The sequence below is a fragment of the Paramormyrops kingsleyae genome, chromosome 8 (assembly GCF_048594095.1).
Source record: "Paramormyrops kingsleyae isolate MSU_618 chromosome 8, PKINGS_0.4, whole genome shotgun sequence".
In the NCBI taxonomy this organism is placed as follows: Eukaryota; Metazoa; Chordata; class Actinopteri; order Osteoglossiformes; family Mormyridae; genus Paramormyrops; species Paramormyrops kingsleyae.
The window spans coordinates 9,713,501-9,856,153 of record NC_132804.1 but is presented as its reverse complement, the minus strand read 5'-3'; the positions used below and the strand labels follow the sequence as shown (position 1 = coordinate 9,856,153).

The 142,653-nt window shown below is 46.6% G+C and overlaps 4 protein-coding genes across 9 annotated transcripts; all 4 read left to right on the top strand.

Moving 5' to 3' along the window:
* Positions 1 to 9,391: 9,391 nt before the first annotated feature.
* LOC111832873 (protein-S-isoprenylcysteine O-methyltransferase-like) lies at positions 9,392 to 13,859 on the top strand. Of its 2 annotated transcripts, XR_011992558.1 has the most exons (6): positions 9,392 to 9,664; positions 10,356 to 10,444; positions 10,528 to 10,697; positions 11,255 to 11,472; positions 12,215 to 12,669; positions 12,820 to 13,859. XR_011992558.1 is itself a non-coding variant. In XM_023790606.2 (5 exons), exons 1-5 carry the CDS (start codon positions 9,473 to 9,475, stop codon positions 12,395 to 12,397), a joined length of 852 nt encoding a protein of 283 aa, XP_023646374.2. In that variant the 5' UTR covers positions 9,392 to 9,472; the 3' UTR covers positions 12,398 to 13,858. The 2 variants fall into 2 exon arrangements, 1 of the variants encoding a protein (XP_023646374.2); XM_023790606.2 differs by having other exon boundaries at positions 12,215 to 13,858.
* Positions 13,860 to 24,740: 10,881 nt separating this feature from the next.
* On the top strand, positions 24,741 to 34,606 carry rpl22 (ribosomal protein L22). The gene is made up of 4 exons (XM_023790609.1): positions 24,741 to 24,826; positions 25,583 to 25,687; positions 25,941 to 26,065; positions 34,210 to 34,606. Exons 1-4 carry the CDS (start codon positions 24,815 to 24,817, stop codon positions 34,352 to 34,354), a joined length of 387 nt encoding a protein of 128 aa, XP_023646377.1. The 5' UTR covers positions 24,741 to 24,814; the 3' UTR covers positions 34,355 to 34,606.
* A 687-nt stretch (positions 34,607 to 35,293) lies between these two features.
* chd5 (chromodomain helicase DNA binding protein 5) lies at positions 35,294 to 65,340 on the top strand. 2 transcript variants are annotated; one of them, XM_023790605.2, is made up of 40 exons: positions 35,294 to 36,351; positions 41,430 to 41,581; positions 44,238 to 44,429; positions 44,508 to 44,626; positions 44,897 to 45,138; positions 45,308 to 45,420; positions 45,641 to 45,764; positions 46,542 to 46,708; positions 47,429 to 47,647; positions 48,229 to 48,435; positions 48,834 to 49,045; positions 49,248 to 49,379; positions 49,463 to 49,568; positions 49,657 to 49,848; positions 49,951 to 50,151; positions 50,386 to 50,523; positions 51,082 to 51,203; positions 51,314 to 51,487; positions 51,833 to 51,974; positions 52,769 to 52,900; positions 53,368 to 53,485; positions 53,859 to 53,983; positions 54,522 to 54,759; positions 54,937 to 55,109; positions 55,618 to 55,792; positions 57,064 to 57,129; positions 57,773 to 57,861; positions 58,274 to 58,407; positions 58,741 to 58,885; positions 59,062 to 59,221; positions 59,314 to 59,399; positions 60,624 to 60,861; positions 61,631 to 61,720; positions 61,931 to 62,083; positions 62,613 to 62,721; positions 63,090 to 63,222; positions 63,424 to 63,619; positions 63,710 to 63,873; positions 64,209 to 64,335; positions 64,715 to 65,340. In XM_023790605.2, exons 1-40 carry the CDS (start codon positions 36,285 to 36,287, stop codon positions 64,837 to 64,839), a joined length of 5,997 nt encoding a protein of 1,998 aa, XP_023646373.2. In that variant the 5' UTR covers positions 35,294 to 36,284; the 3' UTR covers positions 64,840 to 65,340. The 2 variants fall into 2 exon arrangements, with proteins under 2 accessions (XP_023646373.2, XP_023646372.2); XM_023790604.2 differs by having other exon boundaries at positions 57,043 to 57,129.
* Positions 65,341 to 69,513: 4,173 nt separating this feature from the next.
* arhgef10la (Rho guanine nucleotide exchange factor (GEF) 10-like a) lies at positions 69,514 to 138,727 on the top strand. 4 transcript variants are annotated; one of them, XM_072715136.1, is made up of 28 exons: positions 69,514 to 69,792; positions 75,462 to 75,791; positions 76,642 to 76,669; positions 79,184 to 79,284; positions 87,382 to 87,471; positions 87,595 to 87,728; positions 89,333 to 89,428; positions 89,896 to 90,004; positions 91,360 to 91,466; positions 91,639 to 91,716; positions 92,922 to 93,101; positions 94,600 to 94,716; positions 94,813 to 94,905; positions 96,689 to 96,859; positions 98,305 to 98,450; positions 99,212 to 99,369; positions 101,400 to 101,515; positions 104,307 to 104,434; positions 107,112 to 107,212; positions 112,518 to 112,639; positions 119,819 to 119,905; positions 124,803 to 125,032; positions 125,750 to 125,907; positions 128,812 to 128,954; positions 130,384 to 130,413; positions 132,713 to 132,884; positions 136,407 to 136,529; positions 136,757 to 138,727. In XM_072715136.1, the coding sequence occupies exons 2-28, from the start codon at positions 75,467 to 75,469 to the stop codon at positions 137,230 to 137,232; spliced, it is 3,819 nt and encodes a 1,272-aa protein (XP_072571237.1). In that variant the 5' UTR covers positions 69,514 to 69,792; positions 75,462 to 75,466; the 3' UTR covers positions 137,233 to 138,727. The 4 variants fall into 4 exon arrangements, with proteins under 4 accessions (XP_072571237.1, XP_072571238.1, XP_072571239.1 ...); XM_072715137.1 differs by lacking the exon at positions 130,384 to 130,413 and having other exon boundaries at positions 69,515 to 69,792; XM_072715138.1 differs by lacking the exons at positions 69,514 to 69,792; positions 75,462 to 75,791; positions 76,642 to 76,669 and adding an exon at positions 76,715 to 77,924.
* Positions 138,728 to 142,653: the final 3,926 nt, after the last annotated feature.

Below are 142,653 nucleotides of genomic sequence, written 5' to 3'. Positions count from 1 at the left end.
TAATGCTGCACTGTGGTTCATGATGCAGGCCTGCCATGCCCAAGGAGCGTGAGAATGTGGAGTTAATGCTGCACTGTGGTTCATGATGCAGGCCTGCCATGCCCAAGGAGCGTGAGAATGTGGAGTTAATGCTGCACTGTGGTTCATGACAGCTTATGGTGGGCAGTAAGCCTGTGCTAACATGTTGTTAAAACAGGGCTGATAAGAGCTTAGCTTCTGTTTTTTGTAAACATTCACCTTCAGTGCTGTTAGAATTATATTTTCATGTGTGATGTATGTGTGAATCTCTCTGTAGTTTAAATATTGGATGAAAGATTTGAGTTTGAGTTGAATGTCATTTCACCTTTCTGGAAAGCTATAACACTAACTGGTCATTACTTTAAGAACCCAGAATTTCAATTGCCAGATTTTACTACTACTTTTTCTAAAGTTGTCATACTGAAACAGCAGCTGCACTTATGAGCAACTTTGGGTATGCTGATATATTTCATTAGTAAGTTTGCAGGACCACCAGCCATAAGACGAAGTAGGAACAGGTCAAATGATTCTGTAAGAAGTACAGTAATGGGTCACAAGTAGCGTACAGTCTTTATACCATGCACCCTTTGTTAGCGCTAATACAGTATTAAATCATAAGCAGTTTAAGGTCTCGGTGCCTTATGTGCACCTTAACACTCAAGGCACAGAGCTTAACACTTATGTGTGACACAGCGCCCCCTAACTGTGCTCAGAAAACTGCACCTTTGCTGTGCTTTTTCTGTCACTCACCGCTGTCGGCCTGCTACATACTGTCACGCCCTCTAAGGAACTTTTGCAGTTAGTACTCAGAGCCACATGACTTTCTATAAAATTTCTAAAGTTAAATGCCACCCCTACCCTGCCATGGCCTTCAAGAAATGTCTACTTGGTGATGCTGTTCATCATTATTAAGAGTTGTAATTTTACGGATTCATATTGGTAGCAATTCGTATGCTAAAATTCGGAGCGCTGTCACGCCCGGCACATGGTCGGCCATTTCGGCTCTGGTGTCCCAGCATGTGATGTCTGTCCAAAGGAAGCCTGTGCAGTGCTCTGTCGGCACTTCAAACGCGGAGCTGTGTGTTCGCCCATCTGCTGGCCCGGCCTGTGCCGGCACTGTCTGCGCAGAGAATCGCCACGTTCCCCGTTTAGTCACCGATGAGAGATTTGTCTGTTACGACAGAAGCGGGTCGTTCCCGTCGCTCTGCCTCTCACGCCTCCTCTTTTGTTATATTAATTAAGTAATCAGCAGAGGAAGGCAGGGTGTGACACTGGGGGGTGGGGGTGGGGGTGGGGGGGGACTCCTGTAGCGCACAAACAAACAACTTCTGCTTTACATTTAGACAACACCCCCCCCCCCCCTTCCCCAAGTTAGCTTTCAAGTTGCTTTAGCGATATTACAGGTCTCCATAGAAACCATGTTTCATCTGCAGGGAAAGGCAATTCTTGTCTACTTTAATTCTTATAAGGATGAAAAAGAAAAGTGTGTTGCTAATTGAATTCATATCAAGTCATCCCGTTCCTGATGAGAAATAATACCTTGCCTGGCAAGATATGAGTAAAATTGATATGAGTAAATATAGATCAGGTGGCGTCAATTGAGGTTTTAAATTTTTTTTCTGAAACGTTTGTTCATAATTATGTATAGTTAGTATCGATGCTTCAGGAGATTATGTTTTAGGAGATCATTGACAAACTAGCGTCTGGTCCCTGAAATGGCCTTAGGGTTTGGCTCCGTGTCCTTGCACATACACAGCTGAGTCTGCAGGAAGGTAGCACTTGCTTTTCCTGCTTTCAGGTGTTACTTTATTTCCCATTACACGTTTTTAAAAAAAAGGAACCAGCTTTAACAGACTATGTGAAGACATGCTTAAATAAGACGGCCTAAAACACCGCAGTGAAGAAACTCTTAATTGTATAAAAGGCCTTCAGATATTTTTCTTCTCCATGCTGTAACTCTCTCTAGAAAATGAACCCTTTCTTTTAATCCAGCTTAACAGTAATTGTGTTGATTGTTTCCAAAACACGCCGGCCAAGTTTGACGGTTTCTGCTGTAAGCAGAAAGGTTTGGGGAAAAAAAAACTCCATTGTCATAATATGTGTGTTAAATGGCTGTAGAGAGTAATGACTCTGTCAGGAGAAGCCTAGACTGGGTAGAGGGAGTGATGGAGCAAAAATCCATTGTGGCATGATGTGGAATTGAAATGTGTAAGTTATTAAAAAAAAAGGAGGATTCATGTACTGAACAGTTCAGGTTTCAGGCGTCGCTGGAAGGTTGTTCAGTCAAAACAATGAGGCTGGTGAATTAATCAAAAGTTCGTTATTGACGGGCAAGTCAGACACTCAACTTCTGAGTATGTTTGGTAATTTTTGTGCTATATAACGATAATACGGTATACTGCGATATTTTGATGGTCCCAGAAGAGCTGTGAAGCAGCAATACTAACTACTGCACCGCCCCTACTATGTGTGTGTGTGGTTAATAAATGTATGTCACTGCAAGGAATGTTGTACCGACCAGTTAATGTACTGGATTAAACGCAGTGATATAAAGGAGAATATTCTTCACTGTATTGGTATTAGCCAAAACTGTGGCTGGCTGTCTATGAATAAAATCTGTATGAAGCTAATAATTAATATTCTTACCATAAGAGTAACAGGTAACGTAAACTATGATGATCGATAAATGAGAGAACACGATAAAGCTGAGATGGGATTCGCATGTAGTACGTATAACCATTAAATCACGGATCCGTCACTAACGAAAACGAGGAAAAGTGAAACGACATCACTATGTTAATTTACAATGAGCTTACTCTCAGTTGCATGCACACTACTGAGTCACAACATGTAAATATTTAAACATGCATTTAAACACATGTATGTTGTTCATTTCTGCCAGTCTTTTATCTCTTCCACACACTCTCTCCCAAAACAATTAATGACATTGATATTAAAATGGAGATTACTACCACAGATGTGTGTCCTGCGTAATCAATACCTGGGCTGCCAACTCTCACGCATCTGGTGTGACTCTTTCAGACTCCCACGCTCACACGTGAAATCTTATGGTGAATCTGTGTTATTCATTATAAACCTAAAATTAGCGACGCCAAAAGCATTGGGGCAGTTTGCAAACCCTGAAGATTATTTACAAGGTAATAAAACTCTTGCGTACATGTAAATGAGTGTGCAGACTTGTCTCAAGCTGAAAAACTTAACTCCAGTCAGCTGACCAAAGTTGACAACCTGGTAATTACAATATATGGGGGGGATTTCATCAGGGGGTGGGGGGGGGGGGGGGTCTGAGGTGAGAAACCCACACATGAAGGAGGTTGAAGGTCCCGGGCCCAGGTGATAACGAGCAGGTTCTGGAGGCTGGCATCCGTCCCAGACCCCTGTAGTCGGAGGATAAGGAGGGGGTATCACTGTTAAGAAAGGCTGGGGGGGGGGGGGTATTCTTCACAACCGCATGACAGTGAACAAAAGGACGACAGCAGAATAAGCTCACAGTTCCAGGAGATTCGTCCAACAAGATGAGAGTTTTGGCCACGCCCCTGAGGCGGAAGGAGTGGCGTCGTCTGGGAAACAAAGTGGAATTGCTACGAGGGCTTTAAGACAACCTTAAATGTCATACATAAGCTGTTTCTCAAATGATGCTGCAGACCCAAGATTTGCCCCATGTAAATACATAATAAAGAGTGTGACACCGCGGTAAATAATGAGTTCAATGATATAAAAACATACGGTATAATACAGCGACAAAAATAGCTTCACGTCTGGTTGTTTTCTCATCTAACCCTATGAGCTCCCCATGGTGCCCGGGCCTCTTTGACTTGTCCAAGAGGGGTCGAGGATCCACTAGTCATTTCAGCAGAGTGAGCTGCACAGACTGTGAGCTCTGCAGGTGGTGATGCGTGCTCCTGCTTTTAACAAGGGTAGCTGACCTGCTAATGATTCATCCTACAGAGTCCTTAACAAGCATGTGCCCCCAGGGCTAGAGGGGGGAGGGGGGAGATCCTGTGAAACTGGCAGTTGATTCATTGACTGATCTATCGCCGTGCACCTTGTGGTTCCTTATGTCAAGGACACCATTGCTGTCTTCATCATAGACTTATTAAGCTTCCACACCGAGCGGTTGGTTCCAGGTTTTATGTGAGTGTGTAGAGGGGGGTCTCTTTTTATGTTTAATCCTCTGTAACTCTCAGCAGAGTAGCATGAAAATCTCTGATCTTGATTCAGGACTGACATACAGGACATCTGTGTTTGATTCCTCTTCATAGCTTATGATCTGGTATTTAGTATATTCTTGACTATCTACAGTCTGTAGTATCCAAAAGTGCCTGACTCTATCTTATAGGGCAAATGATGTTTCATCTTTAATTGTGCCTTATGGGCATGTGCCCCCCCCCCCCATATTCTCAGAAATCTTTGCCAGCATGGCTGAAAAGTGCTCCTGTAATGATTACATATCACGCTGTGGGCACAGCTCACACAGATTTAGAAGACCAGCAAGTGACCTGCAGGCACATGATCAATCCCTAGGGGGCGCTTCGGCGAAGGTCAGACAAGACACCTTGTCCCACTTTTATTCCATTCGCTCCCCCATGAAACCGGGAAAGCAATTAAGTTACTCTACTACAGAACTCCCAGGACCAATTTGGATGAGGGGGAACTGTGGTCCTAGAGAACTCAGCCATTACGTAGAGGCACAGGAAGGAAATTTTACAAGGAACAGGTCTAATCTTTTATCTAAAGTGAACATTAAGGGTGTTAAAAAGATGTTGTATTTTTTTTAAAATAAGAAACGATGTAGCTGTCTTGAATCTATACTGTGATGTCTGTGATTCCAGCTCAGCTCTGGTTAATGTTCAAATATGCGTTAGTTTGAGAAGCAGGACTGTAATGCGCGGGATAGGAAATGTTTGTCTAGCAAAGATGCCCCCTGCTGGTTCAGCCTGGAATAACATAAGAATTTAACCTTGGAGAGAAAAATTCCACAATTTGAGCTAGTCTTAAATGCAGAGTACAGGGCTGGCCCTATAGGGTCCATTTGAATAGGGGATGCAAAAAAGCGAGTGTGAAAAAATTTGAAGAAATACCTCTGGTTGCATTCTGCGATATTATGGTTGTTCACACTAGTTATAATATATTTCACTACTTTTCTTGTGAAACAGATACCAGCTAGTTAGTTAGGAGCCAGATATCCAGTGATACTGAAATATTTGTTTCTGTTGCTTTGTGGGATGGTGGGACGGTGGGGGGGGGGTTAGGTTTAGGGTTGTAGGGGCACTCAGCCGAATCTTTCCTGGGACACCAGAACACCTTGAGTAGCAGAACGTTCTTAGTCTTGCACTGTCAGGTACACAACGGCACAGTCAAGCAGGGGAAGGGCTGCATGTAGGTTACCTTAAGCTGATTGGATGTGTGATGTGACATTGTTCATTGTCTTGAGATGAATTTGTTCTTAGGTCTCAAACCCCTAATGAAGCTGTAGAACATGAATCTGTTACATATGGGTAATGAATTATGTCATCTCTAATGAAGGGTGTAGATTTGGGGATGGTAGGTAAGGTCTACCAATATTATGGGAGTAGCGTGTGTGTTTACGGGGTGGGGGGTTTGGGGATGATTTGGTCTCTCAGTGTTGTAACCAAACCTATGCCCTTGTCTCTGATATGCCAAATGCAACAGCTCATCTTGTGCCCATGTCAAAAGTGAGCTTCTAAGGTGAAAAATCACCAGTCGGAAGCAGGCAGCTTAGATATCAAACATTCATCGACCTTTAATTAAACCAGAAAGGTCTTCGAATGGAAATATTCACCTGTGAGACACAGCAGAATGACAGCGGCTAAAGATCCGTCACAATTCAATCAGATCAACAGAACAGAACCGGCTGGTTTGTATGCAGGGTAGTGCTGTTGGGTTAGGAGATCGACTCCTATCCCCGCTCCATGTGCGTGTCCATGTGGTGCAGATAGACTAACGGGTGTCTGAATTGCCCATGCCATGTGATCATGTGTATGAGGACCACCTGCCCGGCATCACCCTCCCCCCCCAGCCTTGTGCCCTATGCTGCTTGGGAAATCCTCCAGCCTTCCGCGACCCTGCACTGCTTTAGAATATAGATAGATATCTTTGTCTTTCCTCAAAACCTATATGTGACTTTCCGCGGGTGCCACTCAGAGACTGAGATTCCACCGGGCACCTAGCCTGGGTGCTGCGCGGCTCAGCGCGATAGGCCTCTGATCAGAAGGTCACTGATAGTTCAGGAGGAATCCTGGGAAAAGCAGACCGATGCCGTCATTGAGCCCCTGAGCAAGGTCTTTAAGCCCCAGACCCTGAGGCGCGGCATGTGGGCTGACCCTGCGCTGTGACTCCCAGGTTTGTGCTGACCCTGCGCTGTGACTCCCAGGTTTGTGCTGACCCTGCGCTGTGACTCCCAGGTTTGTGCTGACCCTGCGCTGTGACTCCCAGGTTTGTGCTGACCCTGCGCTGTGACTCCCAGGTTTGTGCTGACCCTGCGCTGTGACTCCCAGGTTTGTGCTCGCCTGTATGTGCATGTATGTCTCAAAATGGCGGTGAGATAAGTGAAAACAAGCATTCCAATGTACCTGCACACAATTGCAAATGGATAGGAATTTCCTTTCAATAAGGTCACATGATCGGCGCATGAGGAACATGTGCCAATGCTGGGAAAAGTCCTCTGAATGTCAGATGAATCTCTTCGAATGTGTCTACAGCATCATCTCATTCTTAGACTGTCAGGAACTGGGAGGCAAGTCTCCGGCGGCTAACGATGGGCGGACTCTGATGGCCCATAATTAAAACGCCCACAGCAGAACGTTTAAAAGAGACTTGCCCCAGGGCTAAAGTCTTAATCATCCCTCCCAATCCCCATGAAAAAATAAAGAAAGGAGGGAATGAGCTGCAGTGCTGGGAATGACGGCTTTCATCTCACTGCCAGCGGGGGGTGGGGGGTGAGGTAGGGATCTGTGAGTAAATGGGGAGTACTAAATCAAGCCTGCTTGGTGTTTCTCTGGATTGTGTGCTCGCCTTTGGGATTCGGGCGACGTGCAGACAGCCCCCCCCCGGGGACCTGGAGCTGTAAGATTCATCGGCAGCCCGGGCCGCCACGTTACCGCCCCCCCCACCGTAATTCTTAGCAAAGTGGCGGCTGCGTGACCTTAAGAAGCGGCAGAGGTGATTCTAAAAACTACCCAGGGTTGAGGGGAGTTATAGCCCTTAGGAATGTGGTGATGCTGTAAGATAAATTGTGTTAAAAGGGATTTAAAATCACCAACAAGATGGAACTGGGACACTTAATCGATTACAGCTGTTTAAGATTTGACCTCTAAATTTTCTTGTAAGGTTTCTTAACAACTGCATAATGGTGCATCTCCCCACCCATTCACAGTAAGTGAAAAATGTGGTGTCATGGGAAGGCAGGTGGGAGGGGGGTGCAATTAGGATTCTTTGAAGGCAAGATGTTGTTTGACACATAAGGTGCACACTGAGGCATTAATGTTAAAGAGGTGTCTCTCTCCAGAATGCGACAAGGAATCACCTAGTCACTTTCAGATGGCCTTAATGGTCCTATTGACCTTAGCACTGATATTTTCAACAGGGCTCGATTACCGGAAATACCAGACAAGTTATAAAAATCAAAGTTTTTTTTTTTCTTTTTTATGAATCTCTGCACAACCTCCCACTCTGTCATCTCCCAAGACCACGTGCTAATATACAGAGGTGGACAGTACAAATCCAGACCGAGGTTTCATTTCAACCAACCAGTAGAATACCCTGTGACTGTGACCTTTACGCTCAACTAAGGTTTGGATTTGTACATTCTGGACCTGAACTTTCCACCTCTGCTAATATAAATCTTCAAGTAAGAAACAAATCATCAGCCTTAAGCAATATTAAGTTGTACGGGAAATAACTGATCAGGAGTGACCAAGGACAGATTGACTACAGGTTGTTGCACAATAATCCCCATTTAGTGGCAACCTGTAGCTATACTCTCTCTGTATTCTGTATAAATCCGTGTCATGTACGGCCATAGTACCGTAGGGCCTCTATTTAGTGTTTTATTCTGACGCTGCTCCTGTGTGACTCTTAATATGCGGCGCTGTGTATTTCGGTGCGTATTTATGGTCTTGACAAACCAGTCACCGTATGTTTCCGCGTGTTTCGTTGCCCTTTGGGTCCGAACAGAGGCGATTATCTCAGCTGTTAATGTGCATTTGGAAAGTGTGTGTGGGAGTTAAAGTCCTAAGTGTTAATTTAGCACGTCCGTCAATGGATTTTAATTACTCTGGTTCCGTTGACCTTTTTGCATGGATCACAGGAATTTAGACGCTGATGTTTCCATCTGGAGAATCTGGTATATTCTAAATAATGATTTGGGAAAGAACTCTTTCCCTTGTTGACATTATATATAAAACCTGTCTTTTTCGATGCTACTCATCTAATACACAGTTACTGAATGCCTTTTGGGTTTTTTATGATGAAGGGATTTTTATGTACACACAATAGGAGAAATACTCCCCCCGGAAAAGGAAAAAATGGGAGCTTCCATCTGTCATGGGAGTCGGGGGATACAGGGGGGCTGTAATTAAAAAGGCAAACAACAAGAATTATGAGAAGAATGCGCAGCACGGTGTCTGTTTGCCTCACCCCCCCTGCTCTGTGTGTATGTGGGACTTGCATATTCTACCCGTGTTGCCCCAATTTCCTCCTACAGCGAAACTACTTGCTGTCTGTATTGCCCAAAGACAAAATGTGGAAGTGCCCTGTGATAGACTGGCATCCTGTCCCATCCATGTTTTTAATCCGGAAAAATAGCAGAACCTTGAATGGTTCTATAATTATCAAATAATGAAAATGACGGATTTCTTTTTTATACACAGGGTTGCCAGCTGTCACGCATCTGGCGTGACACTCACACTTTCAGACCCTCACGCTCAAGCAAGAAATCTTACAGCAAATATATATTATTCTATTATAAACCTAAAATTAGCCACATCAAAAGCGTTGGGGCAGTTTGCAAATCATACAGACTATTTATAAGGTAATAAAACTCTTACATACATGTAAATAAGTGTGCAGACTTGTCTCGAACTGAAAATCTCACTCCAGCCAGCTGACCAAAGTTGGCAACCCCAGCTGTATACAGCTAAATGATCACGCAAAAGTATCTTTACAGTACGCTAAAATAAGCGGAACACTTCAGGAAAATGACACGTTAAGACTTTACTACTACATTTTAACATTTCTGCTGCCAGAGGATTGCCAAAATTAAAATAATAATTGCCTTTGTGTTGCGAGAACCGACCACTAGAGGGCATCCGACCACCGCCACTGGCAATTACCTGCTTTGCAGCGTCGCTGCCCGGTTGGAAAAGCTCGCGATGCTTCCCCCCCTGCAAATGCACCCTTTACCGCTTTCAACATGGCAGGAGGCGAACTCGTGTTGGAAGGCAGAGTGAGCCTGACCGGCTTTGTGCTGGGACTGGCCGTTGTATTCATTCCGGTGCTGACCTCGGTGGATGTAACCGGAACTGCGGGAAAGGGGATCCTTGCCATTTACTTGGGAGTGGTAAATGCGACCCTGCTGATTTTGTACAATGGGCATATTCATAAGGTAAGCACGCAGTGATGCTCTGTGCCCGTACCCCATGTGGTATCATATTACCTGTTATATTTCCCTCATCATTCTTTAAAAATAAATACTTGTCCTGCACTTTTTAAGCGATCATACTTAGTTAACAGCTTGTCCCATACGGATCTGCATCCTTAAACTGCAAAGACTAGTTGCAGTTACATTAATCAAGTATGCCTGATAAAGATTTCTCCGGTTTCTTAAGCCGGTTAAATTTTGCATCATCCTGGATTTGGATGTGTTATGCTGTAATATGACCACGTACTGTAGCTTTGGTTTGCTTCTCAATCTGCCGTATCTACTCGGACTTTTTTTACTGCAAGAGCAATATGGTGCAGATTGCATGTTGACCCAAATTATCCCAGTTAGAAGAGACTGTGCACCTCTAATAGTCTCGGGTCTACACGAACACCTTATTAACCACCTGGATCTCCATCTTAACCGCTTTTCAGTTTCACTCCTTTCTTAATTAATTTAGCAGCAAGTGTAGTACGTGTAATACCGATTTAATTGCTTAAGTGGAATGCAGTTGCTATTTTATTACACCTTATTGTAGAAAAGCAAAAAAAAAACAATGTTTTCTTTTGAGTCGTAATGTTGCAGAAATAAACCAGGTACTCAGGCTGTACAGATATTTCAGTAATCCTACGCTATCATATTCCCGCCCCCAAAGGTGGCCATGCGTGCAGCTCTCCTTGGTTTCACATTCGGATGTGGCTTGCTGATAAGCTTTGGTCAGACAACATGGACACACTTTGGCTGGTAAAAAAAACATTAAACTATTTCCATGTGATGTGAAGGGATGCTGTGATTGGCTGAGTGGGCTGTGTCTGCACCTTCCGCAGGTATATGTGTGCCTTGTCCTTCTTTCACTACTCGGAGTACCTGATGACGGCCGTCATGAACCCTCACAGCCTGACACTGGACTCCTTCCTGCTGAACCACAGTGTGGAATACACAGTAGCAGCAGTCTGCTCCTGGCTGGAGTTTATACTGGAGAAATTCCTGATCCCAGGTCAGCTTATTCTGACAGACACACAAGTTTACATGTCTACTCTGGCTTATCCTACACTGTGAGAAAAAAAGAGTACCAATTTGTACCTTTGCTTGTCACTGGGTCTGTACCCTCAAGGGTCTGATAATTGTACCCTTAGCTGCAGGTAATTGTACCTTTAAAGGTACAGAAATGGACTCTGAGGAACATTTCTGTACCATTGATGGTACATTAATGCTGTTTGTGCCTTGGGGATGTTCCTCAGAGTCCATTTCTGCCCCTTTAATTAGACTAAAAGGTACATTTACCTGCAACTAAGGGGTACGATTAGCAGACCCTATAGGGTACAGCCCCAGTGACAAGCAAAGGTACAAATTGGTACTCTTTTTTTCTGACAGTTTATAATGCATTTGTAACAGGTGTGTGTGTGTTTACGTTTTACAGGAGAAGATAGTATGTCTAGTCGTCTAGTATGAGGTTGACTGTAGTATTGAGTTTCTACCCGTTTCTGTGTGATTCCATACTATGGTATAGTTTCTATGTGGTGGTCTCTATGTCTCCCCCTTAATCCCACTCAGACCTGAAGCAGTGGAGATGGCTGAGTCTACTTGGTCTTCTCATGGTCCTCTCTGGGGAGGGTCTGCGTAAGTCGGCCATGATGACAGCTGGATCCAACTTTAACCACATCGTCCAGAATGAAAAGGCCCAGAGCCATGTGCTGGTGACTGCCGGCATCTACTCCTGCTGTCGCCACCCCTCCTACGTGGGTTGGTTCTACTGGAGCATCGGCACACAGGTGGGAATCACGTGCATCTTGTAGCGACGAGCACAGCCGGCGCATTTGGTTGTGTGTACCCTTCATGCGCGTATTGTGCTGTGATGAAACTCGTGGCAGTAAGACGATGGCTGTGTCCAAATTCAGGGGCTGCATGACTCAAAGGCTCCTTTCAAAGACTGCAAGCGTCATAGCGACCTGACAAGGCTGTTCCATTTCGAAGGCTCCTTCAAATGCGGTCTAAGAGTGCGTCCTTTTTCCGAGGCGTGAAAGATCCACTGGTTGGATCCTCCGCAGCCTCAATATAATATAGCAGACGGTATAGTGATAAAAATGTGCTAATGGCTTCTTTAAGCTATTAGTGACAGTTTGGTTAGTTCACATCAGTAAGGTGTGCAGGACACCAGACTCTTTTACGGAAATGCTTAATTGCTTATCAAAATGATTCTATTTGAATGGCTTTCTGAAAAGACCATTTTCTGGGATTCAAAGGTAGATAAATCTGGTCCAGAAAGAAAAAATCCAGACCGAGATTTTGTTTCAACCAATCAGTTCAGTACTCTGTGACTGTGACTCTGTATGCTCAACTGGTTGGTTAAAACAAAATCTTGTTTTGGAGTTTTACTTTCTGGACCTGAACTATCTATTTCTGCTGGTATTTCAGCTGTTGTCTCCTAGGTAATGGATTCATGTTCTTAAGGACTTTGGTGTTCGCTGCCCCACTGGCCTGGTTAACACCCTCCGTGGGCTTTGTGTGCTGTAGGTGATGCTCTGCAACCCCCTGTGCCTGCTGGGATACACCTTAGCCAGCTGGCGCTTCTTCCGGGAGCGTGTTGAGGAGGAAGAGCTGTCCCTCATCCTCTTCTTCGGTGAGGAATACCTGGACTACAAGCGCAAGGTTCCCACTGGCTTGCCCTTCATCCCAGGAATCCAGATAGAATCTTAGACTCTGTGGAGACTAGGGTTGCAAAGGGCAGGTAAATTTCCAGAACCTTTCCAGAAACTTTCCATTTCATGGGAAGTTAAGCCTGCTGGGATACACCTTAGCCAGCTGGCGCTTCTTCCGGGAGCGTGTTGAGGAGGAAGAGCTGTCCCTCATCCTCTTCTTCGGTGAGGAATACCTGGACTACAAGCGCAAGGTTCCCACTGGCTTGCCCTTCATCCCAGGAATCCAGATAGAATCTTAGACTCTGTGGAGACTAGGGTTGCAAAGGGCAGGTAAATTTCCAGAACCTTTCCAGAAACTTTCCATTTCATGGGAAGTTAAGCTAAGGAATTTTGGAAATATTCCAAATTGGAAACTTTCCATGGCAATTACCGGGAATATATGGGAATTAATGGAAAATTTTCCGACTTTTGTAACCCTAGAGGAGACCCATCAAAGCTTGTGATAAGCGATGACTCTGGTGGTCCTGTGAATACAGTTCACCACTTAGTGGCTGGAGGAACAAGTGATTGGAGTATGTGGGTAACGCTAATGGTCAAATGCCACAGGGGTTTCTCTGTGTGCTGAAGAGACCATGGCGTCCTGCGTGGAAGCTCTGATGCCGCCACACCACACAAAGCAGCCATTTCTTTCCTGCTTGGCGCTTTCCACGTCCTTCACACCAGACCTTCCGTGTGCGGAGAGATAGCAGCTACTTCTTTGTTATGCACAGACCTGGGGACTTTCATTAAATATTGTCTTTGCGACACAAAATGTTGTGCACTTGTTTGTTTTTTTCTTTGCTAGTGCCCTAATTTGGAATAAGGGTGACCCCAGTCAGTGCACATTTTTCTGGAAAACCAGCACAGGAAAAAAATTGGTATGAAATCTGGCAGGGGGGCAAAAAAAGGAGGGTATTGGCTTTTCCGTCTTCTCCTTGTGCTTAATTTCACAGCTCGTCCATGTCAGTCATGATGCCTTCGACCGTTATTAGTATTTACTCAGCAGTTCCTGCCCTGCCTTTGATTATACCATTTCTTTATAACCGAGCTGAATTTCTGTATTTCAGTTACTCTGTGGGGTGGATGCAAAATAGACTACAATCTTTTTATTGCTCAAATGCTGTTCAAAATTGAATTGTACCTATATAAAGCTCCTACTTTGTGCCCCCAAAAGCATAAAAATACATGAGTTCTAATACCTACAAACCTACAGTTTTTTTTGCATATACATATAAGGTATTTCAACAGAAGTGTCTCAAAGTTTTGTGTATGAAAGTACTACTGTAAGAGTAACCTGGCTTAATGTCCTGGTGGGACTGATTGAGTGAGTACTGTGGCTGTTTCACTTGGTTTGAATTTCCTTATTAAGCACTTACTGTATTACTTTACCTAATGTGCTGTTTAGGCTGATGATGTTGGCAGTCTAACTGTGAACCTGTAGTGTGCTTGATTGCTAATGTGGAGAAGGGCTGCGAGGTTCTGGAAAAAAAAATCACAATTCACAAGAGTTTCTGTAATGATTTTTTTCTTAAATTAAAATATTTATTACACTAAAAACTGCAAAAGGAAACACAACAAAACATGACTGTGCCAAACATATGACTGATCCAGGACCGGCATATCAACTTCCAGCAACACAAAGGAAATGTTCAATTGGCCATCCAGTTAGGGTAACCAAAACAGCCATGCAAAGTTCCAGTACCAAAAGTGCAAGTGGGATACTTTTTTGGTACTGTTGGGTAGGATGTGAAACGCTTTCTTTGTCGATCAGGTATGCAAATAGCCTGCCTCTGAAATGCAATACAACTGATGTCTTGAAAACATTTGTGAACTCAGAAAACAACAATAAATGACATAAAATAATAATAATGTATACATGGACAAAGGAAGTGACCCAAGCTTTAACTGCGATCTGGTCTGAAGAAGCAGAGATCAGGATACAATAAAAAGAAATCAAGTATTTTGTATAATATACTAGGACATCATGGTATTGGAAAATTTCTAAGTATTGCAATGTGATTTTGTTGTAATAAATATTGGGGTATTTACACAACAAAAAACCCATCTTGGGGGGATTTAATTAAATAGCAAGGATGAAAATCATTATGATTGTCTCGGAGAACGCATGCATCGCTCATGCAAAGGCAGCAGAGCTAAACTTTAAACTGATTTTTAAACATATACTAGAAAGTCTTGAAAAAGTAATAACTAAAATTGCTAAACTTGATCATTTTTTCCCCTATGACAGAGGAAAGATATTTTAGCGAAACGTAAACTCCCTGCACTATAATATCCGTACCGAAATAAGGTAAGAAAAACTCTAACCTTAATCTAGCTGCCTGGTGAAGTAACAATTGCACATACACAACATGCGATGTTGGTATTAATATCACACATTGTCCAGGCCTATAATATACTACAGCCTTCTTTCAAATTCAGTACAAAATACCCTGGCTTGCACTGTGATGTCATTCAGTGCTGGTACCGGTTTTTATGGCAGTGGAAAATCAACACCTTGAAGTTCCAAAAGTAAGGTACTTGGTGTGATGGAAAAGTACCCTTTAAAGAGAATACAGAATTATGGGATGCTTGAGACTCTGGGGAAAAGTAGGAGCACTTGTTTTGATCCAGCTGATGTAATACAATGCAGAAGAACCGATGTAATTTAGAAATGAGATCGCATTTTTTTTTTTATGATTAATTGTGCAGCCCTAATGTGGAGATAATAAGCATCTCCTCCCATAGGAAGACTCCCAGGGTTCATGTGGATCCACACTTTCCTTGTGACCTCTGGTACATATGAGCATTACTGCTAAAGTGCTTTAAAAGCACATTTAGGAGAAACTGTGCAAATCGCTTTCAAAAACTTTTTGATTGACCAACATATTGTCCTCCAGCAATGAACACACTTTTCACCCACGTATCTTTCCCAAACTGCTGCTTCCCATTTTTCCATGCTAATTTCAAACTGTAAATATGTACAGTATTATACCTGGAAATGTTTGATTTTCTACTATATTGAATTTGTTTTTATTTGAGATGATAAGGCTGAGATATGAAAAAATAATAATAAAATGACTTCAATTACTTTAATGTGGAAATGGTGTTTTGAATAATTCAGGTCCATAGTGTTTGCCCAGAAATTCTATTATTCCAGTGAATAAACTCTGAGTGATGTGTCGCATAGGTGGATATGATTATATACATTAATAGTAGGTGGTTGCCTGCATTATTTGGGAAGCTATAATGTTTATTTATGCCTCACAGAAAAGTTATTGTGGTCAACTTAATCTCATTTTAATGCACATGGTTAGCTAGCAGTGAATATAGACATTATAGCCGTTTTTTCCATGTTGACAAATTATATTTGCCAGCATTTAGCATTTATACTCGTTTGTGGGGAGGGGGGCTGACTAAACTCTCAGGCATCAGTGATGAGCTGCTGGTCCCTGTCGGGCCCCCTCAGCCACGTCCTCTTTGACCCCCACCTAGACCAAGTTATTCTGGGAGCGAGCAGCTATCACCAGGCATAACCTCAGGTGAAATGGCCATCCGACCCTAATAAATATCATTAATGAATCAGCCACCCAATACTCTGTTGGTTCTCTCCGGGCCAGTGCCAGTGGTAACAATGGAGCTGGATTCGGTCAATGGCGCATTAGCGCCTATCAAATATCGATACAATTAACCTTATCTATCCTTTACTGATCCCGGCTGGAATTGACAATATATACTAACGTAATGTTCTGACATCCCATTGCTTGTTGGTTTCTATTTGGTATGATGTTGCAATGTCTTTGGTGTGTATGCTGTGTGACACCAAATCCGTATTCGCTACCTCCAGGGATACGTAAGACACCGCTGCTTATAGTTGCTCCGTTTTAATTATATATTGTAAAACATGTCATTTCTTTTTCTAAAACTGTGAAGTGAAATATGAATCTGTCTGTCAAGCTTTTCAGACTTACGGAGAGCTGCCCCCTTTTGCAGGAATAAAAAAAAAAAACTGTGATATAAACAGGTTTAATATATATAGGGCTGTTCGGCGCAATCTTTTCTCTCCTGTTCGCCATGCAAACTGAAACACCGACAAAGGAAAATGTCGGAAAAATCCCAGGAATGGGGTAAAATGCTGCTGCAAAAAAAACGCTCAGACCTGCATGTTTTTATAAACCGCGCATGTTTGCAGGTGAAGCCAAATGAGGCGGCACGTTCAAAATATTTACAAGAGGCAGGGATGACATTGTGGAGTAGGCAAACACCCGAGAAATGAAATTTTATGAAAATTGCTGATATACGGGAGGCCAGAGAGATAACGGCATCCCCTCTTGGGAACGAGTTTGCATAAATGCCGCCAGGTCTAAGGCATGATCAAGTAAGTAATGCGAATTGCGTGGATGTATTTGTATATGAAAAGAATTAAGTTCCCTGGGGTCTTGCTGAGTCTGCAAGGTGCATTAGTTCACGCCTAGCTTGGACAACTCTCGTCACTTCACTTAAAAAGGGCACTTCTGCATTCGAGCAAGCTCAGCAAAAAGCAGTAGCGATCATTCATGGTTTGACAAGATCGTTATAACTAATTGGTGGTGTGCTAAATTTGTTTGGTTCCCAGGGAGAAAATTAGATAAACTCAAATGACCGTTAATGTTACACCTAATTCAAGAGCATAAGGTCAGAGAAAAGTAGGTGATACCATAGCTGAGAACATATTTATTTACCAGAGGTGGGGACTCCAGTCCCTGACTCACCACTCAACTTGGACTCATCACAAATTTGATGACTTGCGATTCGACTGAGGAAAAGACTTGGACCCGACTTAGACCCTATGATTCAAGGAGGCTTGAGGTTATAGTCACCCCTCAGGATACCATAATGTTAATTTTATCATTTCAGTGTATATTAATTCTTTGCTGTCTTCATTTTTCATTGGCTGAATGCAAGGTCTCCTGAGATAGTTTGTTGGCAAGATGCATCATTCCCTGCATATACACTGGCATAAAAACTGTTTCAGGACAACCGTGAGTGGGCACTTTCTTTTCAATTTATCTGCCTATAAAGAACACATCCTATAACATACTGTGGAGGGTTTTTGTTGCAGCAAGTTTTAACCACTAAAGATTAAAATCTGACATAGGTAGGAAGTCAAGTTACATGACTGACAACTCGAGTCAAATTTGATGACGTGACTTGACAGCAAAAAATATGGACTTAGACTCGACTTGGACTTGAGGGTAAATGACCTGAGACTTGACTTGGACTGCAATGTTATGACTCAGACTCGCCAAGGAATGTTGTTTTCATCCCTGTTATTTACAGATGACCTTATTTAATTTCTAATACATCTTAGGTTCATTCGTGTTTCTTCAGAGGTCCAGGGAGACACTTTGCGCTACAAGCTCTGAAGCGATTACCGTTTTCACCAGGAAGAGAAGCGATTCCCAGAAACTTCTTTCGCGTGCCTTGATTTGCATATCCATTTGGGTCAAAATCCAGCAGTCGTGGGTGCCATGGGTTTGTTCCTGTTGGGCCCCTGTTCCAAAGCCCATGTGGATGTCAAAGTAGGCATCGTGTGTGTCCTTCAGGTGGGTATAGAAACCTGCTGTTTCCACTTCACAAAATGCACGTAGAGCCCGTATAGGGTACATTGGGGCACAAGGGTTATCCCTCAAGTTCAACATTACAACCAAATTCAGCCTAAACTGGACCCACAGTACCCTATGGGCATGTTATGGGCAGTGAGGGGGCTTCCCTTAGGTCCATAGGTCTGGATAAACCCATGTCATAAAAAATATATTACAATGCTGTCAAGAATGCGGAGACAAAAACACTGTAAAACTATGTAAGACTGTACTATAACACAAGAGGAGTAACCGCAGCCTGCTTCGGTAATAAACGGAGAGGTTGGAAAAGTTGTAGAGTAGGACACAAAACAGCTGCATAAGCAGAGTGGCTCTGAAATTCTCTGAGGCACCAGAGCCTGTCCCGGGAGCAAAGGGTGCGAGGAAGGTAAGGGATGCCAGGGCATCGCGGGGCACACACACACACACACACACACACACGCACACAGGCACTGTGACGCAATTCAGAGATGCCGGTTCACGTAAACAGCATGTTTATTAGCGTGAAGTTAAAGGCTATATATATTTGTCATAGGGGAGAGAAAATATATATTTATATATATTTCAGTTAAAGGCTTGTCAGCAAACTGTGCAGTATAGGGAAAATATAACATTTATACTTCACAGTTTGCTGACAAATCATTAATTCTCTGCCAGCTGAGAAATGTGGGCAAATTTCATTTACCCAACAAAGCCCTTGTGATGAGAGTTTTAACGGCAGTAAATGACATTAATACCCCTCCATCTTCATTTAGGGAAAACGTGCTAGGAAAAGCAGCATTTTCTAAGTGTAAATATATGAAAATTTGTACGCAGTATATCGATAGTGACGTCCATGTAGCAATCGGATAAGAAGAGCACAGCAGTGCCATGAAGACCCAGGAACTGAATGGATGTGCAGTATGAAATGTGATCCCTTTAAAAACAGGGAAGAACATCACTTACTGTTAGTCAGGCTCAAGAGAAGACAAACCTGGCACTTTATTATTAACATTTATTACTATGTTTATTAACATGCCAGCATGCGAACACTTGACTGATGGCAGTTAAATTATTATTATTATTCCCCATCACCCAGCCTCTCCGTGGTCATGCATGGTCATACATGGTCATACTTGGTCATACATGGACAATTTCGGTGTCAAAAGGTAAGTATATAATATACAGAAATAATTTATGGGAGAAAAATGCTTGGTATGAAAAATTTTGAAATAAAACAGAATGCTAAATTTTCCTGTTCCGTAGTTATGTTTGGGCAATCCAGTTTTAAATAGAAGTTGTAAATTTTAAGTTATTTTTGGCCATCAATAGTTAGTGTAGCATTTAGTGTCAGAAGCTGCTTAGGTATATATTTCAGGTAAGTCCGGTGATTTTACCATAGAGATTTCATTATCCGAATTGGTGACTCTAAAAACTATAGAAGCATAATTCTAAGACTATGGAAATCTTGACTTACTGATTCCATGTATCTGGAAAACATGATGAACTTTTTTGGGGAAAAATATGTGTTTTGCTCTTTCTAAAATTAAAAATTCACTTTGAGTGTTTTATTTGTGATTGTAATATATGATCATAATATATGAGCTATTAATATTTATCAACATGAGCATATAAAAATATATAATTGTATTTCCAGGACAAGGAACATGCATGGTTGTGGGACTAGTCTGCCATTGACTCTGCAGACACAGTCTTGTTAAGATGATAACTGAATGATAACTGTATTTCACAAATCATTTTAAAATTCGCATTGTGTGGGTGACGACCTGGAGTTTAAATTTTGAGACAGATCGCCCTAAACTAGATGCAGCACCACATACTGATAGCAAAACAAGATTTTGACACTTGATTTTATTAGAGCAATAACTCAAAAAGTATTTGAAGGATCTTTTTCCAACTTTGCTGACAATGTATGGGGGCTGAACTGGAACTGATCAAATTTTGAGACTTAAACATGCTGCTTAGTGGCAGCAAAGGGAAGGGTGACTGCAGATGCCATTTGAATGTAATAAGTCAAAAAGTATTTGATGGATATTATTACTACTTCCCAAAAACATTGTATGGATGAAGATCTACACCTGATTTTATTTTGAGACAAGTTGCCCTTTTTCAAATTTTGGAGACACATTTATGATGTGGAAGGTCTGGAAGTGATCAAATTTTGAGACAAATCTCACTGAGATTTAAGCAGTGCTGCACAGTAATCTCAAAGAGAAGGACAGCCTCAGACACTTGAACTTGTTACTGTGATGACTCGAAAAGTATTTGACAGATGTTTTTCTTGTATTGCATGAATAAAGAATAAATATATCAGAGCTTGTGTGGTCACGCTACAGATCAGTCCACTTTTGCTGCCGTGAGAAACAAAGTACTGGCAGGTGGCTGTTAAAATGAGTGTAAAAGAAGTTTTCAAAAGATTCTGATAATACTGCCCCAGAAGCACAGCTATTTTCATTGTAACGAAATGGGACAATCCAGACCCTGCCAAAATAAGACTGTCCTACCAAAATGAGCAAAGTGTGAGAAAGGAAGTTGTCTGATGCAACCATTAGACTCACTATAACACTGACACAGTGCTGGAGAACTCCTTGGCTGATATGGAAAACAATGTGAAGAAGTAATTTCTTTGGAACTATGCCAATTTGGGGTTTTTAGACTCAGAATCTTTATAACATATAAGAGAGGCGTACACACAAGTATGTGATAAACATAGTGGTTTGTCTCAGATCAGCCCCTGCCCTGTACCGCCATTCATTTCCCTGTTTGGCCAGCAGGTGTCGCTGGCCATCCCATTCTGTGTTCCCTTAGTGATTTCCTCAGGTTTAGCACCCTTCACAGGTCCTAGTATGTCCCCCTACTCCCTAGGCTGGCCCGTGGTTAGACGGTCTAAGTAGATGGCTCTGACCCAATCAACTGCTCTGCTGTGGGTTTGGATGTTGGCTGGAGACCATGTTGGATATTTTGTGTTCTTCTCCCCTGGTTTTTGTCGTGCAGGTCTTGTTACTCATGTGATGTTATATTTGTTTGGGTCCCTGTTTTGTATCTTTAGTTGTCCCTGATTGTATGTTTCTAGTTTTGAAGTAAAGTCTGTATCCATGTTTCTGGTGTCCCCTAGTGATTGAGCTATTAGTATTTGTCACTTACTCTGACCTGTTTCCAGTATGTAATTAGTAACGCCCCACATCTGTCCCTCATCATGACCTTGTCATCTGTCTTTAAATTCCTGTCCCTTGCTCTTTTCCGCAACTGGTCATTGTGTTTGACTCCTGCGTCTTTTCCGTATGTGTCACTGGCTAATAGTTTTGTTGTATTGTTGTAGATGTTTGTCTGTGTTCCCTTTACTTTTCTTACACGTAGTTTTGCCTTTTGGTTATTTTACCTCCCTGCCCTGTTTTCATCTTTCATGATGCCCTTTCTTTCTGTTTTCCCCTGCTTTCAGTTCCCAGTAAAACCCCTTGTCACCCATCCTCACTGTGGATCAGCCTTTCTCTGCCATAACATGTTTGTGCAAATTTAAATGGTCCAGCTTTAACAGTTGACACTTTTACAATTCAGACAACACACATCTCTACATATAACACATACAATACCCTCTGCCTGCTTAAAGACAGCGGAGCGTGGACAGGTCTATGCGGAGGACACCGCTCAGAGACGTCCTGCTTCTGAAACAGTGCTGCAATTGCATATCACAATCAGCCTGCTACTCTGCTAAAAACGAAACTGGCAGGACCGAAACCAGTTTGAATGGCATTACCAGAAACAGATGAGAAACAGTGCATAATGTAATTGTCAGAAATATTTAAAACCTTATAAAACAAAGGGGAATATGAAGGGGAACTTTGCAACAACTCTCATACAGACAGAACACTCCAGTTTTATCAGAAAGCTTTTTTGCTCATTGGTTAGTTTCAATATCAACTATGACTGGATATGTTCAATAGCAATTCTATGATAATTGCAAATGGACCTCAGTTTAGACTGTGCTACTGTATTGTACATTATTTAATGAAATAACAACATGAACAAATTTCGGCAATTATTTTTCTGTATTTTGTCAAAAAAATCATGCCAATAAAAGTGTGCAATTTTATAATACAGTATCATAATAGATATGATCATGACATATAAAAAGAGAAAATAATGTTGCTACAAAGTTATTGCTTTGTTTCACTTCAGGGTGGTGGAAAGCCTCAGGGGATATAGCGCTCGCCCCCCCCCCCCCCCCCTTCTTTAATGGTGAAGGATTCTATACCCTCCCTAGCTCTGTGTAGGTTGCGTTTTCACTCCATATTAATATAGGTCTGTACACTTTACTTATTGTGTATCTCTGTGTACGTTGTGATGGACCACATGCAAATGCTATTATAACGTGCAAATAGTGCAAATGTTACATTGTCGTTAGATCACCAGCAGGGGTTACTGTTTAGGATTCTGATAGCACTGGAGGTGAAGCTGTTCTTGGAGTGTTTTGTGGGGAGTGATCTGAGTCGTCTCCCTGCGGGAAGCAGCTGAAGCAGGCCTGCACCGATGTAAGGGCTCCCCCCCATGACCCTTTGGCCAGGTTTAGTGGTGCGTTGAATGCTAAGGTGTTCGGTTCTGCACACGATATCTATCACTAACTACCATCAGATGAACACTAATGTCTCATTTTATATTTTTATCTTGTATATTTCTATTTTATTTGCTATAGTTTTACACTTACGCTTTATTTTTCTGCTTGCTTTTCACTTATTTATTGTAATTCTATATGTAATGTACAATAACAAGGATTCAATTCACTTAAATGTGCTGTCCCTGTCTTTATAATCCTAAAGGATCAACCATATCCAGCAAGGGAGGTCATCTGAAGCAATGCTGCACTGGGCCAGCTTCCGATCCGCAGAACAGGTCCGCTTCTACAGTGTCCGTTCCCGTCCTGCTGGTAATCTGCCCTGGTCAGCAGGGCGCAGGATGTGATGGCAGCACAACACAAGATCTGTCAGGACGTGGGAGAAAATTGAACGTGCGTGAATCTCTAACGTCCCGCATTGAGATCCAGCTCTATTACAGCTTGAATGCTGTTCAGCAGATTCTACCTTTCCATGCATTTCATTTTTATTCCCATCTCCTGCTCCATCCTCACTTGTCATCACCTACTCCATCTCTGTTCATGGACTCTCCCGTGTGCCCATCTCCTTGTCTGTCCTCATCCCTTTCTCCGTCTCTGCATATGGCCCTGCTCCAATTTCACCTGGAATTCCAGCCATGGTTCATCCCACCCCTATGTAACTGGTTCCAGTTCAACCTACAGCCCCCTCGTCTCAGTTGGATATGGGTCCAACATCCCTGTTCATGTGCAGTGTTGTTTCCAAAAAAATGCATAATTACCTGCCGTACTCTTACTACCTGTCCAACTGCCATGTCAGGTCTCTTGACAAAAGATACTGGCTGTATTACTATTGTAAAAAAATTAAATATCAGTACTTGAGTGCAGCTCACAGCTATAACAACCAGCAATGGAAGAAAAGCTCTCTGTCCGCAGGGTGATGATGAGGGTACCCCCACTACCAAGACGTGCAAACCCTCCAAAGATGAGATCTTCTTTCCAGAAAATACCATGGATCATCCCTGGGGTCCTGGAGCTGGCTGTCAAGATGTGAACAGTGACAGTTAGGCTTTTCTTTTCATTTTCTATTGTAGTTCTATTAAATATTATTCAACATTAGATTCTCGTGTGTTTCTGTATTTCAAAACAAACCATTGTATATTTCAAAACAAAAAGGATGTCAAATGAATAAAATACTAACTAATTAAACTCTTAAAATAAATGTAGCGCATTGCAATGGAGACCTCCCAGGCTTCTTCAGATCTCAAGTGCAATGCACAAAAAAAATCACTTTTACACAAAGGCACTTAATGAAAAGCTGTGACCACAGCGGTGGCGACATTTTTTGTAAGAAGCCCTAATTGCATTGTCAATGCACATCTTAAATTGACTTTTTTTGTTATACATACTTCCTTCTTGCACTATTGTTTTATTTGCACTATATCTTCACTGCTGCTGCTGTTGTTGTGGAACTTCACTCACAAGTGTTTCACTGACCTGCACTTACAAAATGTCAAGTGATTTGGTGTGGTGACGTTACATCTGTGATCATGCTTGCTATGGAAAGGATTCAGTTATCAAAAGCCTAAATGCACAGACTGCTCAACTTTTGTTGCAGGTTGCAAACCTGATATTATTTTATTAACAAAAGGCTTTATTATATGTGTTAATACAAAGCACAAAACCTTTTTTTTAATCTTCAGAGGCCCTTCCCCTGTCTATGGTTAAATAAATTGTAAATATCTGAACAAGAATAACGAGCTGTACCCTTAGACATCATCGGGTGGCTGTACTATCGCTACTCCTTTGGGGACAGCCATCGAGTTGGCAACTTTGGTCAGCTGGTTGGTGTGATATTTTCAATTCGAGAAATGTCTGCACACACATTTATGTATCTATGAGTTGTATTACCTTGTAAATAGTCTGCAGGGTTTGCAAACTACCCTAATGGTTTTGATGTAGCCAATTTTAGATTTATGATAATAATATAGATTAGCCGGAAGTATATTTTCAGCACGGCGCTTAATAATGGGAAAAATAATCATGATATTGACACAGCCAATATTACAGTAACAACGCATTAGAATTAATATAACAACACCGCCACTCAGTCAAACCATGTTAATCAAATCCAAGTTGAGCGATTGCATCGATGACCTCGGCACTCGATTCGGTAAGGCATCGCTAACGCGCATGCTCCGTAGTATCCCTCTCTCTTCTGTCTCTGTTCATCATGGCTCCGGTGGTGAGTTGAATAGTCTTTCTGAAAACGTTGTATTTTGTTATTTTCCCGTGGATACGGGCTCCAGAAGATACTGGAACCGCTTAGCATACCGTAGATCATGGGTTCGGATTTAGTTCCATGTTTGGATCGTGAGTCGCGTGTATTTAGACGCGTTTCTGTCCTATCGAGGCCTGCTTTTCATAAACCACATGGTCAGAATAGGTCGTGTACATGTATTTGCTACTCCGTGAATTTAGTTTTCGTTTGCCTCATAAATGTTTAACTAAACTCGAAAGTGTTTGAACGGCTGACTTGTCTGGGATTGGGCGCTTTGGGGCAAGTCAGGTTTCACACCGGTAGGGTTCAACCAGCTGGTTATGCGTTGTAATGCCTAATGACGAAGCACTGGTTATGTCCCGATTTTTGACATTCCTTATGTACAGTAGAGCATTTCTTACTGCTGTTTTTAAGTGGAGATGGAGAGACATGTTGAGTAACAAACGAATTAGCCTTCAGTGGCCGCGCTATTAAGTACATCTGTGATAATAGTTTTGTATTGTGATGTGGATTTTGTATTTTCTACAAATTGCCATTGTGGTGGTTTATGTGTGCTGTATAAGGTAGGAATTTGCTTTCAGTCCCCATGTGTGGGTTTTCTTCTGAAGCATTCCGATGAGTAAGTTGGATCTGTTGTATGTGTCTTGTGGTCAGATGCAACCTCAAGTAAGCTCCATCACGGCAACATGTCTGATTCGCTTCCTTTTCTTATCTCTTTAGAAAAAACAGAGTGCCAAGGGTGGCAAGAAGAAGAAACAGGTCCTTAAGTTCACCTTAGACTGCACACATCCAGTGGAGGATGGGATTATGGACGCTGCTAACTTTGTACGTATGAAGTCCGTTTGACTGCCTGTGGCTGCTGGTTGATTGTCTATATGAATGTAGAGAATACGTTTGGATGGACGGGTATAACATCCAGTTCCATATGCAGATGTTCTGTCGTGTTCTTTTTTTTTTAAATTATTAGAACACTTGCAGTGTGTAGATGTCACAAGAGTGTCGGATGGCACATTTTGATGGTTTGTGTTAGAGCTGTGAGTGACTTCCAGGTGGCTGTCCCCTAATCATCTCGCTGTAGGAGCAGTTCCTACAGGAGCGCATCAAGGTGAACGGGAAGGCAGGGAACCTCGGCGGGGGCGTGGTGACCATTGAGAGGAGCAAGAGCAAGATCTGCGTGACCTCTGAGGTGCCATTCTCAAAAAGGTAAGGCTGTTTTTGATTGCTGCTGGAGTTTTTGATCACACCACTGCAGGACACCCAGCAATCCCTTATAAACCCCTTAGATTTGGTTCTGTGTTTGGATCTTGAGTCGTGTATTTATGTGTGTTTCTGGCATGGTGAGTCCTGCACTCCACAAACAACATGGTCAGAGAAAGTGCTGTGCAAGTGATTGATGTCATTTCCTGGTGGACTGTATGTCAGTCCCTTTAATCCTAATGCAGTGTTTCCCAATCCGGTCCTCGGGGACCCACAGACGGTCCGTTTTTTTGCTCCCTCCCAGCTCCCTGCTAGTCAGTCCACATTTTTGCTGCTACCTGGAGCTGGGAGGGTGCAAAAACGTGAACTGACTTCAGGTTCCTGAGGACCGGATTGGGAAACACTGTTCCTGATGCATAACAGATCCGAATGAGGTTACGTCACCTACATGGTTCCTTTTATGAAGCCCCCCCCCCCAACAAACTAAATTAAACATAAATAATAGATTTTTAAAAAGCAGCAATTAAAATTTGCCGCCAACATTATTTAGCAATATGCTGGACAGAAGATGGGGCATGTCACATCAGGGTCCAATAAAAAGAGCAAAATCCTTAGTTGTGTGGGAGCATTTCATATTAAAAGTGAATTAAAATGCAGTTGTCTGTTCATACTGCGAAGCAGAACATAAATATCACAACAGCATGACTGCGATGCGACCTGCTACACCCTAAGTCGACATCCAGGCTTGACGGATTCACCCAATAATGTGAAATTAGCCGTAGATAAGCTATGCACCCTTTAGCCTGCTGGAGTAACCTAGCCTGCCTTTGTCATCCCTTTGACTTAAATTAGCTTAATTTACTTTTTACGGTTCCTCTATCGTAAGATAATCACCGCTAAAATGGTGAGGCCCTTTGCTTCGCCGCATCATCTTACATGGGGCTGAATGATTTATCGAGTATTGAAAGGTTCTATTTTCTGGGGTACAAGCAGCGTTAGCTGCAGATCCTTATTTTTTTCCCTTCTTGGTTCTGTTTTTATTGGCTTATTTTACCTGGGCCAATCGAATATTGTAACAGTGCAAATGTGTACTTATTTTATGTGTAGTTTCACCTTTATATGCTAATTATGTACTTAATTTGCAGTATAAAGAAAAACAATTTTGGAGGGGGGCATCTCAGTTTTAAATCACTCTGACTCATAACAGAGTGAAGATGATTAATATTCCAATATCGTTCAGTTCTGTAGTGATAGCCTTCACCCTCACACCTTCTTGAGTGAAGTTCGTTTGGCTCTGCAGTCGTCTTCCCTTCACTCTCCACTTCGCTACCGTAAATGCGCTGAACAAGCAGTGCAAAACGTCCTCACTGCTCCGAACTCAGCTCATTATAATATGTAAATCAGAGAAAATGTGATCATTTTTACAAAGACCTGCGAAGGAGTGGTGATGATTTACTACAAAAAATATATGAAAGAATTAGGAATTCCAATAAATGTTGAATCGTACGTCTCCAGTACTGAAGAAGACTCCGGAAAGCATACCATTTGACCGCAGATGTTATCTCGTCGTAGAGAATGACTCAGAGGAAGATGTAACTGATGCAGTAAAGACATCACAGAAGCGCTTGATGGACCGCCTCATTCACATTTAGCTACAGAAATATCTAAATGAAAAATAATAAACCTTAAATAATTTATCTTCATGAAAGTATTATCGTAATATTTTTAGACATGAAAATGTGAATGCGTCTGTCGTTCTGAGAAGAGTCACGTTGTCAAAGAGTCACGTGTGGCAACCGTGAGTTACAGGTTACCAACCCCTGGTCTAAATAAACCATGTGTTTGAGTGTACGTCCTGCGATGGTTACTGCCTCGTGCTCATTGCTTCAGAATATGTTATATTTAGTCTGTGTGTGTTTATGGTCCAGGTATACATTACATTGTCCCCACTATGTGATAAAAACCTGTTATTTCATCTGTCATCAGTTCAATCTGTGACTGCAATCAAAAAGCTAAAAATGCCAAAAGTTTTGTATTTTGTTTGGTTATTTATGTTTACGGTTAGGGCTGAGTAGGGGTTAAGGTCGTCATTGTTTGGGTTAAGGTTTTGCCCATAGTAATGAATGGAGAGTCCCCACAAAGACACGTGTACAGGTCTGTGGGTATATTACATTACGGGTGTCACGGTACACAAAATGTATGATTTGCTGCGAACCCCTGTTTTGAGTTGGCAATTTGGTGCAATTTCGGTAAAGCAGGAAAAACAACTTGTTTTGAAATTATTAAAACTGCAAGCACAATTAGGAACCTTTGTAAACCAAAGGTAATGTCTGTCTCTGTCCGAATAACACAATACATGTTTATTTGCACATTACAAATGTAAATTTAAAAACATCATAACAATCCCGATGAATTGAATCCTGTGCTTCGAAGTAGGATCGCCTTTATCGATAAACCGTGATTATTTTATTTTAGCCCGGGCTGAATTTCCCGCCGATTGCCCCTTAATTGCCACCCGGAGACTGACTTGCAGAGGCTGTTGCTGCTTTGCTATTGTTTTATCAGCTACTCTCTCTAGACCGTTGTAGTCGATCTGTAGATTACTCGATTAATATCATTGAAACTGGCAGCCTGAGTTAATATTGCGGAGTGCGTTTCATTTTCAGGTCGTGTTTGTGAATGGACTTTTAGGTGGTCCTTGATTTTCATCTGATTTTGTTGTAGTGGCAATTAATATTTGGCAAATTGTATTTTATGCCCTAATTCTTCTGCCTTGTGCAAGTTTTCTGTTTAAAATGTGTTTATTTTGGTATTTGTGTGTGTAATTTAGAATTTTTATATGGTTTGGTCCAGAGATAATTAACTCAACTCCTGTCCACTGATGATAGCCTTTCCAGATGAAAATTTGCATTTGGTTTCTTGGTAATAGATTTATTTTTATACAGTATAACTAAAAAAATGCATTTTCGACAATGCATGTTTTTAAAGAGGAGGACCTTGTGCAGCTGTGCCATCAAGTTTAGAGACTAACATGTATGAATTTCAGAGATGAAGTGTCAGGCACAGATTCACCTAGAAATATAAAATGAATCCACGTGGAAATGCTGCAACCAGTATCGATACACCTTTGTTTCAGACTCAAACCGGGGTCTTGTTTTTTGACTGATAGCAATCCTTGTTTGCCAGTCTGCAGCTGCAATGCTCTGAAATGTTGCCCTTTCGTTATTACTTTCCCTCTAACGTTGATGTCGACCGCTGCCTGGAAATGAAAACACCCTAAAAACATCATAATGGAACGGTTTGCGGTTAAAGGTTCATTTCTGGGTAGCAAAGCTCTGTGCTTTTCATGTTACACTTGGTCCCTTCCAGGCTTCCTTTTTGAGGGGGTTCCTATGTCATTTATGTTGTTGTTACAATTTGTAGTAGTTAATTGAGCTGGAGTGTAAGTAAATTTGTTGCAGCCTCAGCCATTATAGTAAAGTGTGTTACCATGGCAATCGTGTGTTACGGTGTTGCTTGGACCTTACTGCAGGTGGATGCATCTATTCTTCCTCGTTTTTTTCCCCCCCATCACCACTTGTGAACTATTTTGATGGTGCGAGCAGAAACAGGCCGTGTGAAAATGGGTCTTTTTGGGCCGATCTACCAGCCCCACTGCATGTCCATGGTGGTGTGGACGCGATCAGAGACACTCAATGCTATCGGCGGTTGCCCAGGGCGACGGCTTTTGCCGGCTGATTTCACTTGCTCGTAGCCGGTTCGGTTCGGTGCCGGATAACTCGTGCCCCGCGGTGCCAGCATAGAACCCCTACACGACTGAAGGGGCACCGACTTCACATGGCAGTTTCAATTTGTCGGGGATGTTGAGTCCCGGTACTATAGTGCCGATTTGGGACAAAGAACGGCTAAGCGATATGGGGGGGGTGGGGGGGGAGACCCTATTCGGCTAGCATGCTGTGACCAATAAAAAGCATTATAATAAAGTAGACTAGCAAACTATTTTTTGCTTTTTTTGCAATTAATCGCATGCAGTCGCATTGTAATACATTCAAAAACACCTTAAAGTCTGTAGATTGAGTATAGAAATTAAGTTCTAATAAAAATCTTTGCTCATACTGGGGATAGAACTCGTTCTTTCACCTTTTTGGTTAAAATGAGTAGTTACTCAGAGAGTTTGGGTTTTATATTGTCTTAAGTCAGTTGATAATTTGCTGGTTAAGGATCTGAATATCACTCTTTTACGGATTTAATAAAAATCTCTTTTTGCATTGTTTTGTAATTTCCCAGTTTGATATCGCAATGCTTTGCCACATCTAAAAAAAGCTACAAACCCACGTTTTTTTCCATCCTCTGTTCCTTTCGGAGCTGCAGGCCGTTAATATGGTAAATAATTAACCGTAGTGTTTCTGGGTGCTGTAATTGAGGTTTTGTTAATTAGCGTGACTAATAGAATCAGGTGTGCGGGTGGCGGCGGGGCTGAACTGCGCGCTGGCTGGTGTTTGGGGGCGGCTGCTCTGTCGTCCCCCAGGTATCGCCGCTGGGCCACAGCAGCCAGGCCTGTCTGTCAGCTGCAGAGCGAGGTGCTGCTGCCTAACCACCTCTGGGTCCTGCTAAAACGAAGAAAACGCATCAGCCTCCTGTGACCCTGAGCGACGTTTTGCTCTTTGGACATTCCGCATAACCTGAAGGTTATGTGTTCCAGTCCTTGTAAGCGGTTCCTGCTGGTATTTCCCGTGTGATTGGAATTTGCGTCTGTAAAATATCTTGTTTTAAGGGGGAGGAACTTTAAAGACGGCTGATAGTGGACATTGGCGGTAGTGCGGATGCACATGGGTGAGGCGTGTTGAATTACCTGGCGAAAGAGGTAATAATGGCCAACTTGTGCAAAATGTGTCAAAAGCTCTGTGCATTTGCACAGACCCAATGCTTCATGCTAATTTTTGGTACCGTCGTGCTTACATCCACCTGTCTTCCTATTGGCTGTGAGGCTTTCTGCTTGGGTGCCAATGCAGCAAATCAGAAACAAGCAGCTCTGTGTCCACTAAACTGCCTTTCCCTTGGGCTGTAGGTCACTAAAACTCCACTGTCAGTCTCAAACTGTATTTACTCGGGAAGCAGCAGATGGGGAAAGGCAGAAATATCCTTTAATGCGAGTTGCAGTCACCTGTGATACGCTGTCAGATTAATACCGTTCATTTAGCAATGTGCCTCGCTGTGTAAATTTCACCTGATGGGATTTTATGCTTATCTGGATCTGGGTGTAGCAGCACGCGTACAAAGTGAGCTGTACTCATTTGGCTGTCGTGTTTAAAGGTAGCTTAAGTTGGGCTAAGCTGTGGGGGGCATTATAATGCAGGATTTATGATCCATCATGTCAAATGTAAAGTCTTTGGTTTTTTTGGTTGGGGGGGTAACAGTGCATAAAAATGCACTTATGTCACCTTCAGGGGGTGTCCTCTGTGACCCGTGGTGTGAGAAAAGTGTTTTGATTTTGCTGCCTGTTTTTCAGCAGGCTAACAAGACTAACCGAGCGTAGCTGTGCTTTCAGGCATGGCGTTCTTAAGTCCATGTCAGGTTTTTTTTTGGGGGGGGGGGGGGGGGGGCTGGTTGGTGGATTCTGTGGCTTTGGGAATTCTTGTCCATCCCCATTTGTGATATCTTTCTGCGCTTTTTTTGTTCTTTACCTGGTAAACTTTTCCACTGACGTGATGTCTGTTCCCGACCTGAAGACGTTGGTTTTGTCCGACGAAGAGGCCCATTCGCTGTCACCTTTATAGAGCTGCTGCCTTTAGTAAGGAGTGTGGAAGGATAACAGAGCTCTGATTGGTTGATAAAGGTGTCAGTTATTACTGTTCGTGTGTGTGCTGACTGTGAAGGCACGTCTGGAAAATGTCTCTCTTCTTCTTGATCTCTCAGCTACCCTGATTGACAACTTCAAGAGCTGCTCTAGCAGACTCAAAAGATAGGACTGGTCTTTTAGCCCCCAATATCATTGCTTATTCTGAATGTGGTATAAATCTGTATTTGCTAATGTTTCATAAAGAAAATCTTGTTGCTGTAATATTTATTGGATCTAGTGCATATACTTATCTATTTCTCAACATTGTGCAGCTTCTGTGGAGGTTCCAGGTCTGTGTCTGAGCTCTCTGTGTTAGTTCTGTGATGCAGTGTCTGGTTCCAGGTCTGTGTCTGAGCTCTCTGTGTTAGTTCTGTGATGCAGTGTCTGCTTCCAGGTCTGTGTCTGAGCTCTCTGTGTTAGTTCTGTGATGCAGTGTCTGCTTCCAGGTCTGTGTCTGAGCTCTCTGTGTTAGTTCTGTGATGCAGTGTCTGGTTCCAGGTCTGTGTTTGAGCTCTCTGTGTTAGTTCTGTGATGCAGTGTCTGGTTCCAGGTCTGTGTCTGAGCTCTCTGTGTTAGTTCTGTGATGCAGTGTCTGGTTCCAGGTCTGTGCCTGAGCTCTCTGTGTTAGTTATGTGATGCAGTGTCTGGTTCCAGGTCTGTGTCTGAGCTCTCTGTGCTAGTTCTGTGATGCAGTGTCTGGTTCCAGGTCTGTGTCTGAGCTCTCTGTGCTAGTTCTGTGATGCAGTGTCTGGTTCCAGGTCTGTGTCTGAGCTCTCTGTGTTAGTTCTGTGATGCAGTGTCTGGTTCCAGGTCTGTGCCTGAGCTCTCTGTGTTAGTTATGTGATGCAGTGTCTGGTTCCAGGTCTGTGTCTGAGCTCTCTGTGCTAGTTCTGTGATGCAGTGTCTGGTTCCAGGTCTGTGTCTGAGCTCTCTGTGCTAGTTCTGTGATGCAGTGTCTGGTTCCAGGTCTGAGTCTGAGTTCTCTGTGTTAGTTCTGTCATGCAGTGTCTTTGGAGTCCATTTGGTTCCCTGAGCGAACTGGTAGGTTATGAGGCACCACCTGACAGAAACTCTGAGACCTTGTGTTTATGTAACGGGTGGGATTAGCTCTTTCTTTGTGGGGGTGTTAAACGAATGTGTTCTTAAGACGGCTGGAGCGCAGAACATCTGGGATCCCCGTTTTCTCCAACCCGATTATCTGCAGACGTCTAGCTGCATAGCCCTGTGGATGTAGCTTTGGTGTAAATGACCATCTTTGCCGTGGTGCTAGCCTGAAGCGGGTTGTGTGGGTGTGGCCGACTGCATACCCCCTCCGCACCACTGTGCCTGGCAGCAGCAGGATGGGCACCCCTGCCCTAAAGAGATCACCGTAAAGGTTCAGGCAGACATTACACTGTTGGAATTGGGGTTCACTACACAAACAAACATTTTACAGATCTCAGTCGTGCCTCTCGCAAAACCACAAAGTTTCTCAGAACAGAATGAAATAATGTAACAGTCCTTCAGATTTGAATCATAGATCACAATGCGTTCAACCACATTATAAAAATGAGAAACTCCCATTTGCAGTCCAGCAAAATGATACAAGCTCACCGTGCCTTTGTCAGCAATATCTTGCGGGTTGAGGGGCATTCTTTCCCTGGCAGGGTATTGGAGTGCCCCAGTCACAGTGGGCATGCAGCCACCCCAAATGACACTGGTGTCGCCGAGCAAAAACTGACAGAGCGCCCAGCAATCTTCCTCACTTCCAAACCTGGTCCTATACACTTCAGGGAATCAGATGTATTATGCCTGTCAGATTTTCCCTGTGCTAGTTGACTGGAACTCATAACTTCAAACATGTGGAATTTAATCTCGCCATCATCTGACATTGTTTCACACGCACCAAAACCTGTAACCCACTCGCCTTTGCTTGTGAGAGGTTTACTTACACAAAAATGTTCTAAGGGCAGAAGGAAAAAAATTATTGGTTCAGCGAGATGCCCAATCAGATTGTAGAGGAGGCGGGACCAAGACACCTGATTGGTTGGTCCATTGGTCATGTAAGTTAAACTCCCATGAGCCCTGCTTTCACTTTCCTAAGCCGGTGATTGTTCAGCATCTTGGTTGACATCTAAATGTCTGAATCTATGACTATCAGTCACATTTATGTTGTTCATGGTGTCACTGCAGCAGATATCCAGATCTGTGCTCCCTTGCTTTAAGACCTGACTAGTGCGATGTTGGGTTTACAGAAAGTGAGAAGGGGGCTTTAATTTCTCTGGTGACTTTGGGCCTGGGCTGGTGTCAAGAAAGTGTTTTTATTTTTCAGGTACCTGAAGTACCTGACAAAGAAATATCTGAAGAAGAACAACCTAAGAGACTGGCTCCGCGTGGTGGCTAACACCAAGGAGAGCTATGAGCTGCGCTACTTCCAAATCAACCAGGATGAAGAGGAGGAGGAAGATGAGGACTGAACCTTGTGCATTTTCCTGATTTTGTATATTGAATAAAAAAAAAAACTATACCATCATCCTTGTTTTTGTTTTGAGACTTCCGAGTGAAATTAATGTAACAGTTCGGATCTGTCTGTCTGTGTCTTCAGCTTCATTTAGACAGCACTGTGGACTGGTTGTTAACTGGACAGCAGATCCCAGCAAACTTAGTGCAGCACCCTGGCCTTCTGATTTGGTTACCTCGTGTATTAAAGTACCCCTCTTGATGACAAACCAACTAGTCTGGATCATTATTGTATCTTACTGGGATAAAACTTGTGTCAGGGAAACGATACGCTTAGTCTCTAACCATTGATTAAGTCTACATGTAAATTAGAACCCTAATGAGAAATTATTCTATTTCATTAGTGCTGAATTTGCAGGTGTTTTCTGTGTATACACGTTTTATTTGTAGACCAATGTTAAGCCATCATCAAAAATATTTTGGTAATCATCCAGAAATATTCTCAGTCATTGTGGTTTGCCTGTCACTTTTATTAGATTTAAAATCTTTCACGTGAAATATCAGTGCCGCTTCCTCTTCGTGTGGCAAAGGCTCCAGGGATGTTAAAACACGGAGAACTGAATGGGCCGGAATGACTGACGTCGCAGGGGGGCGGGGCGTGGGGGGGCGCAGCCGTGCAGCCTCCCCGCGCGCTGCGAACTTGCTCGTGTGATGCCGGATCCACCGGTGCGTCCTTGTGCGAGAGCACAACAAAAACACCGTCCGATGGCGGTCCCCTCCTATTACTAATCTTCATCTCTTGCAGCATCTGTAACCTTGACAACCGCAAAATCCACCCTGGGCGCTCAGTCCGTATTGTGCATAGCGACCATCCTAGAGGATGGACCGGCTGGTTTTGTAGCGTCTTGGTTTTATTTATTTGACACCCCACCCCACACACACACGGAGTACGCAGTTTTTACATACACGATGGAGGGATGTTGTTCAGCGCACAAACGGTTAAATATTCCCCCAACGCCGATACTTCTGCGTTTGCTGAAGATGCCGCGTCCGCATCACACCTGTATCTTTAAAACTCTTGTCTTTCCCCCCGATCGCGGTCGCAAAGATGCCGTGACAAAGCCCCTTACTGGAATTATTTATAAAGAGTCTCTTTTTGTTCCTGTGACCAGATCTACGTTTCAAGAAGTGCGTTTTTTCCCCCACAGCGTTTAGCACGTCTTTCGGCCGTTTCGGGTCACTCTCCAGGTATCTCACTAACCAGGCTGCCTTGTTGGCCACTGAGCCCTTAGGTGGAGCAGCCAGCACGCACTTCTAATGCTCTCGATCCGCCACATGCAGAGGAGACACGGGCTTTCTCCTGCAAGGACTGGCAGTGGCACAAAAGAGATCTGCCGTCCGTATTTATTCGCCGGGGTAAATGCAGAGCAATCAGGATTTTGTGAAGTTCTGCGCCGTATCCTGGCGTAACCTCGTATTGTGCGGACTTTGAAGGCGAAACGGGGGAGAGGGGAAGCCAGAAATAGCCGCTCCTGTCACGGACACTTGCAGCACAGCGCACGACTAGTAAAACTGGTAACCAGGAGGGCATGACTAACTAGTTGTGTTGGGAGGGGAGAAATTATGGGATGTATCGCCATGGCAACAGACCAGACGTCACAATCTGGGCATGTGTGTTCCATTTTTGTCTCTTTTTTATTTTCAGACTGGAGGATTTGGACAGAGAAGAGGGAGAGGGGAAAGAGAATTTTTTTGCTCCTTAAAAAAAGAGGGCAGCCATCTTTCTTGAAAAAAATAAATAAATAAAATAAAAAGGGTCTCAGTCAGTGCTGAACGGATTTCGTTTCGTGTAGACGTTTCCAAAGTGCGTTGGGGTTAAGTTTTGCGGTGCACTTTGCACTATAGCTGGAGTGTGATTTTTTTGTGAAGGTGCCGTATGCGGTAAAGATGCCGGGGTCGCTAAGTAATGAAGACGAGGGTCAGGACGACATGGATTTCGAAGACGAAATGCCAGGTGAGAGCGTAAAAGTGGATGGGATTTCTGTAGTTCGGATGTGCACCGTACCGCCAAGTACGCTTCGCCGAATGCGGGGGGAAAAGGGCTTGCCCTGCGATATTGTAGACTTAAGGGAGGGGGGGGGTGATAATGACAGCACGCCTGGGGGCTCAGCCTAATTTACTTGCACGCGTGACCTGTAATATTCTGTCCTCGGTCTCTGTAGCGCAAACGCCTTTTAGCGGTTAGTGGCAAAAAGCCTGGGTATTAAAAAGGTAGCGGCGGTCTGTGCCATGCAGCTGTGAGGTGGCGCTACATGAATATCATTTTCCTCTTTTTTTTTTCTTTGAAGTTGAGTGGAATGAGACGTACTCTTTGCATAGAGCAATTTATTTATTTGCGTTAAATTTTTATCTTACGTTTTATTTACGGAGACCGTTGTCTGTATACAGATATATGCATCTGAGTAGGTGCACCATTTTGTTGCATGTCTGATTTGGTTACCTAATTATTCTGCTTCTCGCCATGTGAGTGAAATATATACATTTAGCTACTTCACTGAGAAAACATACGAGGTAAATATATGAATGGGTGCTGCTTGTTATTTCTCTTCGTTGATCCACTATGAGGTTTATTTTTGTTTGCTGTTATCAGTAATAATAATTGTATTTTTTTTTTAAATTACACTATAGTTGGGCCTGTGAAATTTAGGACGTCACTGCGCATTCTCCAGTATTTACATTTACAATAACGTTTAGGTCACACTTCTGTGTAATGAAGCATGATAATGTAATTTATGGGTGGGGGCAAATAAACATTACCAACCGGAAAATGTTTTTGTTTTAAGTTGTTTAACCCCGTCTTGGTCGGGACTATATTTTAGGTATAATATTCTGTCCCGGTTCATCGTTTTATTCATGTTATATTATTAAATGTACTGTTATTTGGGACTCCAGGTGTTCAGTGTTGATCGCATGGGGTAAAGACCGCAGCCACGTGTGACCCAGGAAAACATTCAGCCAATAAACAGGCGTCATCCCCAGCTGTCCAGAAAAGGGAGGGACGCTGCCTTTAGCACCCCCAAGCCGAAAAGAGGCCAAAGACAACTAATTATTATTATTACTACTACTACTGCTACTAATAATAATTATAATAATCGCCATCACAATCAAGAGATGGAGGTGTTGGTGGGCGGGGCTATCAGTGGACCATTACCCGTTACATGGTCAAGGGATAACAAAAAAAGGGGGATGAAGGGGGATTCCTTGAGGGAGTCTCCCTTACTGTCTTTTCTTTGTTGTGAACGTCCATCCTGAAAAATAACCCTTAGTGCTAAACCGAAGACTGAGAAATGGCAACGCTAGCAGGTTCTGCGACGGGGCTTGCGGCGGCTTTCTGAGAATAAAGGTTTTGAAAGGCTGACAGGAGACCCACGCCTTGGGCTCTTACTGTATGAGACACCCCCCGACACCCCCCCCCCCCACCCGGCCGTCAGCGCTGCGTCGTGTTCAGCTTTTATTTACGCTGCTGGTTAATCACCACCTGGAGGGACACGGACCGGGGCACGCTGCCAGAGGCTACGGGGCCGGGCTCATCAATCTCCCAGCCAGTGGTCTTTGGGGCCCCTGTGGATTCACTGGTTGTGTCATAGCTGGGGCGCCGTGATGAAGTGTCTCGCAATACGGCCTCCCCTTCCATACCGCGGTGTCACTTTCGTCAATAAAATCAATGCATTCATAGTTCCCCCACCCCGCTCCACCCTTCAGCCGGTTCTTGGCCGTGACTAAATTAATACTAGATTAAATACAAGGGCAAGCTGGAAACGGCATTGATTTCTCCCCGCCCCATTTGCATTCTGTTATTGCAGGTGGAAAATAGAGTATAGTGTATAAACTAAGTAATACAGAGCCGGGGCACTGGACGTGACATACAGGCGTAATTTATGGGACAGTTATTACCAGGAATAAGCCTCTCGCATATTACTACCTGCAGTGCATTTTCGCACGAAGCCCTACCTAGGCTTCCCGTGGCTTTTTTTGTTTGCCCATATTGGAAAAGACAACAGCACTCTTTTCAAGGTTATTTAGACGCTTTTCCTTTCCTCCCGGGTTCCTGCTGTCTGCCCCGTTTCACCAGTCCCTCGGATTCTCCCTTTCTTCCCTCTTTCCTCCGTAGGAGTTGGCGGAACAGTCCGGCAGTCCGGGTGTATTTGTCAAGTAGCTGTGGCTTAGATTTTAACCCCAACATACACAAATTCAATTCATACCTCGTCTGTAGTTCAATTAAAACGTACAGCACAATTATGTGCGCCGACGGAATTGTTTTGATTGAAATTTTTTGGGGGGAAATTAAAATGCACAATGGAATTGGAGAAGTATAAGGTCAGGGACTGTGAGATCAAGGTATATATGAATTCTGCTTGGAAATTGCGTCTGCTGTTTCCGAAAGCTCAGACGATGTCTATGGAGGAACAGCTCGGTAGCAGAAAATAAGGAAAGGGGAGGCAGGCTTATTCAGAGACGCCTTGGCGCCCACAGCATTTTTACTTGTGATGAAATAAAACGAAGCTGCAGTGTCGTTAAATTCAGATCTCTTGAGCTGAAACAAAATGAATTTGTTTGTCCTGAGGTGGTTTGGAGGCCTTCCATGAAGGAGATGTGTGAGAGTAAGTCAGCGTTGCTGGGAGGGTAATTTAAGGAGTGCCGGGCTCGAGGGCCTGGCACCGTGTCGTGCCAGGGGCTTATTAGAATTAAGTTACCTCCTCTCCAGCTCGCGCTCCTTCTGCCCTTCCGCCGCTGCTGTTACTTATCCTTGACTCTGCCCCTGATGTTCAGCTTCTGCCTTAACGTTGGTCCTGTTCCTTAGCTAAAACTTGCTCAACCTCCAGTCACTCTGTTTACTTTTCTCTTCCTGTTTTGGTGCTGATCTGTCCAGACGCCACTCGATTCAGCCTCGGCTTACTCAAAACTCCACGTTTGGTTTCTGGCTCTTTCCCCGCTTCATCCCCAAGCTGCGCAAAGCGCCGATCCTGATCCCACATCGCCCCCGATTCTGTTCCTGCCATCCCTTTCTTCACTTTGGTCATTCTCCTGCTCCTTCTCCTTCTAAATGTTGTGCTTCTGCTCCTCTCTGTGTTCAGGTTCCTGCTCTCTCTCGTTTCGCGGACTCTTCTTGTTTAGGCTACCCTTTTCCTAAGGACGGCTACAAAAGCATCATGGCCCCCTCCATTTTGAGTTTTATTTTTACGTAGCTAATAGGCAAAAGCTTTTTCATCTGCCGTGGAGCACTGGATCTTGTCCCTCTGATTATAGCGCGTTACTCTTTCAGTTGGCATCGTGGGGCGAAATGCGACACCGCATTTCTCATTTGTTCTTGCATGTATTCATGCACTTGCAGGCGTTTGCGTCTCTCTGTGATGAAGGTGGTATTCTGCCCAGCTGGCTAGCTTAAGTAGCCCCAGCACCATTAACCTGACAGTTCCATTTGGAATATGTCAGACGGCTAATGTGTTTTCCCATAAACAGCGGGTTTCCTAGAAGGGCCGTGCCACAAAGCTTCTACATAATGCAGAGCGCTGATCTTAAGGCTTTTCCAGGAAGGTCAGCACTACACTACCATCTTTGATTGCCCAGCCAGGACGATGGGTGGTTCATGGGGGTGAGTTTGCTGGGCAATGTCCACTCTGTAGGGGCCTCGGGATGTATCTTCTTGCAATCGTCCAACGAGCCACGGCAGGAAGAGATACGTTCTTCTTCTGCTGTGTCCTTGTTAACCTCGCCGGCGTGTGGATATGTGGTGGGCTTCCGCGCCCGTGGCAGTAGAGACAGCCGGCAGGCTGCAGATAAGCCTGCTCGCGTCCCAGCCACGATCACTTCAGGTGAGGGGGGTTCCCCGGCTCAGATAACCTTCTAAGGATTACAAAGTTAAAGCTTTATCCATGGGAATTCGCAAGGAGGTGTCGTGCTCGCAGATCGAGAGCTGCGGTTTAGCGCTGCTGAGTGGATAAGAACTCCCATGGTAAAACGCGGCACAGAATATTTACGAGAGGTGAATTGAACACGGCTTTTGGTCAGCAAAGGTCGCGGTTTCGTGCATCTCAAAGGGCACCGGCTTCTGCCGAACGCTTGGCCGCGGGGAGTCTGGCGGCCGACGTGATTTCCATGCGTGGCAGAAATTACCCCCAGTGGAGCCTCTGCAGACACTCTAGCCTAAATCCTGACGTTGATGCGTGGTGAGAGGGAAACCCTTCCATCGGAGGACCCAAAAGTGTGGTGCAGCACGCATCTCCGCAGATGCGGTTTGGGTCCTGCGTAGCCCCCAGCCACGCTAGGGCCCCTTAGCCACTGTGGAGCAGCAGACCCCACCCACCCACTCCCAAGCCCCAGGCATAGCTAAAGACAGGTTAAATGGGGTCTTAATGTCGCCCATCTCCAGGGGAAGACGACAGGCTGCTGGGCTGCTTGTTAGCGGATTCAGCTGAGTGGTCCTGTCATGTCCCCGGTCTCGGCTGCCTGGCATGCCGTTAGCACAGGGCTTCTCCTCCACCGTCTGGAGTTGCCCCCACTCCATGTGTCCCTCCCTGACCTACTTCGGCTGTGGGGGAGTTTGAGGCCTGGAGGGAGCCTGCCCCGCCACGAGCACCGCGTCCGACACGCTAATCAGACCCGGACTGGAAATAGGCCGCTGCTCCACACGGCGACAGCCAGTGCTTCTGAAATGATTCAATTTCAATTCCTCTGCATATTTATATATTTATTTTGGAAAAATTTTTTGCAGCTGGTTTCGTCATTTCCAGAAATGATCCGGGGCTGCTTCACCAACTGAAATGAAAAAGGCATTTTCAAAGCACGTGATGTCGGACCTTATCTGGTCTGCCTGACGTAGCTAATGCTAAAGGGGAACTTGGCAAACAGGCACCTTGCATGTGGATACCGCAAAGAAATGCTTTAGCAATCGCTAATGAGTTACAGCCCTGCTGAAAATTGCTGGTGTGGGTCTCCTGTTTGCTTGGCTGAGCCCCTACCAGCCTGGCATTTTTGCCGTCCGGAGTGGACGGGCGGCCAGTGCACTGACATGTCGCGTTGGTCCGCAACCAGACGAGGACGAGGAGGCTGAGGTGATGCCGGTTCCCTTGGCGACCCTGGACCGGCTGTTTTCCGAAGATGGTCCGCTTACTGAGTCTAAGAAGAAGAAAAAGCACAAGGTAAAGGAGAGCATGACAGCCAAGGTGAAGAAGAGGATGAAGGAGGTAAGGCTCTTTTCAGAATTTTTAATGTGAAGCCGCTTCCGGTTTTCCCCTTACATTTATGTGTGCAGCCTGATGTTTTATGGAGCCATTCTAATTTAAGTGCCCAGCTGGACCTCCCTGAAGCTTGAACTGGGATACTAAACTTTGTTTCTTCTATAGCTATCTGGCTTGTTCCTTGTGGCCTTTAGGTTTCTGTTGTCGGTTGATTTCCAGGCAGCCATAAAATATGCTGTGCAATGATGTCATGTAGTAAAGGATGATGGGAAATCACATGGGAGATGCATACTACTGTTGCATCATTTCAGAGCTAATTTTAGACCTGAAAAATGAAAACGTTTAGTGGGTAAATATTTTGTCCTAACCTGCAAAACGATCTAGGTGACTATAAGCGAGAGATATGATATGGAGTTGAATATTTATTTAATAAACTGAAAACAGGAAGGCAGGACTAGTTCCTCTCGGTATTGAACTGGTGACAGACAGACCCCAGCAGTCCACAGTGCTAACTGAGACAATACCTGCCACATAAGCACACTGAAATGGACGCTGCAGACAAAGGGCCATTCAGTAGACCTTGGAGGAAGAAGAGCAGGAGGAAGGTGGACCCTGAAAAGCAGGAGAGGGCAGCATGGGCAGGAAAAGCGGTTCTGAGTGCAGACCAGTAGGGGGCGGTGTCCGGACGATTCATTCAGAAGAGATGCCTTTGTAAGCAAACCTGACGTGACAGGATGCAGAACAGGAAGCAGTGAGGCTGTTCCCCCCCCCTGCCCCCCCCACCCCAAGCAATGCTATGCCAATGACAAGCTTCACGCATTGGGCACACATACATCTTACTGCAGTTTTGGCTGGGGCGGGGATAGTGGGTGCTTAGGAAGGTGCCTATTAAATTATCTACTGCTGAAATACTGTTTGCAGATTGTGTGTGTGACAGTGTACAAAGAAGAAAAACGAGCTTCGCTGGAAGAATGTTTCAGCTAACTGATTGGTTGCAAGGTTAATTTTTGTTTTTTCATCACATTCAAATTTTTAATTATATGGGTAAGAGGGAGACTCACCTTCTATACCACTTATAACGCGACTGTAAGCCTCCTGCTGCAGGCTGATCCGCAGGCCAGCCCTGTGGTAAATATCTTGTCCCTAGTGCCTCTATCTCCCAGCTTCCCGTGACCCCAGTGATGGAGCCCTTTAGTGAGGTGATGAAGGAGGAATCCCCACAGTACGGCGACGTCCCACCCCCAGCTGTGTTCCCGGCACGCTGAGTTTATCAGCTTTAATGTGTGGGAACCCCTTTCCTGTCCCTGGGTGGCACTCGACATAGTACCCCCCCCCCCCCCCCCCCCACTCTACAGGCAAGCCGTGCAAAACAGAGAAGCCATCCGTCTCCTTGACGGCACGGTTACGTGTTTATGGGTGCAGAGGCCTGGGGAGGTTCCTCGCACGAGAGCGACCTGGGCCTCTGTGGCTAAGTTGGTGCGTGGCTGAGGACATACAGGTCGTGATGAGGAGAGCAGGCTGGAGCGTCTACGTAACAGAGCACGCAGGATGCGCCGAGAGCTGCTCCTTCGGATGCCGGCTTTCTATGTGATCTTAGGGACCCTACAGCTTCTGCCGAATCGGGCCGACTTGAATCTCCGTGCGCTGGGTCAGATTGCGAAACACTGTTTGTGGATGGGTGCTGTGAATCTCTGCTTTTCCTCCAGCGCCCCCCACCACAGCATCCACCCTGTAATCATTCAGAACCCCTCCATCTTCCCTGGAGATTGTAAATGAGATTTGTCTAGACGGACTTGTTATGCAAAGGACTCTGATTGGATGGGGGGGGGGGCGCTCTCCCATTAGCTGCTGTGGGGGGGGGGGGGGGAGTCCAGACGCTGCGCAGTGGGGTAACCATGGCAACCGGCGCTCGGCGGTATTCTGCGGCATGGCAAGCCTCCCCCCACCTGAATCTAGGGAGGTGGCAGGATAGTGCCTGCACATGTCATGTTTCGGAGCCCATCGAGTACCTGCGTGTTTGGGGTGTGGGCAAGAGAATGGGGAGGGCAGGTGGCCCTATTACAGTGCTACGGTATCCGAGACTAAATCTTTTATTAGCCAAGCTGCCTCGCGATCCCATTGGCCAAGACTTTTATTCGCTGAGCTGTCTTGCGTTCTGATTGGCTGGGTGCCTGGGTGATTGATGTGTGCTCTGGCAGTTCTGCAGCTGCTGCGCTCTGAGCTGGATTGCGATGTGTAAACATTCGGATGTGACCAAACTCCTCCTCCACCTTCTGCTCTTCCTCCTGTCCTCTCAGACCTTCAATCCACTCAAAAAAAAAAAACAAATTACAAAATAATTCTTTCATTTTATATTGGGTTGCTGGAGGAAGCCAGTTATTAGGTTATACGAATTTGCTTTTTCCCTGAAATTGTTTTTTCTTATCACCAGCAACAGGGAGTGTTATTGCACATTATTGCTGAGAGATAATCTGATTCAAAATGACAACAGGAAGTACTTAGCTTTCAGTATCGTGTTTGTGTGCGTAACATAGTCTGGCATAGTTTCACCGCATTATTATACGAGACGGAGAGCTGCTTACACTTAAGGGGTCAGCTTTCCGTGGGTGTGAGTGTCCGGTCGACCGCTGGTGGCTGTTGAAGCGTCCACTTGCGGCGACAGGGCGGTGCCAGCGACCCGGAGGACGCCTCGGAGCGGGAGGACGAGCTGGGGGAGCAGTCCGAGAGCGAGAACAGCAGCTATGCCCCCGTCAAGAAGAAAAAGAAAAAACCGAAGGAGAAGAAAGAGAAGAGAGTCAAACGGAGGAAGAAAGATGAAGAGGAGGACGAGGATGAAGACGATGGCGGGATGAAGGTAAGCTCATGCTTGGCAGGGCGTCTCTCCTGTTTTGGTTTGATGGACTTCTTGCAAAATACTCCTCCCTCCGCTTAGGAACCGAAGTCCTCCTGTCAGCTGATGCAAGAATGGGGTCTTGAGAATGTTGAATACACCTTCTCCGAAGAAGACTACCGGACCCTCACCAACTACAAGGCCTTCAGTCAGTTTCTCAGGTAGGCCCTTGCGCTTCCTCCTGTCAGGCCAGCTCTCTGCCTTTTTCTGCACATCCCCTTTGTGTGATGTCATGCATCAGCATGTGGCTTAGCTGCGATCAGCATATGTATGAGGCACCATTTAGCTGTTTAGCAGAGGTTCTTCAGAGTCTAACCATGTGAAAAGTAATCGTGTAATAGCCTGATCAGTGTGAAGAAGGCGAACCTCAGTTTTGGTGTATTCTCTTTTTGCCCCCCCCCCCCCACCACCCACCCTTGTTTTTGGATCAGGCCCCTTATTGCCAAAAAGAACCCCAAAATCCCCATGTCCAAGATGATGACAGTGCTCGGCGCCAAGTGGCGGGAGTTCAGTGCCAACAACCCCTTCAAGGGCACCTCCGCTACTGCCGTGGCTGCAGCCGTGGCCGCTGCCGTGGAAACGGTCACCGTAGCAGCCCCCATCTCTATCGGCAGCACTCAGCAGTCTTCTCAGGGAGGGGTCGTCCGAAAAGCCAAAACCAAAGAAGGAAAGGGTGAGCACCCCCCAGGACGTAAAGAACCTTCGGTCCTCTGATCGATACTGAATGAATAGATTGTCAGAAATCGATGACCTTAAAATGTACAGGTACCGGCATAAAAAGAAACGTGAATCCATCAATTTTATTATTATTTATTAGTCAGAGGTATACCTTGTTCTCCCAGGTCCCGGGGTGAGGCGGAAGTGTAAGAGCTCCAAGGAAAACAAGAAGAAAGGCAAGGGCAAAAAGACGAAACCGAAACACGGGCAGAGCGGGAAGAGGAAAAAGGCATCGTCGGTGAGTGCCCACCTTCCGCTGCTTTCCACCTGTCCGCCAACGAATGCGCTCAACAGCTGCCTGAACAGTTGTTTCCACTGTCCCGCCACGGGGTGACTTTCATGGGTCTATGGGTCTCCCCATGAATCGTGGGCCTGTGCCCTTTTATGGACTTCCTACAGCATGAAGCCCAAGCACGCCGATTTGGTTTCTTGATAAGAGTCACTTTTCCTGTCCCCAGAGTGAAGAGGACTTCTTCGAGGAGTCTGACTTTGATGATGTCAGCATCCACAGTGTCTCTGTACTCTCGGACACGTCTGTGGCACCCAAGAAGAAGGCCCGGAGGGGGCGCAAGAAGAGGAAGAGTAGGTTTGGCGTGTTTGTAGAACCTGGTTAGGAAAGGTGTGGAGGCCTGAGAACTCGAGGCCTCCTTCCTAACACAGAACCCAAGGTCTCAGTGTAACTTAACTGATAAACCAGGCCTGTCCACATGAGGCAGAACTTCTGTAAATCAAGTAATGTCTAGCAATGACTTCTTTTCAGACAACTACAGCTTATGTTGGAATCTGGTTGGACCTCCATCACTTGACAGTTCCACAGTGGTGGATCAGTCCTAAATTGTGGCATTCAAGAAACATAGCAAGGACTATATTTCTACCAATTTCCTACTTTGGGTTAATAACAATATTTTATATCCATGTTTGGAGCAGCTCAGATGCTTCAAAAGATCTTTGACTTGTTTGATAATTAGCTGATGCCCCACCTTCAATTGTTCGTATTACGCCATCCATTCATCCATCCGTCCATCCATCCATCCATTTATCTTTCAACTGAGCTTTGAGGGCTTGGTACAGAAGGCGGAGTTACATTTTTTTGTTTTATACTTTACCCAGAAGAACACCTTCCACACATGTTGCATGTGCTTTTCCTTCTTGTTTGATTTAGTTGTCTGATGTTTGTATCTATATTTTCTTGGTCTTTTATGTCTCACAATAATTCAGTCTGCTGGTTATTTGAATTAAGTAATTGAAGCACCTTGGTTAAGGATTCCTCTCCAAGGATCTTGTTACTAAACGTTGAATATGAGCTTTAATAAGTAAATCTATAACCTTAATGGCTGCCCTCACCGGCACCCCCTACAGGAGAGGACGGGGATGGCTATGAGACAGACCACCAGGACTACTGCGAGGTGTGCCAGCAGGGCGGCGAGATCATCCTGTGTGACACCTGTCCGCGGGCCTACCACCTGGTGTGCCTCGACCCCGAGCTGGAAAAGGCCCCGGAGGGCAAGTGGAGCTGCCCCCACTGTGTGAGACAGCCTTACCTCTGCTTAGCTGCGCTAACCTGTGTTTAGCTGTGTCACACTTCACCTGTGCTGACACGGAACCTTTCCTGCGTGTTCTTTTCCTGCGCATAATTGCTATTAATTGTAAAAACATTTAAGGTTACCTGGTCTTTGTTATATCTTACCTAGTGATCACCAGTTGCTGGCTTTGTGTTGCTGAAAAATAGTTGGAGACCCCTATTCTGACATCAAATACACCTGTATTAGGATTGTTACAGATAGTACATTAGGTGTTAACTTTTATTTGCCTATAATAACCTATACAGCCTCGCATCGACTTGCGTTCGCATTTAAGACCAAGACCATCAGACGCAAGTCAGTTTGGGCATACCGTGATGTTTTAGCTATCCATCACTTATGCATTAATGTATGCTTACTGTATTACAAATTAGATATGTACAGTGGGTCATTATATGACTGGTAGTGCTGCCCATTCTCCTGGTCCTGTCACGCTGAGCCATACACCCGCTAATGTCCTACTGCATCCGCTGTCAGGCGTCTCTCGATCGGTGTATATTATTTACTACAGACCTTGGATGTAAATGCGATTGTGCGTGACTCGTACAGGCGTAACTTGTCGTAAGCCTGTACCACTAGGTAGTCCTTATATTTATCATGTCAACAGCTCTGCTTAAGAAGGGCGTGTATGTGATTTCATGTGTGTGTCCGTATGTGTGCACACAGGAAAAGGAGGGCATCCAATGGGAAGCCAAAGATGATGATGAGGAAGAGGAGGATGCTGCTGGTGAGGAAGAGGATGACCACATGGAGTTCTGCCGGGTGTGCAAAGACGGTGGTGAGCTGCTTTGCTGTGACACCTGCCCATCCTCCTACCACATCCACTGCCTCAACCCCCCCCTGCCCGAGATACCCAATGGGGAGTGGCTCTGTCCACGCTGCATGGTGAGTGACACCAGCTGAGCCAATCAGCTTCTGGATTTCTTCTGCACCGTTGGTTCTCCTTTTCTGACAATTTAAGTATGGAGATAATGGCGTACTGGTTTGGAAGTAAAATTATAATTGGTAAATGCAGTGACAGCCATATGAACTCTGAAGGATCCATACAAAGAACTGTATCCTTTTTATCTCTGTTGCAATCATAACGGTGTGTGTGTGTGTCTGTATGTGTGTGTTTTATTACATTATGATTTGATTTAACTTTCCCACTGGTTTTGTCTGTTGTGTTTTCTGCTTTGGTCCTCACGGTGAAGGGCAGTTCAAAGTCTAAACTTATTTTAAGTAGTTTTTCTTTCATAGAGCCAAAACTTGGTGGTGTTGTGTAGCTTGAATGGCATCGGTCCTTTTGATAACTTTTGGTGGGTGAAGACCAGGTTGTTGTTGTTCTCAGGGATATCTACATAATTCCCCAGTTTTGTTGTGACAGTGGCTGAAATGAAAATGTGAATGAGAGTTGATGAGGTCGAGGCTCTGGAAACCACAGTGAAAATCCTCTGTGTCATGTGCTCTCGTCATCCTATCACCAGTGCCCTCCCCTGAAAGGAAAGGTACAACGGATTCTTCACTGGATGTGGGGGGACCCCCCCTTGCCTCCCGAAGCCCCGCCCAGTGCTGAAGGGGACACAGGCATGCCGCTGTGCAAACCCCCCCTGAAGGGCCACCCCGAGAGGTTGTTGTTTGTGAAGTGGGCTGGTCTCTCCTACTGGCACTGTTCCTGGGTCAGCGAGCTGCAGGTAAGGGGAACAACTGAGGCTGGACGAGATCTCCCACTGACAGCAGCCATATGTACCTGACTTATATCATCACTGACTATCGGAGCCTAATGACCAGCAAATCGTACTGATGGGCAACCAAGACTAATAACGTGACTATTATCTTATGCTAATTTCTAACAGGCAGCTCTTACTTAATGGCAAGAAGAAATTCTTCCAGTGCTGTACATCACTTGTGTTTGAGGCCCTCTAAGCATGATTCGGTTTTCCTAAAAATGTGGAATAATATTTCTATAGGTTTGACCGAGAAGGTTTGTAAAATTTCTATGCTGGATTATCTAGCTATGAGTAGCTTCTTGGGCAAATGATCCACAGTACTCACTGGAACCTTCCCCTCTCTCTCTCTCTCTCTTTCACAGTTGGAGCTGTACCACACAGTCATGTACCGCAACTACCAACGAAAGAATGACATGGAGGACCCTCCACCCTACGACTATGGCTCCGGCGATGAGGAGCTGAACAGCGAGAAGCGCAAGAGCAAAGACCCGCAGTACGCCGTCATGGAGGAGCGCTTCTACCGTTATGGTATCAAGCCTGAGTGGATGATTATCCACAGGATCGCCAACCACAGGTGCTTTCTGCTCACCAGTGGCAGTGCGTGTTAGTGCACCACTGGCCCGGTTCTTGGCCTTGTTGCTAAAGTAGTCAGCAGTGTCCAATTCACTTTGGCCATTAATTTTATTCAAGGTGTGTTCCAGTCTCCTGAGAATTTTATAAATATGCAAAACCCAAAAGCCAGATAACTACCATGACTTGTCTTTCTTCTTTGTTAGCTTTGATAAGGAGGGGGACGTGCATTACCTGATCAAGTGGCGGGACCTTCCCTACGACCAGTGTACCTGGGAGGTGGATGACTTTGACGTCCCTGAGTACGATCGATTCAAGCAGTCCTACTGGGACCACAGGTAAGCCCGCCATGGCTGATTGGCGCGCCAACTGAAATGCCGAGCTGAGATACCAGCCGGGTGATTGCTGTCCTTCATTCCAGGGAGCAGATTCTTGGGGAAGACATCCGCCCCATGGTGGTGAGGAAGGGGAAACGGGCCAAGGAGGAGGGGAAACGGGAACGCCCCCCTGAAACTCCATTGGTGGATGTACGTAGGAAGTGGGTGTGGTGAAGGTGGGAGTCACTGTAGTCATACCGCAGATTGAAAGGTTCTTTATATTGCCCTTGTGCCCCAGCCGACCATCAAATTCGACCAGCAGCCCTTTTACATCAATGCCACAGGGGGCACCCTACACCCCTACCAACTGGAGGGCCTCAACTGGCTGCGATTCTCCTGGGCACAGGGTACCGACACCATCCTGGCTGACGAGATGGGATTGGGCAAGACTGTCCAGACCATAGTTTTTCTCTACTCCCTCTACAAGGAAGTGAGTTCCCTGGCGGTCAATTTTTTTATGGCGCAACTTTGAGTTAAGCAGATTAGAATTTACCGATCTTCTATCATAAATGGTGACGTTCTCCCTCCACAGGGACACTCCAAGGGGCCATTCCTGGTGAGTGCCCCCCTCTCTACAATTATCAACTGGGAGCGTGAGTTTGAGCTGTGGGCGCCGGACTTCTACGTTGTGACCTACACTGGCGACAAGGAAAGCCGGTCCGTCATTCGAGAGAACGAGTTTACCTTCGAGGACAGCAACGTGAAGTCAAATCGCAAGGTTTTTCGCATGAAGGTAGGCCACACCTCCTGCCCATAGCTCCCACCACATTTTCTTATTCTTGGTGACTGGTAAGAAGTCTTCAAGAGAAGTCAACTGTCAGCCCTGAAAGCAGCCCGTCAATGGATTGCAAGTTTTGCACGTGTCAGCAAAGTGCTACAGCTGGTATTGTGTCTGCTACCTGAGAGATAATGCGGTATGATTTAAAGGCTTGATTTCTGGTCTTGACATGCCCGGCCCCAACCACAGAAGGACACGCCAATCAAATTCCATGTGCTGCTAACATCCTACGAGCTCATCACTATCGATCAAGCCGTCCTAGGGTCCATCAGCTGGGCCTGCCTGGTGGTGGACGAGGCTCACAGGCTGAAGAACAACCAGTCAAAGGTAGACCAGCCTCACCTGTCAGACCACGGATAGCTTGGGAAGCTTCCAGGCTGTGTGAAATGGCTAATCTGTCGCAATTCAGGCAAGCAAGATGCTTATAGTGTCTGTGATTGTCTTTGAGCCAGCTAATCGGGTAAACGAATTACATCTGTGTTGGCATTCATGCTGTATTATAGGTTTACCTCCAGGGTTGGTTTTTTACAGCCGTGAAGATGGGTGCTTTGAGAGTTGAATGCAATCATTACAAATGCTCAGCCCAAAAGTAACGTAGTCCAGAATGCAAAAATTCCCAAACACCCATTCTTAAGCTGTGCCATTGACATGATTAGATGCAAATTGTATGCTGCTTACATGCAAATTAGGGTTCAGGAGAGGCAATCAACCCTTGTTGTCATAGCGACTATTTTAAGGCATATTTATTTTTTAACTCTGACATCAGCGCAGAAGTTCGTACAATAGATGGAATTCGGTAGTATCTTTAGGATGTGCGTGTCAAGTACGAAATATTGATGGGCTACGTATGTGATGAGTCTGTTTACTTTGTGGGTTTGTGTGAAGTTTTTCAGAATCCTCAATGGCTACAAGATCTACTACAAGCTGCTCCTCACGGGGACCCCTCTGCAGAACAACCTTGAGGAGCTCTTTCATCTGCTCAACTTCCTCACACCCGAGCGCTTCAAGTACGTACCGGTCCCAGTTTAACCGTTTAATCTCGACCTGGATCTATTCACCCGCTTGCCGGCCTTTGTAGGAAAGCAGCTTCATCTTAGAGTCTGTTCTCCATTTGCAGCAACCTGGAAGGCTTCCTGGAGGAGTTTGCCGACATCTCCAAGGAGGACCAGATCAAGAAGCTGCACGACCTCCTGGGGCCGCATATGCTGCGCAGGCTGAAGGCCGATGTCTTCAAGAACATGCCGGCCAAGACAGAGCTGATTGTGCGAGTGGAGCTCAGTCCCATGCAGAAGTCAGCCATGACTCTCTTTCTCGCTTTCCATGTCTGTCCCCTGCAGTTCAGTCCCCCACCCCCCCACCCCCACTCCCTTTCCCATCCATCCAACCCTAAGGTGTCAGATTTGGCCCAAATGCAGCTCGATTTGATTTGAGTTACCTATTAAAATTATAAACCTTTTCCTTTACATGTTTGTTTTCTTGATATTCCTTAATGGAATATTCTGTTACATTTGGCTCTTATCTCACTCCACGTTCAGCCTGTTCATTTCCTGCAGTTTTGTCCATTTGGCTCTAACATTTTGCTTAGTTAAGTTCCTCCCACCCGCTGACTGGCCTTTCTGCCCTTCCCGCCATGCAGGAAGTATTACAAGTTCATCCTGACGCGGAATTTTGAAGCGCTGAACTCCAAGGGTGGAGGGAACCAGGTGTCGCTGCTCAACATCATGATGGACCTGAAGAAATGCTGCAACCACCCCTACCTGTTCCCAGTGGCCGCTGTGGTAGGGGCACATCGTGGACCAGTACAACCAAGACACCATGCCAGAATCGGACTGTTTGAGTCACCAAACATATGATTTGCACAAAAAAAAAATTGTAATGGTGAAAAGGAAAGCAATTTTATGGCATAATTTTAAACACAGTAATAATGTCAATGGCTTCCATTAATCAGTTGTAACAATCACTATGAAAATAAAGCATAGAATGGCTTTTGGAAACGGCAAATAATGCTTGATAATGATCAAATGAAGAGAAGATTTGATTGGCAGGAACGCTGTGTTTACAGTTACCAAATCTCAAAGCTACTTTCTGCCCAAATGAACTCACCCTGTAATTTTCTAATTACAGTCTGTCCCCAGCTGTGTTGGCAGTGGTGCCGTTTTTAATTGTGTCAGCCATTCAATCAATAGCTCAATCATGGCTCATTAAATGAAAGCGAACCAGTGTACACAGGTACCCCGAGTGCTGCAGTCAAGGACCCCTGCTCTAAGCTCTCTTATTATGCAAATTGTCCTTCCTTCATATGCAGACGCCCGTATTAATCAATATAAGTTTGTCATGTTAGAAGTTTGTATCTGCTCGTGGGTATTTGTGAATCAATCCTGTCAGCGTGAAGCCATTGCTATTCTTTATGGGATGATATTCAAACACGGAACTGATCCCTAATTGGTCTGATTGAAAGCTTTTGATTTGCATGTGTGTAGTGAAGGGTTTATGCTGAAAGCCACACCAGTGGTGGTGGTGGTGTGTGTGTGTGTGTGGGCACGACGCCACACTTATCTGTGTTTGGATGCAGGAAGCCCCCGTTCTGCCCAATGGCTCCTACGATGGGAACCTGCTGGTGAAGTCCTCAGGGAAGCTGACTCTGCTGCAGAAGATGCTGAAGAAACTCAAAGATGAAGGACACAGGGTTCTCATCTTCTCCCAGGTCAGCCTACCTGCCTCTGTGTTCTGTTCCCGTCTCCTGCTATCATAAGTTTTAAATTCATAAAAATATCTCTGTAGTTAGGATTTAGGTGCTGTATTTAAGCAGAATTTCTTGTAGAATAGTACACAGAATTTCCTGAAATTGGGTGTTTTCCCATTAAATTGAATTGGGGGTTTTCATTGCGGCCCAGGTTTATTGTTGGGAGGCAAGTTAGTAAGACTGGTCTTGCCAGGACCGCAAGTACGGTCTTTGTGTTCTTGGTGTTGAGAAACACCCGCTCTCTGAGCTCTATCGGTCTTTGTGTTCTTGGCGTTGAGAAACACCTGCTCTCTGAGCTCGACCGGTCTTTGTGTTCTTGGCGTTGAGAAACACCCGCTCTCTGAGCTCGACCAGTCTTTGTGTTCTTGGCGTTGAGAAACACCCGCTCTCTGAGTTCTACACTGGCTGCTCCTCCATTTCCCTCTCAGATGACCAAGATGCTGGACTTGCTGGAGGACTTCCTGGAATATGAGGGCTACAAATATGAGCGAATAGATGGGGGCATCACAGGGGGCCTGCGGCAGGAGGCCATCGACCGCTTCAATGGTACGGTGTTGTGGGGGTGGATCTTTAAAAGAAAATAGGTTCTTCCTTTAATCTTGTTTTGACAAAGTTGACCTATAGTTTTTGGCAAGAGCTGCACAGGTTAAAACATAGAAGTACACCAAGTAGAGGAGCACTAGGAACTGATAGAAAGCTGTTTCCCATTTTTATCCCCCCCATAAACTCCTCTAAAAGAGTCAGTCTGTGTACGCAAATGATCATTCACAAATACTGAACTAAAACTAATGGATTTTCTTGACATTCAGAATGCTGTTAGCATTTCCGTTCAGGCTAACTTTTCCTCATGCTTGTTAGATGGCTGTAGTCCCCCTTTACCTCACTGGAGGGCGATGCGCCCATATTCCTTTCTCCGCAGCTCCTGGAGCTCAGCAGTTTTGTTTCCTGCTGTCGACCCGAGCCGGCGGACTGGGAATCAACCTGGCCTCTGCCGACACGGTCGTCATCTACGACTCGGACTGGAACCCGCACAACGACATCCAGGTGAGTCCCGTGTGCTGCGATGATGGTGCTCAGAGATATTCCCGTCTTTTTTTTATGTACCTATGGATCATGAAGTCATACATTATTATTAGTAGTATTTCTATTACTCAGTTTTGCGATGTGGCGTCTCACTCCAGCTTCACATCTCCAGGGTGGAGGTTCAAATCCTGACCCTGTCCTGTGTCTGTGGAATTTGCATTTTCTCCTCATTTTCCCAAGGGTTGCTCCTGCTCCTGGTTTTTCATTTTCCTTCTGCAGTCCAAAAGCCTCTGGTTGGCTGAACTGGCACCTATAAAGTGCCTATGGTGTGAGATTGTGTGTACATCCTGCCGTGCACTGGTGTGTATCCAGCCTTGAGTTCATTGCTTCCTGGAATGGGCTCCAAGCTCCACAAACCTGTACTGGATATGTTTTTATGGATGATAGACTAATGATGAGAGCATATTGAGAATATCTGCAAAGGTCCTCATGGATGCTGGAGATCTTTTGCCTCCCTGACGGAATCCTTACCCACTGTGCCGCCCCCTCCCCTTGTCAGGCTTTCAGCCGAGCTCACCGGATTGGCCAGAACAGGAAGGTGATGATCTACCGGTTTGTAACACGGGCCTCAGTAGAGGAGCGCATCACGCAGGTGGCCAAGCGCAAGATGATGCTGACCCACCTGGTGGTGCGGCCCGGCCTGGGCTCCAAGACGGGCTCCATGTCTAAGCAGGAGCTGGACGACATCCTGAAGTTCGGCACTGAAGAGCTCTTCAAGGACGACGTGGAGGCTATTGGTACATGATGATCTAATCTTCATCCCGCGTAACATCCCACTGATTCTAACTGGTATTTCCCCTGAGGCTACACTGCATCCTTATTCTGTGATCACATGACCCTCATTTGTCCATGTCAATTCCTGGGGACGGGGTCCCCTGACCCGATGATGTCTCTGGACCCTTTCCTGCTTGCAGGGGACAGTAAGGATGGAGAAGAAGGCAGCGTGATTCACTACGATGACAATGCGATTTCCAAGCTGTTGGACCGCAGCCAGGACGCCACCGAAGACACGGAAATCCAGAACATGAATGAGTACCTGAGCTCCTTCAAGGTGGCCCAGTACGTGGTGCGGGAGGAGGATGGAGAGGTGATGAGCTTTGATATTTAGCGTCTACAGTAAATCCACAAAGCTCTAATTTTCTGCACCTTTTGCTAGAAAAAACATAGAGATGTCATATAGAGCAAAGCCACAAATTTATGCCTGCTTTAGGAAAACAGTTAGTTAACATCAGTGTTTATTACGTTCGGTAACCTTTTACTTGAGGGGCCACAAATAATGTAGCAGTACACTCTTAGTTAATGTATTGATTAACCATGAACTAAGTGTTAGCTACATACTGATCCCATGTTAGTTCATCATAAATCAGTCATAACAGTTCATGTATTTCATGCAGTTACTATATTTGTTCATGATTTGTACCTGCATAGTAACTGAGTTGCTAAGTTACTTGTGCCTCTAGGAAAGTGTTATTCCATGTTCTTTACTACCAAACCCTACGTGGAGGTTACTTACAAATGGCCCATAGACTCATTTTTGGTGCGATCTAACCCCTCACCATGCAGTGCTCATGTGCGTTTGCATCTGCTGCCCCCAGGAGGAGGTGCAGCGGGAGATCATCAAGCAGGAGGAAAACGTCGACCCTGACTACTGGGAGAAGCTACTGAGGCACCATTACGAGCAGCAGCAGGAGGACCTGGCGCGCAACCTGGGCAAAGGCAAGCGGGTTCGAAAGCAGGTCAACTACAACGACACCTCACAGGAAGACCAAGGTGAGAAGCTGTCAGTTATCATACTGTGCTAATGATAATCTGTGGTATGACCATAGTGTTCTGCTTTCAGAACCTTAATCCAACCTCAGTACAACCATAGAGTGTTCATTTGCCATTATATTATATGCAGTACAACTGTAGAATTCTAATGATCAGAATCTTCTTCTACACTAGTGGCCAAAACTGTCAAAACACCTAGCATTTTTGGCATTACGCTTTAAAAATTACTACATGAATACTGGCGGTAATGTTTATAAACAATCAAAGAATGTTACAAATATCATACACTGGACGATTAAATAAGTAACTGGAGTAACTTGAATACAGCTCTGCAAAATAAAAATTAGAAGTGTTACTTCAGTTTTGGCCACTTGTGTGTATGCAGTAATACCTAACAGACGGCATGGTTTCAGTGATGGTTGCAATAAGGAGAAAGCAATCAACGAGGCCAGACTCAAGGTAGTGGTCACCAGTTTAACTTAACAGTCATAGTGAATCATCAGTGGTCACCAGTGTAACTTAACGGTCATAGTGAATCATCAGTGGTCACCAGTGTAACTTAACGGTCATAGTGAATCGCCAGTGAACAGCAGTGTAGCTTAACAGTCATAGTGAATCACCAGTGTAACTTAACGGTCATAGTGAATCGCCAGTGGTCACCAGTGTAGCTTAACGGTCATAGAGAATCGCCAGTGGTCACCAGTGTAACTTAACGGTCATAGAAAATCACCAGTGGTCACCAGTGTAACTTAACGGTCATAGTGAATCGCCAGTGGTCACCAGTGTAACTTAACGGTCATAGTGATTCGCCAGTGGTCACCAGTGTAACTTAACGGTCATAGATAATCGCCAGTGGTCACCAGTGTAACTTAACGGTCATAGAGAATCGCCAGTGGTCACCAGTATAACTTAACGGTCATAGAGAATCGCCAGTGGTCACCAGTGTAACTTAACGGTCATAGTGAATCGCCAGTGGTCACCAGTGTAACTTAATGGTCATAGTGAATCGCCAGTGGTCACCAGTGTAACTTAACGGTCATAGAGAATCGCCAGTGGTCACCAGTGTAACTTAACGGCCATAGTGAATCGCCAGTGGTCACCAGTGTAACTTAACGGTCATAGTGAATCGCCAGTGGTCATCAGTGTCCCCAGATGATCACCCTGGTTACCGCGAAGAAGCAGTTCTGTCTGGTGTGTTTATTTCTCTCTGTGGTCAATGTGCTGTTGTTTCTCACTGACCCGTGGCTCAGAATGGCAGGATGATCTTTCAGACAACCAGTCTGAATACTCGGTGGGGTCCGAGGACGAGGATGAGGATTTCGAGGAGCGCCCAGAAGGTATGAAGATGATGCTTTCGACACATTTTGCATGCTTTGGATTAGTCAGGTTCTGTCTGCTTTCGAAAACATTGAGAATTGTGATGGAGTATTGACTAGCTTAAGCACTTGTACCACAAAGAGACATTTCTACCATTAAAATCGAATTAAGGGAGAAAGTAAACATAGCTGACAAAATGTCACCTTTGGTGTTCTTCTACAAATGCAAAATGCTTCTGGAAATAAGTCAATATATACACCAAAGTGGAAACAAGAAACAATCAAAACTCATAAGCTCTTATGTCACAGATGCTTAGTAACCCTGTCATTTATATAACTTATTGTCATTTCGACCGAAAGATTATCTTCTGAATGTAACCCCGGGCCTTCTTCAATCAACCAGCTGTTTCCTTGACAACCAATGAACCAATGAAATACAGAGGAACTTGGACAGAGCCCTCCCCCAAGATTTTAAGGATCGAAATTATTTAAGACGCCATTCACAATTTGCTGCTCTTTGAGCTGTTTCTTGTACTTTCTTTGTCTTCTTCTTTAGGCAGGCTTTATAACGTCCTTCAGGATCTATCTTTTGTAAATTGCCTGGATTTGCTCTATAAATCAAACCCCGCTCATTGGTGCTGTTAAACCAATCATTGTTCCCCAGGGGGGCGGCGTCAGTCTCGCAGACAGCTGAAGAGCGACCGTGACAAACCTTTGCCACCCCTGCTGGCTCGAGTTGGAGGCAACATTGAGGTGGGTGCGTGGGTGGGGCAAAAAGAAATCACATGACCTCAGGTGATGCTGCCGAAGGCGCACCCTAAAGCCCTGCCCTGTTTGTTTATGTTCCGCACGTCGCATTTCTCTGATGGAGGACGCCCTGTTTGAAATGCTAAATTGCTAGTGATGATTCTGCATAATGAAACCCCTTAAGTAGCTCTGTGCAATCATAGCAACTGTCCGTGTCCAACTGAGTAGGAGAATAAATCTGAGATACCGTCACTAAATCCTGTTTGGACTTGTGCTTAATTATTAGCTCATTGTAACACAATGGGAAGTAACATATGGAAAATTCTGGCATATTCCCTTATTTGCTCATTCATTTCAGGTGATTACAAAAGCCTGCATGTTAGCAGTAAGTAACATGTGATTCCCCCCCCCCCCCCAGGTGCTGGGCTTCAATGCCCGACAGAGAAAGGCCTTCCTGAATGCCATTATGCGCTGGGGCATGCCCCCCCAGGACGCCTTCAACTCCCATTGGCTGGTCCGGGACCTGAGGGGCAAAAGCGAGAAGGAGTTCCGGTACCCCCACGACGCCCCCAGGGGGGCCCCTCCTTTTATTTACTGTCACACAGCTGCTGTGTCAAGGAACATTTCACGCTAATCTGACTCCTGTCTATACTGTCACCCTGAGTATAGAAACCATGAATGAAAATAATCACCTTTTTTTTCTTTTTTTTTTTTTCTCACCAGGACACATATTTCGGTTTTTATTTACACCAGATGTATAAAGAGAGTAAAATTTATCCTTGTGCGTTGTTGATTATTTTACTAGGGCGTCCCTGTTTAGGTTTTTGTGGGAGGGAAACGGCTCCCCCTGCTGGCGTCAGTTAGCAGCATTTTCTGGTTTCCCAGGGCCTACGTGTCCCTATTCATGAGGCACCTGTGTGAGCCCGGAGCCGACGGGGCGGAGACCTTCGCCGACGGCGTCCCGCGGGAGGGTCTGTCCCGACAGCACGTCCTCACCAGGATCGGGGTCATGTCGCTGGTCCGGAAGAAGGTCACGCACTATTCAACCCCTCCCTCCCCCACTTAAATGGATAATGGAGTCTCTTCGTATCTCTCCATTTCTTATTGCTTGCTGTTATTATACTGTGCTGGAAATTAAATATCACGTGAAGCATAATTTTCTTATTACTGTCAGAATATTGAGAAGCTTCGATTGCGTGCCCACAGGTGCAGGAATTCGAGCACGTCAACGGCAAATACAGCACGCCGGACCTGATCCCCGAGGGGGTGGAGCTGAAGAAGCTGACGGAGAGCCTGTCCTCAGACCCCAACACGCCCGTCCCGGCCAGTCCGGCGGCCACACAGCCCGGCACCCCCGTGCCCCCAGGTGAGGTGGGCGCGCCTGACCTGTACCGCCAGGCAGGTCCTGATTCAGGTTGCCGGTTCTGTGCTGTTCACCGTTTGCCTACTGCCATCCAGAGAAGGCGGAGTCTCTCTCTGGACCCTCTGAAGAGAAGGAAATGGTGGAGCAGGATGGCAAGAAGGCGCCTGAGTCTGAAAACAAGGTAAGGACTTTGTCATACCCAGATCTGTGTTTAGTATCTTCCAGTTTAATTATCAAATTAAGGGCTGCCCCCCCCCCCCCCCCCCCGTACCCGCAAGTATTATGTACCGGTCCCGGATAGCCAGGATGATGGCAAACCACCTGCAAACTCCATATAAGAACATAAGAACATAAGACATTTACAAACGAGAGGAGGCCATTCGGCCCATCAAGCTCGTTTGGGGAGATCTTAACTAATAGCTCAGAGTTGTTAAAATCTTATCTAGCTCTGATTTAAAGGAACCCATGGTTTTAGCTTCCACTACAATAGCAGGAAGACTATTCCATACTCTGACTACACGCTGTGTAAAGAAGTGCTTCCTCAAATTTGTTTTAAAATGTTCTCCCGCTAATTTCCACTTATGGCCACGAGTTCTAGTATTTAGACTAATATTGAAATAGTCATTTGGCTGAACAGCATCCAGACCCGTTAGAATCTTATAGACCTGAATCATATCCCCCCTTAGTCTCCTTTATATAATGTGATTTCCATGTACATGTATAAAGTGAAGTTTAATTGAAAGATTGCGCACAGTCAGACATTACCAACATTAAATGCAGTAATAATAAAGTACATTGTGCATTATTACACAGCACGGTACTCTCTCGAATGAAGGAGATTCTAACGTTTTAGCCTAATTCTCAAGACTCAATATGTCAATGAAAAAATATGTATCAAGGGATGACGGAGCAATGGAATTATACCCCTCACAGGAGGAAGGAACACTGAAATGCCATAGCCTGCTCCTATACGTTTTACAATGAAAAATATGTAATGAGAAAAATGTATTTGTTTAAAAATATCTTAGCCTGTTGTGCTTACTCACCGGCTTACAAACTGTACTCGATTGGCGTCTGAAACTTATGAATTGTTTCCGGAATTTTTTTTACTTTTTTCACAGATATGGTAATCCCACTGTATAGGTGTTGTAATGTGGAACAAACTGACTTAATGAACTTGTGATGTTTGAATTAATAATTACTATTTCCAGAAGTTGTGATATTCCGCCTCCATTAAACTTATTTCAGTCCTTTCTCCTTCCTTTTTGTCTCCATTTAGTTCTCCTTTTACTTCTTCTTTTTCCTTCTTGGTTGCTTATTCAGTCTCTTTTTATCCATCCATCTGCATCGATCTCTTTCTCATTCTCTTCCTCCTTTATGACCTCATGGCATTTGTTTTCCATAGACTCTCCCCAGTTTGGAGTCGTCCCCCAGGCCTGACAAGCCCACTGACAGTGAGGAGCCCAGAGTCAAGGCGTCTGAGGAGAGACAGCCTGAGGAGAACTCAAAAGCAGACTCACCCCCGAAGCCTGAGTCTTCTACGAATCAGAGCCAGCCTTCCTCCAGTCACATGGAGACCTCCTCCAATCAGGCACAGTCAGCCTCGAAGCAGACAGAGTCGCCCTCCAATCAAAGCAAAACAGGCATGCAGAGGCAAACGAAAGGGTGGCCAATTTGGGTTTGGTCACATGATTAAATGATCTTGCATGCATAGCACTTCAGAACCAAGGTGACAATAAGTCTAGCTATTATGGAGTTGGATCTGAGACAAAAAAATTGCAGATTTAAGTCCCAAGACGAGTCTAATGTTACACACTTGTGCCCTGTATTACAGTAAAAAATGTAACACGTGTCCTGCTACGTAGTTAATGCTTTTGTCCAAAGCGATGTATAAGTGAGGAGAGGTGGAAATCTCAGGTCCAGAAAATACAGATCCAGATTTTATTTTAAACCAATCAATTGAGTACTCTGTAAATGTGACCCTTTATACTCAACTAGTAGGTTGAAACAAAATCTTGGTCTGGATTTGTACTTTCTGAAGCTAAACTTTCCATCTCAGCAAGCGAGAAAAGTTTGGGTTAGAGAGGGCAGGGTGAGCTAGTATCCCGGGAGCAGTTGGGGTTAAGCACCTTGCTCAAGGACCCAACAGTGATCGGATTACTCTACTGGCTATGGGATTTGAACCCACAACCTTCCTGACACATACTTCTAATGAGCTATATTTATTCTGATATAAAAATCTAATTTAAATTGAGACCAAAGCTGTTGCTTTCAATTCTCTCAGCATGAACAAATGATGCTTTTTCTGTTTTCCATCCTCCTGAATGTGCACCATTACTGCAGAGCTGGATAGGCACGATTCCCCTTTTTTGGTGAGGGCCTTACAGTCCATGCTTGTGCTGTCCTCACCAGGGGAGCCATCCCGAGAGGCAGAGAGGCCATCGGAGAAGGGAGACAGCGAGTCGCCCGCTGTGCGGTCCGAGGAGAAGGAATGCAAACCAGGTCAGGAGCCTGCGCTTATGCTTTTGCCAAATCACTGACCCCTATAGGACATTGGTGTGAACTACATCGTATAAATTTTTTTAGTTAAATGAATGAATAATAATACATGGGTCTCTGAGTCCCTGTGACTAGAAGTGATTTTTTGATGATAGATATATGAATTGATTTCTTACTGGATCTGCTCATTGTGAGCCTGTGGTTCCCCTTTAGCACCCAGGGCAGAAGCAAAGACTGAGGATGCAGCCGAGGGCCAAGTAAACGGGGAGAAGGAGATCCGTGATGAGATGGACGACGGCAGGAGGGAAGACAGGGGCTGCTACAAGAACAAGTTCATGTTCAACATCGCAGATGGGGGCTTCACAGGTCAGGGACGGGGGGGGGGGGCATGCGTGCAAAATGTTCCTCTGAGGTGACTGATTCATTCCGGCCCAATCTTCCGGGATTATCAGGAGATACACATAATTCCACATAATTCCTCCAACGTACCTAAGATATATTTTCCTATTCCTAGGAATTCCTCCTCTTATCCTCTAACCTGGTGTTGTCTCACTTTCTATGCATAACGTTACTGGTTCCCAATGGTTTTAAACTAATTTCTTTCCTCTCTAATATTTTTTTTTTAAATGTTTCTGATAAAGCTACAAAATGAAAAGCTTGTCATTAAATATTTAAGAATAACCTTCATTTGTCCCCTATTCCTCAATAATGGTTTGTCTAGTTAGGTACATGCGGGTGTGGCCTTTGTGTGTGGGGGTGTGGCCTTTGTGTATGGGGGTGTGGCCTTTGTGTATGGGGGTGTGGCCTTTGTGTATGTGGGTGTGGCCTTCCTGCTTAACATGTGATTCGCTGCCATCGCGTGTGTGTCTTTTGAACTCGCTGATTTTTTTTCCAGAGCTTCACACATTGTGGCAGAATGAGGAGCGTGCTGCCATGACCTCGGGCAAGATGTACGATATCTGGCACCGCCGGCACGACTACTGGCTGCTGGCTGGCATTGTCACGTATCCTTCCTGTGCTGCGGCTGGCCAGGGCGGGACATGTCGGGCTGCCGCCCACTTCACCTGTCCAGACCTTAGGTTTCTTAGGTTTCTAGTCAGCTTGGCTGATGAAATGAAGATACAGGCTGAAGGAGGGGCAACAGTCCGGGGGGTGGGGGGCGTGAATGTATTATCAGCTGAAGAGAATTTTCCCTCTGTAACTAAATCAAACTCATCCACTGGTATCTAAACCACTACAATAAAAGTCTTCTGTTTTCAACTCAGTGGACCTTCCGTGATTCAGATGATGGTGTGGCAGGCGAAGGGAGATGCGTGCAGCACGCGCCGTGACGGTACCCCATCTGCTTGTCCTTGACCAAGGCCACCCTCAGACACGGCTATGCCCGCTGGCAGGACATCCAGAATGACCCTCGCTACGCCATCCTCAACGAGCCCTTCAAGACCGAGATGCACAAGGGCAACTACCTGGAAATGAAGAACAAGTTCCTGGCACGTCGGTTCAAGGTGGGTGGGTCCTACATATAAAATATCTATTTTATAGATTTACATTCTTGGGGGGGGGGTGGGGGTGATTAATAGGCCACAAGATTCCTTCTGCTGCACCTTCGAGAGGTTCTTCTAAATAGCTACGGTAAAAATTTCCAGTTGGGTAAATGTATGAATTTTGTTATAAGTGATTAAATGTGTGACGCCGCCCACCGGCAGCTTCTGGAGCAGGCGCTGGTGATCGAGGAGCAGCTGCGGCGGGCGGCCTACCTGAACATGACGCAGGACCCCGTGCACCCCGCCATGGCGCTGAACACGCGCTTCGCCGAGGTCGAGTGCCTGGCCGAGTCGCACCAGCACCTGAGCAAGGAGTCGCTGGCGGGAAACAAGCCGGCCAACGCCGTGCTGCACAAAGGTGGGGGCGAGTCCCGCGTCTTTGTCTGCTGGCTGCCTGCGGTGCCCGGGCTGCTAACGCTGCCCCATTTCCACTCTGCTGCCATTGCAGTGCTGAACCAGCTGGAGGAGCTGTTGAGCGACATGAAGGCGGATGTGACGCGGCTGCCCTCCATGCTGTCGCGCATCCCGCCCGTCTCCGCACGCCTGCAGATGTCGGAGAGGAGCATCCTCAGCCGCCTCACCAGCCGCGGCAATGAGCCGCCGCCCCAGCAGGTCCGGCCACTCACAGTGCCCCCTACTTGCGCGGAGGAGTTACGGCTGGGAACGACTGTTCAGACGAGTGTCATTTTTCTTAATGGGTTTATTATGTCTTTGCATATTAACCTGTGGCAATAGCTAATTTAAACTACTCCTCTTGGGGTCTGAATCCCCAGCTTTCCGCAGCTGCAGTTAGGTCACCTGACTTGCGATGCTGATGCTAATTAAAGGTAGACAATGACCTTCTGCGGGACTGAAGGGACTAACCCCTGGTCTAAGGACAGAGGTGCTCTAAGGTACTTCAGGAGTCTGTGCAGGTGTGACATCTCACAGCTGTCTCCTGTCCCCAGCCTTTTCCCCAGGGCTCCTTCAGCTGTGCGCAGATGTACAGCACTGGCTTTGCCAGTGGTCTCCGTGGCCCAGGAGGGGGCGCTATGGTCAACTACAGCCAAATGCCCCTAGGACCCTATGTCAGCGGTAAGAGTCGTTGGTGGTGATTTGCTGTGTTTATTTTATAACTGGTTGAGGTCCAGCAGTATTTGCAGTTGTTCACCAGGTGTCAGCTTCTTGGAGAAACCTTCATACTGCTTACATATTAGTTACATTCTAAAATGTGCTCACCAAATCACTACGGTGTAATGAGTGACTGGCCTTTGTCCCCAAGCAGTTTGTTTTGCCCCCCCTCCTCCCCTATGGAGCTGACCCAGAAATACAGTTTGCATCTCCACTGATGATATTCAAGGGCATTGGTGATGAAGTTCCTGAAGAACATGCAAAAGATCAGACAAACACCTTCTGTGGGCCTATAGTATGTTTAGTGTCCGGCCCCTCATTCTATTTTTTTTCTCCTGCCCAGTGTCGACCAACGGCCCCCCTCCTCCCAGCCAGCTAGACAAGAAGCCAGGCGACAGCCTGCGGGACGTGGTGACCCCTGACCTGAAGATGGGGAAGGCCAGTGATGTCATCTGCATTGAGGACTGACCCAGCTGCTCAGGGGCCGAACGACACCAACCAGCACCGGCCTCTTTGGGGTCCTCCTCAGCGTCACTCTGCCATGGCACATGCTTCTTCTTCTGCTCCTTGACTTTATTTTCCCGATTCTGTTTTTGGGAGGCGGGGTCTGGTGGGAGGCGGGACTTGGAGGGAGGCGGGGCCTGGAGGGAGGCGGGGCCTGGAGGGAGGCGGGGCCTGGACAGAAGAGCATCTTCCCCGAGGAAGCAGCTTATGTGTTTGTGTTTTATTTTTCTCTTCTTCGCTTCAAGATGCTAAGAAGGGATGACAGGAAGCCAATGGACTCAATGCCTCGTCGTAGCAGTGCTCCATCTTCAGAGGAACCTTTCATTTTGCTGCCACCTGACCCGAAACTCTTGACAACCAGACAGATCTCCGCACCTTCACTGGAACTTGCCCCCTTGTAGGCCCCTCATCAGTCTCATGAGAACACTCTGTGTGACCCTGCGCCCCCACCCCCCCACCCCACCCCCCTCCCCCCACCCCACCCCCCTCCCCCCACCCCACCCCCCTCCTCATGTGCATAGATCCTCCATAGGTTTCGGGGTGACTGCAGCTGCAAAGGGGCTGTGCAAAGCACTCCCCTCCCTCACCCCGTCATTAATTAGTACGTTTGGCATTTTAATTACATTGTGGCAGGAAGGTGTAAAACTGAAAGGGAGACGAGAGTAATCTGTATATATATTTTGAGTGCATGATGTTACCGTCGGCCTGCCGTGCGCAGCAGACGCAGAGAGGTAAACGAGGCTTCATTACACTGGGTTCGGAATTGACGGATATTCTGCGATGTTCTGGAACGTGCAGCGTTTGTTAGTAGGATATGTGGTCGGGTTTGTGGTACAGACTTTTCTTTTTTTTTTTTCTTGTGCTTGAATGTCTGAAACTGTTCCCAAAACTTCCCCCCTGACTCTAATCTTGGGGGGGGGGGGGCGACCAGCCAATGCACTATGGAGGGTTAGGGTTGTTTGTGTTATACACTGTGCTATCTTTCCGGGCCCCTACCCACCTTTATCTGAGCGACAGTATCATAGTGAAAGACCCATCAGATTATCTCTGGGATCAAAGTTTTCATGTTAGTCCTTAATTAACAGCTTTCCCAGAGTCAATTTTTTTGACAAAGTGTTCAGTACCACTAAACAGGAATCAGCTTGTCATCTGTTTTAATCCTCTGTGTGGTTCTCTTTGCTAGCCTGTGTGTGTAGCTGCTGAATCTCTCTGTTAAACCTGTGTATTGTCTCCGTTTCCCCTGATTTTAAATCTGTGTATGATCCGTTAAGCCTGTCATTGTTACCCGTCTGTATGTTTTCTGTTAAACCTGTGTGTATATTCTTTTTGTTTAAACGTTTGTTAAACTCATTTGTCTGTTTTTTCTCTGTTATAACCAGTGTGATTGTTCTCTGTTAAGCCCTTGTGTTTGATCTGTCTTCATCCCCTCTTTTTTGTCAGCCCCGTGTGTTCTATTTATTGTTGGATGTATGAGAATTTAATTGGATTTTTCCTTTTGTCCCCAAATATTTAAACCTTGAACTGAAGTATTCATCAAGCTGAAGCAACACGTGTGAAATAACAGGCTCAGTATCACTTACGCTTTCTGTCTGGATAGGTGATCCAGAATGAAGCTGTTTTTTAAATTATTGTCTGCAATGGAACTTGATCATACTCTCATTTTACGACTGTGTATTTAATATCATGTTGCAAGCTTCGAATGCGATTCCCTAACTACTCTTTTTTTTCGAAGAGGTTTTGAAGGCATTATTATTATTATTATTATTATTATTATTATTATTATTATTGGTCCAAGCGGTCTTAGGTGCTGGATCCCTGTTGTTTTTATTATCGTTGTTATTTGTGGTTATAAGAACATTTTCAGATAATGAATGAAAGTGGTGTTAATACTGTCTTTTGGTATCTGTGTCTGCCGTTTCTGTTTCCACGGGACATCCCGGTAAGGGATTATTCCCACGGGGGCTGCTGTGAATTAATCGTGGGTGGGTGGGTCGCTTGGTTAAGACGGAGTTCCCGAAAGGTAGCGCCGTCTCTTGGGGCGCCAAGCCGCCCAGTGCTCATTTTAATTAATTTTATTTTTAATGTCGTCTCTCTTCTTGTTGAGTAAGAGGTCGCTGCGTCGGGACGGCTCGCATTTCACGGTTACAGAGACCGAGGCGAAGCAAAGCAGCTTCTTTAAAAATGGGTTTAGCTCATTTAATTTTTCCCCTCTTTTTCTCTCTCTTCGTGCCAGAGAGATGGATCTACATGAATACGGTGAAAGAATCAAATGCAATCAAACTGAAGTCAACCAAGAATGTATTGAATATATGAGAAAAAAAGGCTTCAGTATAATTACTATAAATAAAATATAAATACAAGTATATATACAGTATACATGTTAATAAGGAAGGCTTCAAAAGCTACCGCGCTGGTTAACTTTGTAGAAATGTATGCGAAGCATGTGAAATGTTTTGTACGAAGGGGGAAATCTTTGTTGGGGGTGGCGGTAGGGGGGGGGGTGTTATATAAAAGGACAGAAGCCGTTTTGATGATCAGACAGTATTATGGTGCAGAGGGAGGTATCTGAAAGAAAGCAACGAGGGGTAACTTTGTATTCAGTGTATTTGTTTAATGTGTTTTAATAAATCCTCTCAGTAAGAAACGGAAGTTCTGTGTTTGTGAGGGGAAAAAAACTGGCAACGATGCTCATCATTGTATATTCAAAATGCCTCTGGAAAAATTGTGGTTATTGTATGTTAAAGTTTTATGACTAATAGGCCTACTACTGTTGTGTTTGGGGTGTGCCTTTAACTGTTAAAAATTGTGGGAAATTCCCCCCACTAAAGCTTCCTGTGACCGTGCGGCACATTTGGAAAATGATGATCAAGCGTGACTGGTTTTCATCCCCATTTTGGCCGTTTTTACGTGTTTCATGATTCAATCTTTAAAAAAGAACGATTCGCTTTATATACACTTTAAAACTGCTATCTGTTAAAAAATTAGTCTCGCATTTAGTTTCGAATATGCGTCCTTTTGCAAAATGTTGACGTTCACCGAAGAAAATGAGGCACATTTCCACCGACATCAAAACTAATCAGCAATCGATCTAACAGGGACTAATGTGCACTGGCTGGACCATTTCCGCTAGGGGGCGCTTCAGGCGTACAATTGGCGCGGTGGAATTGACGCAATCGTCAGTCATGCATTGGCGCTGTCAGCCACTATTGTGAATGAATAAAATCGGTAGTTAGTAGTACAACTTGCAATAAAAAACATAACCTGAGCACAAAGTCTACAATTGCTATGTAGAATAAATGGAATATGACTGGTAACACATATATAAACTTGATAGTGTTGGAGTCTGAGCTCCGCCGAGTCCGTTGATGAGAAGAGATTCACTGCACAGTTGAGGAGTAGTTGCAAGTCACCAGTTTATTCTCTGACAGACTGCAATCCGGGAGCAACCATCTGACATACATTCAGCATGTACAGGAAGCAGCTCATCAATCCATAAATATCGGGGCTGTCCCTTTATAGGCCTTCTGGGGTGTCGCCCCCCTTCTCGGTAATTTTCGCTTCGCGTGACAACACATCTTGACATTCGCTCTAGTTAGCCAGTGAGTACATGTTCCTAATTGATCAGTAAGTACGTGTTTCCTTCTTTTGTTAAGCATAAGCAAAAATAAGTATCTATATGGTGGGTTCCTGTTTTCCTCGTGTCTCGTGCCAGGTCGTCCTGACCTGCTGGCGTACCGTCAGTTCCCAAATCTGATGTCTACATTATGTTAGACATATTATTAGAATTAGTAAGTAAATTATGATATAATTAACCCCTCAATAGGTAATACATAACTTTTTTTGCCTAATTCTCGCATTAAAAACATGCAAAATAAAACACGCATTAACTTGCAGACCGAGGTATTGCAGCAGCGGTAATAAAAGATAACGCTTGCTTTAAGAAGAAAGAATACTCTTTCTTTACACCCTTACACACCCTAATGCACGCATCAAACAACCCCAAACCAGTTAACAGCCCCTAAGCACAGTGAAGTCTGACTCCGGATAGTAAGGCACAAAGGTTATACAATGGTCCAGGATCGGACAGGATTCACGCAGGACACTGGCAAAGGCACAAAAGAGAGTCGGGTACACACCATGTACCAGCAATGACACAAACGGGCTATTTATAATTTCCCAGCATGCTCCAGTGCCACAAACACATATTCAGCAAGTAACACAAACGTTAAGACGCTACTTTTTAATGTACCTTAAAAACTGTGTGAATTATCACCTAAACTAAATATAATATTTTAAAATCCCCGTTGTTCAGCTGTGAGAATTTCTTAGTGAAGTTGGGATTCAATGTATAATATATATTTTTAATGTAAAGAGTTTATTTAAAAAGTCAAGGGGGATATTAAAGACTAGTTTTTAAAAATATAGTTATTATAGCTCTTTAATGCCTATGGACAGATCCCAGATTTCTCATTGTCGGTCAGCTGCAACCAAACTCTCACCATTCCACTCTGCTCCCATTCCCACCCTCTCTGTTTGCATTTGCCCCCCCGATTCATTCCACTGCTGTAATGGGCGGGGACGCCGGGACAGAGTGACGCTATTGGCTGGAGAGTCAGATTGTGGGGGGTGTTACAGCAGGGTGAAGGAGAGAAAGCGAGCAGTTTGAGGCAGAGCGAGTTTCTTTTTCTGTGGGGAGCGGCAGACGCCTGTGAGCCGATCCGGGAAGTTTTCTCGTGGGGGAGTGAATGGGGGAGAACCTGCTGCTGTCTCCGGTGTCCCGCGTGGGAGGGGTCTAGGGTCACGGGAGGGAGGTCTACTTCCTGGAGTCCCTCTGTTTCACATGCAGGAGGTGCACAGAGAGTGGGGGCTTCTGGGAATAAAGTCGGAGGGGGGCAAAACGACTCAAAGAACCAGGAGGTAAGTGCTATTTATTCAAAGCCATTTTTCATTCTGTCTGCCTCTCCATTGGAATCCCACCCTAAACAGGGCTGGCTTCTTTTTGGCTAGAGTCAAAAGGGCATGGGGGGTTGATGAGGGAGGAGGTCACCCTGTGCTGTTCTCTGTGTGCCACCGGGACCCCACTTTTGATTTTGGCATGTGACTCCTCTGGTCAGGCTGTTCAGACTCTGATCCTTGAATACATTTCTCTCCCTGTAATTTCATCTCGTGTGGGACAGCTGTACCTGAATGGCAGCCTGCCGCCTCACCAAAGCTCTTAAAGCGTGAGCGGGGGACACTGAGGTGGCCTGCATGGAGATGTCCTGCTTGGGCTGGGTCTGGTGGCCGGCGCTCCTCTCCCTCACTCGTAGCGGTAAACGTGACGGAGGATACGCTTCTCCTGAGGGGATAGGAAGTTGATGCAGCTCCAGGTGGTGAAACGTGGATCGCACCCCCAGTTCTTGTTCACACTGCTGTCTGTCTAGGGAAACACTTCTGGAGACTGGGGACATGCGAGAGGCAGGATAACAAAGTGCCAATGCTGGATTTCAGTGTAGAGGCTTGGAGAGTCGGTTTTCACATTTGATCAGTTTCCCGGTCCTCGGTAAAGTTTTGCTTTCTTCTGATGGGGTGACTGGAATTCCTATTTTAAAGCTGCTCCAGCCCCCCTCCCCCTTGTTCTGGAACGCTTGCCTACTGCCACTGGCAAGTGAAAACCGGAACCCAGACATCACAAACATTCAGCCATTCATCTCCACCTTAATCTCCGTAATAGATGTGCCACTTGACACCTGAGTGAATGGAATGGTGCTTGGCATTTGGCATTGTGCGGTACAGGGTTACAGTGAGCCTGGGGCCTATCCTACGACCAACAGGGCACCCTGAACAGGATGCTGATCCATTACAGGGCACATACGGTCACACCCATAATCACACAATACGGGCAACTTAATCACATCTCCTACTTTTATGGAGTAGCAATAACCAGACGTATCAGCACTCCTGGCTCTGCGTGCAGACAGGAGTAGAGATACGCTGAGTTCTCATTGCAGTTTTCTTCACATAAAGTCACTCTTAGCTGGTGGTGCAGCGCTCTAATGCGCTTAGTGAGGCTAGCAGCCACCTCGGTACCGCGGCAGGACGAGACGAACTTAGAGAGACGCGGGTAAATCGGGCCTCACCTACACGCGCACTCACTTCGTAGTGAAAGTGAGTCTGTCTCCACGGCAACGGTCAATACTTCCGTGTGCTTCGAATTTTTTGGGGAAGGCAGAGGAAGGCTCTCCCTAGGGGCAATGCGACTCCGTGCGAATAAACACATAACAGGATGTGAGCTGTTTACCAGCACGTTCCAGAATGAGATCGAAATAGGGAAACGCCTGCCGTACAGAGGTCATTGATATGCAAAGGGGGGTGACCCATAATGAACAAAAATTGAAAGGAATTTATATTTATTACAAGCATACTGTTGGTTTGTATCGGTGGGGGGCGGAGGCTGTGTGTACGATCCCTGAGGGACGGCCGGCTGACAGGACTGGTACTGGTAGGCCTGCCTGCAGACGCTCGGCCCATATTTGCCTGTAGCTGGTGTCAAAAACCATCCCCTAGAGAAGCCAGACAATCCTACGGCTGTTGTCAAACCCCCACCCCCCCCCACCCCGAGCCTGTCCTTTTCTGAGCCTCTGGACTTAAAAGGGGCACGGAGGCTTTTAGAGTACAGTAATCCCCTTTCTCTTCTCTGGGCAAGACCCACCATGACATTTGCAATCCTGCTTTTGAAGGGGGGAATCCTTGACAAGTAATTCAATTGCCATCGCACCCCCCTCCAAATCTGCTAAAGCCGTGCAGACGGATCCGGCCCCGTGCCGGGGGGAGCGGCGGCGAGGTCTGGCTGGTTCACGGGAAAGGCATCCTGGTGGCAGTCCCTGTTCCTGGACAGATGGGGTGGGGGGAGGGGGGAGGGAGGAGCATGAGGGTAAGTAAGTTGCCGTAACTGCAGCACATACATATAACAGTTCAGTGTAAACCCTCATACTGCTGAAGATCTCCATTTAGGTACAATGCAGCGACTCAAATCTCTGAAGACTCAGTATTGAGAAGGTCTAACTGAGTCAGACTTCTTCTGACGGTTAGATCCCTGGGCTTGTGAATGAAAGGAAACTGGTTTGAATCCTGTGCTTGGCTGAATTGCCATTGGGCCCTTGAGCAAGGTCCTTAACTTCCACGAAAATGGATTAATGGTTGACCCTCTCCTCAGATTCAAAGTTCTGCTCTTACCTGTCTTTGTGTCTCAACAGAGAGCATGATAGGATATATGAAGCATTCTAGGATACCTGCAGTCAGACTTCTGCAAGTTTTCATTTGTTCTATTTGTAGACTCAGCAGAAATACAAGCCTACATTAATATTGGACACTGTACTAATAATAGTGTTTTTTACAGAACATGTGGATTCATGTCCTGGAAGTGAATATGAATATGTCACCAGCCCCCTCCCCCCCCTCCCAGACTAGACTGACCCCGAGAGCTCTGTCCACCGCCTTTTCTTCTCCATCTCTCATGTTTATTTTTTTATTCCTCATTGAGGGGGGGGGGGTACATTTTCTGGCTGATATATACTTCGAGTCCCTGCAGGCTGTTAGCATCAGCATGGAAACTTTATGGATAATCTTTGAACTTGCTTCCTAAAAGTCTGAGTGTCTCCTGATTTTCATTCGAAACATTTCCATTAGCGGGATCTGGCCGTTCTGAACTTTGAAACATGGTGTTTCCTGGGTGGAGGAGATTCTTAAAAAATTAAGAGACCACAGCACAATTTTTTGTTTCAGTCATTTCTCAATTTATGGGTGAGCATCTGTGAATAATATATTTTATTTTTTGCAAACTGCAGCCTGGTTCTTCCCTGTTTGTCATTAATGAAGGGCTTCTTCCCTGCTTTGTGGCACTTCAGTCCTGCTTCTAGGACCTGATATGAACTGTCCTAGCAGTGCACTTCACACCTGCACTTAATGTTTCCCATTCCTTTTGAAGGTCACTTGATGTCATCCTACGATTCATGAGAAACTGTCAGATAAGTTGACAGTCATCTCTGGCATTAAAATGTCACTTCCACCCTCTACCTGGCTGGTTTCTGGTCGTTCCCAGTGTCTCCTGTTTCACCTTGTTCTTATGTACGTCTTAGAAATTTTGAGCCTGGAAGCATCGCAGTGTAGCCTTCTGCTAGCAGAACCAGGATTAAACCAGAATTTAACAATGCCGATTTCTTAAAAATATGGAGTGATCTCCTAATTTTTTTTCCAGTGCTGTAGTTGTTCTGAAAAATAAATGTCAAATAAAAAAAACTGCTGACTTAACTATTTTTAATCTTGACAAGAACTTTTTGTAACTGCAAGGGTTAACTGCATTTGCAGTGCCATGACAAAGTATTTTTCATAAAACACTTTCTGATCTCCAGACAAATTTTGGATACAAAGGACAACCCGAGTGAACAAAGCAAAATTTTTAAATGAAGGGAAAAAAATTGCCAACGTCCATATCACCCATGTGACAAAGTAATTGCCCTCAATCATTCAATCAACCACTGAACAGATTGTAAATGACAATGTGTTAAATTAAAGGAGACAAACCCAAGTTTGATTGCTGCCAGCCCTGTTGAATCAACCCATCACTTAAACAGAACAATTTCAGCACATGCCTCGGACAAAAGAAATTTCTGAAGTCTTAACGAATAAGAAAAAATAGAGGAAATTCGGAGCCAAACAAAAACTTTGTCACAGCACTGTGTGTAACAGCTCTGGACAGCAAGCCAACATTCTTTAAGAAATAAAACAACTTAACTACTTTGGGTGTAATATGTTTATAAGCAGCAGTTATTTTTCGTGTGAATCAGAGGGTTTTATTGAATAAACCATTTCCCAATGCTGAAAGCTAATCCTGTCCCAAGATGGCTTTGGCTTAAATGGTTGGGTTTAAATATTTCCCCTAAACAGCAGCAATTTCAGTGACTGTTTGCCAGTGCTCAGACTTTCCATGGATCTCTGAAATTGTCTAGTGTGACTACAGTTTTTGGTACGGCATGTGTGGTGGCCCCAGGCTGTGAGGACAGTCTGTGGATAAGTTCATCCGCGCCTTATTCAGTGGACAAAATAGCCTCATTGTCTAACGGTGTCATAGTTCAATAGAGTCCTTCACAGCTGTGTGTTTTTCTGACATCGACCAATGACCTTACTGCTCTTGGCTTCATGAGCCACACTGTTTTAACAGACCTTAGAAATGGACTGAAACCAGGACTGACAGCTTCAATATTCAGCATGTAGCAGTTCTGGAAATTGAAACTGGCAATAGAACTGGCTCTGGGTTTTGGTGTAACCTTAAATATACACTTCCCACCCCCAATGAGGGGCAAACTTGTTTTGGTGTGGCTGGTATCCGGACAAGAGGCGTAATTTTGCTATTTTCCCGTTCTTTCGATTTTTATCTTTGATGATGCAGCAGTCTGCTTCTCTGTAGCCAGTTTTAATATTATTCCTTCTTCCAGGGGTTCCTCCCCTGAACAAAAATAACAATCTTGTTTAATGAGGAAGCAGCGACATTAACATTTTACAGCGAAGGCAACTAGCAGGCAAGGAGACCTCGGTGAAATCATCCCCCCGTGTCGTTTTCTAGTCGGAATGTCCATCATGATGGTGACTGGGGTTTGACACGAGAGAGAGACTCTGAGAAAACCAAAGCAGATTCTTCACCTGCTGTCTAGGACACAGTCAGAGAGAGCTGGTCACTAGGCCCTTCTCTTGCTGCCAACCTGCTCCCAAAACATCTAAACCAAAGAATGAGGAGCACAGAATTCCTCTCCCAGTAAGCTGAGGGGGCCGTCCTCCAGTGACATGCTGCCGGCCCCCACATGGTGACACTCCCTTTTTCAATGGGATGCGCATTTATCTTTTCAGCAAACGGGACTCAACCTGCTCTTTGTCCACTTTGTCATGAATTTTATGTATAACTTCAAGGTTTAACTGCATTTATCTGAAGGCTCTAGAAAGCAACCACTGGTCTTTCACATATAAAACGACTTTGGCTCTAATGTGTTTATATGCAGTTTTGTCATGTAAAGCAGAGGCCGTTCCTGAATAAACAGTCTCCCAAAGCTGTAAACTCATCCTGCCCAAAACTTATTTGGCTCAAGCTGCTGGATAGAACTATTTCCCCCCAAATTATTTTTTAAGGTAAATAAAAATAATTTCAGTGACTGCTTCCAGTGCTCAGACTTTCCGTTGCTCTCTGAAATTGTCCTTTGTGTGACTACAGGTGTTGGTAGGGTATGTTTGCTAAGCATAGGTGGGTAATTCAGGTCTAGAGAGAAAAAGTCCAGACCAAGATTTTGTTTCAACCATCCAGTTGAGCATAAAGAGTCACAGTCACAGAGTATCCAACTGGTTGGTTGAAACAAAATCCTGGTCTGGACTTTTACTTTCTGGGGCTGAACTATCCACCTCTGAAGTCCTGGTGCTGCGGATGCTCTGTGGATCGGTCCATTATCCATTATTCTGGGCAAAATAGCCTCATTGTGGAACATTATCATCGTCCAGATAGAGCTCTTCACAGATGTGTGTTTTTCTGACGTCAGCCAATGATCTTAATGGCTTTGTTCCAGGCTCCATGTCCTCCAGACAGTCTACCCCACAACAGAAGGAGGAGGAGGGTGGGGAGGAAGAGGAGGAAGAACAAGGAGAACGATTCAAATTTGATAATAGCAACGGAGATGTCTATTCTAAGGACTGTATCAGTGCACTGACTGATGAGACAACTAGGACAAACGCAGTGGGGAAAAGGGCATCTTCTTTGAGTGTTGGAGCAGTGGCACCCCCTGAAGAATCTACTATTAGATTACCCTCAAAAAAAACAGAGCAGGACAGAAATATTGCACCCCCTGCTGGCAAGGAAGACTGTAACACAGGAGACTGTCCTGGCACTGGGACGTCAGGTAAGAACTCATCACTGCTAAGGTCTTGTCTGCAGAAGCCTTGTTTTCACTGCAGCAGCGCTTCATGCTGCAGCATTAGAAGTCAGACTTCAAAACAAGTCTGGGGATGACAGTCAAACATACTGCATACGGTTTGCAGTTGCAGTGCACATACATCATTTGAATTTGCTCTGAAACTGTCACTGCGCCTACAGCTGGAACAGATACCCTTACTGTAAAAGTAAATCTAATGTAAAAGTACGAGGGGGGAGAGGGAGAGTTGACTACCGTGTTGAGTTATTAATCGGTTTCCTAGGAAACCTGGAGCACGTGCCAACCGGGGCTTTAAGATTTTTCCGAGGAGCCCCACGGCAGTGCTGTGCAGTCCGGCCAGAGGTGACTGGCTCTCTCTGCTGCCAAAAAGCAGTTACGCAGTGGTGGCCTACTGCCTCACCACTGCCTGATATCAGGCCTCCGTTAAGCCCTGCTTTCCCTCCCCAGTCCCAGCAGGCAAGCAGCTGGATTGTATCAAGCAAATAAAAAAAAAAAACAGTCATTGAAATGTATTCTGAGTTGGTTTATTTTGATGGCTAGTCTTTGGAAACAAACAGAGTTTTGTTTCATTGGCAGGCATATTATACCTGCTATTTTTTCTGTGTCAATGTTTTGCATTCAGAATCGTTGGGGAATCATTTTTCAGTTTTCTTTGACAGCCTCTGGTTTTTGTAACAGCATTTCTTCAGGAAAAGCTAGGCATTGCACAACTCTCTTTCACAAAAAAACACGGTAAAATGCAGCTTGATAAATGAATGCCAGTTACAAGAGGCATGGTGATATTTGTGATTTACTATGTTTTTCTCACCCTTGACAGATGACGTCCCCCATTCGCTTCCAGGAGGGTAAGTCAGCGGATCCTGGCTGGATTGTGTGGAGCCCATTGTGTACCTCTGTTGTACGTCCTGACACACCAATCGCATTGAGTATCCTAAGGCTTGAACAAGCTGATGATGTTGAGATTCAGGGAATACAGCAAAAGAATAGCATGCACGCCTTTGCCCCCGGCCTCTGCCCTCCGGTGCAACCGAACCTCCTGCAAATTATAGAGATCCTCCTCGTCCCTCGTCAGTCACAGCCTACCCTGCTGGATTCGCAGCCCCGTAGGATTGGCCAGATTTCCCAATGCCTGAAAATGACGTGTTACTGAGTTATTCTGGAGGCAAACAGAAATGCGCGTTTCTCTATGGGAGACTTGAATTGTGGTAATTACACGTATGCACTGGTAATGAGGTACACTTGAAGTGCCAGTTTCAATTTTCACACTGCTCACGAACCAGTAATCAAGGGATGAGGTCATTTATGAGGGGAAAGATGAGACGAGGACACAATAGCCCAAAAAATGTTGTTTGGTATGTTTTAACAAAAGATTAAAAAGTGCTGAACTATAGATTTAATTCAAAAATACTTTAGATCCGTAAATTCCATTCTCATAATATTTAAGGGTTCAGTTGAAACAATCTGAAACTTTGAAAGTACATTAGAGGTTTAATAAATTCAGGAGAAATCATTCCAACATCATGATGCCTGGGGCCAGACGATGATAAATTATTCTCTCAACATGAACCTGAAATTAAATCATCTGAAGATGTTTGAATCCCAGCTCAGGATGCCTCAAATTATGTTTTCCTGTCTCGTTCACGTTCCACTTTTATGTAGAAGAATCACTCCCTGCATCTTCGTTAATTCACAGTAACTAGGAAGTTTCTTTAAGCATTTGATTTAAAATACCGGCTGTGAAGTTTAACATTATTTTTCTTCTCTTTAATCTGTCCCTGAGTTCTTAGTTATCTTCATCGTATAATATTTGTTCAGCATTTATTGGGTTACCCAGAACCCTGTCGCCTTTGACCTTACTTAATGAGGTTACATCATATCCATTGTTACACCCAACCCTGCACACTGTTTTTATGTTAATCCCAGTTACATCAGCAAGAGGATCCTGTGTTTACATGCTGTGCTAAAAAAAGGACGAGGAGGAAAAGGGGAATCGGGACATAAACGCTGCACAGGCTAGCGGTGACTGGGTCCCATGAACTATGGAGAATTAACCTAATGCCATGCCGGCAGTATGTTCAAGCGAGTCTCTCGCAGAGCCAGGTAAACGGCACGTCTTTCTGGCAGAAGTGCATTACCTGTAGAGTAGGCTGCTCTGCGCACTGCTGGATGAATTTGCTGTTGAGGAACAAGGGGTGTTTTTCGTAAATGTCCCCGAACGAGTACAGTCAGGCCCTGACGGCGGACCTGTGTGGTGGAAATTCAGGTATTTGGCTGAAGTTCAGCTTACGGTTCACATGCTTCGTGGCAGCCTGCGGTCAATCTCGGGTTCGATGAAGACCCCGACGTAAGGGATGTGAGTATGCAAGATACCTCAACATTTAGTAATACGAGAATAAATCTCAATTGCAAATTTCTCTGCAAAAAAAGATCTGAAAAAGTCGATCAAAAAGGACAGCTGTGTGGATCTGGGTGGAAATGGCAGGCTTTGCTAAAATGACGGTCTTGTTCTCCTCTGAATCAGGTGGTATTTCGTCTTATGTTCTTCGCTTCACTGGCAACATGTCGCTTCTTGTTAGGGAACTTTGGATCTGCGTGGAAGTAGCATGGTTGGCTCTCAGTGCCAAATGTGCCTTGTTCTTGCTGTATATTCTTGCACTCAGCAGACAAGCCTATTAAAATGCAGAGGGTTTCTGTGTGTTTGTGGGTTATGTTTAAATAAGAATGCAGGACTCACCACTATGGCGCTAACGGTCTTTTCTTCTTTTGCAATCACTCTCTCGACAGAACACTTTGCGTAATGACGTAATTCTTATAATGTACAGCGACAGTTTATGAACAAAACTCGTCCTAATTATGTAAAATACGCTACAGTTTCTGGTATTGGTATTCTGTGCCCTGCAAAAGTACGTAATTTGGTTTTTCTGGTAAGGGGTTCAGGTACGTGATGAACAAACTGCATGTCCCCACGTCACTCAGAACTCACGGTGCTGGTCGTCTCAGTGTTGGTGCCCTCAGATAACTGCTGAAACCACCTGACTTGGGTTCTGCTGGAACTCGCATTTATTTCCAGTTCCGGTGGTATGAATGGTTTGCCGATCCAGATAAACCTAGATTAGAAACATACCGGTTTATGAAGCATGTGGACAGGGAGAGCCGTGACTGTTGACTTGTATGTTGCTACTACAAAGCATTCTTCAAGCAGGAAAATTATAATGCTTTCGGTGAATGTTTTTTGCATGTAATTGCTAACGTCTGTGACAGAGATGACAATGTTCAGACAGGAGCTCTCCTGGGCCAGATGGGGCAGCGTCCGGGCTTCCCTGAGACGGCTAACAGCTCTCGCGCTGTTCACATTCCAGGGGATCCATTGACAAGGGGGCCGCTGGGCACAGGCAGGCGGAGGTGCTGCCCAGAGATCAGCTGGAGGGCACCGCTGGCGAGAGCAATGGGCTTTGCCAAGGTAAGGAAGCACCCCTTCCTCGTGAACTGAAAAATCCATTTTTTAATGAACATGGTGGTGTTATAATCAGCGTTCTCTCACTTTCAGTGCTTATACAAATTGCTTTTAATCTTCCCTCAAAGTGCTTCGATTGGCTTCCTCTGCTACATAAAATACTGTCCGTAGAGTTTGCTTCAGCTTCTAATCAGATTTTGCCTTTAATGCTGTTTTAGTTCCTTTGAATTGCAAATGTGTTAAGAGGAGAAACTTGTTTCCAGTAGGTGCCTAAGAACGTCACTGTGGGTAAATTTACCCATAAAAGCACAGGCCTCTTGGTTGGGCAAGTAGGATGGGCCACGATATTTGGATTTGGGACTGAGACAGGACAGAGTGATTGATTCTTGCTTGCTACTTATATGTCTAGGGTTGCCATATTTGGTGAGAGGAAAAAGCAAATGTTCCAAATATGAAATTTTTAAGTGAGGTCAACTTCGAGAAACATTTCGGAAGTTGATGTCACTCGTGAGCAGCGTGACACGTAGGAATGTGTGTAGCGTTTAATTTTTGAAGTAAACATGCGCATGATCCTTGCAAATGCTGTGTGATGATGCTGAGTGGTTGCCATATATAGAAAATCAGTGCCTTATCCTTCACTTGGTATTTCCCTGTGACTTGCAACACTGGGTCATATGGGTTGCAGCGCTAATCCAAGATAAACTGGCGATTTTTGAAAAATCGTCCGAAAGCCCAGACAGGGGCCCAAAAAGAGGACGTGTCCAGGAAAACCCGGATGTATGGTGACCCTACGTGTCTCCCCACCCCCCTCATACCCCGACCTTACCACAGGAGAGATAACAATATGTGAAACAAGATGGCAGAGCTGACATCATCTGTGAAATATAGTAGTGCTTGTTTTCACAGAAACGCTCCTTGCCAAATTTATGTTTCCTTTGAAGGCTCTCAGTATTGTTTCTCAGAACTGATTTCACCTCCTCTTGTGATTCTCTGGGGACTGAAAGCAGCACAGCAGACACAATGGAAAGCAAGAGTCGCCAGATGTAAATAATGATCAAAAGTACCACCATCCTCTAATCAAGCTTGATGGATCAAACTGACAGAAATGGCACCTTGCTGGTGAAATATAGTCCCCCATCATGTTTTCGTTATATTGTCCTTGATAATGGCGTTCATAGTTCTTTATATCCTGGTGAAAACGCTCGCCTCGCTCCTCTGAGTAAGCTCCTGTGTTCTCCTTGAATTCTCCTTCAGCCTTGTGATTGCCCAGGAATCCATGAACCACTGCAACAAACCTGCTCCAAGCTGCTGTCTCCTTCCTGTTCTGCTACTTGGTTAAATCTTCTTTATCTGTGGTCCAACGAAGACACCAGCTTTGACCTTTGCCTCCGACAGCTTTGGAAAGAGATCTTGGAGGTACTTGAAAGCTGCTGACTCGTTGTCTAAAGCCGTGACAAATTGTTTGATGAGGCCTAACTTGATGCGCAGTGGTGGCATCAGCACCTTCCGAGGGTCTACCAGCAGATTCCACTTGACATTGTTCTACCCCACAGAGAACTCGGTCCGCTGTGGCCAATCCCTTCTGTGATAGTGCGCCTGAGTGCCCCTGGTATCCCAGAGGCAAAGAAAACAAGGAAACTTTGTGATGCCGCCTTGCAGGCCCATCAGGAATGCCAGCATTTTAAAGTCTCCAATGACCTCCCAACCATAGTCGTCATACTTCAAATAACTCAGCAACATCTTGACACTGGTGTAGACCAGTAACACTGGTCTTGACACTTTCCGGTGCACAGAGTGAGCCACAGGGAGCGACGGGTACTGGTTCCCGTTATGAAGCAGCACAGCTTTGAGGTTCCTGGATGAGCTGTCTATGAGGTTCCTGGATGAGCTGTCTATGAAGAGGCGTCATTCACTTGGGTTACAGGTGATTCCTATGGCCTCGAATAGACCGGCCACATTGCTGCAGAAGCACAGCCCATCCTGGTGACTGAAGTCGTTGGAGAAACGTTCGTGACGCTTCCTCTGATTTGTGACTTGCACATCTTCATCCACCAAGTTCCACTTCTTGAGCCTGGATGTCAGAAGCTCAGCATTGGACTTTGTAAGAACAAGGTCTCTGATCAGATCGTTGAGGTCTTTCTGGTTGGGGAAGTATGGCTTTCTCTCCTCAGCCATATCTGTGAAATCGTGACCTGCAATATCTTCTTCACCGTCTGACTGGCTGCTCTCTGCTGAAGATGGCTGATCCCTCTCCGGAGGGGTGGGAATGGGGAGCTCAGGGCAGTGTGGTACCGGGGCGATGGAAGAAGGAATGTCTGGATACATGACAGGAGATGCTTGTTTGCCACTTTGACGTTCTGAAGGGTCCACCATGCAGAAGTAGCAGTTGCTGGAGTGGTCAGTTGGTTCCCGCCAAATTCTTGGGATAGCAAACTTCATTGCTCTTTTCTCTCCCCTATACCAGCCTTCAAGAGTCTTCTTGCAATGTTCGCATGTGAAATGAGATGCCCATGGCTGGTCTTGATCCCCGATGCCTTGTAAGCCTCGCACATCTTAACAGAGGCTTTCACTGAGTACTTTTTCGCTCTTGTCTTGATAAATTGTCTACAAATGTAGCAAAATGCATCTACTGGGTGCAAGCAGCCTCTTGATGCCATCCGAAATAATATTGGTATTCACGATCATGTCACTTTGCAATAATATAAACTGAAATGTTTGTTTCAGGCACCCGCACTTTTATACTTCTATTGATGCTACTGGGCAGTCTCAGAAAATTCTAGAAAGTTTTAAAAACTTCCAGAAAGTTATAGAAAATTCTGGCCAACTCTAGACTTTATTGGACAGTTCTCAAAGCTCTAGAATATTCTGGAAGTCTACTCAACATTGAATGTGAATCAAAAATGTTTGCGAAAATAGATACATTTAAAAATATCATTATCCTGACCACAGAAGCAAAGTTTGCATGGACCAGGTCAGACAGGACCACCCACCTGTGCTTTATTTTAGCTACACCCAGTCTAGACTGGCCTCTGGATAGACCACATGCTTTCCCCCTCTCAGCATTGACTCCCACAGCTTACTGTTCGCCATTAGAACTAAAGAATTAATTTTCCTAGCAATGTGTCAGACTTGGACACCGTGGTTACAGAAGATTAGACTCTTGTGCTGACTTATTGGCTCTGAGGAATGCCACAGATCTGTGTTGCTGAGCTGCTTTTCATGTTTAATGACTGTGTAAACACGGCCTGTGTCAAGGGCGGCCTTACAGGGCTTAAGTCCTAAATGATTTTAGTGAAGCTTCGGTTCTTTTTCCACAGTCACTTTTACCGACTCTGAGCACTGTGCTGTGACGTGTGACACTTTTTTGACTAAGATATCCTCTGCCCCCAGAACTGTCCCCGGTGTAAACACTGTGAAAATACCTTAGTTACACTGTAGATATAAGGTGCAAAACCTGCCGATTTCCTTGCCTAATTTTTCCCGGTCACCCTCCCAGGACCCTGTACTGGATGTCGCTTGCTTGGTTGTCGGATGCTGATAATGCTCTGAACAGCCTTCCTCCGAAAACATAAAGATATTAGAGCAGAATGATATTTTTGGGGGGGGGGGATTTGAACTAATGACCATCTGATTAAGAATACAGAGTCTTATCCTACTGAGCCACACACTCACCCTCCTGGCTTAGTCATAGAAGATAAACATTGTCTTGGGAGGAAATGTTATGTCCAGAAACAAAGGTCTTTATCAAGCGGTGTATATGTTACAATTGAAAAACATGTCAGGACGAATGTGGAGAAAACGCCTAAAATAACTTAGTGGATTGGGTGCCTTGAATTTACTTTATTAACTGAAGCTTTTTCGAGGCAGGGAACAGAGATATGTTATTATAACTGAACATCTGTTTCCCTACGGGGGCTAAGAAAACAGGACAGGAGATATAATTGAATGACTGAACATGATGGAGGAATCAGAAGATCACTTACCTCATAATCTAATGATGGGTATGCGACTGTTTATGGGAAGCTGCATTTCACTGTGAAGCCTTTTCGGGGTTAATGACAAATATTAACGAAATAGAACCAAGTCCCACGAATTCAGTAGATAGACTCTGAATCGAAGTAGAGCAACACTGGCTGCTCCGCTTAAATACGATTCATCTCTAGTTAGCCCTGCCTCCGAGCAACGGCACACTGACCGGATGTGGCTCGACTCCTGGGTTTGAATCCTGGATGTCGCCTTTTGGTTTCCTCTGCCTACTCCTTCATCGAGCATGTTGATGTTGATGTTATATTTGTGTAGTACATGTGTGTACCTGATTTCCCTCTAAAGGCTAAAGGACAGCCATCCTACTTGTCTTACTACCTGCTCCATATCGTTCTCTTACTAGGAGAGGCACTTGACTTACTGTTGTCCTACACTGGATAACGGAAGGATGGATATTAACAGCAGTTGGGATATTCTGTAGAGACTCAGTGAAGGTTCCCATATTGGCCTATGTAACAATTCCATTTGCATACTAATGAACATTTTTCTTCCTGTTCCAAAAAGCCAATCACAGAGCAGCTGCAACAGCATCATCACTCCCGTTAAATCACTTCATCCGTCCAACTGATTTGTGCTTCTCTTCTCCAGCAAAGATTTTTGTTACATTATGAATCTCTTTCAGTCAATGAACATGCCTGAGAATTTGGGTCAGTAGCCCTGTGCAAATGTCTGATTCCATTTTCCTGAATATAGATCAGTATGACATTAATATTGTCTGGTAATGAAATATTTATTTATAAAAATCTCTGAATAGTTGTCAGTGTTCTGTGGATATTTAATCAGCTGTTTTTTCAAAAAATATCCTTATATTGTGTTGGTTGAAGGTATCACTTACGCTTGTATGTTTTAACTTGGTTGGAGTTTTGCAATTGTTAAAATTTGGTCATATTGGATGTTGTAGGACTGAAAAAATGTACATGCCGTGAAGTATTTAATCGGTTTCCTGGACTTTCATGCCTTTAAACTTTTTGACACTTCTTCAGGTGAAATTAAGATTTTGAAGTAAAAGAAAGAAGTTATTTTCCTGCAAATATCGAGACGAGGAGCCGGGTGTATTTGAGCTCGGCTGTTGCCAAAGGGTGTTCCTTTAACGTGACACTTAAGGGAGTTGTTCAGAAAACCGGCAGCTGCCTGGATGTTTATTGTTCTGCAGCATTAAGAATGTCGTTCTGAAGTGTTGAGTGAATGAAAACTGTCACACGGAATGGCTGTGCTCCTGATTTAGACTCTCTCTGGCCCAATCGCAACGGAGTGCTTGATATTAAAACAGTCTACAAGCTTCCAACTTTCGCAGATGATAAACCACGACGCAGAGTCGTTTAATAACACCAGCTGCGGTGTATATTCACGAGGTGGGCAGAGCCCTCAGATGTGGTCTCATCGCACTGGGGGCCTCATCGCACTGGGGGCCTCATCGCACTGGGGGCCTCATCGTACTGGGGGCCTCATCGCACTGGGGGCCTCATCGCACTGGGGGCCTCATCGCACTGGGGGCATCATCGCACTGGGGGCCTCATCGCACTGGGGGTTTCACTGGGGGCTGGGTGGCCTGAAACCCAGACTTCGTGGAAGTAGGTCTCTGGTCTGCTACATCAGTATTTCCCAAGGGAGGGAGCAGAAATGCGGACCGTTTGGGGGTTTCTGAGGGCCGGGTTCGGAAACCCTGTCCGACAAAGAAGCTGCATCACCAGAAGGCTAAATTCTCTTCGCAAATCCGAACTGGCAACAGCATATTTTACAGGCTTTTATCTTTCTATTTACTTTTTTCTTTGAAAGTACAACTTTGCTAATATCAACTTGGGGTTCACTTATATTAGTTAGATCTGCCTACTACCAAGTAGCCTAAAGAATACTTGGAATTCTTCAGGGCATGGACTCAACAAGCTGTCAGAAACTTTCCTTATTTAGTTTGGCCCCTGACATTTTTGCACTTGTAACCTTCCTGTTGGCTTTAACAAGTCTGGCCGTTCAACTTGTGTTTCATCTGCAAGATGTTTCCTTCCTCAGAACTACTGCCGAATGAATCTTTTTTTGGCGACGGCACCGTCTTTTGTCAAATCTAGATGCTGTAGTGCAGGAAAAGACCAGGAGAGTGACAGTTTCTGAGATGTAAGCACCACTCTCCAAATGACACAGTAACTGAACCTCGAAGTCACATGGTTCACTGTTTGGAGGAGCAGGCTGTCGGCATTACTAAGCAGTCCGTACCTGATAATGTAGCTGCTGAGTGAAAGACAAATAATACATAATATAATAAGAAACAGATTAGATTTCTCAACAATGGCACTATTTGAGAAAATAGCAAATGAAGCAAACCGGAATAGGCTAAATCTGTTTTCTTGCTTTGGTGCACATCTGGAAACAGGATCCACGACACCTCCCCTGTCAGGATTCATTATGAATAGCAGATCGACCTGTTCTCCCGGTACGTTCCTCGTGGTTCACAAACTGTCCCTCAGAGTGGAGTCGCCTGTCTGTGTCTCAATGGTTGTGCAACCGAAGGCAGCTGGAGCTGTCACCGAGCGGAGGGGCCAGAGGGAAGTGCTGGAAGGGTTTTCGGAACGTTCCGTCCTCCTCAATTGGGCTGTTAGAGAAGGTGGTCACACTCGTTAACCCCGTCAGAGGCACCCGGGACTCCCCGACACCTGGTTTAAAAAAGTCTGCTAACTTTAGCGTTTTTGGCTCTGCTGGCCCCACTGTTCATGGCTCCTCCTATTTTTGAAATCTGACCTTGAAGCTGATTGGCTCGCCGGCTGGTGCGAGAGGGAGCGCCACATGCATGTCGCGCGTTGACATGTTGTCGACTCCCTCGCCCAACCATCAAAGCCAGGCCGTGAAATTGCTATTTTTCTGTCCATATGCTGAGTTTCCTCATGTGATGGGACTGAATCCCAGGAGAGTGAGTCTGTCATAGCTTCGCTCTAGGCTGCCCCCCCTGTTCAGCGGCATCTCGTTGGGTTAAACCAGGTAGCCATTGGCAGAGTTTGTCACCAATTCCTTACTTTTCCTGGTAACTCCCATGCAGAATTTACAGGATAACGTACCTGGAAGAGATTCGCCATTTTCTGGGATCTTCTCATACCTTTTTACTTAGTTATAATGATCAAGTTTCCTTCAGTGTCTTGATGCACAGTATGATCACTTTCTAATATAATTAATAAATAATAAGCACTAGCCTCAGTGAAATCTGTGCATTGGCTGTAGTGTCCAGTTGGGTGTGTGGGGGTGTGTATGTATGTGGGGGTGTGTGTGTGTGTGGGGGCGTGTATGTGTGTGGGGGCGTGTATGTGTGTGGGGGCGTGTATGTGTGTGGGGGCGTGTATGTGTGTGGGGGTGTGTATGTATGTAGGGGTGTGTATGTGTGTGGGGGTGTGTATGTGTGTGGGGGTGTGTATGTATGTGGGGGTGTGTATGCGTGTGGGGGTGTGTATGCGTGTGGGGGCGTGTATGCGTGTGGGGGCGTGTATGCGTGTGGGGGTGTGTATGTGTGTGGGGGTGTGTATGTATGTGGGGGTGTGTATGCGTGTGGGGGTGTGTATGCGTGTGGGGGCGTGTATGCGTGTGGGGGCGTGTATGCGTGTGGGGGCGTGTATGTGTGTGGGGGCGTGTATGCGTGTGGGGGCGTGTATGTGTGTGGGGGTGTGTATGTGTGTGGGGGTGCACCCCAGCCTTGTACCCTGTGCTGTCTGTGAGAGGCTCCAGGTCCACATGTGACTCTGACCAAGATAGGATGGATAGACTAATATCCATGGTTAAAATCCCAAAAGCACATTCCCAGGGAAACTGCACTTCCTGCACATAAACACAGGTAACTGAACATACACCAACAGAAATGATGAGCATAGGTAGGTAATTCAGGTCCAGAGAGTATAAGTCCAGAACAAGATTTTGTTTCAACCAACCATTTGAGTATAAAGAGTCGCACTCATAGAGTACTTAACTGGTTGGTTGAAAAAAAAAATCCTGGTCTGGACTTTTACTCTTTGAACTTTTGCTGATCAGCACTGACTGACTTCACCACCCTGTGGGTATTGATGGCTGTATGGTGCCCTCTTTTAGGTGGGGGCAAGGCGGGGTTCGGCCCAGGGACATGGAGCAAGGAGGTGATCTATGATGACGTTCCTGTCGAGAACGTCCCCGCCAGAGAAGGTGAGGGCCATGTTCACTGTGCCAGAGGTGGTGTTAAGGCAGCAGGCATTGTTTCCAGTCCTGGCAAAGTAACTACTGTTGGACCTTAGAATCACTGTACTGTTTTTAACTGGACTCTGTCAGGTGAGCTGATCTACGAGAACGTGCAGAAGGCTGAGGCGACAGGGCCAGCGGTGAACAATGGCTGGAGCTCCAGTGAGTTTGAAAGCTACGAAGAGATGTCTGACGGCGAGGGCCGAGAGGTGGTCCGCTTCAAGGTAAGGGGCCAGCGTGTAAGGGGCGAGCGTGTAAGGGGCGAGCGTGTAAGGGGCGAGCGTGTAAGGGGCCAGCGTGTAAGGGGCCAGCGTGTAAATGGCCAGCGTGTAAGGGGTGAGCGTGTAAGGGGCCAGCATGTAAGGGGCGAGCGTGTAAGGGGCCAGCGTGTAAGGGGTGAGTGTGTAAGGGGCCAGCGTGTAAGGGGCCAGCGTGTAAAGGGTCAGCGTGTAAGGGGTGAGCGTGTAAGGGGCGAGCGTGTAAGGGGCCAGCGTGTAAATGGCCAGCGTGTAAGGGGCCAGCGTGTAAGGGGCCAGCGTGTAAGGGGCCAGCGTGTAAGGGGTGAGTGTGTAAGGGGCCAGCGTAGCGTGTAAGGGGTCAGCGTGTAAGGGGTCAGCGTATTTGTTTGTTTCTGTATTTTGCTTTTCCTCCAGAGGTACTCTGGCAGAGTTTATGACCGAGTAGAACGGGCCCAGAAAATAATGCCGACTAGTGAAAGGGAGCCAGGTTCCTTGTGTGAAGAGCAACACTTCATTCTCTCATTGTCTAAACAAAACAACAGCATATTCCAAACTGAGACATCGTTCCCCCCCACAGTCCACCCACGCATCTATGCCGACTCGCCAACTGCAGTCCCAAAACTGACCACCGAGTGGCACTGTTGGTTCACACTCTGAGTGGCAGGCCTGTTGATAGCAGGGTGTTGCGCCTGGCTTTCTTATGCTTTTCCACTCCATTTAAAAACGAAGGCTGAAGCCCAGGCGGGGGCAGGGATGGCTGCTGGGTGCAGGGCATTGGAGTCCTGCCTGGTGCTGGCTGGCTTGGGTTCTCTACTCCTTCGCCTTGAGTAAACACCAGCATCCTTTTCTGATGTGTGTTTCCCTCCTTTGCCTTCTACCTTTCCTGTGCGAATCAGCTTCATGCCACCTCCCTGACACTGCCGCCCCCTGCCTGCTCCTTTCTATACCCCAGTCCTCCCTCTGCAGTGTTCAGACCCAACCGTTGCGCTGGGTCTGTCGGTCTGTAACGCTGGCAGAGTTTGCATGCCCCCGCTACAGGTGCTGGGGGGGGGGGGGGAGATTTCACACACTCGTCTGCAGAAAGATCTGATTATCCCAACTCCAATTTTTCTCTTTATTTGGCAAAGCAATTTTGTTGTGGATTTTTCTGCGAAAATAATCCTCCATAGACGATTATGATCTGAAATTCATGACTGTTTTTTTTTTCTTCTTTAGGAACAGGGGAATTTGTCTCCCGTCACAATTGCACTTGCCAAGAACAATGTAATTTGCTCTTGATGTAGAATTTGCCCACGGCTGCTGACTGGGATGCTCCTGGGCTCCGTGTCGGTAGGAAATTGTCACTGAATCAAGCTTACAAAGCAATAGGAATGAAGAATCAGTGGCTTCGCGTTGATCACATGGTGTAGATGCAGAGAGAGATTTGCATGTGATAAGCGTCCCCATGTCGGCCGTGGTTTTACGTGACCTTGGCGCTGTGTTTTCTGACCTCTGTATTTGTCTCTCTTTCTCTCTTCACTCCCTCTCTCCCTGATTCCTCCTCCACACCCTCGTGGGGTCACCATGGCGATAACATCTTCCTCCTACAGTCTTCCCTGGATGTGTCGCGGTCAAAGGAGCGAAGCGCCAAGGCCAGGCGTGGGCTATCTTTGCGGCACTGGGGACGGCCAAGAGGGCACACCAAGGTACCAATACCTCGCCTGTAAAGTGGTGGGGGGGTAAGGGGCGTGAGGGGCGGAGCCAGGGACAGGCTGCGGCTCGCGGGAATTTCCTCCCGTCCGATGAGCAGCCAGCGTGCATCAATCAGCCGACGGGAAGAGCCGCCCAGGACCGCGCTGAGCCCGGCTAATTAACGACCCCATGTCAAGCCGTGGTGAAATTAAGAAGCTTTCCGGAGCATTTGTGCTGAGTCGGTGCGCTGGCACCGTGGCAGATGGGAGGGGGGGCTTTCGGGATCCTGCACGGCCGGGAAAACAGGGGGGTGCCGTCTTGTTTTTCGTTTTAAATATCCTCCCTATGAGAGAAAGGCTTTGCAGTGCTGTTCAGTTGGGAGCAGCATCCATTAGGTCAGTTTGTGCTGGATTAACAACTGCACCCCCCCCCCACTGCTCTGTTGTGCCTGCACCCCGACCCCCACACCCCTAAACCACAGGTCCACCAGCTGATGAGAGCAGCCAGGAGTGGAACGAAGGACGGTCTGGAGAAGACAAGGATGGCTGTGATGCGCAAAGTGCATTTCCTGCAGAGAAAGGACACCGCGGGTAAATCTGGGGTCTTTGTGCTCTGTGATCTTTGCTTCCCTGCATCCCCTTCAAAGCCTTTTTTAAGACCCCCGATTGCTTCATAACTGTTCTCCATAGTCAGATTCCATCTTCGGAGAGTTTATTGGTGCCCAGGAAGCAAAGTAAAACATTTTCTCTCCTGCTAACCATCTGTGCCCCAGTTTGAGCCGAGAAAAGAATCGGGGGAAAAAAACACTTTAAGAAAGATCCTGAGCAGCTTGTGCTGGAAATGGTGTCACTGGGATCAGCCGGGTTGCCTCTCTTTGATTATAAGGCAGAGCCGTGGCTGTCTGGGCCTTTTCGGTGTGAGGGGTAAAAAGAATAAGATGACAAATGGAGGAGTTCAGGCGGCGTGTCCAACCCTTCGCGCCCCACGACGAGGCAGAATCGGCAGCCATTAGTGCGGAATGATTAGGTACTTTAGAAACTATTCATAAGGTAGCCATTCCCGTGGGGTCTGGGGAACTGGGTCCGTTCTGGGCAGTTGGGACTTGAATTTTCAGGTTCAGATAGTGAGGGACCCGTGGTGATGTGCATTTTAACATTCTGGGACTGAAATACGATGCGTGACGGAGCTCGCGCCCGCATTGTGTGTGTGTGTGTGTGTGTGTGTGTGTGTGTGTGTGTGTGTGTGTGTGTGTGTGTGTGTGTGCGTGCGTGTGTGTGTGTGCGGGTCTCCCCTCAGTGCTCTGGGAATTCCCTGCTAGAAAGAAAAAGCATGTGTCACAGAGCACAGCTGGTGGCAGGATTCTCATAGGTGTGTGTGTGTGTGTTTATATGTGTATGTGTATATGTATGTATTGTGTGTGTGTGTCTGTACGTATGTATGTGTGTGTGTGTTTTTATGTGTATGTGTATATGTATGTATTGTGTGTGTGTGTCTGTACGTATGTATGTGTGTGTGTGTTTTTATGTGTATGTGTATATGTATGTATTGTGTGTGTGTGTGTGTGTGTCTGTACGTATGTATGTGTGTGTGTGTTTTTATGTGTATGTGTATATGTATGTATTGTGTGTGTGTGTGTGTCTGTACGTATGTATGTGTGTGTGTGTTTTTATGTGTATGTGTATATGTATGTATTGTGTGTGTGTGTGTGTCTGTACGTATGTATGTGTGTGTGTGTTTTTATGTGTATGTGTATATGTATGTATTGTGTGTGTGTGTGTGTGTCTGTACGTATGTATGTGTGTGTGTGTGTTTATATGTGTATGTGTATATGTATGTATTTTGTGTGTGTGTGTGTGTCTGTCTGCTTGGGTGTTCCTTGGGGCACCGGCGTGAGCTGAGCGGCGTGAGTTTCTCAGTGATGCCTCATGTCCGCCTTCCTACTCAGATGAGAAGCTGGAGGACGATTCAGTTTTCCTGGATGTGATGGTGTCCGAGGCGAAGAGCCCACCCCCACGGCTGGGACCCATGCCCGAGGGTCTGAGCAGCCAGCAGGTGCCCCCCCCATTTCGCCAAAACTGGGCATCTCCCAGCAGAACGACCTTGATTGATAGATAACATTAATTCCCATCAAAAGCATCTTTTTTCAGTTTTGGGGTGAACTGCCCCTTTAACTTTCACGTGAAATAAAGTCCAGTTTCTCTAAATTGTGGGCCCTTGTTCTCAGGTTCTTCGTCGCCACATCCTGGGCTCCATCGTTCAGAGCGAGAGGAGTTACCTGGAGTCCCTCAGAAGGATCGTTCAGGTAAGACCTTAAACGTTGGCCTGTAATCTCACAGGAGGCGTATTCACATAAAACACGTTAAACACATTCACCTGTAATCTCACAGGAGAATTATTCATGCAAAAATGCTAAACACACTCACCTGGAATCTCCTCTGTGACTGATGCTAAACATAAATCACGCTTTTGATTTCGGCACCATGCACTGTATATATTTATGAGCAGAAGTCAGGCTATTTGTTTTATGAAACTGATGATTTTTGTAAAATCATTAACCTAGAAACCAGTCTATACAGAATCAGGTCAGATCAGCTCAGTCAGCAGCTGACGGTGCATAAAATTTATTATCGCAGTTGAAATCATGGCCCAGTGATATAGCACGGACATGGTGTCCTGTGAGCGCCTCGCCCAGACCCCTGCAGCACCCCATTGGACAGTGTGCCAATGCATGTTTCATGATTTGACTTATAAACAAGTATATATGCACAATTCTGTTCTCAATTAAGTTGTGGCAGAACCAGATTTCTTTAGTACTTTGCTGATTTTGGGGGGGGGGGGGGGTTAGATGAAAAAAGGAAATGGCTGGTTGCCGTGAATGGCCTTTAGTAGATAAAACCAAGTTTATGTACCCAGCAGGGCTGTTTATGATGGCAGGAATTATTGGCTTTGAAAGGCTTACATAAAGGAAAGCTGAGGTCTCACTGTAACCCCCTCACTAGCTCTGCACCTCTTGTGGATTGTTCGTCTCCTCAGAGTCTTTTAACTGATTATTAAAACACGGTTAGACTTACCGTTTATTAGTGTTTAATTTTATCATCAAGTTCTCTGATTAGCTTCCCACCCATTCAGTGTCTCCTGCATCATGCCCTGTACTTTCCGCTTTAAGCTCCAGGGTAAAACCCATTACTGTTTATCCAGATAGATGGATGTTTGCAATGTTTTCGAAACTGCACTGTGGTCATACATCGTGTAAAATGGCCTGGTGTACTATAGCATGTATATCCTGTTCACATGACCGTGGAGGTATGAGCTTGGAGATCCTCAGTGCGACATGGGAGAGTTTCAACACGCGGAGCATAATTTAGATCAGAGGATGAGAAAATCCCTGAGATAGAATCAGTGTTTTCGCCTCCTGTTACCTCAATCCCTGTTTGGCCTTATCCACTTTGCACCTTCTGCTTTGCCATCCTTCCTATGCCCCCTGGATCATGCTCTTCCCATCTTCAGGAGTACCAGAAGCCCCTCCAGGAGGCTGAGCCCCAGATCTTGAGCCCCAGGAAGGTGCGGATCATCTTCCACCGAGTGCAGGAGATCCTGCAGTGCCACTCCATGTTCCAGATCGCGCTGACCTCTCGGGTGGCCGAGTGGGACAACAGCGAGAAGATCGGCGACCTCTTTGTGGCCTCTGTGAGTCTTGGGGGCAACTGGCAGGGGTTGTGGGGTCAGACTAGGCCCCGATGTGGCACAATGAATAACGCACAACTGCACATGAATGATGGTGACTTCAGAGAAGATACATACGGCTTGGATGAAATGAAAACTTTATAAATATGTGTTTCTTGAAAACTCCAGTCACTTAGACGGTGTAATGATGCCGACATGAGTAACATTGTCAGGCAGGCCTAGTTCGTCTTCTCCTCATGCAGGTTTTGCATTTACACCTGTCAATGCAGCAAACTGGTTTCTTAAACACATACAGCGACTGGTGTCATTATGGAACGTAGCCCAAGACAGCAGCCGATGCAGATATCTTGCTGTCATGTAGGTATATACGTTTGGCCCATCTGGAACATTGCAGTGGTCGGGGGTGCCCTGAAGTCCAATTACGGGGCCTCCCCCCGCACTGGAGTATCTCTGCGTATTTAATCTAGAGGAATGAGTCACCTGCTGTGACTTGACATGCGAACGAGCCGTCGTTTAGTGTTTAAAAGTGCTACATTGGCTGAGTCGATCCCATCTGTTGCTTGGCTGGATCGATGTCAGCCGACCGCTCCAGAGGAACGGAACAGTGACCTTTACTGAAGTCAGCAGAGGGATTATCAAGCGCGCATTCTGTTTTATAATAATGGCTAATGTTATCATCATATTGGTATCAATAATACTGTTGTTGTTGTTATTATCAGAGGACGTTGTAGCACATTCTGACAGATCAAAAATGAAATTTTTACCTTGGACATGGTATTTAAAACCGTAGCCTACATAGTTACGATTTTTTCTTAAGCAAAACATTTTGTCATGGACACAGATGAGTCTTGAAACAGCCACGTTATGTTTGTGTATGGACAGGTTGACGATTCCTGGTTATTGTAACATGTTTGTACTGGATTATTCCTCACATGCGGGGGATTCTAAAAGTGTCCTGCCTAGTGTTTCGTTTTTTTGATGCGTCGACAAGGGATCCTCCTCTCCTGAGTCATTTTTTGTTGCCAAGCCCCTAATTTTCTCTCGCACCCCCCCCATCTGCTGCCATCAGCACCCCTGGGTGTCCGGCATGTGTGTTTAATCAAAGGGAGGCAAATTGATGTTGGCCTCCTATCTCTCTGGACCCCCCCCCCTCCCCAATGAATTACAGCAACTTCTGGATAATAAACAGATTGTGTTTTAAGGACCTCAGCCATAAGTTGGCATTTTCCTTCTTGCCTGCGGCCATGTCAAAGTTTCCCGCTCCAGAGAAGTTTCCGGTTAACCCATTCAGAGCGTGGTGGAGCGTCAGTTGCTAGCTTGGGCATAAATGAATGTTGGCATAAATCAGAGGAATATCACCCTTCACTGGCAGTCACTAGGGAACACTTAGGCGTTACTTCCGCAATACGCATCTTCCAGTTGGTTAGGTTGACTTGCTGTGCTGAGGCAATTAAGGAGGTGAATGTTTTGCAAATTACTCCAGTTTTCCCATCTATCGTAGTTCTCCAAATCCATGGTACTGGATGTCTACAGCGAATACGTCAACAACTTTATCCATGCTATGACAATCATCAAGAAAGCCTGCATGACCAAGCCCACCTTCCTGGTGTTTCTGAAGGTGAGCTCCGTCCTCGAGTGCGGGCACGTTCGCACGTCTTTGCATCTGCACGTCCAGCCGGCTGACCTCATTCCCACCATGTCCACCGTCCTTCAGAAGCAGCAGATCAACAGCATGGACCGCATCACCCTGTATGGCCTGATGGTAAAACCCATCCAGAGATTCCCTCAGTTCATCCTTCTGCTGCAGGTCAGTCACCAACTGGGTGTGAATGGCAACAATCACCCGTGTAACAATTATTATATGCTTTTCAGTTGCTCTCTACTTAGCACTCTATACAAAACATCGTGATACAGTTTAATTCACAGTGTACTGATTAAAGGCTGATACACTGTGCTTGTACCATAGGTGTTACATATATAACCCTGTTTTTAACTGCAAACATAAACATTTCATCCCCTGCATATATTAAATACCATTGCACACTGTACATAGCATACAAATGACATATATTACAGGCTGATTGACACATACACGTAACTTATAAATCACACATACTGGACTCACGGCGCCATCCTGCAAACACCTTGCCGCCGACCGGGAGGGGGGGGGTGACGCACGGTGTCGCCTGGTGCACTGCCAGGGTCGCGTGGGGAGTGGCACCCGGCGCACCTGAGAGGGCGTGGCGCCCCCCCGCACGCAGACGTATGACACGCCCCCCTGCCTTTGACTTTTGGGCGCCCAATATAATGTCACATTAGGAGGCGGAGCAATCGGAATTGCTCTGAGTCTGTGGGCAGCTGTTTCCTCTTGTGGGGACCGAAAAAATGGTCTCCACAACATGAAAATAGCAAGGTTTTGTGGGGACATTTGGTGCACTATACATACTGTACATATTACATAAATTACAGGTTGGATGTCCCATGTGCTTCCGTTTTACTGTAATTATCCCCAAACCTATTGAATGACTGATATAAAAACCACAGAAAGGCGAGTTGTTTTGACAGGTAATTGAAAAGTAATTTAAGCTAAAAAAAAACGGCTTGAGGTTCACCACACCCACAAGACCATTAGTTCCCACTGCGCAGTCAGCAGACACATGCACAAAAACACAAAAAGCATCACGGGCCTGCATCGCTCATGGGATGCAAAATGTGATATCCAGGCACTTGCAGATGACTAAGGGGTTGGATTTGGCCAGTTTAACAGGCTCCTAAATAGCCCGTGAGCTGGCCCTGGTATCAACGGAGCTGATCCTGACGCCTTAGTAGTAAAGGAGATGCAGGTGGTTGGTGCATGATTGAGTTCCCTTAAATTGCTATTGGCTGGACCCCACATCCAACCCTTAAGCTGGGGTTATATTTCAAACGTCTGGACAAAACGAAATCGAAGACATCAGCATGAACAATTTATTGCATACTTAAAACGACGTTGCCGCATTGTTCATTCTGTGTCACCCCACAACCCTAGAGGATGCAGAATATTTTTGATGCAGCAGATCTATATACAGAGCGCAAATAAATGTCTGTGGTGTCTACATGAGTCATTTTAATAAAGGGGATGACACCTCTTAAAATAAAAGTTACTCTCTTTATTAACAGCCATTATTGGTTTAATAATTGCGGCGGCACAGACAGGGAAGCCAACAATTTAAGCAACACTCACGGCTAAATGCTAACAAAACGTATTCCACAGCAAACATTACATGGTCACGACATTTACTATTAACAGAAATACACAAATATGTATATTAATTTACATTATTTAAAATGTGGTGGGATAGACAGCATGCTGGTAATTGCATAATTAGTTCGGTTGACCAACACCGCGACTTGATTTATGTCAGCCAGTAGTGGACAGTGAGTGGGATCAGAACAAATGTAAAAGACCCAGAACAGGCAGTGCACCAAGACAGTGATCACTGCGGTGATTATACGTCATGCTACATCATATTGCCAAAACTATTTTGACTCCGTCAATTTTGTCTGAGGTACACGGCCAGCTTTGAGGCAGGCTACCCTCTGTCTTTCAGGACATGCTGAAGAACACCCCCAAGGAGCATCCAGACCGGCTGCCGCTGCAGTTGGCCCTCACAGAGCTGGAGACACTGGCTGAGAAGCTGAACGAGCAGAAACGCGTGGCCGACCAGGTGTCTGAGATGCAGCAGCTGGCACGCAGCGTGAGGGACCGCGGCCTCAGAAAGGTGATCCGAGCCCGGCCCCCCGACCCGCCTCTCTCCCAGGGGCCGTAACCGGCCCCCCGTCACTCCCCCATGGGCCGTAACCAGCCTCATATTCCCAATTTTCCTGCCTGCTGCACTGGATTTTTTACCTCATTTTTTAAACGATGATTTTTTTTTTCCAAATGGCCACCCAGGCGAAATGATGCAACTTTATCGGCTGCAAACACAGACTAAATGCGACGGCGGCGGTCATTTCGTTCCCATTACCATCCCGCTATCAGCTGCTGCAAATCAGCGCGGCCGCGTCGGCGAATTAGGGAATTAGGGAGGAAATGGAACATTTAATTGGAAGGCATGATTGCACGCCATCCGCGGGGACTGGTGCTGTATTCGGGACTCCTGTGTGAGACGGCTGGGTTTCACCGTGCCCCTCCCCCCCCCCGCCCCCTGAGAGTACTTCGGAGGGGGCTGGAGGTGGGATGGAGGTGGGAGGGGGCTGCTCTCCCCCCTGATGAAATATTCATCTTTCTTCCACCGCTGTTGAGCTCCCTGTAATTAGGAAGATGTAGACCTGCAAGCAGGGTGGGTGGGGAGTGGGTTCAGTTGGTATCTCAAACAGGCAGATAGCATGCATGCACACATATGCAGACGGGGAAACGGGGCTCTGGTAGTAATGGGGGGGATGAGGAGCTCAAAGAACCTGATCATGAGCACCACGGCCTCTAGGGGGTGCTCCGATCACGTCAGAATGGCAAATGGCCGCTCCTGCCTGATTAACAGCTGCATTTTAGAATGTAATTGACCAAAATGGCAGCCTTAGTGATTCTCTGCAGATACAGCGATTTATTTCCTGTGGTGTGGAGTAGGCAGCATAAGAATACATTATTTAGAGAAATTGAGTGTTCCGATTGATTGCACATAAATATTAGAAACCCGCAATGTTTGTTCAGATTGAGTCTGTATTTCACTCACCGTTTAGCTTTTTTTGCTGAATATGACAAGATCTCTTATATTGTGCCTTAAAAAATAAATGAGATTGAAGCGAGCAGGTCAGAAGGGGGCCGTGTGATAAACGAAATGACCTGTTTATCGATCGCACCGCGCCAGGGCTAAAGCGCGTAGAGCACAGACCAGCGTGAGCTGCTGCTGTTTCTGTGCATAAGCCACTGGGTGTGTCTTTAATTGACTATTCCTAACTAAAAACCTTTCCAGGGATCTGTGACGTGTTTTTATATCTGTGACATCAAGAGAGCGAGACCTGAAGACGAGGCATCATGAGTGTGTTGCCAAATGTTCACTTTATGGCTTAATTTGTAGCAAAAACTGAATAAAGTTGTTTCTTTTTTTCTCATCTGTTTGGGTTTGTAAGTCATTAAATGCAGTGATTGAAAGGGAAAATGTAGACATGATGGTTTCATTGCTGATGTGGGTGTCTGAATATCCTCCACCCTCCCCCCCCCCCTCAGCTGCTGAGCTCAGACCAAAGCCAACTGATCCTGTGCGAGACGCTGTTGGAGACCGTCTACGGGGAGCGTGGTCAGGTCCTCAAGACCAAAGAGCGCAAGGTGTTCCTCCTCAGTAATGCGCTTGTCTGTGCCAACATCAATGTCAAGTGAGTGTGTCCCTCGCTGGGAAACAGACCAGCAAAAAGAACCCGTCCAAAAATAGACCTATATGCACATCTTCGGCTTCACATCTTTGTATGACTGGATGTTTTACTGGAGAAAGCCTGGCTAAAAGCTTTGCATGAAGGTCCAACAGGGACACCCTTCTTGGATGTAAGTCTTCTGCATTTGAGTGCGGCTGATGTCATTTGCAGTCCTGTGACATTAGTCATATTAGTTAAATATAAATGTTGCGATGTGTGTTGCTGGGGTATTTTTAAAGCAATAGGTGACTGGTGTTAGTGGAACCATCCAGCTGGATGCCGCATCCTCCATTCTCCATCCGCTCCCACCAGAAAGCCACACTGCCAATGTTACACCTACACAAAAGTACTGGGTGTTTTAAAGTTCTCTCCAGGTCGCCCGAGTCTCCATGACTATCATTGGGGATTATCTCTCAGGGCTTTGAAGTAATTATCCCCCCGTGTTTCCACGCGGGCTTCGCTCCCCGCCTTTGACTTTTGGGTGCCCTATAAAATCTCGAGGAGCCGATCGCGATGCCGATTGTGTCTGATTGCTGAATACATGAATAGCAATAAACCTTTGAAGCAGCCAGGGGTCCGAAGCTCACAGCGATCAGAGGGATTCCAGCTTTGTCTTTTCATTCTTTTTAAGATAAGATATATCAAAAAAAAGTGAAGTGTCCTTCGACAACAGGCATAGCTGTAAAGGTGTGGGAGCTGACTGTAGTTCTGCTTTTTACCATCAGGGGGCTCCCCGATGTCAGCAGTCTGGTCCCTATTGGCACAAAGTACGCCGAGAAGTGGAGCGCCCCCTTGCTGCAGGTACAGGTGGCAGAGGTGGGTCAGGAGGACGACCAGGGAACGGAGACCCTGTTTCAGCTCAGCAGGGCCCGGCAGGTTCCAGGTGGGTCCCGTCCCTCACACACCGCTCCTGCTCACTCCTTCCAGGCCTCGGAGGCAGGGGAAGGTCCCTGATTGGGGCTCGTGCTTCTGGGCGGGGGCCTTTATTTTGCTCCGCCCCGTGCGGGAAAACACCATGCCAGGGTCCACAATCTCATTTCACTCTCTGACAGACCATAAACAAACTTAGTGAGGTGTCATCAATCTGCAGAGAATACCTGCATCTTGCCGAGGTCCAGTTACAAGGTCCTGTAACTAATCCCCCTGTGTGTCATTCCCTGGTTTTGCTGAAAAGATATAAACATCATCACCATGATATGACTGGTAGTGACAGTGTTTTAGTTGCTGTACATGGTGAGTTTCCTGAGGGACCGTAGCATGCATCCCTCTCTGCTGCTTGCTCTGCCACTTTTGCTCTAACTCTCTGACTCCCGGGTGACCCGGGTTTCAAAAAGCGTACTATGTTGCATAAATATCACTTTCTTTGAGGCTTCCCCGACCCCGCCAAAGCCTAAAACCACTCACCACACCTTCCTCTCAGACAAACCGCTGTCTATTTATAGACCTTGGATCCGACACTATGTGTAGGGGGGACGACGTCACCGTTCTCTCCCAGAAGGTGTCATTCGGTGGGGCACTTGCCCTGATTCGTATCCCCTGCTCCCTGCCTCGGCTGAAATGGACTCATTTTTCATTTCCTGCAGGCCCTGGTGCCCTGATTTATTGATGAAATTGGCTGGCCTTCTGGGAAATACAGGGATCGCTCCTCTTCCCCTTCAGCTCAAATTGAGATGTAAAAAGTTAAAACAGGCCTTGTCCCCATCTCCCCCTTTGTTTACGTCTTCCTCTGGCGGATTTGGGCCCGCCGTTCGGTGGCCTCAGGACCTGAGGGTCCGGTAAGTGGTTCAGTTGGTGGGTCCATGTGATTTCAGTTTGTGCTGCCGCAGTGGCTGAAAAGATAGCATCCTAAAAATGCTTTTTACACTTTTCTCTTTGCACGACATTGACAAGAAAAACCCTGCCAGTGGTGTTCGCCGATTGAAGTTTTTGTATCAAGCTGTTCGGTGTGACCATGCTTGAAAATGGCCTTTCTTAGGCTACAGATAACCCAGCTGCTATTAACTATTAGCCTCCATTACCTGTTAGCAATAATTAGCTTCTAGCTACTGCTTCCTGTTAGCTTCCATTGACTGTTAACTGCTGTCACCTATTAGCTTTCATTAACAGATAGCTGCTGTTACCTGTTAGCTCCCGCTACGTGCTATCTGCCGTTACCAAATCAGATCACCGTCACAGGCCATCTGGCTCAGCTCTGCACCTGGTAGGGCTGTTATGATGTTACAGACTGAAGGGCTTGACCACTGTGAGCAATAGCAACTTGGAAAAGTCCCCATTTGCGTGGCCGTCTGGTGGCCTGGCAGCTTTTGGGGCCCAGTCAGCATCCATAGCAGAATGTAATCATGTCGTTTGTTTTGGACTTGTGTGGGAGTTCACCCACATGGGCAAGAAGGTTATCAGATCTGACACTAGGCAAAAATCTCTGGGACTTTCAAGCATTGTGTCAGCTCTGATAATCTTAGAGCCTAGATTCACGACCCATCCCATATATTATGGGATCGTGCCATATTGAAAATTAAAATGTCGTGTTCCAATATGGAATACAATTTGTCCCACGAAGCTCCATTGAGGTGGACCCACCTGTAACCCTTTCTAAGCCACGGGGCTGTGGTTGACACAGATGGAGTTTTTTGTTTTTCAGTGAGACCCATGCCTGCTCGTTGTCATTTTAGCTGGTCTCGTGTCCTTTTCTCCAGCACCCTCTCTCACGTCTGCAATACGGCATGGCGGCTTGACAGACACCGACAATCAGTTCATTATTTATCAATCGTCCCTTCTTGCAAGCTGGAACACCAGCATGGGAAGGTTTTTGTCCAATTAAACCAAGCTTTATGTTTAGTGTGGGTTGTGTGCTTGTGTTGTGTGTGACTGACCGTGTTCTATATGTTTGTCTGTTTTGTGTCTCCTGCACTCCAGGCAAAGTGGTCCTTGGTCCCCCACGTCTCTACCATGAACTCCAGGAACTACAGCACGACCTGTCGGTGGTGGAGCAGGTGACGCTATTGATCGGCACACTACAGGGGACCTATCAGGTAAAAGAGCCCCGCTCTAAACCCCGCCCACTGTACTCAGTAAAACAACACATGCTGACACCGCAAAGGCTGACTATTGGACAGAGGAGCCCCTACTACCATTTCCCCAACTTGCACCTTCCTGGCTGCAACTCAAATGTCAACGTCGATATTTCAATTCTTCCGAGACGCTTGTAAACCTAGTCCCGTCCATAGTCGGCGATGTCTGACTGTGATACATCCTCATTTGCCATCAGCTGTCCCCTGTCATATCAAAGGACACTTTATCATTCTCTATGTGAGTGAGAACACATCTCCTTCTCCTGAGATGAAGCACAAATGGACCATCCACTTCTCTTCAATGCTGTCCTTTAACTGCCTCCCAGTCTCCCTTTTGCAAAGCCAATTTTACCAGTCATAGAGTCAGATTTTTTCTCTTTTATTACAGTTAGGCGACATGCTGAAATTCCCTCATGGGAATTGTTTGGGCAGCCTTGGGGCTGTGAGCCCTTGTCTTGGCAGAGCTACTTGCCTCCCCGTGTGACTGTGGGGTCAGCGGCTCACCAAGCAAGGCCTCTCACCTCGGGGGGGACGGCAAATAGAATGGTGGGAGGAGAGGAATAATTGATCAGAGCAGTAAAGACCTAGTGGGTTGGTGTCAAGCCTCGGGGTATTGCGTCTTTAACAGGGATCTGAGTTATTTCTTAAGCTGTTTCTGTAACTCCTTGGAGATTGAGCCAAATGTACTTTAATGGTCGCAGACCCTCGGGCAGAAAAAAGAACTTGTTTAAGCTCTAATTAATTTGACTTGGATTAGATGGGCCAAAAAAAAACCAGCCTCCTCTCAACATGACCTCAGGTTTCCAACGTCTTGCCACTTAGAATGATCAAACAAAGCCAATTAATCCTTTCAATAATGGTAAACATCAAGACGCTCACAGGATGCCTCAAAGTGAAGGTGGAATTGACTGCTCTGCAGTGGATTTTTCTGGAAAGAAACATTTTTGGCTGAGGCTGACTTAACATAAAAGAGAGGGAAAACAGGATGGAAATGCACCTGAATTTGGAATGCACCAGAAATTGTCAGACTCTTTAGAGTATAAAAAAATCAGCACACCAAATGCGTTTTTTGAAAATGCTTTATGAAAGTACATGAGGAAAGTCACATAAAAAATGGGTAAGCAAAGTATGGTAAAAAAAAATCAGGTCTGGCATAAGGAAATTACCGAATGGCTCAAAAGCTGAGCCGAACATCATGGAAACTGTGACTGGGCAACTCTTTGGTTTAGGAATAGTCAAGATCTGCTTTGCAGACTGGTTTTTATGGTGCCCCGTAACATTGTATCTGGAAAAGACTGCATTCCCCAGGCCAGTAATGCCTGGGTACAGCACCATCCAACATCTGAACGATGTTTGGGAATGAAGGTTTCTTCAGGGACCGTCTATAACTGTACAGAGGAACCTGACAGTGCTAATTATACGGCTGGGGTCGGTACTGAGGGGACCCAGATGACCCACAGTTTTGGTAATCATAGGTCCAGTGAAGCTTCTCTGTGTGCCTACCTTAATTTTACAAAGACCATTTGATTTTTATCTGGCTACTTTATTACTTAACAGGTGCTTATGTAAACAGTGTCAAATGCAGCTTGAATTTTAGGCCATTTGTACAGATAATTTACTGGATGCATTTTAGGTATCATTTTCAATGGTTAGAAAAGGTGCAGCGTAGGGCCACAAGAATGATTCCTGGTCTTAGAGGAATGTCATACGAGGAAAGGTTAGTTGAGCTAAATCTGTTCAGCCTCAAGCAAAGGAGACTGAGGGGGGACATGATCCAGGTCTATAAGATTCTAACAGGTTTGGGTGCTGTTCAACCGAATAGTTACTTCAGCATTAGTTCAAATACAAGAACTCGTGGCCATAGGTAGAAATTAGCGGGAGAACATTTCAAACTTGATTTAAGGAAGTACTTCTTTACACAGCGTATAGTCAGAGTATGGAATAGTCTTCCTGATAACATAGTGCAAGCTGAATCCTTGGGTTCCTTTAAATCAGAGCTAGATAAGATTTTAACAACTCTGAGCTATTAGTTAAGTTCTCCCCAAGCAAGCTTGATGGGCCGAATGGCCTCCTCTCGTTTGTTTAGTTTTTATGTTCTTATGTACCAGAGTAGGTTGGCTCTGCCCATGATGTCTGAGTTTCTGGGAATGCTTAGTAGAGCAGTTTTTTTTTACCTTCCCTAGAGTGTTAATCAAACTTAGCCGGAAAACACAAGAAGCCTCGCAAGAGATTTTTGCCTCGTGTCAGCTTGTTTTGAGGCATCGCTGCCTTTATTTGCTTTATTTGGTGGTTCATAGTGTCCTAAGAGACGGTCAACAACCTTTGCTCTGACAGACCAAATCTGAATCACGTCTGTACCTCTGGATAGCAAAGCATCCCCACATTACAGACACCAAAATCACTGGGTGAGAAGCAACCTGAGACCAGCTTGCTGGGATCCGAAAAAAAGTTTGTGGTTTGTGGTTTGCCTTGTGTCTCTCTTATCCAGAACCAGAACACCATGGTGGTGTTCCGTGCGTCTCTCCTGTGCAGATCCTGAACACCATGGTGGTGTTCCATGTGTCTCTCCTGTGCAGATCCTGAACACCATGGTGGTGTTCCGTGTGTCTCTCCTGTGCAGATCCTGAACACCATGGTGGTGTTCCGTGTGTCTCTCCTGTGCAGATCCTGAACACCATGGTGGTGTTCCGTGTGTCTCTCCTGTGCAGATCCTGAACACCATGGTGGTGTTTCGTGTGTCTCTCTTGTGCAGAACCTTAACACCACGGTGGCTCAGGACTGGTGCCTGGCTCTACAGAGGCTCATCCGAATCAAGGAGGACCAGATACAGGTTGCCAACAAGTGCCGCCTTCGTCTGCTGGTCCCTGGGAGGACTGACAAGTGAGTAGCCCCATAGTGGGGGAGGGGGTATGTCAGGTGACCCCAATGTCCCAGGTATCCAGTACTCTGTAGTTTTGCTGTAGCACTGGATTGGCTAACATGTACAATCACTGGTTTTTACCTGGAGTATTTCTCCTTAGGCTTTTGATAGAAATCAGCTGGAGAACCAGCACACACACACACACACACACACACACATGATTGGCTGTAACTTCAGGGAGATGCAGAGGATCAGTAGCTAGCTGACAGCTCTGAAATCCTGGCAGCATGCACAAAACGAGAGCCGAGGCTGAAGTCTCTGTAGTGCCAACAAGCATCATGGCATCTCTGACATCGTTGGGATCACGAAGCGGCTGACCCTGTGGTCAGGTGCCTTCCCCTTCTCCTCCCCCCGCCCACCGAGAGAGAGCTACGTGGAGCGCCCATTACGTGCAGCGCCCATTCATGACACATTAACGGGTCTTTATGTCTGACCTTTACCACGGCGATGCAGCAAATTACGGCGGTGGTACAGCAGCTCCGCACGGGCCCAGAGGGCCGCTGGAAAGCCCTGTGGAAAATGGAATAATTGACAGTGTCAGCTCTAATTGTGGCAGGTGCTGTCCATTTGTACGCTTCAATGAGGTTGCGTTACATTGATTTGCTCGTGCTGCCGATTACAGGGCATGTGGCGTATCCAGACGCATTTTCCAGTGCAACCTGGAATGGGTGAAGACTTTGAAGAAATGTGTGATAAAGGGATTGAAGGAGACAGATTCGTGTCCCTCTTTCAGGGAGGTCAGGAGACAGGAGGGGCTGTGGGAGTCAGTTTCCTCCTAGATGAGTGTGCTTTGCTCAGACAGGTATCCACAGTGCAGGATATTCATCACACACATTGATATCAATCACAAAGGTGCTGGCATCCATCACACAGATGCTGGTATATATTACAGACACTAATATGCGTCAATGATATCAATAACCGTCAGAGATACTGATATTCATGAAAGGAACTGGTGTTGCTAGCAAAGACACTGGTATCCATCACTTAGATGCTTGCATCTGTCAGGGACACTGGTGTCCAAACTGCTGTTCTTCTACAACATTGATTTCAATCAGTAGGTCTTAGATACATTTTGGTCTTTGTCGTCATGCAGATTCAATGAGTGATATCCATCACAGGCACTGGGATTTATAGCAGTACTGGGCTGTCTGGTTGGCACACATCGCCGCAGGTTTATTCAGTCGTCGCATGAAACAGCGCAGCTGGCAGCATGCGGTGTTTACCTTCCAGCCGCAGCGGCATCAGCTGCCTGGCAGGTTGAGGGCTCCGAACGAGCAGACGGCGGGGCTGCGGCCCTCCCCCCGGACACGCCCCTGCGGCGGGGAGCGCATGGCGACAGATTGCGCTGGGGTGCCCTGGCTGCCGTGCGGAGCGCTCCTCTTGTAGCCTGGGAGCGCTTCCTTGATCCCAAACATCAGCGCTGTCCCCATGCGGACGACCTCCCGGAAAACGTGACGGGCGAGTAAACGGCACGGATCAGTAATTAGTGCTTCCAGAGATGCTCCGGATGAACTCGTGCCCCCATGTCAGGCCTGGTGATTTGGGCAGCAGATGGCGCCGTGGTCTGGGACGCTGCCCCATGGCCGGAAAGGTAACGAGTTTGCCTCCTGTGAGCTGTTGTACCTTCGAGAATGACACACAGCCCGGTGCTTCTGGAAGTCAGTAGAAAGTTTACACACCAGCCTGACGCTCTGACATATCCACTGCTGCTCTGGTCTGTTAGACGACTATGATCTGACCCTCCTGCTCACTGTCTGCTCTCTCCACATCTTCTCAGAGTCCAGACAAACCCCCTTTATTCAAAATGACTTGCAGGTGAAATGGCGTAATGTTTTTGTTCATTGCAAATTTCCTTCCCTTTGTTAGGTCCTGGTTATCACTTATTAATCAGTGGGATCGCTCCACAAAGTTATGTACCCCAGTCGCTGGCCAGACCAGTTCGCCATTGTGGAGTGATCTTCCAGGGTTCACACCATGAATAACCAGAGCCACATCTGTCTGTCTCTCTCGCTCTTTTCCCTTCTGCCTTTCTCACTTATACAGCAGCATTAGATCTCTGGGGCCATGTTCTAATCTCTCTCTCTCTCTCTCTCTCTCCCACCCCCCAACCCCCCAGAAGAAAATAAACAAAAAGATAAAAGAAACCCAGTTGTTTTGCCCTCTTCTGCCAGCACAGTTTGGGTGGAATGAACAAAAGATTAAGTAGCTGCTGCTGCTTGTGTGTCTTGCTTCCCACTGGAAGGTGCAGAGTGTCACTGTCTGTGGCTAAACTGGAATTCGCAGTAGGCCCAGTGATGCCGGGGCAAGGCCTGGGACTGATTGGATCCTATTTGGAGCCCTCGTGGTGCTCTAGAGGATAGAGCTGCAGAGTGACATTGCTGCTGCATATCGGTGGTACTTCCTGCCCCCTCCTCATGGCGGCGCTGTCACTGGTTCTGATCCCCTCTGTCATATATGTGCCTTGCTGTCAATACAGCAGGGGAGGACTGGTGCTGGATGAATATTAGTGAGGATTGAACCCCCCCTCCCCCCTCACTGCAATCTGCCCCTTGCCCCCGTCTCACAGATAAGGTGATGTGGTCGGATGGAGTATCTTTGTGCAGGAAGTGGCAATTAATGCGCGTGTCTCTCCAGGTCAGGACGTCCCGTCAAATTTATGGTGGTCTTCAACACTCCCAGTTCCCTCAGCAAGTTGTCCTGGGTGAACCGCCTGCATCTGGCCAAGATCGCTCAGCGTAAGTGAGCCATGCTTCTGACCTGACTCTGAGAGTGGCGTCATTGCGTGTGGGGGGGGGGGGGGGGGTGTCCTTGAGGGCGGGGCATGAAAGGGCACCCGCCAATCAGCATTAAGCAGAGAAAGGGCATCCACAAAACAGCCAATCTGTGGCGTTGAGCCAAAGGACCATCGTCTAGCAGTAGTTACGTTTGAATCGGACACTTGGTGTTTGTGACCTGTCCTTCCTCCACGTCTCTCAATGTTCTCCTCGTTTGTCACACGGTATGCTGACCCTCAGAGTGCCATTCCAGTCAGATTCCTCGCATTTATTGCTTGCCTCCCATGTCTCAGTTGTCTGACTTTCCTTGTGCACCCTTTGGGGGGGGGGGGGGGGGTGCACATTTTACCTGTTTCAGATTGCGTGGGTGGATCATGGTTGCCCAGGGGGCCTGAGAAAGCCGGGGGGGGGGGGCTCTGCTTATTCTTGCAGCGAGGACCAGGTGATAAGGCTAATAAGACTGCTTCTGGCAAATTCTGCTATGAAAGGCCATGAAATGCCTTTATACTGCCTTGACCCCCTGTACTGCATTCACATCAGCAGTCTAGACAGTCTGAATAAGTTAGACCCTCCCACCACCCCCCCCATCTTGTTGCTCTGCAGCGCCACCTGCTGTGGCCCGACGGGGAGTAAAAGGACGTGGCTACAGAGGGGATGTGTTGCTAAGCCCCCCCCCCCCCCCCCCACACTTGGGTGTTTGCTGGGCTTGGGTCATGGGGAAGAAAAGTAAAAGAGAGGGAAAATAAGTACATAGAAAATCATTTTGAAAATAGGGCGAGAAGAGGTTGCCGGGGTTACTGGGGGCCAGTTCTCAGTCATGCGGCTCTCAGCAATAATTCCAGGCCGAGGTTCTGCAGTATCTCGCCAAACGGACCTATGACCCGGCCCAACAACATCAGACTTTAATAAAGCTGGTTCAGTAGCCTGTGGGAACAAATACACAGGGATTGATATGAAATAGTCAGAAATGGTGCAAAATACTCTATTATTCTATATATGACCCTGTGCAGGACAAGCAGATATCCTCTGTGAGGATGGTGTGGTGGCACTGGGACCTGTGGGAGCAGCGTTTGAGTCCCCACTATGGCTCCCTGTGCGGGGAGTTTGGATGATCTCTCTCTGTGTTGTGAAAGCATGCTGAGGCGTACTGGAGATGCCAAATTGTCTATAGGTGTGAATGATATGTGTGTCCTGCACTGGCTTGGATATATCATCCATTTTATTTTATTTCAGCATTCAATAACAGTATATTTATATTTTCATCTATGCCTGGGGATGTTTAAGGTGCAGTTTGGAAATTCTGCGGGAAAAAAAAAACCAAATAAAAATAATAAAACATTTCTGCACATAAAACCCACGCACTGTTCATAGTTTTATAACCTGCATCGGCGTAGCAAATCCATTTTTATGGCGATGGGCAGCAAACGATCGCTTCTGACGGCTAGTGGGCGCTGGATGGGTGACGGGACCTGCCGTGTCGCCGCCAAGTGGGCGGAGCTTCTGCCTGCTTTTGCGTGTTTTTTTATAGAACTAACCTACATGCTTAGTGGACATTTCTGTTGTCGATGAAACGTTAATGATCAGGTATGGTCTTATTGGCCATCATGCCTTTCCTCACTTGTCTTGAAGGGTTTTGTGCTGTTTTATGACTAGTGCTTAGTCTGGAAATGCGTTTTTCTTTATTTATATACTGACATAAGGTGCCTTTTCCCTGTTTCCACTTGGCCATGGCTCATGCTTAACAACCGTTTTGCTCCAGTCGTCTGGATCTCCTCACGGAGGTGCATTTCCTGCGCGGACCTGATCACATGACGGCCACCTCCAGCCTTCCCACATAGCAGATGTGTTTATAGTGCAGCGCGCGGCCCTGCGAGAGGGGGAGTCTGGGACTGTGCTGCGCGTACAGACGGCGGTGGGGGCGTCTGGCGGGGGTCATCCTGGCCTCTCTGGTTTGTGGCGGCCGGAGCCGGAACTTCAGGTGGTGCTGTGGAAGCGGTCCGGTAATGGGCTGACAGACGCGCGCGGGTGTGTGTGTGTGTGTGAGTCTGTGTGTGTGTGTGTGTCTGTGTGTGTGTATGAGGGATCCACATATTGGTGCAGTTTTTTTGAGACATTACCTAAAAGAAAAAATTTTTAAAATAGCAAACACAGCCTTTTTGAAAAATGAAAACAAGAAATATTAAACATTAAATATTAAAGCAAAATAAATTCACTGCTGCTAACCCTCTGAGGGCACCTCCTGTCTCCTGCCCCCTGCCCCCTGCCCCCTGTCTCCTGCCCCCTGCCCCCTGTCTCCTGCCCCCTGCCCCCTGTCTCCTGCCCCCTGCCTTCTCACCACGACCACGCGCTGGGTGTAGGGAGGGAGAAACACACACTGCCACTGTGCCACTTTATGTGGGGGCGTCAGTGTCCCAAAAAGCAGGACCCCCCTCCCAGATTGTTGACAGACCTGAACGGGTGGAGCCTTCACCGGGGGCCCCAGCTGGAAGCTTAATCCAGCACAAAGCGCATTTGTGGGGGGGTGTTAATGCTCTAGGTTGCACTAAAGCACATGGCATGAGGACCGGATCCGAGTCAGAAAGCATCATGGAGACTGGCGGGGGGGGGGGGGGGGGGGATGATCAGTTCCAATAAATCCACCACTGCAGCGTTTATTAAAAAGGTCAGTTGAAGCAGCAAGCGCAGAAGTTCCCGTGCTGTCCGCAGCACGCCATGCAGCCGCTGCAGATTGGCCGGCATCTGCGAGCGCGGCCAGGAGTGAGCGTTCTCCGCCGATGCACCGTTTGATAAATGATCCTGGAGCTGCGGAAGCCAGGAACGCTTCCTCCGGCTGCTGGCCCGCGCCACCGAGATGGATGAATTCAATTACGGACGTGGAGGACATTATAAGGGCGGTAAAACGGAACGGCGGCGGGCGGCGGGGCAAACGGCGGCTTTGGGGTGGAAAGGAGCCAGCGATGGACCCCAAGGGGCGTTCAATCACAGGCCCGCTAAGAACGGCGGTGTCGGGGGGCCGCGACCAGGTGACAGGGCCGGACCCCGTGTGGGAAATAAACCGGAACGTCACAACGCCATGGGCTTCTTTCCGCGTCGTCATGCCAGTACAGAAGCGACGCAGATGAAAATTTCAAAAACGAGGATTCGATGGAGGTTTATCTGTGGTCCTGCTGTTTATGCGACGGTCATGGAACATGAATTTGCATCCGTGGTGAAAAATGAGGAGGATGCCTTTCCGTGTGTGTGGGGTGGGGGTGGGGTTTATGCGAGCTTGCTTCCTCATCTCATTCCCACACAAACCTCTGGGGGAGACCATCTTCTCTTCTCCTGGGTTAAGCAAGATGATCGTGACTGCAGGACTGAGTGCCCTGTTCTCAAATCAGCGGGGGCGTGCTAAGTACCTACAGTAGTTAATTAGATTGATGGGGGTCTATTATCATCACCCATGTAAGGTACCTTAAAAAGGTGTTCTGAAAGGTCGAAGGTCATTTCCCTTGTCTGTCTACAACAACATGGGCTCATTTATCTTCTTTCCTGCCACGGAAGACCTGGCCATGCTGAAGTCTCTCCACGCGTCATGCAAAAGGCTTGCAAACGGCACCTAAGCTAGTCGAACCGCCGCTTTAGGAGATGCGAACACATTCCGAGCGTGCAATTTAAACAAAGGCTTAATGTGAGTTATGGAAATAAACACTGCATTTTCACGCCATCTGCTGTGCAATTACCGACCAGCTCCACAGGGGCGGCGCTTGCATGGTAATTGCGGTAAACGTGGGTTGCTCTGTTGGCGGCCCCTTGGGGAAGCACCGAGGAACCTCCGAACTGCCAGGGTGTGAAGGTACAAAGGATATGGGTTAGTGGAGGGAATCGCTACAGCAACCAAGGCTGACATAAGGGAAAATGAATCTAGAAAAGGCACCATGTTTGACTTTAGAGGATTGATATTCTACTGCAGAACCATGACGTCTCTATATATCCAGGTGCAAACGCTGTATGTGATGGATTGGTTGGCACGGAAACAACACGTGACTCTGCGCATGCAGGGCACCAAGAATTCATCTCTGTTTTAGTTAAACAACTCTGCACCATAATGTGATTTAAAAACCTTAGCACTACCAATGAACTCAAAGCCTGTCCCCCCCCCCCCACAGCCACAGGGAAGCGGGCCGACGTCTTAACGATTCCCCGCTTTAAAAATCGCTCTCTGATTAGCTTGGTGTGTTCGGTGGCTTAATTGGTCTTCAGCTCATTCCTCCGTTTCTGCTTGACAAAAGCAGCGATTCGCTGGCTGAATGTGCTCCCTGATTGCCCATTTTACCTTGCTGCAGTCTTGGCCTCACTTTATTTTTCACGTTTTTCATATATGTGTAACTTTTTGTATAATATTGCGTTTCCCTTATGCATGGCCCTGCAGCTAGGCTTCCCCTGCAAGGTTATTCCATTACCAGCAGGGGGCAGACTGCAGATGGAAGCTGTTACGCACTGGGACTCTAAGCACCCCTGGCTGTGACTGGAGCGAAGGGCCGTGGGGCTGGATCCTCGGGTGTTGAGTTCCGTGGAGAATCAGCTGTGCTTTATGACTTACGGCCTCATAAATAAAACCCCATTCCATGGTCAGTAGAAAGTACGTTTAAGAAGAAAGTGTACAGTCATGTGTGGGACCAGGGCATAAGAGGGGACATAGTTCATACAGAAGGGACAACATAATTATTATCCAATGATATGTTTTGAATCTGTGAATGACACGGGAGGTGGAGCCCCAAGGGCCAATCAACTTTTAGCTGGGGCCAGTGGCCCCGTGGTCCCGCCCCTGTATATGCCCCTGTGTGGGACACTCTGATAGCAATTACAGTTGTAATGTATGGTGAAATTTGGAGAGCTACTGAGTATGTTTAGATGCAAGGTGATGCTTTGACTGTGTTTCAGGACACAAGGCTGGGTTACACCCTGGACAGGATGCCAGTCCACTGCAGACACACATTCACAGTCATACTCTATGGGCGATTTAGAGATTCCATTTAGCCTAAGAGTACAGGGGTGTAACAGGGAGACGATGCAAACTCCCCCCACTGCGAGCGAAAACCATGAGCCACTGAGCCACCGCATAATAACAGACTCCAGACTCTCTGGATGGATGACGATCGTTATTATGGTTATTGTTGTTGTTCTGCTTAGTAATGATGTAATGCGTTTCTGAGCTGTGGTGGTACGTCTGTACACTGGAGGTCACATGTCGCCGTGTGGCTCAGCCGCCTGCGTCCTTTTCCAGGGGAGGAGAACGTGCCAGGCTGGTCCTGCGATGAAGATGACAAGAAGATGAAGGTGCCCTTCTTCCGGCCGCCTCTCGCCGGACGGGTGCCCATCTTCTCCGTCAAAGCAAAGGGCAGGAAGGTGGGTGACAGGCGGTGGGGTCACTGTCTGTAGCCTGTTCGGACACTTTGGGGGTGAGGGGGGGTGACCAGAGAACCTGGAGGGAGGCAGTGCAAGTACAGGGGGAACTCTAGCCACATGCGTACACACACGCACGCACACACACAAGCGCACACACACACGCACACACACAAGCGCACATGCACACGCACACGCACACGCACACACACAAGCGCACGCACACACACAAGCGCACACACGCACACACACACGCGCACACACACACACGCACACACACACGCGCACGCACATGCACACACACACGCACATGCACATGCACGCACGCACACACACACACACACACGCACAAACACATCCAGGGACCTTATTTCAGCTCAGTCACTAAGCCGTCCCTAACCCCCACCTGTTCTCTGGGGTGACAGAACTCTTCGGGGTTAGATAGTGAGTGCTGGGGGTGGGCACGGACCAGGGGTGGGCACGGACCAGGTGAGATGTTTTAATGGGTCCAGCGAGCTTCTCGGAACAGGAGCGAAATCCAATCCACGCCATCTGGAAGGCATCCTGGCGGAATGCATCTGTCGGCATAATGTGGTTATTGGAGTCATGGCGGGCGGGTGGGCAGACGGGGGGGGGGGGCATTATAAAGTGGTCATGCAATTAGTTTAATGACCAAGCAACACCTGAGTAGAAATCAATGGTCCTGCATTGGATCAGGCAGTTAGCGGATAGCTGAGATGCAGGGGGCGTGGACAGTGAGTAATGTGGGACCGGAGGCTGTCAAAGCCCCCCCAGCAAAGCCACGTACCGTTCTGAGCCCCCCCCCCCCCCCCCATCACTTATCCTTAACCAAAGCTGTTTATGCAAGCTGAAGTTTGAACAGTCTGCCTGTCCCTTCAGGTGACTAGATCACAAGCGTGTTGCCATGGTGACCTCATGGAAAGAATGGCTGTGTGGGTGAGGATTCATGCTGGTGGGGGGGCAGGGCCTAATAAAGCCATGGAGGTGAAGTCACGTTCCTCCTTAGTGCAAGACCCCCCCCCCCCACCCCCAATGAAATTCTACAACGTATGACAAGGTGAAGACACAAAGTCTGAAAACAGCCTTCGGCCCCAGATCAAAGGAAAGCACCACAAAAATGGGGGGGGGGGGTGTTACTAAGGGAATGAGGCATTCAGAGCTAGACCAGGAGCCGGAGGTCGAGGACTTGAAACCTTTGGGTCTGAGTGCTGAGTCTGCTGCATCTGTTGTACCTTGGAAGGGATTTTTCACTCCAGTCAAACTTCCATCTGCATAAGCAGGCGTTAAAAAGTAATTTCAGATAAAAGTATTGTGCAAGTTATGCGTTATGTAAAGTAATACAAATGTTATGAGGATTATAATAAGGATTATCCAGCCTTCTGGGATGTGGTCATACAGACAGCTGAGGCTCTCGCTGTCAAGTAGGCTTTCCTGATGTAGGCCTAGGAGCCTAAGTAGGCCTCCTGATGTGGACCTAGGAGCCCAAGTAGGCCTCCTGATGTGGGCCTAGGAGCCCAAGTAGGCCTCCTGATGTGGACCTAGGAGCCCAAGTAGGCCTCCTGATGTGGACCTAGGAGCCCAAGTAGGCCTCCTGATGTGGGCCTAGGAGCCCAAGTAGGCCTCCTGATGTGGGCCTAGGAGCCCAAGTAGACCTCCTCATGTGGGCCTAGGAGCCCAAGTAGGCCTCCTCATGTGGGCCTAGGAGCCCTAGGATACCCTACAAACAGCTACGGACCCGAGAACCTTCTCCATTCTCTTTGCGATGCGTTAAAGTGAAGGACAGACGGCACATGTTGAAGAGAGCTCCTTAAACTGCAGGGAAATTATCTTCTTTCCTTTGAAGTACCGCACAACGGGCTGGAAGAGCATCGCATTGTGTGAGAGTGTACCTTTATTATCATTACACCCCCCCCCCCATTTGAAGAATAAACTCTCCCTTCTCCAAGCAGCAATCTGCCCATCCATTCATATAGTCCATCCGTGTAAAAAGGAGCTGTCCAGGAGTCATTGTCCTTAAACTATATCTGCAGAGAGCGAGACATGGTGGATGGTGGCGGGGGGGGTTGCTGTGGCGTATTCTGAGGGCCTCTGGGGGGGGGCACTGTGCAGGATCCAGCCCGCTATGAGCAGCAGGTGATTCCTGTCCTCGCCGTTCCGGTTAGATGGTTGCTCCTGGGTCCAGTTATCGAAATCCCCTCGACTGGCCACATCCCGCTTGCTGCTCCAGCTCCCTAACTAACTTCAGCTGTCTCACTCGGTCAAGGCGGCAGAGTCAGTGAGCTGGTATGAGCCTGAATCAGTGCCTACCTGTCTGTGACTAAAAACTTTAGTAAAATGAATCTGGTTACCCAATACCATTTTCCACAATATTCCTTTTTGTTGCCCAATCTAAGGTACAACAGAAATTCCCACACACCAAAGACTGATATCTGCTCCTGTTGTCTTGTGAAGCAGGATGTGCTTTCTTCCCCCTTTAGTCTTGAACACTTTAGTCCCAAACACTTTAGTCCTGCCACAATCTCTGGTCATGTGACAATCACCAGTCATGTGACCAGCCTGAAGGTAGTTTCCTGTATGGTGTGAGCAGATAACTAGAAGTTTCCTAATCTAATCGCTGAATAATTTCCAAGTCTTCTGAAATTGATTTGGCATGTTTCTAAAATTTTTGTTTTCGCTGAAAAAAAAAATTATATCCTGCAGCGGGGGTGGAAGGTTCACCTTCCAATAATCTGAAAGCCTCTTTTCTAAGCACCAAATTACGTGCACAGTAACATGACAAAGGCAGAGAAACGCAGACGGCGTTTGCAGAAGGCACCCTTTACAGCGTGCACAATTTAACTGAGATGCTCTCATCATTACAAACCAGGAGTTTGACAGGGTGCGGAGAATATTCCTTTCCCTTAATGAGTAATGTTGCAAGGAAAAGCCAGTCCTTTGTTTGAGAGTGTGAGCATTTAAAACAATATGCAGTCCTACTTCATTCTGTCTAAACTGCTATGTCTTCAGTGGGGTCTCCCCTGTGTTTCATTCTTCCTGCCAGTAGAGGGCGACGAGCAGCTTTGTGTTGTAGTGACCTAGATGTATGTGAATGGGGGGCATCAGTGGGGGAACAGGGGGCCTGACTGTCATTTATTAACAGTTATGTGTTAATAACCCCCCTGCTCTGATTGCTAAGGTCCTGGCTCCTGGGGGGTACGATACCCAACTGATCCTTCCTAATGCACTGATGTATAACTGCACTTACAGTGCAGCAGGGAAGGGGGGGGGCTATCCCTGTGATTGCTGTTCTCTGGCCCCATTGTCCACCCCTGGGCTCTCTGCCTGCTTTTTTTAGCATTACCTCTGTTCATTTATCCTCCCCTGCTGTTTGTCTCATGTCCGTGTTGCCGTTGTACCCGGTCCCACAGCTAGAGGGCGGGATGCCTTGTGGCCGGACTGCTCCAGCCTAGCAGTGCGGGCTTTTAGGACGGGGGCTCGTTCTGTACGGCCCTCGGCAAGCAGCAGTTGGCCAGGTCGCTTTATTTCCGGGCTGTGCGGTCTGCCGTGTCGTGCGGTTTCATGGCAACAGATGTAAGTTCTGACTCTGCTACCCGACAGGCCCTGTGGTCCCAGGTCCCTGTCTGTGGGGAATGTGGGATTGTGGCTCCATGCTTCCTGTTACCTGACTGATAAACCAGCAGATCTCCGCTTGTGCCTGGGATCACGTTAAGCCGGGTCCCGCGGCGCCGCCACTGGACTCTCTCTGCCCCGTTGCCGTCGTCTTTGGATCCGGCCGCCAGCCAAAGCGCTTCCGGCACCTGAAATCCGCCGCAATCCGGACAGGTCTGGACGGAGGCATTGCTGCGCCTTCCTGTTTACTGACACAGGTTCCCGTGCACATCTACGGCTCGGCGGCTGCGGGGTAAGCAGGCCTGGGAGGATCACGCATGCTGCTGGAGGATGAGCAGGATCTCAGCACAGCGTTCAGATCCTGCCGACCTGAAGCAGCAAACCGGTGCATGGTTGAAGGACACTGATTTCAGGAAAAGCAGGACAGAAAAACCAATATGTTTCAGCTTTAGAGCGGACAACCTCTTTGACCACCAGACCAGGTGTCCTAACGACTGGCAGGTATAGAGTTAAAACCCCAAGCCTCAGACTGTTGGCTCCTTTCCAGTTTTCCCTACTCACTGCTGCCCACTGCAGGTGGAAGCCACTTTGATCTCCGATCACTTGTCTATTTTATTTTTTTTTGTTTTTTCAGCTATAGGATCGCTTGGGGAATCGGAACCCCAGCGGCTTGTTTTGGTTCTGATCCGGCCGTCCCTCTGCTGCCGCCGCTGGCGGGGAAATATTAGACAAGGGGTGGCAAGTAAACAAAAGCCGGTCAGTCGCCCCCATTTGTGAGCCGGGTGACACCCCGGGTGACACTCTCTAATAAAGATGTCTGAGTGGTTACCGGGGGCCCTGTCCTCACGTCTCTCCCCTCCAACTGACACTGAATTCCTGTGACTTTAGAAGTTTTTTCCGCACCCAAAATTCGCGTGAGAGCTGGAACAGTTTTTGTGCCCTTGTGAAAGCCTTTGTCAGACTTAGAGAAGAAAACTTCCTTCGTTGAGATTTTTTTCTGCACTTCTGTTATAACATTCATGTGACACTTTTTGTCCACACCAACTTACAGTAGAGGAAAAGGTTCCGATTTCCGTCTGCTTTGTGGGCTGGAACCCACAACCTTTGTGTTCTTAGTACATTGGGGTCCATGTTGAGCTGCAAGATAAACTTTAAACCTTTGTAAATTTTTCCCAGATTGGTTTGAGTAGTCAGGGTGCCTCACACCCTGAGTTATAGGTTCAAATCCCACCTCTGCTGTGTGGAGTCTGGATATTCTCCCCGTGTTGTACGTGTTACTTACATTTTCCTTCCGCAATCCAAAGACATGCTGTTTGGTATCTCAGAATGACCTGTAGTGTATGACTGTGTTTGTTTATGTATGTGCCCTGTGATAGACTGGCATCACCAACCCCTGCCTTTTGGCTCCCTGGTAAAGGCCCAAGGTCTCGCTGCCACCCTAACCAGTAAAACCAGTAACCAGTTATCTTCCCACTTTCTGTCCCATGCCCTTAAAAGCTATGCTATATTTGCACCCCTTGAGCATAGGAGCCCCCCCCCCCCACCACCGAGGCTTGGATGGACAGTAGGACCCGCTAGAACATGCTGGTACTGCCCCCCCACCTTGCTTTACGAACAGCTGCCCTTTCCTGCGTGTACAGACCCCCCCAGGGCCCTGACTGTGTGGTCACCGCATGTGGAGACCGTAAAACGAGCCACATTTACCTAAATCACGCTGAGTCGCTGTCATACCTAAGTATCCTGGTTTCCTGGTAACTGTCTGAGTATTGGGTACTGGGCTGCACCATCATACACCTGCTGGGTCCACCCACGGCTCGCGTGGGGCGATAGCATCGCAGGAGATCTTCACCCACCTTCTGGATGTAGGCCAGCCTAGTTAGGTGGTTCAGATTCAAAGCCACGTTCGCTGCTCGACATTTCATCTACAGATCATATGCGAAAAGAAGCTCGGCTGGTGCCGGAAGGCTGGTCATCGGCGTGCTTCAGTCACATGAGCTCAATAGCGCAAACCGGGCCGAAAGGGGCGGAGTCTGTTTGAAGGGGAAACTGATGGCGGCGCCCGCCAGCAGCCGTGCCTGCGAGCCGGCTTGGCGGGGGCGTGCCGGAGACGGGCGGCGCAGCCGGGAATGCTCACTCCCGTCGGCAGAGCAGCGGCCGTCCCGGGAGGGGGCCGGAGTCCCTATCGCTGCTAATTCTGCTGTTACCGCCGCCATGATATCTGCTTAGAGGCAGGTAATTACTGTTCAGAGAGGGTCTGGCAATGGGGGGGGGGGCAGCGTAGCATTAGTGTACCAAAGGGGCTGCATGTTTTATACATCATACACACTGGTTTTTCAGCACAGTGATGGGTGTGGGGGGGTGGGGAGGGCAGCCGCGTGACAGTGTGTGGGGGGGGGGTATGTTACTCGCTGATATCATTAACTGGTATTTCCCATTAGTTTGTCGTTTTGATTTGCCAGGGGGGAGGGGGTCAGTGTAATAAATCATGCGTGATTGACGCCTGCCTCACAGAGGCCAGACAGATGCCCCCCCCCCAATCCCCATATACAGTTACTAGGTGACAGTTTGAGATGCGGGCCGGCTGATTGGTTCCTGTGCTTTAGGGATAAACTGAGGCCTGTCACAGGCTAACTAGCTCCTTGACGCCTCGCCGCTCGCCTGTTTCCTCGCCTCCCATCTCTGGCAAACTCTCTCTCGTCGTTTCTGCCATAATCGTCTGTGGCGTCACTGGCTCCCCCGGCTGGCTCGCCAGTGTGCCTGCGGCTCTCGCTCATCCCGCATCCTGTTCGCGGAGGTGAATCCTGCTCCCTTTTGGCCGTTTCTTGCTGGTGATAATAGGCCTCGCTCAGCAGGCCCTGTAGGCCTGCCTCTTTGGACAGGGCCGAAAGGTTTTTTTTAAAATAGCATCACTGGAACATATTCCGCTGTCACCTCCCTGCTCTTTTCTCTGGGAGTTTGTCTTCGCAAACGGTGAGACGGGGAGGAGTGCGGAGCCACAGCCAGGCAGTGCGCACTGTAGCGTGAGCAGCTGCAAGGCCAGGGTTCGCTTTTTCAGGAGCTCGGTGGTGCATCGAAGGGGGCGGAGCCTAAGCACCAGCCAGCGTATCACGTGACAGGAAGTGTGAGCCGACGTTAAGGAAATGGCAGTGTAGCGAGTGCCGGAGTGTCTGAGAGCGATGCTTGGCATCTCACTCTACCAAGAAAGGATACCTGGTTGGTCAATTTGTTCCTCCATTTTATTCAGCGCCATTGTGAAAAAACCGTTGTGAATGGGTTGCTTCTGCAGTTCTTCACCCTCCTGCGTTACTTTTCCACGTGACCTGAGGAATCTCGCAGGGAAAGATGATTAGCAGAGACAGGATGGCCTCCCTGTGGATGCACCGCTTTGTCTGGCAAAGTGGGCGGCGTGAAATGGCTGTACTGCTATTGACAGCGATCCCTCAGCTCCCAGAGGCAGCAGGGAGGGGAGGGGCACGCACTGGCTGGGGGGGGGGGGTTACAGTGCTGCATGGTGATGACCCAGTGCCCGTCTCTGTCCTCTGCTCCTTCCAGCTGGAAGCCGGACTTCACAACCCCGTGCAGTGCGCCTTGCTGGGGCTGTCAGCATCCAGCACCTCCCTGCCTCAGGGGTACCTGTGGGTGAGTCAGCCTCTCGGACACACTGCTGAATATTCTGCTCAGGCATACACACGTGTAGTACCTCTGGATGAAAGGACTGCTCTGTACACACACACACACACACACACACACATGAGCACACAGACACAGGGCAAGAGTTACACACGTAACCTCTAGTTATGTTCTTCACATACTGACCTTACCTCTGCATGAATACACACACACACACACACACACACACTTTTTACATTTTTAGTGTACTGATTTCAGTCACATATTTTTATACAATTGAGTTTCCTCTTGTGGGAACTGAAAAAAAATGGTCCCCACGATGTCAAAGCGGCAGATTTTTATCAGACACACACACACTGGGAAGTAGCCCGGGGCTCCATGTTGTGTTGGGACAATTTTTTTTCCCATTGTTTCAGCAGCATTTTATGCTGTAGCTGGAGCCCCAACAATAACATAGATCAGGGGCCCCCATCCCGCTAATTTCGGCCCCGTTGGTGCCTCGGGTGCCGCAGTGAAGGGGCATGATGTTTAAGATTTATTCTGCTCTGTGGCAGGAACATTAATGTCAACGCTGATTATCAAGCATCAAAATAAGCAGGATGGACTGAGTGGTTTTTTAGCGGTTATCTATTTATCTTCTTAAAATGAGACTCACACTGCCTCAGTGATACAGACACAGACGTTCACACACACTGGGAAGTAACCCGGGGCTCCATGTTGTGTGGGGGGCGGAGGGGGACAATTTTTTTCTGGTTGTTTCAGCAGCATTTTATACTGTAGCTGGAGCCCAAACAATAACTTTAGATCAGGGGCCCCCATTCCGGGTATTTAACTCACTACACGGTAGCTGAATATACGGAAATCCTCCAAAGTTGTGTCGGGATTAAAAAGGGAGGGGTCGTATCCATCTGTGATCTGGTGGGTCGTTCCCGTTAATCTTTCAGGAAAATGTTCCCGTTTGCTGGAGGTAGAAATTTACCCAAAGATCCTTTTGGGAAGTGCTCTGTGGATAAAAGCAGATAGTGCCTTTTAGGGAAGGTAAAGGCATCAGAAAGGCAAACATGAGATTTAAAAATACAATATAATTTTATTTGGATTAGAACCCTGTCCCCAGTATTCTAACTTCTGAAAGGTAATAAAATACAGATTTGTACACCTAGCTGTGAACCAGTTTGTACTGGCTGAGTTACCTCAGTCCTGTGAAAACGCACCATGGATCAGTCACATTTCTGAAGCAGGTGGTAAGGAGTATGCGCTGATACAGAGCATAGCCACACCCACCGCCCTGATACAGAGCATAGCCACACCCACCGCCCTGATACAGAGCATAGCCACACCCACCGCGCCGATACAGAGCATAGCCACACCCACCGCCCTGATACAGAGCATAGCCACACCCACCGCCCTGATACAGAGCATAGCCACACCCACCGTGCTGATACAGAGCATAGCCACACCCACCGCCCTGATACAGAGCATAGCCACACCCACCGCGCTGATACAGAGCATAGCCACACCCACCTCCCTGATACAGAGCATAGCCACACCCACCGCCCTGATACAGAGCATAGCCACACCCACCTCGCTGATACAGAGCATAGCCACACCCACCGCCCTGATACAGAGCATAGCCACACCCACCGCCCTGATACAGAGCATAGCCACACCCACCGCCCTGATACAGAGCATAGCCACACCCACCGCCCTGATACAGCGCATAGCCACACCCACCACCCTGATACAGAGCATAGCCACACCCACCGCCCTGATACAGTGCATAGCCACACCCACCGCCCTGATACAGAGCATAGCCACACCCACCGCCCTGATACAGAGCATAGCCACACCCACCGCGCTGATACAGAGCATAGCCACACCCACCGCCCTGATACAGAGCATAGCCACACCCACCTCGCTGATACAGAGCATAGCCACACCCACCGCCCTGATACAGAGCATAGCCACACCCACCGCCCTGATACAGAGCATAGCCACACCCACCGCGCTGATACAGAGCATAGCCACACCCACCGCGCTGATACAGAGCATAGCCACACCCACCGCCCTGATACAGAGCATAGCCACACCCACCGCCCTGATACAGAGCATAGCCACACCCACCGCGCTGATACAGAGCATAGCCACACCCACCACCCAACAAACCGCCTCAGGATGAGGAGCCGTCTGCAGCCGTGTGACAGGTGATACCTCAGCGCCACACTAGTTCATATGGAACTGTGTGAGATTTTTCCGGTGGCTGGAGTGTCGATCCTACCACCAACCCCCAGATTTAACCAGTAAGTTGGAGGATCTGCTTGCAGGCCTGGATGTAGATTAACGTCATACCCAGGAGAAAACAAATGCCTCCCTTAAGGGCCCAACAGAGTAGGATCACCTGCCTCCTTAACTGTCCCAAAGATGAATGTTTCCCTATACAGGGACAAATGAAGGGGCCCTATTAAGGTGGGAACTGGGCAAATCAGCATGAGTCATTGCAAACAGAATGGGAATCTCCAGCTCTCCTGCACATCAAGCACCTGGGAAGCCTTTTTCACGCAGCAGAGAGTGCGTATCAAGTTAGTCACAGGACACACAAGGGGCAGGAGACTGTTAAACACCAGTCAAGGGGGGGGCTTGGGGGGCAGTGCGTGATCCAAAAGAGCAAATTCTCCAGGGTCTAAGTAAACCCAACGCTGAAGATGCCTCCCCATTGGCGCTAATTCAAGAATGTGAAATCACAAACTTCCAGCTGTATCCAGACCAGGAAAACATTCCTTTGGAATAACTTTCAGGGTACTGCAGTGAAGGGGCATGATGTTTAAGATTTATTCTGCTCTGTGGCAGGACCATTAATGTCAACGCTGATTATCAAGCATCAAAATAAGCAGGATGGACTGAGTGGTTTTTTAGCGGTTATTTATTTATCTTCTTAAAATGAGACTCACACTGCCTCAGTGATACAGACACAGGCGTTCACACACACACACACAGAGCCTCCTGCAAAGCCGGTCCCCCCCTCTTCCCTTACGTTGCCCCATTTTGACCTCCATCAGTCTCCATACTGTTTGTCCAGAGCATCCTTTCTGCGGTTCCCCCAAGGGGCAATTCAGTGTGATAGAATGTATGACCTCAAGGTCTGCTTCTTCCATGGCTTTTTGCCGTTAGCAGTCATGGAGGTGATCTGGCAGGCCAGCCAGGCCTCTCCGGTTGCTCTCGAGCACGTCGGCGAGGTCCGAGCACACAGAGCGCTTGCCGAATGCCCGCTTCAAGGTGAGGGCAGTCAGTCTCATTCGAGGGGATGGGTTTGCTGAATCCGGCACAGAGGTCAAACATTCAACGTGGCCGGTTCTGTGTTTTTCCGTTCAAATTAGCAGGCAGCTTGTGGAGAAGAAAAGTTGGCTTCGAGGAGCAGTTCCAGACACCGGTCGGTGTACGCGAGCAGGGGAGAGATCTTCTGTGGGGTATAATTTGGTTGAGCTTCGGAGGGCTGAGATTGGGGGCTTGAGGTCGCAGTTGTGGCTGTTGGAGCTTGGCTATTTTTAGGGACTCCTTAAGGCCCTGCAGCGGGTTGCACCAGCTTATCGTAAGTTCGATCGTAAAGTCGGGTGTAAAGTGTACCTTAAATCATACATTGAAACTAGCTTATTTGAATCTAGTGCCGCATTCTTTGTTGGGTGCGAAATTGCTGCTTAATTTACAGTATAGTTAGTGGCTACTAAATAAAAATATTGTCACACAGAATGACCTTTTCACCATGGATAGCCAATCACTATCACTGTCTAATATTACCGGAAGCGGGACATGTTTGTCGAGTTTGGGTTATACATAGCTACCGATTTGTTTTCTCTGTAATGAAACCCGTGAATAAATGTGCCTTGGATGTTGATATAAGAAGTGTGTTGGCTAGGTAGCTTGCTAGGTATGATGTACGAGGCCGACGGATCACAAAAAACAAACAACAACATGTATTACTTAAAGAACTGAAGGAAAACTCAAAGCAAGGACCATTTAATGTCACATTCATGTGAACACACAACTGCTTTGTCTGTCTTTTCACTGCAACTCTACATAGGACGGAAGTCCACAGAGGACATACATCATTGTCTTTTTCTGACTTATGTTGAGATCATGACTTATTTTTCTTGTGATCTTACATAGCCAAAGTTGTTTGTTTTATCTCTGAAAAAACAAAAGTTGTAATTAGACCTAATGTTAAGGAAGTGTAAAATTTACATTATAAACTAGTGCTATGTTGAAACTATTTACGTGGTGCAAGCGATTATTTTTTAGTAGAGCATAAACTCGAACATAAGGGCAATTTTCGTCCATCGTTGGCTAAGATCGAACTTAGCTTAGCAGGTGTAACCCACTACTGGTGTTTTCCCAGGCACATGGTCAGGTGTTGAAATCAGCCCATGGTCTCCATGTGGTTGGGTTCGGATTGACTTTGTTGTTTCCCAAACTATAGTTCAAAATTTAGATCAATCATCTATTTAAAAAAGGCAGAAACTTTCAACCATCAGACGACAAGGAGCCTTGAAAGACACATTTCCTTTCTTCCCCACTTCTCCTATTCTGATGAAACGGAGTAAAAAAAAAAATGTTTGAAGTTATAGGGATGACATTGTGAATCTAATACGGTGAGCAGTTTATGAATTTGACATATATTTAAAAAGTTAGGTGCAGACAGATTCAATTTGGAAGTATATTTGATTTTAACTTCACTCTTCCCTCAGAGTGAAATCGCTGACAGAGAGAAACTTGGCCTGAGATGAATTGCAGGGCATCGATGTGCTCCGTGGCACTAGAAATTTGATGATGGTTTCTCTTCCAGTGTGTGGGGTTGGGGTTGTGTGCTGAAAAGTTTGGTTCTGTATGGTGTGACCACTGGCTCGCTGTCACGCAGGTCGCCAGCAGTACCGACAGCGGCCAGGGAGGACACATCGAGATCTTCTCCTTGAATAGGACCACGCCCCGCCCGGTCAGGTCATTCCAGCTGGGGGCGCCGGTGCTTTGCCTGGAATACGTCCCGGTTCCTGGCCTGGCCGAGGAGACAGAGGGGGAAGAGGAAGAAGCTTTCGGGACAGGCCCAGTGGGTGTGGGAAACACTATTTGTGCAGGACTTCAGGATGGGAGGTGAGATACCCCCAAAAACAGACGCTTACCCTCAAACTCGCGGTAAACCGGCTCAGTCACTCAAGCCGCATGCACACTTTCCTGGACATGAAGACAGGCTGTCAAAATCAGCGTTTCACTACAAGTTAATGTTTCTTTTAATTTCTAACATTTATTGCAGCATTTGACTGATTTAAGATGTTCTTGGTCATTTTTATGTATGAACATTACAGAGACCCCCCCCTTCCAGATCCTCTGACCCCTTTCCCAAATTTCCCCCTTTGTACACCCGAAACATGACAGGAGGCGCTGTTTACTGGAAACAGCGCCGCAGCCCCCGAAAGTGGGGGGGGGGAGCTGTTACATGTGGAGTTTTCACTCTGTAACGCTGATAATTAGGCTGGTGAAGTCGACAGCAGAATGAGCCTCACACTGTCCATTAAGAAGTACTTCATGCTTTAAGTCCCACTTAGCATTTGGAAATGTTCTATCTTAAACCTCCTAAAGAGCAGATTTTTCATAGGGAATAAGAGCTAAGGGGCATTTTCCAAATGTTTTATCACGTATTAAAAAGGTATAATGTGCAGAATTAAAAGTGAAATTCTCTGTTTTGTTTAAACTGTGAGTAGTTTTGGCTAAATGTACCATTGATTCATTGGTGTTTTGGTTTGGTGCTGGATGTTGGGATGAGTTGCCTAACATTGTTAAATCAGTGTGACCTTTGTTTTAATTTGCCAGGATCGTCATATATGGAAGTGTGGATACTTCCACCCAGTGCCTCTTGGCCTTCAGGACCCCTGAGAGGTGTCCCGTACTGTGCCTGAAACATTTGGGAAACTTGCTCTTTGCCGGGCTGAGGGACGGGACAGTGAGGGTGTACAGCCGCCACAATGGAGGTGAACACCCCCCCCCTCACACACACACTTGATCGATCCTGGGGTCATGCTCACTCGTGTTCCAACCAGCTTCCTGAGTAATTACACTTGACAGACTGGCTTGGGTATCACATTTATAAGAGGTGAGAGCGACAGATTTGTGTCCTGCTGGTGTCTTGTCTGGGACCTGCGACCCCCTCCAGGACCCCCCCCCGTGATTTGCCAAAATTTGCTCCTGTCCTGCCTGCAAGTGGCATTTTTAAATGGGAGAGATGGAAACAGACAGATCCATAAAAAAGCATATTTTAGCTTAACATTAACACATATTACATTGTTACTTCTATTATTATGGCTTATTTGTTTTCATCAAACAAATCTGTATTAATTCATATTCAATATAGCAAATGTTTATCAGGCTTTTACATACTTAATTTCACAACCTAAGTTTAAGCAACCATTAGTGTGTTAATCCATTTTTTGCTCAGCTGGTTAACACTTTATCGATTACTAAGAACATTTAGTTTTGTTAATTTTCTCTATAGGAAAAAACACGGTGCAAAAAAAACATTAAAAAAGTAATATCTCACTGTCAGGATTTGCCTAAATCACTAATTCACAATCTGTTTCAGTTCAGCTCAGCTAATTAGTAGCTCAGACAGAACAAAAACACAGCACTGTTGTATCATGTGAAACAATTTTCCAGACAGTAACAAAAACTAACGTTCACTTTGCCGCACAGCCAGATTTGAGGTGATTATCTGGGAACTCGCATATGTTCCCATGTGACTGCATTAAAGAAAAATTGCAGTGTCGGAGAGAAAGTTCATTTAAATGAAATTACAATTTTCCTCATTCCGATGCTAAAGCACATTAATCCAAAAAAAAAAATAATAATAAGCGCAATTAGGGACTGACAGCTTAGGTCACTAGACAAATTAAGCGATGTCACTACTGATCAAAAACCTGAAGATTTTACATTGCATACTGTATAACAGTAGATAATGTATACACAACTAGCATGAGGACTTTCATGGGTGTAAATACAATTAGTGAACCTTCATTCAAATAGACAGTCCTTGAGTAATGTGCTTTATATTAAAGTACATAAAAATAGGAACAGACTATGGACCGTGAACAGTGCTGCTTAATTGAACGATAGTAATAAAACTTTCCTTGCATGTTCCATTTTTACTTGATGCCGAAGTTCAGTGGGGTCGACATGGATAAAACACCAAAGGAGAACCATAAAAGTGAAATTTGAATTCATCAATCACAACCACACGTGCTGCACACTGCTTTGCTGGTGTTAATGTCCTGGTAGCACGTGCTGACCGCCTAGTGCTCGTTCCCTCCTGATGAATTCCGATTCCTGAAGAGTTGTTTTTTTAGCTGGACACCTTGCGAGCGGATGAGCAAGTTTGTAAAGGCATTTATCTGTGAAATGAGGAGCATGGCCAAACGAATCCAATTACCGTCCTAAATGACTGATTTAATTCAGACACTGAATGGTAAGGGGCGTCTCAACTGTTCCAATAGAATGTACAGCAGTAACAAATGGGTAAACTGGTGAGTTCCTTTGGAGCAAAATGGATGACGACCTTGCATTAGATAGGGTGGGCAGTTGGTGGTCTAAGGTAGTTTCCACAACCCACACTGCTGAAGCTGAATATCTGGAAATGAGAGCAGTCAAACGACTCATAAATATGACCTTATCTTAACGTCACGGGAACAGTGCGCGAGTCGCGGTCCTTTTCAGTGTAATTACGGCAGCTGCGAGACGTCTGAACGCTTCAGCGCGTTCCGAAATTAAGTTCACAGACGTAAGGAAACGCGAGCCTGTCTCAGGAGACGCATTCTGGGGGTGTTAGGGGGGCTGCTGGAGGCAGATACACAGTGTATTCCTTTCATTTTGCTGCACCGGGGGGGTCGTTCCCTTTCTAATATCTTGATTGCCAGGAGATTGAGTGATTAAGCCTAGAAACTGTGGCAATGACAGCGGCGGCGAGGAAAGTGAAGGTGGGGGGTGCAGTAGTTAAAAAGGCCGCGGGGGGGGGTGGGGAGGGTGGAATCTTTGTGTCCGAAAGCTCTGCGGTTTCAGAAAGTGGGTTAAATGGCTCGGTTAATGCTAACTGTGTCCAGTCACATTATTTATTTATTTTTTTGGACCCAAAGTGTCCGGAACAGAGGTTTACTAAAAGCATGAATGGGTCCAGACTGCAGGGGAAGGTGGTGGGGGGGCGGGTGACATTTAAATTATTCCAGGCAATTAACCTGGGGTAGAGTTGGGGGGGGGGGGGGCAAGAAAAAAAGCTACTTCAGTTTCAAAGGTAGAAATAAACAATTCAAAATGTTAATTAAATGGCTCAGTGCACTTCCTCCTATAATTTTGCTTCATTAACATGGGTATGAAGGTTAATAATAAAAAAAACATATAATTCAAATTATAATTCCGGCAATGCCAACTGTGGTGGGTGTCCGGTAATTAAACCTTAACGAAACGGTTTCGCTCTGCCTTCCAGCTAACAGAGGGGGAGTGATTGTCTTGCTGAGTCTACATTGTAAATGTGATTTATGACTTTTTTTCTGGAGCCGCTCGGAAGACTAAACTCTGATGCTTATTTTGGTTGTTGTTATTTCAGTTTACAACCTGTTCTTTGTTCGCTTTCACAGAAAGTCCCGTCTCAAAGTCCTGCCATTCCAATCCATGCCAGCATGCAATGTCTGGGTTTCCAAAAATTAATAATAAGTTAGCTTTGCTAATTTGAATGTTTTAATGTCAAACCCTTTATGGTGTCAATTTACCCAATGTTGTGGAGAAATACGGCACAGCATTATGAGATTCGATGAGGGAGCTGACAGGAAGTGATGCGATTTCTTTGATGGAGGCTTTGTGATGGAAGCGTAACAAGTTTTCTCTCTTTCCAGAAGAGCTGTGGGACCCTGCGTCCAGCAGGCGGGTTGAGGTCGGTCCAGAGCCAGTAAAGGCCCTTCTGGTGCTGGAGGACTCGATCTGGGCTAGCAGTGCCAACTGGGTGACCACCATCAAGACTGGCAGCTTGGAAACGGAGGTAGGTGAACTCCATACCCCCCCAATATCTGCCCCCCCTACCCAGAGTGCCCGCCCCATCTCTCCTCAGCCCTGAATATCTGCCCCCCCACCCAGAGTACCCACTCCATCTCTCCTCAGCCCTGAATATCTGCCCCCCCACCCAGAGTGCCCACCCCATCTCTCCTCAGCCCTGAATATCTGCCCCCCCACCCAGAATGCCCACCCATCTCTCCACAGCCCTGAATATCTGCCCCCCCACCCAGAATGCCCATCCCATCTCTCCACAGCCCTCAATATCTGCCCCCCCATCCAGAGTACTCGCTCCATCTCTCCTCAGCCCTGAATATCTGCCCCCCCCCACTGAGTGCTAAACTAAGAAGCAAAACAACTAATAATAATAATAGTAATAGTAATAATAGTAGTAATAATAATAATAGTAATAATAATAGTATTAATAATAATAGTAATAATGATAGTAATAATAAGAATAGTAATAATAATAATGATAATAATAGTAATAATAATAATAACAATAATAGTAATAATAATGATAGTAATAATAACAATGACAATATTAATAATAATAATAGTGATACTAATAATAGTAGTAATAATAATAACAATAGTAGTAATAATAATAATAATAATAATAATAGTAATAATAATGCACTCTTACACTGGAGAGTGAGCCCAAGGCCCCACCTTGGCTTCTGCCAGACTTCGGCTCCACAGTCAGTTTTTTCGGCTGTAATTGTAGCTCCTGGGACGCGGATATCCTGTCCATAGAGGGCCTTCTGTGCCCTCGCAGGGAGGGGTCACTCCAATGAGGAATTTAAGCAGGTAGAGCAGTGGGAGGGGGGCGCATTTGCTTCACTGGTCTTACTGGTCCGGAAAGTGATTTACAGCACCCCAGTCCAAAGACAGCATCACCAGGCAACGGGAGCATGTGATTTTGGTATTGTGGGGGAGGCTGGTTTAAGAAAACGAACTCAATCCATACGTCGATAAGGTCCTCTGAGTCTTCAGAATGGATAAATGCAAAAGAAGAGCGAGGCAAAGACGTCCAGGCTACACTGGAGGTGTCTGCAAAGGCTCTGTTAATTACCCACATGCCCCAGGACTTTTCATAGTATGTGCATCTGCATGACAGCCGCAGAATGGTAATTAATGAAGTCTGACTTGTTAACGATCTGTGCTGCATCACCACTCTTATTCAATGCGTCACATCCTGTGGAAGCGGCAGACTAGTGTCAACGTGCTGTGTCGTATCCCAGTATCTGCCGTCAGACTGGTCTGGTGCCAAGCTGGGCCTGTGACTTTAGATGGGTGACGCTCTTCTGCGCGACTGTGAGAACAAAACCCATAAAGTTAATAAAGAATCAAACAAACAGTTTGAAAAGCTGCATTTATTTGAGAGGATTCAAATTCCCTGTTATTGTTTTGGGCAGGGCACTCGCCCGCTGCAGAAGAGTCAAAAGGTAAAAACATTTCTGAGAGCGTCAGTGCTCTAAGCATGCTCAGTCAAAGGGTGGAACTTACCCCCCTCCTCCACCTCCACCAACTGCCTGTCACCCTGCAGCGCTTTTCTTTATTTGCTCCTCCCTAACAGTAGAGGGCGGTAGCGTGCGGCTCCCATGGGTGAGTCAGACTCTGCTCGAGGGCAGCTTACAGCTCTCCTCCACTGATCCCACATGTACACACAAGCTGATCCCCATGACAAAATGAGTGTGGAGCTCCAACAGGCTGGGACATTACGGTGGAAGGGCCCATTACACAAGGCCTTTGTGTAAATCAGTCTGTCCCCACATGCAGGCAGACAGGGACAGACAGACAGTAGATGGGTGGACAGGCGGAGACAGAGTACACTGGACTAATACAGAGACAGGTGCATTAATTGATACAGTGATTGATTTATTGTAAGACCAAACAAGCAGACAATATGACAGGGCAACACCCCAAACCCCAGTGACCCTGCAAGTGGGTTTAGAATATGGATGGATGGATGGATGGCATCGAAAGTTCTATAAATAGATGGATCAAGACACAGACAATCTATAAACAGATGGATAGAAAGACGCAGGCAGATCTATAAATAGATACATAGAAAGACACTGACAGATCTCTAGATAGATTGATGGAAAGGCACAGACAGATCTATAAATAAATGGATAGAAAGGAATATACAGATCTATAAATAGATGGATATACAGGCACAGACAGATCTATAAATAGTTGTATAGAAAGGCACTGACAGATCTTTAGATAGATTGATAGAAAGACACAGGCAGATCTATAAATAGACACATAGAAATGCACTGACAGATCTAGATAGATTGATGGAAAGGCACAGACAGATCTATAAATAAATGGATAGAAAGGAATAGACAGATCTATAAATAGTTGGATATACAGGCAGACAGATCTCTAGATAGATTAAAAGGCACAGACATATCTGTATACAGATGGATATACACATGCATATGTATAAATATATGGACAGAGGTATATAAACAGCTGTACAGAAAGGTACTGACAGATGTCTGGATAGACTGATGGAAAGGCACAGACAGATGTTACACACAGACACAGATAAATGTGAAGCTCCCTGTCCTTTTCCCAGCCTGCACTGGTGCTGTGCACCAGAGCCCTCTCGACAGACCATTACGCCCCAGTGTTTTCCGCCTCATTGGGCCGCGTCCCACCTGCCCTCCGGGCTATGCCTCATTGCTTCCTCGCTGACCCGTCGGGCACACTCGGTGCTTTGTTAGCCGCAGGCTGCAGGGAGATGCCGGTGGCGGCCCGTCTTGCGCTGCACGCCGAGGCATCGTGGTCCCTGTTCCCAGTCCAGGCAGGACTGACACTAACCCTGGTACGGCTGAACCAAAGGGGAGGCCAGGGGGTCCGGATGCTTGGTGCTGAAAAAATCCAGGAGTGGAGCGTGGAGCAGGATGGACAGAGAAATCCAGCTCAGGGATTTGATTGAGGGATCTCTCTGGGCTTTTTTTCCACTTTCCCTGGGGTCTTCCCAACCTTCCATGGTATACACAGAAAACACATTCCTCAAGGAAAACTAAATGGCAAAAGAATAACAAGCAACATTTAATCAGCATTTCCCTTAGGCCCGGCTTTGGCCTTAAGGACAGACTAAAGTGGCCGTATGTGAATGAGGCGTCTGCAGTTGCTGGTTGGGTGTCGAGGGTGGGGCTGGATCTGTGGCTAATTGCAGCACGACGCTGGGGATGTGATGGATTGCTTTCCAGCCTGTTATGAGTGTTGGCTTGATTAGGTGCTGATGTCTGTGTGTGTGTGTGTGTGTGTGTGTGTTTTCTTGTTTCAGGTTTCAAATTTTCGTGGAGTACCACTCAGCTTCTTGAAGGCCCTTTAATGAATTTCTAATCAGCTCCCATAAGGTCTATCCAATTTACAAGGCTGTTTTTGTAATCTATTTGTAAGCTTGAGTCTGGGTTTGGGTGAGTGAGTGATTGAGAGGAGGGGGGGGATTTGAATCCACAGATTTTGTCCTCCTCCCCATCAACCCGTTCCATGTGGGTAACATCATTTCCCACCGCTCCTGCTGCCGTTCCGCTCCTGCTGCCGTTCCGCTCCTGCTGCCGTTCCGCTCCTGCTGCCGTTCCGCTCCTGCTGCCGTTCCGCTCCTGCTGCCGTTCCGCTCCTGCTTTTCACTTCTTGATTCCCATCTCAGCTCCAATGTTTCCATGGTGACTTAGCTCTCTCTCTCTCTCTGTCTCTCTGTCTCTCTCTCTGTCTCTCTCTCAGAGGTTCGAGGCCCACCAGGATCCACAGATGAGCGTCACCCAAATGGTCCGGGCGGGGGGTGGTGTCTGGATGGCCTTCTCTGAGAGTTCCTCCATCCGCCTCTTCCACACAGAAACTCTGGCACTTCTGCAGGAGATCAACATCTCCACGCCGTCTGCCTTCCTGAGTCCCGGTAGGTTTTAGGTTTTAATTGCAAAAAGTGCAGAAAGTAGCTTCTCTCCTCCCCTCGCTCACTGAGGGTTTCCTTAGCTATGCATGGTTGGATGGACTAGGTGTCATGTACAGGCAGCATCCTGGCTTACAGAATGCGGTCTGGGACCTCACTTTATGGGGGCCGGATATGTAACAGAGTCATTTGAGATGGTGATGGGAGGATTGGGATTATGTTTCACAGAATGGAGGAACTGGGATGAAAACAAAATGGGGGGGATTCGGCATTAGCCTGAGGGAAGAAGTACCTTGGGTACTGGGTATAGAGAAAAGTTGCAGCAGGGGGTGGATGTGTGTTCTGGGGCTGAAAACAAAAATCAGAACAGAGCCTTACAGGTCGGGTTACAAGCCCCAGGTGTGAACACATGAACCCCTTTGCTGACTTTGCCCCAATCTTGGGCTTACCTGCCCCACCCTGATAATCTACAGGTACCTTCAGTGGTGGCTTAATGGTTAGGGACGCGCACTTGTAATTGAAAGATTGTTGGTTCGAATCCCTGACTAGCAAGGCATCACTGAGGTACCCTGAGCACGGTACCCCCCCCCCCCCCCCACCCCCTCAAGCACTGCTCCCCGGGCGCTGAATTAGGACACATTTCATTGTTGTGTGTCAGCAATGACCACTGATCTCTACATTCTAATTTATTATAGGTGTGTTTGTGCTAATGAGCTAAAATATGCCGCCTCTTAAAAGAAAGACCTGAATACATTGAAACTGTAGTGTTTAAGGGGGAATTGGTGATTGACTGAAACTGTGAGTTTTATAGATGAAAAACATGCAGAAAGATCTTTATGTATCATTTCGACAAAACATTTCTCATCCTGGGATAGATTAATCCTCAACTAACCCGCTTGATTTAGCATCATTGAGATTCGCTCCGTAAATGGCTTCTTCAAGCCTTTTTCATGAATAGCTTAGCTAGAACAGCAAACCCTCTTATGCCACGTGACCCAGAGATGCAACTAGAGGGTGAAACGGCAAGCAGGAGGAGCGAATGAGATGGAAGCAAGAGAAGGGGGGTCGGGAGTCGTCTGGGGAGTTTCAGCAGGTGTGACTCTGAGCACTGTAGTCACCACAAGACGCCTCTGGAGGTCGCCAGAGGCGATGCAGCTCCCGGATATGGACACAGATGAGCGATACGCTAAAGACCTGAGAGCAGGATGTGGCTGCGTTAGTGGGAGGAGCCAATAGCACATCAATGCCTTCAAGGAGCCATGCAGTGTTGGAGACTAAGCTTTCATGATGGGGTGGGTTGCTATGGAAACGCTCTCCTGTCCCCAGCACACAGACCCTTTGTCTCTCCTCCACTTGCCCCTCCCATGTATGCTTTTGTCCCTCTGTCTCCATGCCGCTCCACATCCCTCCTTCCCCATTGTCCTCCCCTTATTTCGCCCATGATCCCTGCTTTCCGCCCCCCCCCCGTATTAGATCTCCCCGAGACCCCGAACCCCTGCTGTCTTCCTGCACTCCTGACAGATGAAATATTTATCAGAGCACCCCAGCGTGTTATCTGCTATCGACAGAGAGCCTGACATACGTGCTTGCATGCGAAAACAGGCACAGAAAGGCCAGGAGTTTCTGTCCTGTTGTTCTGCAACATCCGGGGACAGAGAAACCAAGAGCGGCCGCTTCCATTCAACGTCATACACGCACCAACATCAAAAATGCAGATAACTATTATTATGGGCCACAAAAACCTAAATCGGCAGTCAGTTCCTCTTCTCCGATTCATCAGCCTTGAGAGTAATGTAAAAAATCACAAAGCAGACGAACAGAAGAACATTTCTAAAGTCACGCTGCGCGGTGCACACATTCTGCCCAAGTGCACAAAAACACACAAGTGGGGAAAGGAGAAAGATCCAATACAGGGACCTGGAAGCCATTTGCAGCGAGAACGCTGTAAGCAAATAAAAGTCTTTTCAGACCAGGAAAATCGTGGCTAATTTGCTGATTTCAAACCCACTGGCCGTAATCCTTAAAGGCACCCTGCATGAATGCCAATGGCATTATTAAACACCGATTGCTGACTGATCCCGGACATTATTCCCAAACCCACGATAAGAAAGAAATTAAAGATCAGCTTTTAATCCCAACCGTAATGCACCCCCCCTCCAAGCAGATGACAAGCATGTCCCTTTACTGAAGGTTCCAAAGTACGAATGTAGAGGATCAGACTCTTCGGGGTCAGTGTAGCTTAATAGCCAAACCCTTGACATTTAGGAAGCGAAGGCATCAGGAAAATTGCATTGGATGACACTGTCCTCTTTGTGATTTAGCCAGGATTTTACCTGCCATGTGTGTGTGTGTGTGTGGGGTGGGGGGGGGGTTCTGCATAGATCAGGGCCGGCCCTGAGTGTTGCGCGCTAGGCTCTGCTAAGACCCCTCAAACTCCATATGGCAGCAGAAAATAAATTTGGTCAATTCTTCTATATTAGATAAATGAACATCAAATGGCTAATCTATGAAATGCTTGATAACTACCTACAATAGCTCGCATCTCTTTCACAATAAAAGTAGTGAAATATTAAAAGTCGCATTGATAACTGTTATGTAACAGAATGCAGCCATAGGCGATTGCCTATGTTGCTTATAGGGTGGGTCGACCCAGAATAGATTCACGTATTACCTTAGAACCTTTAACTTCCCTAGCCTACTGTGGCAGCAGCAATATAGCAGCAAATGCTATTTATGGTTCTAAGACATCTGGTTAGGTCCTAGGTAACCTAGCACAGTATCATGTAGATATATAGTATATCACATGTACAGTATATTGCATATCCCAGTTTTGACTTCCTGATGGCTTCCTGTCTCCAGCAATGAGTCTCGCAGTGCCACCTCTGTATTTAACGAGGGCTTCCGTATGTGGTTAGCACCCTGATCAGGCGCCTCCTGACCGTCAACACGTTAATCGATCAGACCCACATTCACAGGGCACGACACGGAAGAGCCCACTGCAGACTCGGAAGCGGATGCTAACGAGGCTTGCGGCTGTGATGCAGCTCTGTGACAGTGGAGGCTGCAGGACAGAACAGGTGGATAAAAATAATGGTCAGCAAAGCGCCTCTGATGAGCCGCCCGTGGTCAATAATCAAACAGTCCCCTATGTTCACTGGCGGCGGAATGGAGGACACGGGACGATAAGTGGCAGTTAGTGTTCTGCTAAATGGTGCTGATCGAGAATGCTGGGAGTGCGTGCGTCATGCATGGGGTTTTAATCTCCACAAACAAACCATATTGGCAGAGAGGGCTGGGAATGTGACGTGGAATTCCACATGAGTTGGCAACAGCAGATGATGGATGAAAAGAATTGGTGGTTGGGAGGTGGGGATGTGGGGGGAGGAGCCTGAAAGTGGGTGAGGCTAAGTGTGACTTTGGGTTAACTGGGTGATGATCTGCAAGGCTGTGTTTGCAATAGCGGGTGTCTCTGTGTCTGCATCCAAACCCACCAAGCGCCTCGTTTCCCCTTCACCTTTTCCTCCGCAGGGCAGACGGGCGATCGGGTCACGAGCCTGATGGTGTGTCAGGGGCTGCTGTGGGTGGGCACCTCTCTGGGCATCATCATCACGCTGCCCGTGCCCAGACTGGAGGGCATCCCCATCATAAGAGGTGAGCACACTTCTGGGGGTGGGGGCCTCATCGGTGACCTACACTTGTGTGAAAATAGGGACTAAAATATGAGAAAAATAACAATAATAATAGTAATTTCCAGCGGGGTGGTGCGTGAGAATCAGAAGCCTTGATGCTGTACTTTCTAACCCATATTTACCCGCGACTGGGCTATCAGACCTAATGTAGTCTCGGTTTGTCATGTGACAAGGCTCTGGCTGTTTCAGGGAAGGGTATGACGTCTCTCAACGCCCACTGCGGTCCGGTGAACTTCCTGGTGGCCGCCTCCAGCTCCCTCCCCTCGGAGCTGCTGAGCCGGGACTCCTTCCGAGACGGCCGGGTGGATGACCGGGCCGAGCCCGCCGAGGTCATGCTGCGGTACCGCCTGCGCTCCACCTCAGGCCTGCCAGGGAAGCCACTGACTGGCAGGCCCTCGGATGCCATTGGTCGAGACCCATCCCAGGCCCAGTCCCCGGAACATGAGCCAGAGGACGGCACCATCTATGGGCTGAGTGAGGACCGCGGGGTCTGGGCGCGTAGCCGCCTGCCCAGCAGGGACGAGACCCCAAAGGACAGGGTGCTCTCCATAGCAGTTTTCTCTGGTGGGCGGGGCTACCGACGCCTGGGGGAGGAGCCTCCAGAGGGCGCCAGTGAGGCGGCTGAGTGTATGCTCATGGTTTGGCAGTTCCCGCTCGCCTTCTGATTGGATCCTCTTCTGAACTATCTGCCGTCCAGCTCTCTCAAAGGTGAGCATGATCTCGGCAGTGGGCCTGGATGCCAATCTGACTGGACTCCAGCTGCAGACGAGCCGATTGAATACCATCTCCCCATCCAAGCTGTGCCTCACGGTGCTACTCCAAAAGTCAACTGGTTCCCAGGGCCAACCTCAAGCCCCTTTGCCTGTGATGGTTATGATGGAAATCATGCAGACGAGCCCTTTCTGTGTCTTCTGGAAAACTTTGGAAACGCTTGGATCAAACTACATTATGGCCGAGCATTGCCTATGCTGTCATGGTCCTGATTTTCCACTTTTCCCGTCATGTAACCACAGAAGGGCCCTGTGATGCCTTAAGTTTTTGGAGCTGGAACTAGATGTATGATTGGTCTAGACAAGCAGACGTATGTTTGTTCTAGAAAAACCAGTTATGCACTTTTCAGACCTCAAACCGTAGCATGAACTGTGGCAGAGGAGGGATAAAATACAAACGAACGGCACAGTTCCGGTTATCTCCCTTTGGCAGCATATGAAGAACGCCTTGGTCAAAGGTCACCAGCAGAGGTCACTGTCCTACATCTTGAATGTGAATCAGCTTGTAATCTGAGGCCTTGATTCTCCTAATTGCAGTCCTTCCACTAAGAAGATCTCAGAGAAGCAGAGCCTCTGTTTCAGTGATGGACTGGGTAGCTCAGTGTCTCATTAGACCAAGGTGAGAATTAAATGGCTGAGAATAATATGTGAGATGTATAAATAAAGCTGGGTTCTAGAAGATCTGAGGAGCATCACTTCTGCTGCTGCAGGAAGAGGAGAGGTTCGTGCCCAGCTTGATGTTAGGCCAGAGGCTTCTCCTCCGCAGGCCTCCCCACCCACCACAACACTCAAGCAAAGAGCATCACCATGCAATTAACCTGTCAGGGCGGCTATAATTATCAGCAGAGCGACTCCAGTCACCCGGAGGGGGCCTTTGTGCTCTCTCACTCCGCAGAGGATCGATCCGAAATCCAGGCTGAAGCGAAACACAGATTCCCCTCCGTAAGGAGCAGACAGCAGCGTACGCTGAACAAAAAGGCGCCTTTTGTGAGTCAAAGGTTATTGTTAGAGTATTAAATGGTTTTCTTTGGATGCTGTGAAATGACACATTTGGTTGTTCTTTGGAAGGTTCTGTCTCATGCCACACTGACTACATCTCCAGAATTGGGTAATTAAAGCCCAGAACTTATTGGACTGGGTCAGTCTGAGAGCCCAGGAGCTGCAGCAGCCCGTGATACTATAGTTATGTATTTTTCCTGTAAATATTTTTTGGTGGTTAATGATTATTGTAAATGTCCATGCATGGACCTGTGGGAATGTGGATGTAAGATCATTTTCATGCCATTTGTAACAGCAATTATTGTGTTATTTATCTGTTTATGTTTGATATCTTTACAGTTCTGGATTGATGATTGATATAAAAACAAATAATAATAATAATAATAAGCTACTATTGGCCTGGAAATCAATGTTCAAGTGACACTAAAGAGAGCAACATTAAGCTGACATTAAGATGCAACAGCTAACCCAAAATGAAGTGTATAAATCTGAATATGGCTAAAACTGTCCCAAAAGCGTTTCTCACTGGAAAATCTGTCAGCCCCCACTGGTTCCATCTAATTAATAGAGTTCATTAACACCGTCTGCTCCGGACCACTAAACTCCTGTCTGGAAGATAACTTGCAATGCTAGTAATGTTGTCACACACGACACACGGAGGCAGTCCCCGTGTCGACGTCCTTCCGGAGATTCTTAGCTTGATTGCTTTGGCGGCCGGTGAGGTCCAATAGACACCTCCGGGTGGAAGACACTTTGCAGTACTTAAGTTAAATTGCTGCCTGGCCTTGATCCCAGCGCTGCACCTGTCTGCCCAGTCGGTTAGCAAATCGATCTCTTCTGCAGTCAAGGAGCTACGTGTCTGTGACCCGGGAGCCGCCAGAGAAAGGGGGAAGCGGGGGGGAAGCTGGGGGGGGAAGCGGGGGGGAAGCTGGCCGCGTGTCCGCAGGGGAGAGGCGAAGACAGACGGCGCAACACGAGGAAGAACGCAGCACCAGCACAGCCAGAATTAAAGGTGTTTATCAGCGATACCCTACTCCCCCTCCCCCTCCCAATAGCCACGGCTGTTTTGCTGCCTTTTCCCAGCAGGAGGCCTGGATTCGCAGCCCAGTAATGGGCCGAGTGAATTAGTGACAGTTAGGGTTAGGGTTTAAGTTTAAGTTCCGAACAAGGTGGTTCCTAACGGTGTAGTTGCTTTTGGGGAGAAGCAATATTGTGTGTTTTTTTTTTTTTTTTTTACAGACTTTCATGTTTTGGTATGTCGTTTATTGCCCCTTAACGCCAACCAATGATCAATGTTCACTGTCTAAAATAAAGTTTGCTGATAGATTTTTTTTTTTAAGTATTTTTGCCTACTTTATTCATTAGTCATTTCTTTACCAAGGCACGTCACCTACAACCTTCAAGAACGTTTTAGAAAAACCTAACTGAAGAATGCTTCAGATTAGGTGTCATGAAATATGACCCTTTAACCTCCATGCTGGAATATTCCACACTTGGCACAGTTGTTAGCGGTTTGTCATTGTTTTGTTTGGCGCTAAGATGATTTTTTTTGTTTGTTCCTCCATGGTGAGCGTGTTTTTTTTACTAAAATGGTGTTGCTCATTTTCCAGTGGAGGGGGGGATTGCACTGACATAAGCAGTACCTGTGTAATCGCACTGTAGCTGGGCATCGCCTGCACTGCACAGGCCCTCCTCATTCCCAGTGGGTCCTCTTTGCTTTGTGCCAGTGGTGTTAATACTGTGGCTGAAAAATTCTCCCTCCCGCCTGCCTGGAATATAAAAGCTGTACTACTCCACCTGAAAAGCTCCCTCCGTCGCAGGAGAGCCTCGTACGTGTGCTAGGCCTCCTCATCTCTCCCCGCACACACTCCTTCGCCTCTCTCCCCAGTCTCTCTATCCCAGTGGGACCTCCCCAGCCTCGTTGAGCTGCAGCCCCTGTTGGCAAAAATCTCCTCCGACTGATCCGATTCCAGCACTCCCGAGAAGCAGGGCTGGCTCTGTGGGGCCGTGTTCTCGCCCAATTCTGATCGCCAGATGGTCAGTGTGGTCTTACAAACGAAACTGCACATTCTAACACTGCTAAAGATTAGCATTATAAAGCCTCGCTGTGCTGATCCGGAAACACAGACAGCCTTCTGCGCTTTATTTTAAGCTCTAAACGGATGAAGATGGGCGAAAAGGAGTTCGTCTGCGTGCCGCGGGGTCCGAGGGGCAGCTAACCGCTGCGACATGAGAAGACAACGTATTAGTGCGATTGTGTGTGTCTGTGGACGTGGTTTCCTCAGCACATACAAACAGAAGAAAAAAAACACCGGCCAGTATCATTCAAGCTGAGCGCACGGAAACATCCATCTCTCAAGTAATTGCAGGCAGATGTTGGATTCGTCCACGGCCGGTCAGGATTATGGGATGGTCCAGTCGCCACTGCAATTCCTTCACCAAAATAAGAGATAAAATTATGAATGGTCTCCCATAGCGACGGTCCCAATCTGCCAATCTACAGAAAAGTCCGGAGGGGAAGATTTCATGATGGCTTCACATTCATCGAAAGGCCTGCACAACCCTACCCCCCCCCCCCCCCATGTCCGCCTGCGTGCTCTCTGCTGTTCAGTATAGCTTCCGCTCCTAGCTGACATAATCGGTACGATACAAACTCCCACAGCCTAAGGACTCTGGTCGCGAAGGTCCTGGTGCTCAATGGCAGCTTAAGACATAAGCAGGACAAGCAGCTGCTTAAGGCCCAGCGGCCACCAGGGTGCCCCCCCCATCTGATCAGCCAGTCATAATAGGAAGGAAGATGACAAACGACAACCAGGATAATTGAATTTTGCCTAGGACCTCGAAAGCAGTTGGGCTGACCCTGGTGGTAATGTCTCCCCCTGCTGGCTAACCCACAGGGCCAATTTGTGCTGCGTCAAAAACTCTTGAATGTATCCGGCTTTTCAAATATTTGAAGGTTTATAGTAATTAGTATGACAGATATTTTAAGTGTGACTTGAAAAATTGCATGGGAAAAAAAAAACCTAGAAAGCTATTTAAAAATACAGACAAACATGGCTCTGGGAATTGGAAGATGGCAGGACAGATAATCAACATATCAGACAGGCAGCAGCCCCAATGTGGCCAGCGGGCAGGAGGGAGACTTTCTAGTTTTCTGGAACTATGACAGACTACGCTGACGATGGCAAGGTAGGGCTTAAGACTGGGTAATACTTCTGCTCACGTGCAAACCTTTTAAGGATACCGCGTAAAAAATGACAGCTGTATAACTTTCCATTTCAATCATGTCAACTTGAGTGAAGGGAAAAAGAAACACTTTGTTAATTATTTTAGACCAGTAGGTGGCACAATGGTTAAGGAAATGGGTGCTGAGCTAAGAAACCACTACTGTGCCCTTAAGCAAAGCACTTAACCCGACAATGGAACAGTCATTTAGTTTCATTGAAATGCTTCAGACTGGGAATATAATCCAATTTTAATAACACTTTCACCCCATTTCACAAAATATTACTTTATTTTAGTGTATTTTGAGTGACCATGCATCAAGCACGTACCTTGCTGAAAGTCAGAGTCAGTCACTCGTGTGCAGAGGCAACTCTAAGCTGGGCGTGTTTGGGCTGTGGGAACAGGAATAGGGGTGATGTGTAAAGTCCAAACACACATACAGTACAGACACACACACACACAGGTTTGTATTCATGTCTTTGTGGGAACCCTCCATTCATCTCTATGGGAAAAACCCTAATCCCAACATGACTGCCTTAACCCCTACCCAGCCCTAACCTTAAGCATAAGTAGCCAAACAAAATTCAACACTTCTGGCATTTTTACTTTTTTGATAGCAGTCACAGATTTTTTATAAAATTGAGGTTATTCAAATGGAAACCTGAAAAATGTTCCCAAAAGTTCAGGTTTTATCACACTTTGGGGACATTTTGGCCTCCAAATGTGATCTATGCACACACAGATCATACATAGACACCCCCCCCCCACACACACACAGTGCTGAGGCCAATTTGATCCCATGATTCCAAATGTGTGACGTCATGGTGAAGCCCCCTTCCTGTTCAGTAGTGCTGGTTTAGGCTGGTTGATATTGCGGCCCCTCGACGCGCCCGGGTGCTGACTGCGAGCCACCGCAGCTCCAGCTGTGTAGCTTTCAGTAACGGGCAGTGATAGCAGGGCTCAGATTTGGATGGTCACTTTGCATCATAGGAAATTATTTGTCCACGACCTGACGTTACTCGTTAACAATAAGCAAGGTCTCTCTCTCACACACACACACCCTCATGTGTGGCTTAAACGCCACGAGGACAA

Coding starts and splice junctions, on each gene's coding strand:
- rpl22 (XM_023790609.1), top strand. Junction 25,688..25,940: donor TTATGGACGCTGCTAACTTT/GTACGTATGAAG, acceptor ATCTCGCTGTAG/GAGCAGTTCCTACAGGAGCG. Junction 26,066..34,209: donor GAGGTGCCATTCTCAAAAAG/GTAAGGCTGTTT, acceptor TTTATTTTTCAG/GTACCTGAAGTACCTGACAA.
- chd5 (XM_023790604.2), top strand. CDS start 36,285: ATGCCGGGGTCGCTAAGTAATGAAGACGAGGGTCAGGACGACATGGAT. Junction 48,436..48,833: donor CCTGGGTCAGCGAGCTGCAG/GTAAGGGGAACA, acceptor TCTCTTTCACAG/TTGGAGCTGTACCACACAGT. Junction 50,152..50,385: donor GCAAGGTTTTTCGCATGAAG/GTAGGCCACACC, acceptor CCCCAACCACAG/AAGGACACGCCAATCAAATT.
- LOC111832873 (XM_023790606.2), top strand. CDS start 9,473: ATGGCAGGAGGCGAACTCGTGTTGGAAGGCAGAGTGAGCCTGACCGGC. Junction 9,665..10,355: donor ACAATGGGCATATTCATAAG/GTAAGCACGCAG, acceptor CCGCCCCCAAAG/GTGGCCATGCGTGCAGCTCT. Junction 10,698..11,254: donor GGAGAAATTCCTGATCCCAG/GTCAGCTTATTC, acceptor AATCCCACTCAG/ACCTGAAGCAGTGGAGATGG.
- arhgef10la (XM_072715136.1), top strand. CDS start 75,467: ATGTCCTCCAGACAGTCTACCCCACAACAGAAGGAGGAGGAGGGTGGG. Junction 112,640..119,818: donor TCAAAGCAAAGGGCAGGAAG/GTGGGTGACAGG, acceptor TGCTCCTTCCAG/CTGGAAGCCGGACTTCACAA. Junction 132,885..136,406: donor GTCTGCCTTCCTGAGTCCCG/GTAGGTTTTAGG, acceptor TTTCCTCCGCAG/GGCAGACGGGCGATCGGGTC.